This window comes from Prionailurus bengalensis, chromosome D4, assembly GCF_016509475.1.
Source record: "Prionailurus bengalensis isolate Pbe53 chromosome D4, Fcat_Pben_1.1_paternal_pri, whole genome shotgun sequence".
In the NCBI taxonomy this organism is placed as follows: Eukaryota; Metazoa; Chordata; class Mammalia; order Carnivora; family Felidae; genus Prionailurus; species Prionailurus bengalensis.
Window position 1 is genome coordinate 30746698 of NC_057359.1, and position 121896 is coordinate 30868593.

Here is a 121896-nt window from a genome sequence, read left to right on the forward strand (position 1 = left end):
TCCAGATAACGAGGAGAGACCTCTGTGAGTACCAGAGGAATTTAGTTGAGGTCCAGAAAAGCCACACTTGAGCAATATGGACCAAACTGAGAAAAGGCCATGCCATCCTGGGATGAAACACAAAAGAGAAATAAGCCTGTCTTAATCAAGAATAAAAACAAACCTGAAGAGATCTAAAGGAGTTATCAGTCATTTAACAGCAGGCCAGAACATCTTTTAAAGGATGACAACACAATGCAGACCCCTTGTGACATACCACACAAAATGTCCAGGATAAAAAATTATGAGACATGTAACAGAGGAACAGTGTAATCCATAATTAAGGGGAAAAAGCAGTCAAGATAACTTAGATTTGGAATTAGCAGATAAGGGGCTTTAAAACTATAAATATGTTCAAGGACATAAGGAAAAGTTGTAATGAGTAAAAGGTGCAAACTCTAAGCAGAGAAGTGGAAAGAATTAAAAAAAAAGATGGAAATCCAAGAAATGAAAAAGAACAGTATCTTAAATGAAAACCTCACTGGATAGTTTTAACAGATTTTGGGAAATTGCAGAAGAAAGGGTCAGTGAACTCAAGAGAGATCAGTAGAAATGATTGAATCTGAAGACTTGACTTGAGAGAAATACAATGAACAAAAATAGTTGAGTCTCTGTGACCTGTGAGACAACATGAAGTGCTCAAATATATATTCTCCAGAAGGCAAGGAGGGAGAGACAAAATGGGGGGGGGGGAGCAGGGGATATCCGAAAAAATAAGGAGTGAAAATTTCTCAGTTTTGGCAACATCAAACCATGGAGCCAAGAAGCTCAGCGAACTCCAAGAGCACAAATATAAAGAAAACACCTACATCACAGTTGACCAAGTGCTCTCAGTTTTGTAATTTACCCACTGACCTGACTTGAAAAATTTTAGTCAGGTTCTCTCCTCCCCACAGGCTCCTGAACTTTGGCTGGTTCACTAAGGTTTAGCAATTACTAATGTGTAAAACATCCACCTTTAAAAGCTCATTCTGAGTATCAGCCAACCACAGAAACATTGCTGTTGAAATGCCCTGATTTTGCCAACTGTTCACCCATTACCTGCCCCAGATCATGCTGGTCCTGCTTACCCCTCTCTATAAAAGTCTTTTTCTGTTTGGTTTTGAGACATTTGCAGATCCTGAGGTTGGGGCATCCTACCTAATGCAATGGTTTTTATGAATAAAGTCTCCTTGTCTAAGTACAGATTTGCTTTTGTTTAACATAGTCAAACTGCTAAATATATATAATGCATAAATATATAAAACTAAATATAAGGAGAAAAATCTTAAAGGCCAACAGAGGGGGAAAAAAGACATTACAAACAAAGGATGGCTTCTCATTAGGAGCAATGGACACCAGAGAATACTGGAATATCTTTAGAATGCTAGAAGAAGAGGAGAAGGAGGCAAGATGGCGGCTTAGGAGGACGCTGGGCTCACCGCACATCCTGCTGATCACTTAGATTCCATCTACACCTGCCTTAATAACCCAGAAAACCGCCAGAGGATTAGCAGAACGGAGTTGCCGGAGCCAAACGCAGACGAGAGGCCCACGGAAGAGGGTAGGAAGGGCGGCGAGGCGGTGCGCGCTCCACGGACTGGCGGGAGGGAGCCGGGGCGGAGGGGCGGCTCGCCGGCCAAGCAGAGCCCCCGAGTCTGGCTTGCAAAAGCGGAGGGGCCTGACGGACTGTGTTCCCACAACAAGCGCGACTTAGCGTCTGGGAGGTCATAAATTAACAGCTCTGCTCGGAAAGCGGGAAGGCTGGAGGACAAAGGGAGGGAGAGCTGCTGAGCCCCCTGATGACAGAGCTCAGTTTGGTGGGGAACAAAGGCGCACGCCAGCGCCATCTCCCCCGCCCATCCCCCAGCCGAAATCCCAAAGGGAACCGGTTCCTGCCAGGGAACTTGCTCGCTCCGCGCAAACACCCAACTCTGTGCTTCTGTGGAGCCAAACCTCTGGCAGCGGATCTGACTCCCTCCCGCTGCCACAGGGCCCCTCCTGAAGTGGATCACCTAAGGAGAAGCGAGCTAAGCCTGCCCATCCTGCCCCCGTGCACCTTGCCTACCCACCCCAGCTAATACGCCAGATCCCCAGCATCACAAGCCTGGCAGGGTGCAAGTAGCCCAGACGGGCCACGCCACCCCACAGTGAATCCCGCCCCTAGGAGAGGGGAAGAGAAGGCACACACCAGTCTGACTGTGGCCCCAGCGGTGGGCTGGGGGCAGACATCAGGTCGGACTGCGGCCCCGCCCACCAACCCCAGTTATACACCACAGCACAGGGGAAGTGCCCTGCAGGTCCTCACCACGCCAGGGACTATCCAAAATGACCAAGCGGAAGAATTCCCCTCAGAAGAATCTCCAGGAAATAACAACAGCTAATGAGCTGATCAAAAAGGACTTAAATAATATAACAGAAAGTGAATTTAGAATAATAGTCATAAAATTAATCGCTGGGCTTGAAAACAGTATACAGGACAGCAGAGAATCTCTTGCTACAGAGATCAAGGGACTAAGGAACAGTCACGAGGAGCTGAAAAACGCTTTAAACGAAATGCATAACAAAATGGAAACCACCACAGCTCGGCTTGAAGAGGCAGAGGAGAGAATAGGTGAACTAGAAGATAAAGTTATGGAAAAAGAGGAAGCTGAGAAAAAGAGAGATAAAAAAATCCAGGAGTATGAGGGGAAAATTAGAGAACTAAGTGATACACTAAAAAGAAATAATATACGCATAATTGGTATCCCAGAGGAGGAAGAGAGAGGGAAAGGTGCTGAAGGGGTACTTGAAGAAATCATAGCTGAGAACTTCCCTGAACTGGGGAAGGAAAAAGGCATTGAAATCCAAGAGGCACAGAGAACTCCCTTCAGACGTAACTTGAATCGATCTTCTGCACGACATATCATAGTGAAACTGGCAAAATACAAGGATAAAGAGAAAATTCTGAAAGCAGCAAGGGGTAAACGTGCCCTCACATATAAAGGGGACCTATAAGACTCGTGACTGATCTCTCTTTTGAAACTTGGCAGGCCAGAAAGAATTGGCACGAGATTTTCAGGGTGCTAGACAGAAAAAATATGCAGCCAAGAATCCTTTATCCAGCAAGTCTGTCATTTAGAATAGAAGGAGAGATAAAGGTCTTCCCAAACAAACAAAAACTGAAGGAATTTGTCACCACTAAACCAGCCCTACAAGAGATCCTAAGGGGGACCCTGTGAGACAAAGTACCAGAGACATCACTACAAGCATAAAAAATACAGACATCACAATGACTCTAAACCCGTATCTTTCTATAATAACACTGAATGTAAATGGATTAAATGCGCCAACCAAAAGACATAGGGTATCAGAATGGATAAAAAAACAAGACCCATCTATTTGCTGTCTACAAGAGACTCATTTTAGACCTGAGGACACCTTTAGATTGAGAGTGAGGGGATGGAGAACTATTTATCATGCGACTGGAAGCCAAAAGAAAGCTGGAGTAGCCATACTTATATCAGACAAACTAGACTTTAAATTAAAGGCTGTAACAAGAGATGAAGAAGGACATTATATAATAGTTACAGGGTCTATCCATCAGGAAGAGCTAACAATTATAAATGTCTATGCGCCGAATACCGGAGCCCCCAAATATATAAAACAATTACTCATAAACATAAGCAACCTTATTGATAAGAATGTGGTAATTGCAGGGGACTTTAACACCCCACTTACAGAAATGGATAGATCATCTAGACACACGGTCAATAAAGAAACAAGGGCCCTGAATGAGACATTGGATCAGATGGACTTGACAGATATATTTAGAACTCTGCATCCCAAAGCAACAGAATATACTTTCTTCTCGAGTGCACATGGAACATTCTCCAAGATAGATCATATACTGGGTCACAAAACAGCCCTTCATAAGTTTACAAGAATTGAAATTATACCATGCTTACTTTCAGACCACAATGCTATGAAGCTTGAAATCAACCCCAGGAAAAAGTCTGGAAAACCTCCAAAAGCATGGAGGTTAAAGAACACCCTACTAACGAATGAGTGGGTCAACCAGGCAATTAGAGAAGAAATTAAAAAATATATGGAAACAAATGAAAATGAAAATACAACAATCCAAACGCTTTGGGATGCAGCGAAGGCAGTCCTGAGAGGAAAATACATTGCAATCCAGGCCTATCTCAAGAAACAAGAAAAATCCCAAATACAAAATCTAACAGCACACCTAAAGGAACTAGAAGCAGAACAGCAAAGGCAGCCTAAACCCAGCAGAAGAAGAGAAATAATAAAGATCAGAGCAGAAATAAACAATATAGAATCTAAAAAAACTGTAGAGCAGATCAACGAAACCAAGAGTTGGTTTTTTGAAAAAATAAACAAAATTGACAAACCTCTAGCCAGGCTTCTCAAAAAGAAAAGGGAGATGACCCAAATAGATAAAATCATCAATGAAAATGGAATTATTACAACCAATCCCTCAGAGATACAAACAATTATCAGGGAATACTATGAAAAATTATATGCCAACAAATTGGACAACCTGGAAGAAATGGACAAATTCCTGAACACCCACACTCTTCCAAAACTCAATCAGGAGGAAATAGAAAGCTTGAACAGACCCATAACCAGCGAAGAAATTGAATCGGTTATCAAAAATCTCCCAACAAATAAGAGTCCAGGACCAGATGGCTTCCCAGGGGAGTTCTACCAGACGTTTAAAGCAGAGATAATACCTATCCTTCTCAAGCTATTCCAAGAAATAGAAAGGGAAGGAAAACTTCCAGACTCATTCTATGAAGCCAGTATTACTTTGATTCCTACACCAGACAGAGACCCAGTAAAAAAAGAGAACTACAGGCCAATATCCCTGATGAATATGGATGCAAAAATTCTCAATAAGATACTAGCAAATCGAATTCAACGGCATATAAAAAGAATTATTCACCATGATCAAGTGGGATTCATTCCTGGAATGCAGGGCTGGTTCAACATTCGCAAATCAATCAACGTGATACATCACATTAACAAAAAAAAAGAGAAGAACCATATGATCCTGTCAATCGATGCAGAAAAGGCCTTCGACAAAATCCAGCACCCTTTCTTAATAAAAACCCTTGAGAAAGTCGGGATAGAAGGAACATACTGAAAGATCATAAAAGCCATTTATGAAAAGCCCACAGCTAACATCATCCTCAACGGGGAAAAACTGAGAGCTTTTTCCCTGAGATCAGGAACACGACAGGGATGCCCACTCTCACCGCTGCTGTATAACATAGTGCTGGAAGTTCTAGCATCAGCAATCAGACAACAAAAGGAAATCAAAGGCATCAAAATTGGCAAAGATGAAGTCAAGCTTTCGCTTTTTGCAGATGACATGATATTATACATGGAAAATCCGATAGACTCCACCAAAAGTCTGCTAGAACTGATACATGAATTCAGCAAAGTTGCAGGATACAAAATCAATGTACAGAAATCAGTTGCATTCTTATACACTAACAATGAAGCAACAGGAAAGACAAATAAAGAAACTGATCCCATTCACAGTTGCATGAAGAAGCATAAAATACCTAGGAATAAATCTAACCAAAGATGTAAAGGATCTGTATGCTGAAAACTATAGAAAGCTTATGAAGGAAATTGAAGAAGATTTAAAGAAATGGAAAGACATTCCCTGCTCATGGATTGGAAAAATAAATATTGTCAAAATGTCAATACTACCCAAAGCTATCTACACATTCAATGCAATCCCAATCAAAATTGCACCAGCATTCTTCTCGAAACTAGAACAAGCAATCCTAAAATTCATATGGAACCACAAAAGGCCCCGAACAGCCAAAGGAATTTTGAAGAAGAAGACCAAAGCAGGAGGCATCACAATCCCAGACTTTAGCCTCTACTACAAAGCTGTCATCATCAAGACAGCATGGTATTGGCACAAAAACAGACACATAGACCAATGGAATAGAATAGAAACCCCAGAACTAGACCCACAAACGTATGGCCAACTCATCTTTGACAAAGCAGGAAAGAACATCCAATGGAAAAAAGACAGCCTCTTTAACAAATGGTGCTGGGAGAACTGGACAGCAACATGCAGAAGGTTGAAACTAGACCACTTTCTCACACCATTCACAAAAATAAACTCAAAATGGATAAAGGACCTGAATGTGAGACAGGAAACCATCAAAACCTTAGAGGAGAAAGGAGGAAAAGACCTCTCTGACCTCAGCCGTAGCAATCTCTTACTCGACACATCCCCAAAGGCAAGGGAATTAAAAGCAAAAGTGAATTACTGGGACCTTATGAAGATAAAAAGCTTCTGCACAGCAAAGGAAACAACCAACAAAACTAAAAGGCAACCAACGGAATGGGAAAAGATATTTGCAAATGACATATCGGACAAAGGGATAGTATCCAAAATCTATAAAGAGCTCACCAAACTCCACACCCGAAAAACAAATAACCCAGTGAAGAAATGGGCAGAAAACATGAATAGACACTTCTCTAAAGAAGACATCCGGATGGCCAACAGGCACATGAAAAGATGTTCAGCGTCGCTCCTTATCAGGGAAATACAAATCAAAACCACATTCAGGTATCACCTCACGCCAGTCAGAGTGGCCAAAACGAACAAATCAGGAGACTATAGATGCTGGAGAGGATGTGGAGAAACGGGAACCCTCTTGCACTGTTGGTGGGAATGCAAATTGGTGCAGCCACTCTGGAAAGCAGTGTGGAGGTTCCTCAGAAAATTAAAAATAGACCTACCCTATGACCCAGCAATAGCACTGCTAGGAATTTATCCAAGGGATACAGGAGTACTGATGCATAGGGGCACTTGTACCCCAATGTTCATAGCAGCACTCTCAACAATAGCCAAATGATGGAAAGAGCCTAAATGTCCATCAACTGATGAATGGATAAAGAAATTGTGGTTTATATACACAATGGAATATTACATGGCAATGAGAAAAAATGAAATATGGCCTTTTGTAGCAACGTGGATGGAACTGGAGAGTGTGATGCTAAGTGAAATAAGCCATACAGGGAAAGACAGATACCATATGGTTTCACTCTTATGTGGATCCTGAGAAACTTATTATCAGGAACCCATGGGGGAGGGGAAGGAAAAAAAAAAAAGAGGTTAGAATGGGAGAGAGCCAAAGCATAAGAGACTGTTAAAAACTGAGAACAAACTGAGGGTTGATGGGGGGTGGGAGGGAGGAGAGGGTGGGTGATGGGTATTGAGGAGGGCACCTTTTGGGATGAGCACTGGGTGTTGTACGGAAACCAATTTGTCAATAAATTTCATAAAAAAAAAAAGAATGCTAGAAGAAAAAAAAAAAAGAATAACAAGGACCTAGAATTCCACATCAGTAAATATGTCCATTAAAAATGGGTGAAATTGGGGCACTGGATGGCTCAGTTGGTTAAGCATCTGACTTCAGCTCAGGTCATGATCTCATGGTTTTTGAGTTTGAGCCCCATGTTGGGCTCTGTGCTGACAGCTCAGAGTCTGGAGCCTACTTCAGATTGTGTCTCCTTCTTTCTCTGCCCCTCCCCCACTTGCTCTCTCTCTCTCTCTCTCTCTCTCTCAAAAATAAACATTAAAGAAATGGGTGGAAAAACATTTTTCATAACTAAAAAAGGAGAGAATTTGTCACTAGCATACCTGCATGACAAGAAATGCTAAAAGGGCATTCTTCAGGCTGAAGGAAAATAATTTCAGAATAGAAATTCAGATCAACAAGAAAGAGTGTGGCTCTGTTGGGTGAGCATCTGACTTTTGATTTCAGCTCTGCTCATGATCTCATGGTTGGTGGGATCCAGTGACACACTGGGCTCTGCACTGACAGTGTGGAGCCTGCTTGGGATTCTCTCTCTCTCTCTCTCTCTCTCTCTCTCTCTCTCTCCGCCCCTACCCTGCTCTCTCTCCCTCTCAACATAAATAAATAAACTTTAAACAAAAAACAAGAAAGAATTAGGAGTACTGAGAATGATGGGAGGTGTGTCCTTTCTGGCTAAGATGTTGATAGGTAAACCACATGGATCTCAGAAATGTTAACCACTGAAAATACAACCAACATAGAAACCGAACTGTACAGGGTAGTTAGGTTAGTCCTGGATAATTCAAGGTTTGACTCCCAACTCCACAACTTACCTGGCACACGACCATGGACAATGTTGTTCATTTGTCAATAATTCAGTAAGTATTTAGTGAGCATCTATGTCCAAGGCACTACTCCAGGACCTGGGGATTTAGTAGTGAACAAAACAGACCAAGTTCCTGTCCTCACAGAGCTTATAGTTCAGTCATATAATGACTTCATATTTAAGTTTCTTTTTCTGTGAAGTAGGTATAACCAATTTCTTAGAGTTTATTTTGAAGGTTACGATAAAGCATGCAAAGTGTAAAGTGCTTAGCGAAGCACATGGTACAGAATAAACATACGAAATGTCATCACACCATTTATTTCTTTATTATGGTAACAATCACATCATTTAGTACATTAAGTTTCCACTTATAAGTCAGAGTGAAAGAAAGAATGAAAGAGGGAGAAGAGAAATAAAAACAGAAGATGCAAGTAACCTTAACTTATACACTCTGTTGTATTTTTCTCTTCTCTGTTTGGCTGCGTGATTCTGATTCTCTCTCCTTCTCTGTCATTGGTACCAAATGGATCCTAACCTCTTCTCCATGGCCATTATAGAACTCTTTGTATGCTGAGGAAGAGTCCGGTTCTGAGCTGGAGGAAGAGCTGTAACTGTTACAAGTCTATTATTTCACTTGCAATAAAAACCCAAATATGACTAGTTTATATTTCAGAAGAGAGGCTAAGAATGAATGAAATCCAGGTAAAATGATTTCCTTTGTTCTATTTCTGCTGTTGTCAAATGCAAACACACAACTGTGAAGTTTGGAACGAGACAAAAACCACTATTTTTTTTTTTAATTTATTGTCAAGTTAGCTAACATACAATGTACACGGTGTGCTCTTGGCTTCAGGAATAGAGTCCCATGATTCATCACTTACACACAACCCCCAGTGCTCATCCCATCAACTGCAATCCTCAATGCCCATCACCCATTTTCCCCACTTCCCCCTAACCCCCACCATCAACCCTCAGCTTGTTCTCTGTCTTATGGTTTGCCTCCCTCTTTGTTTGTGACTATTTTTTTTCCTTTCCCTTCCCCCATGGTCTTCTGTTAAGTTTCTCAACTTCCACATATGAGTGAAAACATATATCTGTCCTTCTCTTTCTTATTTCATTTAGCATAATACCTTCCAGTTCCAACCACATTGCTGCAAATGGCAAGATTTCATTCTTTTTGAGTGCTGAGTAGTATTCCATTTTGTGTGTGTGTGTGTGTGTGTGTGTGTATAGTGTGTGTGTATATATATATATATACAAACTATATATATATACACTATCCATATATATATATGTATATATATATACATATATATATATACACCAGATCTTTTTTTTTTTAATTTTTTTTTTCAACGTTTATTTATTTTTGGGACAGAGAGAGACAGAGCATGAACGGGGGAGGGGCAGAGAGAGAGGGAGACACAGAATCAGAAACAGGCTCCAGGCTCTGAGCCATCAGCCCAGAGCCTGACGCGGGGCTCAAACTCACGGACCGCAAGATCGTGACCTGGCTGAAGTCGGACGCTTAACCGACTGCGCCACCCAGGCGCCCCTATACCAGATCTTCTTTATCCATTCATAAGTTGATGGACATTTGGGCTTTTTCCATAATTTTGCTATTGTTGATAGTGCTGCTATAAACTTTGGGGTACATGTACCCTATGAATCAGCACTCCTGTATCCTTTGGATAAATTCCTAGTACTGCTATTGCTGGGTTGTAGGGTAATTCTATTTTTAATTTTTTTGAGGAACCTCCACACTGTTTTCCAGAATGGCTGCACCCATTTGCATTCCCACCAACAATGCAAGAGGGTTCTCCTTTCTCCACATCCTCACCAACATCTGTTGAAAAACCATTATTTTAATAAGTGAATCCCTAATAGCACTGAACCTTGATAGGAATTAAAAAGTATCATGGTAGGGGCACCTACATGGCACGTTGGTCAAGTGTCCAACTTTTGATCTCATCTCAGGGCATGATCTCATGGTTCAGGAGTTTGAGCCCCACATCCGCTCTGCACTGACAGTGCGGAGCCTGCTTGGAATTCTCTCTCTTCCTCTCTGTCTCCCCTTCCATTCCCTCTCTCATTCTGCCTTTGCCTCCTTCCCTCTCAAAATAAATAAACATTAGAAAAATATCATGGCAAAAACCAGCTCAAAAATTAATGAATATATATTATTAAAAAGTATGTACTTAAAAGCTACACTTAAAAGCCTGGGTGGCTCAGTTGGTTAAGTGTCTGACTTCAGCTCAGGTCAGTGAATTTGAGCCCCCCATTAGGCTCTGTGCTGACAGCTCTGTGCCTGAAGCCTGCTTCAGATTCTGTGTCTCCCTCACTCTCTGCCCCTTCCCCGCTCGCACTCTGTCTCTCTCTAATATAAACATAAAAAAATTATAAATAAATAAATAAATAAATAAATAAATAAATAAATAAAAGTTACATTAGACCCAGATAGTTTGCATTCAAATGCCTGCTTCAGATTCTGTGTCTCCCTCACTCTCTGACCCTCCCCTGCTCGCACTCTGTCTCTCTCTCAAAAATAAACATAAAAAAATTAAAACTAACTAACTACATAAATAAATATATGTGCTGCCGAAGCAAACACACTAACTAAATAAATAAAAGCTATACTAGACCCAGACAGTTTGCATTCAAATGTTAAAGGAAATTTAAATTTTATTTGGGTGCAAATTTTCAAATTAGTGTTAACAAAACATTCCTTGAGTTGATTTTGGAGAGTAATACTGATTATTCAGTTCTGTATATGGCTCAAGGACCTCCCTCCTCAGTCAGGTCCTAAGATGGGAGATAAGAAGGGAAGATCATAAGCTCAACTGACTGGTGAGAATAAGATAAGATAAGCTGAGACAAGAATATAGAAGACCCTCATGAAGGTCCAGAAAGGCTTATTAGACCCCAGGAATTTTTTCTGGCTCTAAGTTCTCAAAAGGTTCACAATCATAAAAAAGGATTGTGATATGGTGACATAATAAGAAATATATATTTGACATTGTCCCTAGTTCCTGTCATAGAGCTTATTAAATGCTTGGAATTTCCTGAGTGATGGGGTGAAGAGGAATGTATTTTGTTATTCATAATAACCCTCTTTCAACCATAACTGTTTATGATAATGAGGTGACTCTTGGTGGGCTCTAGACAGCTTCAGGATAGGTTGCCAGAGCAACCAACCAAGTGATTAGAAGGTTGGAAATTTCAGCCCCAAGCCTTCCCTAGAGGGAGGGGAGAGAGGTTGGACATTGTGACAATCCCCAATAGCTAGTCCCAAATGGCTAATGATTTAGTTGATCATAACCATGTAATGGAACCTCCATAAGACCTCTAAATGATAGGGTTTGGAGAGCTTCCAGGATGGTGAACACTGAGGAGCTAGGTAGGAGTGGGATCCTTGGAGAGGGCATGGAAATTCTATGGACCCCTACCCCACCACACCTTGCTCTGTGCATTTCTTTTATTTGTCCTTTTCTGAGTTGTATCCTTTATGCTAATCTGCAATAGTAAAGTAAACTGTTTTCCTGAGTTCTATGAGCCATTCTAGCAAATTATTGAACTGAGAAGGGGATTGTGGGAATCCCTGATTAATAGCCAGTTGGTCAGAAATACAAAAGACTCAGGCTTGTGACTGACTTCTCAAGTGGGGAGACAGACCTGCGGTACTGAGCCCTTAACCCTAAAATCACCCAATACTACTATTCTACAAACATCTGATACTTAAGAAAGAGAAATTCAGGCCAGTTTGAAAGAATCTAATAAAATAATCCAGAGCATTCAATTACTTAACCTGTAGGGTCTGTTAGTGAAAGAATTTAACTGAACTGTAGGATACCCAGCTAGTGTCTGGACAGTTGGAAACAAACTCACACATTTAGTGTCTGAAGTGCTAGAAGTAAAAATCAAATCCTATTGGGTTAATGAGCGCTCTAACAAAAGACTTCATGTTTTTATCTTCCCCATTTTTCTCCACCCTCAAAGACACAATATTGGGAGCTTACCACCAGGTAGGGGCTGCTCAGTTCTCCTTCAGGGGAACTGTCTAAATCACTTGAGGAAGCAGTTTTATTGACATGTTTTTTCATGGGTCTTTTCTTCTTTCTGGCTTTTCCATTCTTCTTATTATTCTTAAATGTCCATAAGAGTAAAGACAAAGGAAAACTTATACAGGAATAAAGACTTCATTGGATAAAGGTGGAGGGTAGAGTATCCTACGACCATCAAAATAGCCATAAGAGCCTCTATTGCTTTGAACCAAACACAAAGAAACTTACATGTTAAATGATATAGATTCTTTAGTCTGTGGTTAAAAATCTGTAACTTCTGATTTCTTATTCTGGAATTGCTCAGAGACGGTAGATACATTTCTTAATACATAAGACACTAAATTAATGCTTTTTTGCAAAAAAAAAAAAAAGACAAATTCAAAATTAAATAAGTTAATTAAGACTTTAAAGTCTTTAATTACATAATTTAAAGCCTTTGATTTCTCCAAGGCAGAACAAGATCAGTGAGTGTTAAAAGTTGGTGTGTTTGGATAGCTGTAAAACAGAAGACAGTTTGTTTCTTAAGGACTTCTTAAGGTAGGTCTTAAGGGGATAAAAGATGCAGAAAACAAAAGAAGGTTATGAGGGTCACTCTTTGATACAGGTGATGGCACTGCTATCAGCTCCCAAGTAGTTAGAAAAGCTAAAAAGTCATTAAAAATATTTTTTTAGGGGTGTCTGGGTGGCTCACTCAGTTAAGCGACTGACTTGGCTCAGGTTATGATCTCACAGTTCATGAGTTCAAGCCCCATGTTGGGCTCTGTGCTAACAGCTCAGAGCCTGGAGCCTGCTTCAGATTCTGTGTCTCCCTTTCTCTCTGCCCCTCCCCCTCTCACACTCTCTCTCCTTCAAAAATAAATAAACATTAAAAAAAAATCAAATCTGAAGTAAATATGCCAAAAAACATGAAGATTTGCTGAAAGTAGGGGTGTTTTATGAAAATATATTAAAAAATATATATATTATAATCTGTTTAATCCAAATCATAAACAGTGACTTCCATTTGTTTAAATGATGGAACCTGGTATTTATATTTTCTTTTTTTAAATGTTTATTCATTTTTTGAGAAAGAGAGAGAGACAGAGCATGAGCACGGTAGGGGCAGAGAGAGAGGGAAACACAGAATCTGAAGCAGGCTCCAGGCTCTGAGCTGTCAGCACAGAGCCGGATGCAGGGCTCAAACTCGTGAACTGCGAGATAATGATCCGAGTCTGACGCTTAACCAACTGAGCCACCTAGGTGCCCCTTGGTATTTATATTTTCAAAATAACAGAGGAGGCATGAAAGATAATTAACCTTCCTAAGGCCTAAAAATCATCTTTGTAAAGCATTGTAATTTAATTATATAGATGAGATATCATAAAATTAGTTACATGAAACCATACCTCCTTTGATATTTTATTCTTGACAATAAGGAAAAACAATGTAGGAGAAAACTATTTTACTTTGGAACATTTTTCTATATATTATCAGGAATAATCTTCATTTTGCTAGCATTACAGATTAAATTATAAATCTGGTACTTTGCATAAAGTTTCTAAATCTAGTATTTAGAAAAATGTAAAATTTTTTTTGTAATGGTAAGATAAATTCACCTCCTGCCTCATAATTGATAAACTCACAAGTAAATTTATTTTGGTGGAGTATGAGGAAAATGTCTGTGTGTGTGTATTTGGGAGCTGGTGAAGGTGGTAGGGTCTGTAGTTCTGAGAAGGGTTTCCATTTTAGGAATTTCCCATTTGAGCTATTCTTAAAGAACCACAGTCTAAAATTTTGTCTTGATAGAATATTGTGAAAGGGTATGATTTTATTCTGATTTTACACTTAATGTTATTTTAACTGTCATTTTATTTTTGTCCTCAAGTGGTAAGGTACAAATTGAAATTAAAATAGTCAAATGTTCTGGAAATAATAACTTAATGAAACAGTGCTTTCTCTTTGTAAGTGAATTTAACTATAAAATGGTAATATTTCAACTTGATCATACTCTAGATAGAAATCATTTGCCATTTCTTTTCTAAACTATCTTATACTGTAGTTAAGAAGGATAATTTCAGGAGCCCCTGAATAGTTCAGTTGGTTAAGCAACCAACTCTTGATTTCAGCTAGTGATCTTGAGGTTCGTGGGTTAGAGCCCCACATTGGGCTCTGCACTGACGGTGAGCGGCCTGCTTGGGATTCTCTGTCTTCCTCTCTCTGCCCCTCTCCTGCTTGCTCTCTATCTCTTTATCTTAAAAATAAATAAACATTTTAAACAAAAATTTAAAAAAGGATAATTTCAGGCCAGTGTGGAAGGAATCCAATAAAATAACCCAAAGCATTCAATTTCTTAATTAAAATATATGTTAAATTTTCTATACTAATAGTACAGTCACACACCTGAAACTACTGTAACACTGTATGTTAATTATACCTCAGGAAAATAAAAAATGATATCTAATAAAAATAGTAAAGTTATAAAAGATGTCAGTTATATACATAAAAAATATTTGTTAGCTCTACCTTTGTAAAACAATATAAGAACACAAACCATAATAGATATTTAATATTTACTAATTTGTCATGAGAGCAGGGATGACCTACTTTCTTGGCACTTACTTCTATTTGATGGGAAAATGAAGATATTGAGAGTATAAAGGTAGAAATATCCGGGTCACATATATATTTTTGCCTACAGATTTGATTTAATAAGTATACTTATTAATATATTTAATGATTTAATAAGTATGATAGATTTAATAAGTATAATAGAGCCAAAATATTGGCTTTCTAAAATTTTTTTTTAATATTTATTTTGGAGAGAGAGAGAGACACAGAGCATGAATGGGTGAGGGGCAGAGAGAGAGGAAGACACAGAATCTGAAGCAAGCTCCAGGCTCTGAGCTGTCAGCACAGAGCCTGACGCGGGGCTCGAACTCACAAACCATGAGATCATGACCTGAGCCAAAGTCAGACGCTTAACCGACTGAGCCGCCCAGGCGCCCCTAAAATGTTGACTTTCTAGAGAGAAAAAGTTTGAGAAACCACATTAGCAATCCATCTCAGGAGGTGCTGTGACATTATCTGGTTTCCTTATCCTCCTATCCTCTATCCATTTCAATTCCAGGATCTCAACCTGATGTAACACAACAGTTTTATATAGTTTTAGCAACTATCATTTTCATGTATAGTTTATGATGTTTATTCTTTTCCATTGGGTTTAAAGGAGATGGTAGGAATGGAAGAAAATAAAATGGTTTTTTTGGTTTTTTTTTTTTTTCAACGTTTATTTATTTTTGGGACAGAGAGAGACAGAGCATGAACGGGGGAGGGGCAGAGAGAGAGGGAGACACAGAATCAGAAACAAGCTCCAGGCTCTGAGCCATCAGCCCAGAGCCCGACGCGGGGCTCGAACTCACGGACCGCGAGATCGTGACCTGGCTGAAGTCCGACGCTTAACCGACTGCGCCACCCAGGCGCCCCAAAATGTTTTGTTTTAAACTGGTTTTATAAGACGAACTTGAGTGTAAGAGGGAATTCGCAACTTAAAAAATTTTTCTTGTGTGGCAGAAAATACACAAAATGTACCCTTAACCATCTCTTAGTGTATAGCTCAGCAGCTTCAGGCACATTCACACTCTTGTAAAACTAACCTCTAAAGCATTTCATCTTGCAGATCTGGAACTCTACACTCACCTCCAGCAAAAATAGCCTCCCAAGCCCCAGTGGAAGTGGTATCCCCACCTTCAGTGATAGTGGCTTCTCCACAAACAGTGGTATCCACAGTGGCTTCCATCTGAGAGGATTAATACTGCATTGCCTGAGAAAATGGTATTGGCCTCCTCTGAGGCAGTTCCCCCGTAAAACAATGCTGATTCTCCATAAAACAATGCTGATTCTCCATAGGACCCACCCCTATTACCCCTCTTTGCTTCTAGACCTATAACTAGACTCAAGTTCCAGGAGGCCAGTAATACTGAAGTACAAAGTGTAACCCATGAGAAAATATGTTACATTCCAAAAGAACTACTTGAGCTTTCTAATTTGTATAAGCAGAAATCTGGGGAACATGTGGAAATGGACAGTAAGAGTGGGGGATAATGGAGGAAGAAACACAAAGTTGGATCAGGTTGAATTTATTGATATGGACTTACTAAGCAGAAATTTTGCTTTTAATGTCACAGCTCAAAGAGTTAGATATCATTTTTTTAATGTTTATTTATTTTGAGAGAGAGGGAGAGAGAGGGAGGGAGAGAGAGTTCGAATGGGGAGGTGCAAACAGACGGGGAGACAGAGAATCCCAAGCAGGCTCTGTGCTGACAGCACAGATGTGGGGCTCAAACTCATGAACTGTGAGATCATGACCTGAGCTGAAATCAAGAATCAGATGCTTAACTGACTGAGCCATCTAGGCTTCCTGCAGCTCAAAGAGTTAGAAAGGGCTCTGTTTGGTTGGCTGGCTGAAATATGGGCCAAAAGATGGCCTACAATTATCAAACTGGAAATGCCTGACCTGTTTAGTGCAAAGGAAAGGATCTGGCGGCTTATGGAAATTGGTATGTTAGGGTGGATTTGTTAATAAGGCCTACTCACCCACACTGGGAGAGTCTAGAAGACATATCTTTACCAACACTTTGAGAAATAAATTTGTGAGGGGAGACTTACCATCTTTGATGAACTCCATGATTGCTTGTCTCTGTAGGCCAGACCTTACAGTGGGAACTGCAACCATTCGCAAAACCTGAATGCAATAGGCGTAATTAGATCCCAGAGTAGCAGGGTGGCTACAAGTAGTGGCACAACTGCCAAAGGGAAGTCACAGAGTCAAAATAGTTCCTTGAACCCATTTTGTGGTTATTTCCCTAGTTCTAGAATGCATAATTGTAAGAGACATACTTAGCAGATGGCAGAATATCTGTACTTCCTAACTTGTGGGGTTAGGGCTATGATGGCAGGAAAGGTCAATGGAAACCATTAGAACTGCCTCAAATTAGCAAAATAGTAAATCAAAAGCAATACTACATCTGGGCAAGGACTGCACAGCTTAGTGCGACCATTAAGGATGCAAGGATGGTGACTCCCACCACATCCTCATCCAATTCTCCTATCTGATCTGTGCAGAAAACACATGGATCTTGGAGAGTAACGGTGAATTATCATAAACTTAATCAAGCAGTGACTCCAATCACAGTTGCTGTACCAGATATATAGCATCCAGTACATTTGCTTATTACTTGAGCAAATTAATGTATCTCCTGTTACTTGGTATGTAGATGTTAGTGTGGCAAATGCCTTTTTCTCCCTATCTGTACATCAGGCAGGCCCACCAGGAGCAGGCTGGTTTAAACTGCAAGGTTAGGAATATATCTTTATTTAAAAAAATTTTTTTTCAACGTTTATTTATTTTTGGGACAGAGAAAGACAGAGCATGAACGGGGGAGGGGCAGAGAGAGAGGGAGACATAGAATGGGAAACAGGTTCCAGGCTCTGGGCCATCAGCCCAGAGCCCGATGCGGGGCTCGAACTCACGGACCGCGATATCGTGACCTGGCTGAAGTCGGACGCTTAACCGACTACGCCACCCAGGCGCCCCAAGGTTAGGAATATATCTTAACTGTCCTGCCTCAGGGCGGTATCAGCTCTCCAGACTATCTCATAAGTTAGTTTTTACTTTTTCTTCTTTCTTTCTTTCTTTCTTTCTTTCTTTCTTTCTTTCTTTCTTTCTTTCTTTCTTTCTTTCTTTCTTTCTTTCTTTCTTTCTTTCTTTCTTTCTTTCTTTCTTTCTTTCTTTCTTCTCTTTTTCTTTTTTTTAATTTATTTTCTTAAGTAATCTCTACACCCAATGTGGGGCTTGAACCCACAACACTGAGATTAAGAGTCCCACCCTCCACATACTGAACCAGCCAGGCCCCCCCCCCCCCCTTTTTTTTTCAGGAATCTTGATCAACTTTTTTTCCTCCACAAGATATCACATGTGTCTTTTATGGTGATGAAATTATGCTGACTGGACCTAGTGAGCAAGAAGTAGCAACTACTCTAGACTTATTGATAAGACATTGACATGTCAGGAGGTGAGAAATAAATCTGACTAAAATTCAGGGACTTCTATCTCAGGAAAATTTCTAGGGGCCTAATGGTGTGGGACATGTTTAGATATCCTTTCTGGGTGCCTGCGTGGTTCAGTTGGTTAAGCACTGGATTCTTGATTTTGGATTAGGTCATGATTCCATGGTACATGGGATTGAACCCCATATCTGGCTCCACATCAAGTGTGGAGCCTGCTTGTGATTCTCTCTCTTCCTCTCTCTCTGCCCCTCCCCAGCTTGCTCTCTCATAAATAAATAAGTAAATAAATAAATAAATACATACATTAATTAATTAATAAAACATTTAAAAAAAAGACATTCTTTCTAAGGCAAAGGGTGAGTTGTTGGATCTGGCCTCTTCTACAACCAAGAGCACAAGCCTAGTTGACTTCTTTGGATTTTGAAGGCAAGACATTCCTCATTTGGGTTTGTTACTACAGCCCACATATTCAGTACCCCAAAAGGTGCTAGTTTTGAGTAGGACCCAGAACAAGAGAAGATTCTGCAACAGATCCTGACTGCTGAGCACTCTGTTCTGTCACTTTGACCATATGATCCAGGAGAGCAACTGGTGCTTGCTATGGCAGTAAGAAATAGGTATGCATTTTGGTGCCTCTGGCAGGCCCCTATAGGTGAATCATTGGGCAGGCTTTCGGATTTTGGAGCAAGACCCTACAAGGTGAAAAAACATAACCAGCTGAGATACTTACTGAAGGCAAAAGTAATGCAGAATGGAAAGTATAAGGAGATAGTTATAAATACCACCTATTACCACTTGACTGGTTACAGAAAGGAAGACTGTAAACGTCTGGAGTATTTCCTCATTTTTTAAATGAATATGGTACCATATACACACACATATTTAGCTAATGTCTTTGTTTTCTTTCCTCTTTTATTCCCTTATTATATAACAAAAGATGTATTGATTTTATATTAGTATTTAAGTATTATTAATTACTTTATTTTATTTTATTTTTTAAATTTTATTTTTTATCTAAGTTACAGGGTATCAGGAGAGGAGTAAACATCACTCATAAATCCTTGATTCTCATCTTAGTTAAAAATCTCCCTGATTTAGGGGCGTCCAGGTGGCTCAGTCAGTTAATCGTCAGACTTGACATTGGCTCAGGTCATGATCTCACGATTCGTGGGTTTGAGCCCTACATCAGGCTCCAAGCTGGCAGTGCAGAGCCAGCTTGGGATTCTCTCTCTGCCTGGTTCACACACTCTCTCTCAAAATAAGTAAATAAATTAAAACAAAAAAACCTCCCTGATTAAAAAAAAAGTTTAATTAAAAGGGTAGTCAATCCTTGTTATTTAGGCTGTAATCCAGTTCCTTGGGGAATTGGAGATAACTTTGTCTGGCAAATGTCTACAAAACCAGAAATGGAACCCTAGAAACAATTCAAGCCCATTTATTTTTACCAATATCCAAACCTCACCTTAACTTCTCAAAATATTTAGCAATATTGTAAGATGAGGGTATTAGAACAAAATTGCCCTGTACTTAAGGGGAAAAAAGGGGAGGTTCCTGGGTGGCTCAGTTGGTCAAGTGTCCAATTTTGGCTCAGGTCATGATCTCACGGTTCATGAGTTCAAGCCCCGTGTGGGGTTCTCTGCTGTTGGCTCACAGCCTGCTTCAGATCATCTGTCCCTCTGTCTCTCTCTACCCTTCCCCTGCTTGTGCTCTCTCTCCCTCTCAAAATAAATGATTAAAAAAAAAAAAAGAAAGAAAGAAAAAGAGGATAAATAGCAATTACCTGAACACTCTTAAGAAAAAAATGCTTTCTTTTTCTATTTCTTGAGGTTATAAATCCTATCAAATCTTTGAAATGTAAACCCCCAAATCACCTAACATTAAAGAACAAAAAAGAGAAAGAGGACTTTTTAAAATACAAACTGCTAAAATGGCTCTTGTGCCCAAACTCTAGCAGTCTCTTTTTTTAAAATTATTTTTATTCTTTTTTAAAGTTTATTTATTTTGAGAGGGGGGGAGGAGCAGAGAGACAAGGGGGGGAGAGAGAGAGAATCCCAAGCAGACTCTGCACTGTCAGGGCAGAGCCTGACTCAGGGCTCGATCTCATGGAACCATGAGATCATGGCCTGAGCCAAAATTGAGAGTTGGACACTTAACCAATGTATCCACCCAGGTACTCCAATTTTTTTTTAATGTTTATTTATTTATTTTGAGAGAGGGAGAAAGTGTGTGCACATGTCAGCAGGGAAGGGACAAAGAGAGGGGGAGGCCAAGCAGGCTCCCCACTGTCAGCATGGAAACTGATGTGGGGCTCAATCTCACAAAATATGAGATCATGGCCTGAGCTGAAACCCAGAGTCAAGACACTTAACTGACTGAACCACCCTGGTGCCCCTAAAATGAAATCTTTTGACAACAATCTGAGATGTTCCAGGGAACTCCTGGAACATTTTAAAGATTCTGTGAAAAATTAAACTAATTAGAATTATTTGGTATGTTAAATTACATGGGAAGCACTGCCAAATAAGTGATAATAAACACTGTTAAATTATAGTTGTGTCGACTGTAATTAAAAGAAATGTTCTAAAATTGTATAAAACCCCTAGAAATCTGATGTCCTGGTATGTTATTATCTTGAGGTGTTGTGTGTCTTGGAAATAAACAGATGTTATAGCCAACTGCATCATCATAAACTCTCATCAAATCTTTAACCATGGTCACTTTTAAGTCTCGTCATTTACAGTTAACTGTTTTACACTGATGCTATTGAAAATATCTTTCCTCTTCAGTGAGATTGATGGAAAAACTTTTGAGTACAGGTTTCTGGTAACCTCAAGATCATAAAACTGAATTAGGTAAGAATTTCCAAAATGAGTGTAAAAATTGGATTCAAAGAAAACAAAAACTAATAACATGGGACTGAATGAACTGAGGGAGATAATTATAGTTCTTATAACTTTGTTAAAACACTGCTGACTTTGAAAAATGGTTTGGGGCACCTGGGTGGCTCAGTCAGTCAAGCATATGACTACGGTTCAGGTCATGATCTCATGGTTCATGAGTTCAAGTTCTGCAGTGGGTGAGCTTGTGCATTTCTTCAGGTGAGCACAAGCCCCGCGTCAAGTGAACATGAGCCCCCCCTTCGGGTGAGCCCCACTTTTCTCTGTCTCTCTCTCTCTCTCTCTCTGCCCTCACTCACTTGTGCCCTCTCTCTCTTAAAAAAAAAAAAAAAGTTTGTTTCTCCAGATCTATGGAAATCTTTTCTCTTAAACTAACTGGCCTAGGGGCGCCTGGGTGGCTTACTCAGTTAAGAGTCCGACTTCAGCTCAGGTCACGATCTCGCAGTCCGTGAGTTCGAGCCCCGCGTCGGGCTCTGGGCTGATGGCTCAGAGCCTGGTGCCTGCTTCCGATTCTGTGTCTCCCTCTCTCTCTGCCCCTCCCCCGTTCATGCTCTGTCTCTCTCTGTCTCAAAAATAAATAAAATGTTAAAAGAAAAATTAAAAAAAAGCTTAACTGGCCTATAGTAATTTGATAAATTACACCATTATAAGCAGAATTGAAACATTTATCTTTTCTCCCTACCTGAACCCTCCAGAATTAAAAAACTCAGTGAATATTCTTGTATTTTTAAAGATATATATTTATTTGCACTAATTCAATAAGAATTTTTTCTCCTTGTAAGAGGACACAATTGGAATCATTGGTTGTACTAGCAAGATTTTGACTGGAATGTTTTATTTGAGGGAGACATGCATAGACTCAGATATGACTAGATTGCCTTAAGGAACTAAAGTAGAGTTATGGAGCCAATCAAGACTGTTGGAAAAACAACCTGATGAGTTTACTTACAGGATTCCTAGCAGCCTTACCAGGTAAGTAAAGATCACTTCCTGGCAGGGACAGAACTTCAGGAAAATTTGGAGACCTGGAGAAGAAAGGAATTAACCCAAATCTATAGGTATTGCAGGCAAAATATAATGGTAAATATTTGGGTTGGCTTCTGGCCTTGAGAGGCAATTAAAAGTTCAATCTGGAGATTCCTTATGAAAAGTTCCAGCAAAGCAGATTCAAAAGAGTCTATGTGACCATTTGCTATTCTTGCTGCACTTATATAAACAAACAGGACTTGCTTTTTAAATAAGTTAGTCTTAATTTGGATACCTTTAGTAAAAATGAGGATGGTTATAAAGAGAAAAATTATGTTTCAGTAAGACATTGTCAGAGAACAAGAATTCCTGCTCTTCCCTTAGCTAGACTAAGACTCAAATTGACTTACGACAGATTAACAGGAGAAAATAGAATTTAATCCTATATATATAGGACTCCCCATAGACATGGAAATCCAAAGACAGTCAGGCAAAATGAGGCATATATGTCATCCTGAACTAAGGATAAAGGTGTTGGGGTCTGGGACTTCAGAGGGAAGGAAAGTACTTCATAGGGCAATAAGAAGAGCAGATGTGTGGTAATTAGATGTTTGCCACACCATACAGATGGGTCACTCAGATTAAATTTATCTGTTAATAACCCTTCTTCTGGCAAAGACCCCCAATTCAGATTATTCTGTGTGGTTAAGGGAGGACAAAAGTTTCTCTTGAGTCTGTAGGGTCTCAAATGCCTTCAGCTCAAAATGATCCATATGCCAAAGTGGCACATTCTGGCCACTTCAACATCTTTGTAAATATTAGAATTCAGTTCTGCTAATGGTCTTTGAGGTTTTGTTTTCTATTTCAGGGACCCAGGGCAGATTGCCCCAAGATGGGCCATTTTGGTATGTGGATTATTGAGCTGAAGGCAACCCTGAAGGCTCAAGAGAAAATTTGCTGCCCTCCTTAACTACATAGAAGAATCTAAATTGAAGGGTCTTTCTAGAATAAGGGTTATTACCAGAGATAAGTTTAACCGAGTAACCCACCTATATGTCAGGGCAAACCTTTGTTTACCAAATATTTACTCTTTTCATTTTTTTGTGAATTGCATTTCTTCCCTTTGAAGTTCCAGACCCCTACCTACTTCCCCCTAGTTCGGAATGACCTATATGTCTCATTTTGCCTGTCTTTGGAATTTCCATGTCTGTGTGGATTCCCATATACTATTAAATTTGATTTTCTCCTGTTAATCTGTCTCATGTCAATTTGATTCTTAGTCCAGCTAGAAGGACTTTGAAGGGAATAGGAATTCTTGCTTCTCAACACTTGGCAGAGTCAGTAGGATACTTTAACTTGCTGGACACCACTCGCTGGACACTGCTGCAGCTGAGAGACCCTGGGACCTCTGACATTTAGCCAGCCATAAGTGAGATTTCTCACCATGTCAGCTTCTTGGAATCTCTATCTGCTAAATCTGATAGAGCAGGTGTGGTGAGTCCTTTCATCTAAATTTAGATTAGGAGAAAATATTTATGGAACTAGTTCCTTTGGCTTAGGGACTCTTTTTTGTAATTAAAAAATTTTTTTTGAATGTTTATTTAATTTTGAGAGAGAGACAGAGTATGAGCAGGGGAGGGGCCAAGAGAGAGGGGAACAGAGAATCTGAAACAGGCTCCAGGCTCTAAGCTGTCAGCACAGAGCCTGATGTGAGGCTTCAACTCATGAACCACGAGATCATGCCCTGAGCATTGCTGGAGGGATGCTCAACTGACTGAGCCACCCAGGAGCCTCAAGACTTAGGGATTCTTTGGTTAAATTTGGTAGAGTACTGTTTGGTCACTGATCCATTTCCTCCCCGAGATGGTCTTTGTTTTCCTCTGTGTCTTTTATGTTATCATCTGTTGCTAAGGGACATCTTGGAAGTCAAAGCCACAAAATGGGTGGGTAGAGGTCGATCACTTAAAAGCTATTAGAGCACTCGCCTCCTCAAGGAGACTCCTGTGATAGGATAAGTTGGTCATGGAACAGATCAGATTGACACTAGGTCACCTGACAAGCTCAAGAAAACTTCCTTGCAATGAAGTATGCTGTAAAACAACACACAGAATCTAACCTCTCAGCAAACCCTCTTAGGTATTACAGTGGCTCCAAAAGACCCAAGGTTTAGATAAAACTGTTAGAATTTTCCTTTTTTTTTTTTTTCTCTATGTCCTGAGATCTTGGCTTTGTGATCAATGAGAATATTCTCTTTGTCTATACTATCTGGAGGGTGTACTTACCAGGGTGACCATTGGTGGCCAGTTAAACAGACTGGGGTTCTAAGTCTCTCTGTTTGGCTGTGCCAGGTTTCAGGGGTGTTTTTCTAACCTTTGGCATCTCAACCTTCATTGCTGGATTACTGCTGAAAAGTTCCATTCCAGAAGCACCTGCCTGGTATAACAGATTAGTGTGTCTGTGACTGGCAGCATCTCATGTTTTCATGGGATTCCAGAGACATTATTTTCACTATGCCATCCTTATTGCTTATGCAACAAAGGCCTTTGCTTTCTTAGACTAATTTCAGAATAAATCTTCAGATTGTAGGGGCTGCATCATCCATATCCTCTCTGGATGTCTCCTGTACCTTTGGTTAAGCCATTAAAAGGCTTATTGGTTTGAGTCACTATTAATAGATTCTACTTGTCAATAGCCAGACAATAGGTCCTTTGACTATATTAAAAAAAAATATATATATATATATATATACATGTATATATATATATATGGCACAAAAACAGACACATAGACCAATGGAATAAAATAGAAACCCCAGAAATAGACCCACAAACGTATGGCCAACTAATCTTTGACAAAGCAGGAAAGAACATCCAATGGGAAAAAGACAGTCTCTTTAACAAATGGTGCTGGGAGAACTGGACAGCAACATGCAGAAGATTGAAACTAGACCACTTTCTCACACCATTTACAAAAATAAACTCAAAATGGATAAAGGACCTGAATGTGAGACAGGAAACCATCAAAACCCTAGAGGAGAAAGCAGGAAAAGACCTCTCTGACCTCAGCCGTAGCAATTTCTTACTTGACACATCCCCAAAGGCAAGGGAATTACAAGCAAAAATGAACTACTGGGACCTTATGAAGATAAAAAGCTTCTGCACAGCAAAGGAAACAACCAACAAAACTAAAAGGCAACCAACGGAATGGGAAAAGATATTTGCAAATGACATATCGGACAAAGGGTTAGTATCCAAAGTCTATAAAGAGTTCACCAAACTCCACACCCGAAAAACAAATAATCCAGTGAAGAAATGGGCAGAAAACATGAATAGACACTTCTCTAAAGAAGACATCCAGATGGCCAACAGGCACATGAAAAGATGCTCAACGTCACTCCTCATCAGGGAAATACAAATCAAAACCACACTCAGATATCACCTCACACCAGTCAGAGTGGCCAAAATGAACAAATCAGGAGACTATAGATGCTGGAGAGGATGTGGAGAAACGGGAACCCTCTTGCATTTTTGGTGGGAATGCAGATTGGTGCAGCCACTCTGGAAAACAGTGTGGAGGTACCTCAAAAAATTAAAAATAGACCTACCCTATGACCCAGCAATAGCACTGCTAGGAATTTACCCAAGGGATACAGGAGTACTGATGCATAGGGGCACTTGTACCCCAATGTTTATAGCAGCACTCTCAACAATAGCCAAAGAAAGAACCTAAATGTCCATCAACTGATGAATAGATAAAGAGGTTGTGGTTTATATACACAATGGAGTACTACGTGGCAATGAGAAAGAATGAAATATGGCCCTTTGTAGCAACGTGGATGGAACTGGAGAGTGTTATGCTAAGTGAAAGAAGCCATACAGAGAAAGACAGATATCATATGGTTTCACTCTTATGTGGAGCCTGAGAAACTTAACAGAAACTCATGGGGGAGGGGAAGGAAAAAATAAAAGAGGTTAGACTGGAAGAGAGCCAAAGCATAAGAGACTCTTAAAAACTGAGAACAAACTGAGGGTTGATGGGGGGTGGGAGGGAGGGGAGGGTGGGTGATGGGTATTGAGGAGGGCACCTTTTGGGATGAGCACTGGGTGTTGTATGGAAACCAATTTGACAGTAAACTTCATATATTGAAAAAAAATTAAAATAAAAAATATATATTATATATAATATATAATATTATATTATAAAGAACTGTCAATTGTTTTATTAGTATAATGACTAGCGTTAGGTACTCCCTTGACAAGATGAAATCACAGAAATTGGATATAAAACAAAAAGAAATGTCTACATCCAATGTAAATTTCCCTTCTTTAAAAAAAAATTATTTCTTTCACTTATTTTTTTATTTTAGAGAGACAGAAAAGAGTGGGAGAGAGAGAGAATCCCAAGCAGGCTCCATGCCTAACACAGAGCCCGACACAGGTGTTGATACCTGAGCCGACATCAAAAGTTGGATGTTTAACCGACAGAAGCACCCAGGCACCTCTGAAGACATTTTGAGCCTGACATTTAGATGCCTTTTGGACTGGATAACTTCAGAACTGAGAAGTTCTGGCTTATGGAGCACCTGGGTTACTCAGTCAGGTAAACGTCTAACAAGAGTTAGATTTTGGACCAGGTCATGATCTCACGTTTCGTGATTTCCAGCTGTGTGTTGGGTTCTGCACTGTCAGAGTGGAGTCTGCTTAGGATTCTCACTCCCTTTCTCTGACCCTCCCCTTCTGACGTGCGTGCTCTCTCTCTCTCTCTCAAAATAAATAAACTTAAAAAAAACTGGCTTATAATTTGATCCAATCATTAATCACTGTTTTTCTTTTGTTCCCATAGAAATGCCTCTTACTGACTACCTGATTATTTGAATCATAGACCTAACTTTGAGGACATCCCTGAAATAACCACCTCCTGAAATGAATTTTACTAAACTGACCTATTGTCAGGACTAAAAGGCTGGTTCAGTGAGATAAAACCACCTACCAGCTAACTCTGAATGTGTGCAATGGTAGGCTGCCCCCAAATGTGCCACTTTGGCTTACTATTTTAAATAAATCACTTAAGAAAACCCAAAGTTACTTAAGAAACAGCCAATGCCAAACGAATACTCTGATCCCCCTAAAAGGGACCATTGCTATACCAGGATGTAAAAAGACAACCTTATCACCAGAGACAGGGATTTTAAGGCTGAGAAGGCTGTCTAAACAACCCATGTTACTTTTTCCTAATTTACTACGCCAGCCCAAATCTGTTTAGAATTCCTAATTAAAGTTCCTGGACATAAATTTTCTTTGTCCTGTCAATTCCTCACAGATTTATCATCTCTTTGTCTAAACAGTATAAAAGCTTTCTGTCTTGGTCATTTCTTTAGGTCTCAATTTCATTATTGGGTCTTTGTGAACACATAATAAAACTTTAGTTTTTCTCCTATTAATTGGTCTCATGTTAATTTAATTCTTAAACCAGCCAGAAGACCTTGAAAGGTAAAAGGAAAAGTTTTTCCTCTACTACATACTCTCCTTCAACTTCCTATGCCTTGACCCAGGCTGGAAAAGGAGAGAAATGAGTCATAGCCATCATCACAGTAAGCTCTGCCAAATTCTCTCTCACTTGACATGGTCACTAAGAGAGCCAGCAAAAAGATATTTGGTCTGGGTGTTGCTAAACTAATATTAAGAATAACTCACATGTATATAGCATTTCGTATGGGCCAGGTACAAAGAATCATATACAAGCTCATTTAATCTTCACAACCTTAACAGGCGGGTACCATTAACACCCCCATTTTGGAGATAAGAAAAAATTAAGGCACTAAGAGGTAATTGTTAGCCAGTAGTTAACTAGTGGAACCAAGATGATTCCTAACTCTTGATGGATTTTATGTCTTAATTTCTCCTTCTGTCAAAGAGGGTAAGGAATACAACTAATAAATGATTAAACACATTTTATTTAAGGCTCCTTATAGAGTTGTACAAGTTACAATGCCAAGGTTGAATTTAAAATAATAGATTGCAATATAGGAGAGGAAGATGGTGGCAGAAAAGGAAGACCCTAGGCTGGCTTTATTCCACAACTCGATAATGATCAAATCATCCTAAATACCTCAGAAATAGATCTGCCGACTGACAAAACAAACTCCACAAGTAAAGGGAGAGAAGAGGCCACACCAAAGAAGGTAGGAAGTGCACAGATGGGGTTTAGGGGAAAAACAGATTGTGGGTGCTATAGTGGGGGAGGGAGGCATGGTTTCAGAGAAGGGTGAGAGACAGAGGAGCATACAGAGGAACACACAAGGAGAACATTTCTCCAAAGCCATTGGCTTGGAACATGAGAGGGGCTGAATTTCCTGAGTTCTTGTAAATCATGAAGCTTAAAGCCTGGAGTTTTAAAGATCAGCAGTCTTGGCTGCTTGGATAGAACCTTGCTTGGATAGAGCCCTGAGGGCACTGCCATGCTCCTGGAGAGAAGGCAGACAAACAACCAGCGGGACAGACGGCAGCATGGAAAGTGATTTGAAGAACACTTGGGGTACACAAGGGGAAGATTATTTACTCTTCTTGGAAGGTGTTCCTGAGAGGTAGTGTTCATGGAGATGGCCCTCTGGGGACAAAGGAGCAAACTAGTGCAGCCACTCTGGAAAACAGTATGGAGGCTCTCAAAAAATTAAAAATAGAAGTACCCTATGATCCAGCAATTGCACTACTATTTCTCCAAAGGATACAAAAATGCTGATTCAAAGGAGAACATGCACCCCATTGTTTACAGCAGCACTATCAACAAATTATAGAAAGAGCCCAAATGTGTGTCAACTTATGAATGGATAAAGAAGCTGTGGTATATTTATACAATGGAATACTACTCGGCAATGAAAAAGAATGAAATCTTTCCATTTGCAACAATGGGGATGGAACTAGAATGTATTATGCTAAGTGAAATAAATCCATCAAAAAAAGGTAAATATATGATTTCATTCATATGTGGAATTTGAGAAACATAACAGATGAACATAGGGGAAAGGAAGGAAAAATAAGACAAAAGCAGAGAGGGAAGCAATTCATAGGAGACCCCTAAATACATGGAACAAACTGAGGGTTGCTGTAGGGGAGGTAGGTGGAAGAATGGATTAAATGGGTGATGGGCATTAAGGAGGGCACTTTTTGGGATGAGCACTGGGTGTCATATGTAAGAGATGAATCACTGGGTTCTACTCCTGAAGCCAAGACTACTCTATATCTAACTTGAATTTAAATTAAAAACAAACAAACAACCAAACCAAACCAAACCAAACCAAAACAAAAAAGTCATTCATTATGATCAAGTGGGATTTATTCCTGGGTTGCAAGGGTAGTTCAATATTTGCAAATCAATCATTGTGATACACCAACAACATTAATAAGAGAAAAGATAAGAACCATATGATCATTTCAATACATGCAGCAAAAGCATTTGACAAAGTACAACATCCAGTCATGATAAAAGCCATCAACAAAGTAGGTTTATAGGGAACATAATACCTCCATATAACAAAGGCCATATATAGAAAACCCACAGCTAATATTGTCCTTTAAGGGAAAACCTAAATGCCTTTCCTGGGTCAGGAACAAGACAGGGATGTCCACTCTCACCATTTTTATTCAGCATATTACTGGAAGTGCTAGCTGAAGCAATCAGACAACAAAAAGAAATAAAAAGCATCCAAATTGGCAAGGAAGAAGTAAAACTTACACTATTTGCAGATTACATGATTCTATATTTAGAGAACCTGAATGACTCCACCAAAAAAACCCTACTAGAACTAATAAACGAATTCAGTAAAGTCATAGGATACAAAATAGATATACAGAAATCTGTTGCATTTCTATACACCAATAATGAAGCAGCAGAAAGAGAAATTACAAAAACAACCCCATTTACAACTGCACCAAAGGAACTGTAAATAAACAATAAACCTACGAATGAACCTAACCAAAGAGGTGAAAGCCCTGTAGTATGAAAATGATAACACACTGTTGAAAGAAACTGAAGAAGACACAAAGAAATGGAAAGATATTCCATGCTCATGGATTGAAAGAATAAATATTGTTAAAAAATCTATAATACCCAAAACAATTTAACATTTAATGCAATCCCTATCGAAATACCAACAGCATTTTTTGCAGAACAATCCTAAAAATTGTATGGTATCACAAAAGACCCCAAATAGCCAAAGCAATCTTGAAAAAGAAAAGCAAAGTGGAGGCATCACAATTCCAGACTTCAAGTTATATTACAAAGCTGAATTAATCAAAGAAGACTGGTACTGGCACAAAAACAGACACATAGGGGGTGCTTGGGTGGCTCAGGTTGGTTAAGTGTCCGACTCTTCGATTTCAGCTCAGGTCATAATCTCATGGCTTGTGAGTTTGAGCTCCTCTGTACTAACAGTGTGGAGCCTGCTTGGAATTCTTTCTTTCTTTCTTTCTTTCTTTCTTTCTTTCTTTCTTTCTTTCTCTCTGTCTCTCTCTCTCTCAAAAATACATAAATAAATATTAAAAAAATAGACACATAGATCAATAGAACACAATAGAAAACGCAGAAATAAACCCACAATTAGATGGTCAATTGATCTTCTATACAGGTGGAAAGAATATTCAATCGGAGAAGGACAGTCTCTAAGAAATTGTGTTGGGAAAACTGTATAGAAACATGACAAGAATGACACTGGACCCCGTTTTTATGTCACACACAAAATTAAGACTTAAATGTGAGACCAAAACCATAAAAATCCTAGAGGAGTACACAGGCAGTAATTTCTCTGACATCGGCTATAGCAACATTATAGCAAAAATAAATTATTGGGGCTTCACCAAAATAAAAAGATTCTGCATAGCTAATGAAACAATCAGCAAAACTAAAAGACAACGTATGGAATAGGAGATGATATTTGCAAATGACATATCCGACAAAGGGTTAGTATTCAAAATATATAAAGAAATGATACAACTCAACATCCCCCCCCCAAAATAATCTAAAAATGGGGAGAAAACATGAATTGACACTTTTCTAGGGACCATATCCAGATGGCCAACAGACACTTCAAAAGATGTTCAACATCACTCATCACCAGGGAAATACAAATCAAAACTACAAGAGATATCACACCTGTTAGAATGGCTAAAATCAACAACACAATAAACGAGGTCTTGGTGAGGATGTGGAGAAAAAGGAACCCTCATGCACAGTTAGTGGGAGTGCAAACTGGTGCAGCTACTCTGGAAAATAGTATGGAGATTCCTCACCAAGTTAAAAATGAACTACCCTATGATCCATCAATCGCACTACTGGGTATTTATCCAAGAATATAAAAACACTAATTCAAAGGGATACATTCACCCCTATGTTTATTGTATCATTACTTTACAATAGCCAAGATATGGAAGAAGCCTACATGTCCATCGATGGATAAATGGATGAAGAAGATGTGGTATATACATACAACAGGAATATTATTCAGCCATAAAAAGAATGAAATCTTGCCATTTGCAACAACATGGATGAAGCTAGACAGTATAATGCTAAGCAAAATAAGTCAGAGAAAGACAAATACCATATGTTTTCACACATATGTGGAATTTAAAAAACAAAACAAACAAGCAATGGGGGAAAAAAAAGAGAGAAACAAACCAAGAAACAGATTTCTAACTATAGAGAATAAACTGATGATTACCAGAGGTGAGGTGGGTGGGGCGATGGGTGAAATAGGTATGAAGACGAAAGAGTGCACTTCTATTATGAGCACCCAGTGATTAAAATAAAAACTTAAAAAAAAAGGTGGACAATAAAAAGTGTTAGAAGGATGGCTGAGGGGAAATGAAAATGGTAAAGACTTTTTGGAAAAAGTCTGGCAGTACCTCAAAAAGTTAAACATAGAGATACCAGCAATTGTACCCCTAAGTGTGTGTGTGTGTGTGTGTGTGTGTGTGTGAGCGTGTGTACATACTGAAAACATAGGTCTACACAAAAACTTGTACATGAATGTTCATAGCATTATTCATAATGGTCAAAAAGTGGAAACAACCCAAATGTTAATCAACTGATGAAAGCATGAACAAAACAAAGTATATCCATAGAATGAAATATTATTTGGTCATATAAAGGAGTGGAGTTCTGATACAGGGATCAGGATGAATCCTGAAAACATGCTAATTTAAAGAAAGCAGACAAAACTTCATAGAGACATAAAGTAATTAGTGGTTGCCAGGGACTAGGAGGGGAAAGGAATGGGGAATAACTGCTAATGTGTATGGTGTTTCTTTTGGGGTGACAAAATGTTCTAGCCCTATAGAGTGGAGATCAATGCACAACTTGGTGAATATACTCTACTAAAGAATTAAATCAATACACTGAAAAAAACAGTGAATTGTCCATTTTAAAAGGTTTAACTTCAGGGCATGTGAATTATTTTGGAATAAAGTTATTATATATATATTTTAATGTTTGTTTATATATATATTAATGTTTGTTTATTTATTTTGAGAGGGAGAGGGAGAGCATGCATGTGACCAGGGGAGGGGCAGAGAGAGAGGAAGAGAGGGAATCTCAAGCAGGCTCCATGCTGTCAGCACATAGCCAGATGTGGGGATTGATCCCATGACTGTGAGAGCACAACTTGAGCTGAAATCAAGAGTTGATGCTTAGCCAGCTGAGCCATCCAGGTGCCCCTAAAGTTATTATTATGAAAAGGTGAACAGTACTTTTTCTGCCTTGGAATTGACTCCCCACTTAGTTAGAGTTAACATAGAAAGATTCTGAGAGGGTTTAGGTCACAGGAATAATCTACTCAATACCAAAACAGTAATTATTACAAAATGTTTGCAAGCTTATGGCCTTTTAATCCTTTATTATTGTTCCCCTTTCCACACTACCTTTATATAAATGTAAAAATAAATTTAGAAAGAAGACTGGTTAGCAATTTCCCCTGTCTTCTAACAACATGCAGATGAATCTGGATACACTATCACTCTATTAGTTTCCTTTATACATGAAGTCTTACAAACAGTAAGTGCCTATTATAGATGCAAAGTGCTGATCCTGCCCCCTGTTCAAGATGTTCTTCTTTTTACTAAAAGTCAAATAAAAATGTCTGATTTTCTGCTATTAAGTGATAGCACAGACATTCTTCTTCTGCTACATCAAATCCCACCTTAACAACTGTGAGAACAGTAGACTTTGTTAGAAGAGATGAAACTCTTCACAATTTGGTTATCACTCAAAAATCTACTGGTGGAATTCTCTGTAGAGCTGCTCATCCTACTGAAGGCTTAAAATTGTAACATACACCTGAATAGACCAATATAAAAACAAGTCTTTTTAATAGTGCAGACATGAAAAGCCCATCAAACTTGACACTTGCTTGGCTTATCTATCCAACACCTGTTTGTGGGGGATAAATTTAGTAATCCCCTGGGCTTACACCAATGGGTTGACAAGTCATAAAGAAATACAAAGTCATAAAATACTGACACCCAAGTTTGGCTAAATCAGATTGGCACCCCAAGAATAGGGGGGTGCAAAGAAACCCCGAGAATAGGGAGGCACAAAGGTGCCAGGAATAGGGAGGTGCAAAGGCACCCCAAAATAGGAGGGATCTAGAGCCCCCCAAAATAGAGTGAGGCAAAGGCCTGAAGTAGAAATGACGCAAAGTTGCCCAATACATAGGAATAACAAGATTAGATATTCAGGGTGAAAGCACCCCAAATTTAGTATATAGCAGAAAGTTGCTTTCATAGGAGAATAGGGCCGGGTTAGGTAAATTGGTGAATTGGACCATGGACTGCTGCACTGCAGGCAAAGCAGCTCAGAGAAGAGATGGTTAACAAAAGAAAAGGTGCCTTGTCAACCCTGAGGTTATTCCCCCTATCTGTCTCATCCCCTAGGCTAGCTAAGTTAAACAGAGGTGCTGCCTCATGTCCTCTGTAAACAACCTTCCTCCCAACTGCCCGGTGCCTGGATTTTGTTTTGTATGAATCCAAACCTCTAACCACGAATATCTTCCAGACCCCCTTTCCCTCATGTCTACAAGTTAATGTTCACAGATTCACTGTCCCTTTCTGTACGCCCATTGCCATGTTTGTAAGCCTTCTGATACTAATAAAAATGGGGTAAGGACCCTTATTCTGGGGTCTGGTCTTTTCCCGGACATTAGCCATCTCTCGCTTTCAATCCTGTGTCTGCTCTTTTGCTGGCCAAAAGAGAACTTTAGACTTATAGAGTCTACAACACCAATTGACAAAAAAGCCATTCTAATACTGATCAGTACCTTGCAGCCTTTCTGCCTGCCCACTTCCTCACTGTTCCAGCTGATTGAAGCAACACATTGGTATCTAGTGGTTCTCTCAGAATTCATGTCAGCCAGTAAAAACCCTCCCTAGACACCTTGACATTCCTGGAGATTAGGGATGGGGATGGGGATGAACACCATAATGTATCAAGTTTAAATCAAACTACTTATCTGCTGAAAACAATGCTAATGCCCAATCTTCTTTAAGTTTGGTTGAGTACAGATACCACATCTGCCCATCTGTCTTCTTGAACAGTTTACTAAAACTTCTTAAAAGCCACATTTAACATTGAAATCACCAATCCTGAAATCCTAAAATGAAGCAAATCTAAGTGCATCAAAGTTAGCTTTTCATAGGACGCCAATGCTGATTAGGCCTGAAATTCTAATCTATACATACGTGAAGACTTATAAACCTTATGATTTAATTTTCCCCATAATTCACAAATAGTTTTCTTTTTATTGGTAAATTGCTGGGTTCTACCACCACTATTAATAAAGCAAATGAATTCTCACCTTTTCAAAGAAATTTAAAATTTCATCTTTTCAATCTAAACTGCTGGGTTCACCTGCAAGAGTGATATATAATGTGCTATTTCAAATACTTTTCCACCTCTAAAAAGATTAAAATTAACACACACACACACACACACACACACACACACACACACAAACAAGCCTGTAACCTTGACTACTATTCTTTCTTAGACAACTATGTTTACTGTAACAGTGGTTTTGTAAACCAGCCTGCAAAAATCAAGAGAAACTTCGTGTCAGGAATTCTCAATCTCAAGTTTTTTCTTCCACATATTTTCATAGAAACTTTGTGCTTGTTATCACTCTCTTTCAGCAACCCAAAATAATGTTAACAGAAAAACTTGGATATGTGATTTCTTGAAAGTTATGTCTGCCATTTTTGAGATGTGATCTGCATAAAAATTCCTCATTAGATGCATGATAAATGGAAATTAAATACCTTTACTTCACGGAGCTTTGAGCTCTGATGTTACCATAGCTTATAAGTGTGAACGAATAAATAAATGAGTTTCAACTGAGGCCCAGTTATTACCATCAACTGGTAAAACAACTCATGGTGCTCTGCAATTAAAGAACAGGTTTAAGAATTACTACTTATGAGAACAGGGATGATGTCTCTGTAATGTAACTTCAAGGCTGCTCAACAGTATACCTGGGAAACTAAGGATATTCAGATACATGTCTGATGAGTAGCCAAGACCAACTATGAAACAATTGCATAATCAAACTCTTGTACTAACCTAGGATTCACACTCTGTGGGCCTATGAATGACATTATCATTGAGGACTTAAGTGGTTGGAAAGGCTTCAGAAGGCACAAACTGAACTTGTATCAGAAGGATGTGGAAAATATGGATAAGCACAGGGTTCATGAGGGCATTCCCGGCATCAGAAACATTAAGTAATTTGTCATGAGGCCCTCTAAGAAAACCACCTAAGTGGACAGAAAGATTCAAGTTGGAAAAGGAAGATGGATGGCTAACTACGAGGCAAATCACAGGGAATCTCAGAGGTCTTTTAAGCAAGTTGGGTGTTTGCTCATTTACTCATTCAATGAACACAACTAACATATTATTACATGGTTACAATGGGATGTCTGGGAGGATTAATTTCATTTACCTTCAAGGTCCCTCTAGCTGGACTAACAATCAAATTGACATGAGACAGATTAACAGGAGAAAATCAAATTTGGTAGCATACCTATCGGGAATTCACACAGACATGTAAATTCCAAAGACAGGCAACGTGATACTTACATGAGCCAAGGAGAAGGGTAAGAGTCTCAGGACACAAAGGAGAGAAAGACCACTAGTAGTAAGGTGAAAGGAGATGTCTGGAAAACAAAGGTTGCCCTGTTATATAGATAAGTTTCTTAAGCAAAGAGGAATCTCCATTAATAGCTCTTTTCCTGGTACAATCAGGCAGTTAAGGTGGAGGTAAAGAACTTTTCCTGAATCTGCTGAGTTTTGATTACTTTTAACTCAAAATAACATTCATGCCAAAGTAGCCCATCTTGGGGCTACTTGCCCTTGGCCCCTACAAGGACAAGTACTGGATATAAAAGAGTGAACAAAACACACATCACCTTTGTCCTCATGGATTTACATGAGGCAGAAAAGCAATGCACAAATAAACAAACATGTAACTAATTACAAATACTGATAAGTGCCAACAAGGAAACTAATAGAATGCAGAGAGAAGCTTGCTTCAGATCAGTTGATTAGGGAAGGATTTCCAAGGTATGGCATTTGAGACTAGAGTCTCAAATTTATTTACCTTGTTTATTACCTTGTTTAAAACGGAAAGTGGCTTTCCAGATAGAGGCTTCTACATGGAAGAGCCAGGGTCCTGCAGCTGGGGTGGGGGTCAAAGAATTGAAAGGGACTAGTGTGGCTGCAGCTTAGCAGACATGGAGGAGAGTGGAATAAGGTAATGTTGGAGAGGGAAGAATAAACCAGAGGCTAACAGGACAAGATACAGAGTATGGATGCTTTCTATAACGGAGTAGATGCTTTGTAAAAATGCAAGTACCGATGTGCATTTTACAGAGTTGTTGGGCCATAAGCCATCAGAGAACGTGACTTAGTGGGTTTGAGGTGGGGCACCCAGATTCTGCATTTTTAACAAGCATCCCTGCTAATTTCTGATACAGAAACTCTTCAGAAAAGCTCTTGCAGTCATACACTAGAAAAAAATCACCTTTCCTAAAGTTCATCTAAGGTAAACTTTGATATAATGGCTTAAATTCTTATCTAGAGAAGTTAGGAACAAGGGACCCTTTAGTTAGAACAGTGCAGACTCAGATCCATGCTACACTCACACATGCTAAACACTGATTCGTTATAATACTTTTTCACAAGGACTAACTCAAGGCAATTATCAGCCAATGTTTATCCAGAACTAGATGGCGCCTCCCGAAGTGCCACTCTCAGGAGAGAGGCCTGGAATGCACTAATTTTGTTTTGATGACTCCAAAACACCTAAGAGTGTGCAGACTTCCAAAGGGCAGGGACAATTGTCTTTGATTTCTCCTACAACCTGACATAGATGGCTACACAGAAGACATGGTAACTGGTGCCCATTTCTGACAAGATTATCAATGAGTAGATGAAAAAGGAAATTAAAATTACTACCATTAAGTATACCCACGATTTTCATATTAGTTTCTTCCTACAAAGAGATCGTTTCGAGTTGGATTTAATGTTGCAATTCTCACCAGTCCTCATCTGGTGGAAGCTCTTTGTGGCTCAGATAAAATTATCTCCCACAATTCTTTAGAATTCTGTGTAAAATTACTTAGGAACGGAGTAATTCCTAGACTGCTTCACTGACAATAACAAATGTTCAATTAGTGCTTTACTAAGCACTAATAATCTTTTTTAAATGACGCCCAATTTCTTCTAAACTTTCCAGTGCATTTTATAAATAGCAATTTAACAGACTGTAAGGTATCCGTCTCCTAGCAAAGGCCGAGCTGCAAAGGGCTCAAAGCCGCGACAGGTAGATTTAAAGGATCTGGATGCTCTGAAGGCCCCTCCCCGCCCCCCCCCCCCCCCCCCCCCCCCCCCCCCCCCCCCCCCCCCCCAGCCCCTGTGCCTCTGACTCACGTGAGCTACGTTCTCGTTGCAGCCAGAAACTTTCCGCGTCTACACCACAGAGTAAACCTACAGACGTCCTACCACTGGACGCCACTGAGCAGGGGCACTCCGCCCCGGACCACTCACTGCCTGCCTACTCCCGCTCCCTCCCTCCCCCCGACGCAGGGTGAGAGGCGGGGTCTCACACGGAACCAAGCTTTCGGCCTACCGGTTCTAGTCTCCCGGTAATGCGGTGCCCTGTCCCTGCCTAAGGTGGATGTGAAGGACCCAAATGCTTGCATAGCGACAGGTGAGCGCTCCAGGATCTCCGGCGTTTTAACTTGTCCGCAACAGGAGTTTCTTGGGCCTCTTCCAGGACTGCTTTCTCAGAAGACACAAATCGCCCTAACCACAGAATTCTGGGTGTCACAAATCGGCTTCCCTGAGCTGTGCAAATGACAACGGAGCTGGGACACGGAGGGTGTATCAGAGAGAGCCAAAAGAATAAAGGAAGGAAAAGGTATTTTAGGCAAAACGTTCTCTGAGTTCAAAGAACGGGAAGTTCAGAAAACTGTGTAGAGGTGAAGTAAGGGATGAATGAGGCTGGGGAGGGACATAGCCATCACTGTAGCCTTAAAAAAGTTGAGGAGTTTGGACTTTATCATAAAAATCATCGAATAATTTTAAGCTGGAGAGTGACTTGATATGTGTTTTAGGGAGATAATTGCTGTGGATCAGAATGGATTAGAAAAGACAGGGAGAACCCTCAGGCTGTTGACTTCATCTTGGGAAGAGGTGTGTTGGTGGCCTGAAGCAGCACTGGGAATAGAGAGAGGTAGATAGACGCTGCATTTATTTTGTACATATGTGGTTCCTAATACTACTGCCAGATATTTTGGGAAATAGAATACATAGGACTTAGCAATTGATTGATGTAGGAAGTAAGGAAGAGAGATGTCAAAAACAAATTCTGAATTCTCAGAATTCCCTTTGGGCAGCTGTGGGTTTGGTTTCTTCATTGACAGAAAAACATAAGAGGGCTGGAGAAGGTTTTCCGGCCTGGTGTGGGGAGTTCACTTTAGGACATATTGAGTTTGAGGTACAGCTGATGAACAGATTAATTTAAGAAGGCATTTCACTGGGGAATTTCAGATATAAGGCAGGAAACATAGCAGTGATCATTTGCGACCTCATTTTCAAAGCTTTTTTGTGTCCTTTGGTTTATCATTTTTTATTGAGATATAATTGACATATAACATTGTTAGTTTCAAATGTACAACATAATGGTTAGATATTTGTATGTATTGCACAGCGATTGCCACAGTAATCTTGTTAACGTCCATCACCATATATAGTTACGAAAATTATTTTTTCTTTTTTTTTTTTTTAATTTTTTTTTCTCAACGTTTTTATTTATTTTTGGGACAGAGAGAGACAGAGCATGAACGGGGGAGGGGCAGAGAGAGAGGGAGACACAGAATCTGAAACAGGCTCCAGGCTCTGAGCCATCAGCCCAGAGCCTGACGCAGGGCTCGAACTCACGGACCGCGAGATCGTGACCTGGCCTGAAGTCGGACGCTTAACCAACTGCGCCACCTAGGCGCCCCAACGAAAACTATTTTTTCTTGTGATGAAACCTATGAAGATGTACTCTGTTGGCAACTTTCAAATACAAAAATATGGAATGTTTCACACATGTGCTTGTCATCCTTTTGCAGGGTCCATGCTAATTCTCTGTATTGTTCCAATTTTAGTATATGTGCTGGTGACGTGAGCACTAGTTTATTTATCTTGATGGAGAGCTTGTCATTAGGGAACCATTTTGTTCAGGCAGTTTTTTGGGACAGGCATACTAACAATTTCTTGCTCTTTTGTTCTCTATTCCTGTTTTCCTTTCTGAATCTTATCCATACTAAATGTGATGGGCTTAGAACAGTAGCAAAAGGAAGCAACATGGGCCTGATCACTTTTCAGTAAATTTATTCAGTTGAATTAAATGGCCAGATCTGGATGAGAAAGGAGAGAATGGCAGCCTAGAATCCCTAAGCTAAATGTTCTTCTCAGCCTAGGGACCTTGCTTTTCTTCTAAGGCCCCCTTGTTTTATCTTTTTTTTGGGTTACTTCCCTGCCTCATCTGGCTTTCTTTTTCATCCTCATAAATCTCCAGTACCCTGTTATGCAAGTGGATAATAGTTTGCTAATTGCTGCACTTATTTTGTACTTGTGTGGTTCTTAATATTACCAGAACAATGGCATTTTCAAAGTCCTTTGCTATTCTACACAACTTTTTTTTTTTTTTAATTTTTTTTCAACGTTTATTTATTTTTGGGACAGAGAGAGACAGAGCATGAACGGGGGAGGGGCAGAGAGAGAGGGAGACACAGAATCGGAAACTGGCTCCAGGCTCCGAGCCATCAGCCCAGAGCCTGACGTGGGGCTCGAACTCCCGGACCGCGAGATCGTGACCTGGCTGAAGTCGGACGCTTAACCGACTGCGCCACCCAGGCGCCCCTCTACACAACTTTTTTAAAAAGGAAGAAATGGATTCGGGTGCCTGGGTGGCTCAGTTGGATAAGCATCCAGCTTCAGCTCAGGTCATGATCTCACAGTTCATGTGTTTGAGCCCCATGTCGGGCTCTGTGCTGACCACTCAGAGCCTGGAGCCTGATTCAGAATCTGTGTCTCCCTTTCTCTCTGACCCTCCCCCACTTGTGCTCTGTCTCTCTCTGTCTCTCAAAAATAAATAAAAACATTAAAAAAATAAAAAGGAAGAAACAGAAAAACAAGGCGAAGGAAAACACAAGCTCCTGCAGTGTTGGAGTTAGGCCTTGTAGACAGAGTTCCTCACTATCCCTTTTTGTTTTTCCTTTCTTCATTTAACAAACATCTCTTGGCATTTATTTTGTGCCAGAAACTGTTTTAGGTGCATTCCTGTGGATAGTTGGGGGAGTGGGAGTATATGTTCCACCCACTGTTCCCTATCTTGAATTTATTTTTTACATTTCAAACTTAATTCATGCTCACTGCAATAAAATAATTAAAAAATATAAATGTGTAATAGAAAAAGTAAGTCCTCACCCTATCCACTTCCTCTCCCAATTCATTCCACAGAAGTAATAATTTTTGCTACTTTGGTATATTTCTTTTCACACATTTTTTTTGCACACATAAGTAAATAAGTCGTGTGTGTGTGTGTGTGTGTGTGTGTATGTGTGTGTATGCAGATTCCCTAGAAAAGACCCTGAGTTGAGGATTATTTTGAAAATCACTTAAGAAAGTGTTCCCAGGGGCGCCTGGGTGGTGCAGTTGGTTAAGCGTCCGACTTCAGCCAGGTCACGATCTCGCGGTCCGGGAGTTCGAGCCCCACGTCAGGCTCTGGGCTGATGGCTCAGAGCCTGGAGCCTGTTTCGGATTCTGTGTCTCCCTCTCTCTCTGCCCCTCCCCCGTTCATGCTCTGTCTCTCTCTGTCCCAAAAATAAATAAACGTTGAAAAAAAAAATTAAAAAAAAAAAGTGTTCCCAGAAAGAAGGAACATATGTAAATATAAAAGCCATTTATGAAAAGCCCACAGCTAATATCATCCTCAATGGGGAAAACTGAGAACTTTCCCCCTGAGATCAGGAACATGACAGGGATGTCGACTCTCACTGCTGTTGTTTAACATAGTGTTGGAAGTTCTAGCATCAGCAATCAGACAACCAAAGGAAATCAAAGGCATCAGAATTGGCAAAGATGAGGTCAAGCTTTCACTTTTTGCAGATGACATGATATTATACATGGAAAACCTGACAGACTCCACCGAAAGTCTGCTAGAACTGATACATGAATTCAGCAAAGTCGCAAGATACAAAATCAATGCACAGAAATCAGTTTCATTCTTATACACTAATAATGAAGCAACAGAAAGACAAATAAAGAAACTGATCCCATTTACAATTGCACTAAGAATCATAAAATACCTAGGAATAAACCTAACCAAAGATATGAAAGGTCTGTATGCTGAAAACTATAGAAAGCTTATGAAGGAAATTGAAGAAGATACAAAGAAACGGAAAAACATTTTGTGCTCCTGGATTGGAAGAAAAAATATTGTTAAAATGTCAATACTACCCAAAGCAATCTACACAATCTGTGCAATCCCAATCAAAATTGCACTAGCATTCTCAAAGCTAGAACAAGCAATCCTAAAATTTGTATGGAACCACAAAAGACCCTGAATAGCCAAAGTAATATTGAAGAAGAAGACCAAAGCGGGAGGCATCACAATCCCAGACTTTAGTCTCTACTACAAAGCTGTAATCATCAAGACAGCATGGTATTGGCACAAAAACAGACACATAGACCTATGGAATATAGACTCCAGAATTGGGCCCACAAAAGTATGGCCAACTAGTCTTTGACAAAGCAGGAAAGACTATCCAGTGGAAAAAAGTCCCTTTAACAAATGGTGCTGGGAGAACTGGACAGCAACATGCAGAAGGATGAAACTAGACCACTTTCTCACACCATTCACAAAAATAAACTCAAAATGGATAAAGGACCTGAATGTGAGACAGGAAACCATCAAAACCCTAGAGGAGAAAGCAGGAAAAAACCTCTCTGACCTCAGCTGCAGCAATTTCTTACTTGACACATCCCCAAAGGCAAGGGAATTAAAACCAAAAATGAACTATTGGGACCTCATGCAGATAAAAAGCTTCTGCACTGCAAAGGAAACAACAAAACTAAAAGGCAACTGACGGAATAGGAAAAGATATTTGCAAATGACATAACAGACAAAGGGCTAGTATCCAAAATCTACAAAGAACTCACCAAACTCCACACCCAAAAAACAAATAATCTGGTGAAGAAATGGGCAGAAGACATGAATAGACACTTCTCTAAAGAAGACATCCAGATGGCCAATAGGCACATGAAAAGATGCCCAACGTCACTCCTCATCAGGGAAATACAAATCAAAACCACACTGAGATATCACCTCATGCCAGTCAGAGTGGCTAAAATGAACAAATCAGGAGACTATAGATGCTGGTGAGGATGTGGAGAAACAGGAACCCTCTTGTACTGTTGGTGGGAATGCAAACTGGTGTAGCCGCTCTGGAAAACAGTGTGGGGGTTCCTCAGAAAATTAGAAATAGATCTACCCTATGACCCAGCAATAGCACTGCTAGGAATTTACCCAAGGGATACAGGAGTGCTGATGCATAGGGGCACTTGTACCCCAATGTTTATAGCAGCACTTTCAACAATAGCTAAATTATGGAAAGAGCCTAAATGTCCATCAACTGATGAATGGATAAAGAAATTGTGGTTTATATACAGGATGGAATACTACTTGGCAATGAGAAAGAATGAAATATAGCCTTTTGTAGCAATGTGGATGGAACTGGAGCGTATTATGCTAAGTGAAATAAGTCATACAGAGAAAGACAGATACCATATGTTTTCACTCTTATGTGGATCCTGAGAAACTTAACAGAAGACCATGGGGGAGGGGAAGGAAAAATAAGTTAGGGGGGGAGCCAAAACATAAGAGACTCTTAAAAGCTGAGAATAAACTGAGGGTTGGTGGGGGGTGGGAGGGAGGGGAAAGTGGGTGATGGGCATTGAGGAGGGCACCTTTTGGGATGAGCACTGGGTGTTGCATGGAAACCAATTTTACAGTAAATTTCATATTAAAAAACAATTAAAAAAAAGAAAGTGTTCCCAGGGTGCAATATTGTGATTTATAAGAAATATTTATTTCATCATTTAGATGACCAAATTTATCTAAGATATGTTTTCATCTATGGTTCTTGGCTTACAACTCACAGCTCCCCAAAAACCCTTGGTATTTTCTGAGCAATAAGAAAACTGGAAACATCTTTTGTTATAATATTTGTCCTCTTGTCCTCAGTTCCTGAAATCACTTCAGAGCCAGAAAGGTGTAATGGATGTCTTGTTATTCATAACAAGCTCCTGTCCATCACAAATAAGATTATGTTAATAAGATGACTTTTGGAAAGCACCTGCAGATGGGGGCTAGTTGCCAGGGGAACCAACCATGAATAGAGGTTTGGAACTTTCAGTCCCACCTCCTGATTTTCACAGAGGGGAGAGAGGCTGGAGGTTCAATCAATCACCAGTGACCAATAATTGCATTAATCATGTCTATGTAATGAAGCCTCCAGAAAAGCCCAAAAGGAAGAAGTTCAGAGAGCTTCCAGTTTAGGGAACCAGAATGCTTCCATATGCCAACATGCAGGCCCCAAACTCCAGAAGGACATAAGTTCATTTGTTTGGGACTTCACTCTATGTATCTCTTCATCTGGCTGTTGTTTTTACCCTTTAATATCCTTTGTAATAAATCAGTAATTTAGTGAGTAAAGGTTTCCTGAATTCTGTGAGCCTCTGTAACAAATTAATTGAACCCAAGGAGGGGGTCATGGGAATCTCTGATTTATATCTAGTCAGTCAGAAGTACAGGTAAGACCTGGACTTGCAATTGGCATCTGAAGTCCAAGGCAGGGTGGGCGTGGGGTTTGTAGGAACTTCCAATCTGTAGCCAGTTGGTCAGAAGCACAGGTAACAACCTGGGCTTACGATTGGTATCTGAAATGGAGAGAAGTCTTGTGGGTCTGATTCCTTAATCTGTGGTATCTGATGCTATTTTGGGTAGATAATGTCAGAATTTATTTGAATTATAGGATACTCACCTGGTGTTACAGAATTGTTCAAAGTGTGGGAAAAACCTATATGCCACCACATTGGGACTGGGTATAGGACATATTACAGGGGAACTGATAAAGAAGTTGGGAAGTGAGATAGGGAAAAGATGAGAGCCAAGGAAGATGCAATATTAGGGACATCTGCAGAGGACTGTTTCAGCCTGATCCCATAGCGGAGTTCTGGAGTATAAATTATATATCAGAGTTGTCTCGACCAGAAGGATGGGAGATGGACTTGCACTCTCTCATTCATGATTTTCACTGGTTAAGGGTCATCCAGTGGGATGAAAAGGCACAGACACATTTAACTCTCTGCACATACAGGCAAAGCCATTCTAATTGGCCAAGCAAGGATGGTTCTCCAAACAAGAACCACTGGTGCAGGCATTTGGAAGTGAAAGCTGGTTGAAATTGATGTGTGTGTGCAGAGTGGTACAAAATGATCTGAGGGGGTGTATTAGGGTACTCCAAAGAAATAGAATCAGCAGGATGTATATGCATATAGATATTTATTTTAAGGAATTGGCTCACATGTTTATGGAAGCTGGCAAGTCTAAAATCTGCAGACCCAGAGAAAAGCCAACACTACAGTCTAAGTCCAAAGGCCATTATGCTAAATACCCAGGAAAGAGTCAAAGTGGTGTTCAAGTATGAAGGCTATTAGGCTGGTGACACAGAAAGAAGCTGATGTTGCAGAATTCCCTCTTGATCAGGAGAGGTCAGTCTTTTTTATTCAGACCTTCATTTATAGGATGAGGCCCACCTACATTATGGAAGGTGATCTGCTTTACTCAGTCTATGAGTTTAAAATTTTTTTTAATATTTATTTATTTTTGAGAGAGAGACAGAGTGTGAGCAGGGGAGGGACAGAGAGAGAGAGGGAGATACAGAATTCGAAGCAGGCTCCAGGCTCCGAGCTGTCAGCACAGAGCCCCAAGTGGGGCTCAAACCCATGAACCATGTGATCATGACCTGAACTGAAGTTGGACGCTTAACTGAGCCACCCAGGCGCTCCTCAGTCTACCAGTTTAAATGTTAACCTCATCCCAAAATGCCCCCACAGAAATATTTAGAATAATGTTGGAAAACATATTTGGGTGCCAATGCCCAGCCAAGTTGACATATAAAATTAACTATTACATCTGCTCTGTTTTAGTTCTTACTCTCTCCTTGATGCCTAGCCCCATTCCACCCTAGCCCTACTCCACAAGTTCTCTCCTCATGGTTACAGAATGGCTCATACACTTATACCACACTGATCATAGGAAGGAAGAAGGATCTTTCTTAGTAACCCCAAAGGAAGAGAGATGATCTTCAGCAGGCCTCAAGACGGGTGGATAATACTGGATGTGGTAGATTGTTGCTGTAATGACGCCTAATTTGTTTAAACCTCCCTGAAGTACTCCTTTAGGCCAGTTGCAGGTCCCAGGAATGTAAAGGCAATGGGTCTGTGAGGGCACTTCTCACTGCTGCCACATTCCCTGAAAGTCTGAGGAGGACCCAAAGGAGCACTGATCCAGAGGCAAACTGTTCTGAAATCTACCATCTGGTGCCAGATTTTGGAGCTTCAGAGTCACAACAGGGATTCCAGAAGGGTTCACTGGAGACCTGTGGGTTTCTTTTGGATACTTTTTTTCAGTTTACCAAGAAACCAGTTTCAAGAGTTCCCATGAAAGTTATGTAGGGAAGGAGGGATTAGAAGTAGACAATGTGGAGGAGGAAGGCAAGGTTGACAAGGCTCTGGGCTATAGGATCCTAGGGTTCAAATTTCTACTTGAGTTTCCTTGTGTTATAAACCTTAAAGTATAAACTCTGTCCCTGAAAGCCTTGTAGGGATCTCACCCCTGAGGGATTGAGAGAGAAATTGTGAGTCTCTCCTTATGGGTTCTGTATCTGTCAGGACAACTTCACACAAACTCCCAAGCTCATCCTTCTCATGAGTGAATAATCAGTTCCCTTGCCTGTTACTTCCTGGTGTCCACCTGCTTTGTCCTTAAAATTCAACTCTAGTCCCATGTCTTTAGAAAGGGGTCCTCTCCTCCCCTCAGTTAACTATTATTTTTTCTTCAGCACCATGGTTTTGTACTTCATGATGTCACTTGGTATCATGTATTCCTCCCGCTGCTTGGATTTTGGCTCATCTAATTATAGTCTTCTAGAGAATACAGAAGAGTTTCTAGTGGAGAACAACTGTACAAATGATAGAAGAATTCTCATTAGAAATAGTTGAGGCCAGAAAGATGTCAAAAATCATTATGGGGGAATGACTTCTTTAAGTGCTGAAAGAAAAAACAAAATACCAAGGTGGTAGACTTACGCCCACTCATATAGTAATTATAGTAAATTGCTAAACAGAAAAAGAAGGGTCCAATTCCAAAGAAGATGGAATAAGCACGTTCTACTTTGTGTCTCCCACTGAATGCAACTATAAATTCTCAACAGAATATATATAGCAGCTATCTAAGGACTCTGGAAATTAAATAGCAAGAATAACAACACAGTTTTAAACAACCAATGGGTCCAAGAAGAAATCACAAGGAAAATCAGAAAATATTTTAAGATAAAAACAAAATGCAACATACCAAAACTGATGAGATGCAGTCAAAGCAGTATGTGACAGAAAATTTATAGTTGTAAATGCCTACTTAAAAATAAAAGATCTCAAATCAATAGCCTAACTTTACATCTTAAGTAACATCAAACAGAAGCAAACCAAACCCAAAGCTAGCAGAAGAAAGGGAATAATGAATGCTAGAGTGGAGAATTAGAATAACCATAAGAATCAATGAAATCAAAAGTTGGTTCTTTGAAAAGTTAAATAAAGTTGACAAACTTTACCTAGACGAAGAAAAAATGACGCAAATCATCAAATTTCAGAATGAATGTGAGAACATTACTACAAAACTTACAGAAAGAAAAAGGATTATGAGAATACTATGAATAAATGTACACCAACAAATTAGACAAAACTAGATGAAACAGACACATTTCTAGAAATCCACACATTGCCAAAACAGAACCAAGAAGAGATAAAAAATCTGAATGGTCATATAACAAGTAAACAGAACGAATCAGTAATCAAAAATCTCCCAAAAAACAGAAGTCCAGGACCAAAGGCCTTCCCTGGAGAATTGCACCCAACATTTAAGGAAGAATTAACATAAATCCTTTATAAATTACTCACCAAAATAAAAGAAGATGTAATACTTCATAATTCATTCTATGAGCCCAGTCTTCCCCGATAAAAAACCTAAACAAAGACACTTCAAGAAAAGAAAAATGTAGTCTAATATGCCCTATGAGTACAGATGTAAAAATCCTTAAAAATACCAGCAAACTAAATCTAAGAAGATTATATACCATGACCAAGTGGAATTTATCCCAGGAATGCAGTCATGGTTCAGCAAAAGAAAATTGACTGATGTCATATACCACATTAATAGAATGAAGGTAAGAAACCACCTGATCATTTCAATTGACACAAAAATCATTTGACACAATTCAATGCCCTTCCATAATAAAAACATTCACCAAACTAAGAATAAAAGGAAACTTACTCAACATGATAAAGAGCATTTATATACCAATCTACATAATAGTACTCAATAGTCAAAGGCTGAAAACTTCCCACTAAGATCAGGAACCAGAAAAGGATGCCTGCTTTTGCCACTGTTATTCAACACTGTACTGGAAATTCTAGGCAGTACAACTAGGCAATTAAGAGAAATAAAGGGAATCAAAATTGGAAAGGAAGAAATAAAACTATACTCTCTGATAACATGGTACTATATATAAAAAATCCTAAAGAATCTGCACACAAAAGATGATTACTGATAATAAAAGATTTTAGTAAAACAGCAAAGTACAGTATCAACACGCAAACACCAATTGCATTTTTATACACTTGCAACGAATATTCTGAAAATGAAATTAAGAAAATAATTCCATTTATCTGGCATCAAAAAGAAAAAAATATACTTAGGTATAAACTTAACCAAGGAAATGAAAGATTCATACAGTAAAAACTACAAAACATTGCTGAAAGACACAGATAGAAAGACATCCCCTGTTCATGGATTGGAAGATGTTAAGATGTTAATGCATCTAGATTCAATGCAATCCCTGTCAAAATCCCAATGACTTTTTTTTTGTTTTTTTGCATAAATTGAAAAATCTAAAATTGATATGGAATCGCAAGGGACCCTGAATAGCCAAAACAATCATGAAAAGGAAGAACAAAGTTAGAGGACTCATGCTTCCAGATTTCTAAATTTACTACAAAGCTATGGTAACCAAATAGTGTGGTATTGGCATAAAGACAGACATGTCAACCAATGGAATGGAACAGAAATCCCAGAAATAAACTTTCACATATATGGTCAGATAACTTTCAATAAAAGTGTCAAAGACCATTCATGGGAAATGACAGTCAACAAATAGTGCTGGGGAAATTGGATATCCACATCCAAAAGAATGAAGTTGGACCCTTTCCTAATACCTAGTCCTCTAATATACAAAAATTACTCAAAATAACTATAAACCTGTTAGATTTCTAGCGGGAAATCTTCATAACATTGGATTTGGCAATGATTTCTTAGATACGACATGGAAATCACAGGCAGAAAGGAAAAAACAGACAAACTGGACTTCATGAAAATCTTAAAATTTTGTGTATTAAAGGACACTATCAATAAAGTAAGGGCAACCCAAAGAATGGGAGAACATATTTGCAAATCACATATCTGATAAGGATTAATATCCAGAATATATAAAGAACTCCTAAAACTCAACAACAACAAAAAGCAAACAACCAATTCAAAATGGCAAGGAACTTGAATAGACATTTCTCCAAAGAAGATCTACAAAGAGCCAACAGGCATGTGAAAAGATGCTCAACATCAGTAGTAATTAGGAAAATGCAAATCAAAGCCACAAAGAGATGCCACTTCATACCCATTAGGATGGTTACTATAAAAAAAACAACCATAAAACAAATGTTTGTGATAATGTGAAGAAATTGGAACCTTTGTATATTGCTGATGGGAATAAAAAATGATGTAGCCCCCATGGATAACAGTGTGGAAGTTCCTCAGAAAATTTAACATGTAATTACCATTCAATAGAGCAATTTTACTTCTGGGTATACGCAGAGAGTAATCAAAATTAGGGACTTGAACAGATATTTGTACACCCATGTTTATAGCAGCATTATTCCAATAGCTAAAAAGTGGAAACAACCCAAGTGCCCATTAACAGATGAATGGACAAAATGTAATAAGTACATACAACGGAATATTATTAAGCCTTAAAAAGGAAGGAAATTGTGACATGCTACATATGGATAAGCCTCGAAGTCATTATGCTATATGAAATAAGCCTAACAAATTGGGCAAATATTGTATGATCCCACGTATATGAGGTATTTAGAGTAGTCAAATTCATAAAGACAGAGGCAGAATAGTGGTTGCCAGGGGTTAGGAGAAAGGGAAATGAGGTGTCATTGTTTAATAGACACAGTGTTTCAGTTTGGGATATTGAAGAAGTTCTAGAGATGGGTAGTGGTGATGGTTGTACAATGATATGAATGTACTTACTGTCACTGAACTGTACACTTAAAATGGTTAAAGTAATTTTCATGTTATGTATATTTAAAAAAATTTTTTTTAATGTTTTTTTCTTTTAGAGTGAGACAGAATGCTAACAGGGGAGGGGCAGACAGAAAGAGGGAGACACAGAATCCGAAGCAGGCTCTAGGCTCCAAGCTGTCAGCACAGAGCTCCATATGGGGCTCAAACCCACAGACCATGAGATCATGACCTGAGCCAAAGCCAGACTCTCAACTGACTGAGCCACCCAGGTGCCCCTATGTTATGTATATTTTAAATGCAGTTTTAGAAAATGTTTACTTATTTATTTTTTTTGAAAAAAAATTTTTTTTTCAACGTTTATTTATTTTTGGGACAGAGAGAGACAGAGCATGAACGGGGGAAGGGCAGAGAGAGAGGGAGACACAGAATCGGAAACAGGCTCCAGGCTCTGAGCCATCAGCCCAGAGCCCGACACGGGGCTCGAACTCACAGACCGCAAGATCGTGACCTGGCTGAAGTCAGACGCTTAACCGACTGCGCCACCCAGGCGCCCCTACTATTTATTTTTGAGAGAGAGAGATCGTGAGCCGGGGAGGGGCAAAGAGAGGGAGACAGAGAATCTTAAACAGGCTCCATACTGTTAGCACAGAGCCTGATGCAGGGCTCTAACTCACAAACCATGAGATCCTGACCTGAGCCAAAATCAAGAGTTGGATGCTTAACCGACTGAACCACTCAGGTGCCCTAAATGCAATTTAAAGTAACTTCTACACCGATTGTGGGTCTCAGACTCACAACCCAGAGATCGAGAGTTTCATGCTCTACCGACCAAGCAATCCAGGTGCCCCTATCTTGTATACATTTTATCACAATTTAAAAAAATGCAACAGCTAAGACTTCAGCTCTGCCAATGATAGAGTTACTTGTATCAGTCTGGCCATCACCAAAAACAGACATAAAAGTTGACATAATAGGAGGCAACTATTTTCAAGCATTGTAAAATAGGCATTTCAGGCCAGGGATACTTGAGAGAACAGAAATGCACATTTTTAGTCCCTCAATCCCTTAGCCCTTTGCTTCACAAGGTACTCTTCTGTTTTGCACAAGGAGTTGGAGCTCAAGTGCGGTAATGGTCCTGCTGGACTAAAGAAGTAACTGGAATTTGTAGGACAAGTTTCTTAAGACAAGGAAATTCCGGTTTGTGTGTGTGTGTGTGTGTGTGTGTGTGTGTGTGCGCGCGCGCGCATGAGCGCGTACGTGTGTATGCATATGTGCAATGTTGTAGAGGGAGAGAGGGGTGGCAGGGGTCTGGTTTTAATTCAAAATGGGTCCTTGGCCAAGAGCAGGTTTGAATGGATGCAGGCCAGGTTTCCATGATGCTTACTGTAGGTTGTTTGTTGTGAGACTGAGAACTAAATTACGGTATCAGCTGTTAGACACTGATGGAAGATGTAAGCACTTCTGGCCAGCTGTAGTAGAGAAACCTAGATAGGACCTTGGTGTTTCAGTGAAACCATAGAAAAGTCAGTCCTTAGAAATAAGATTACACCTTGGAGAAAGACCATGTCCTAGAATTAAGTTCAATATTATAATAGACACATCTTATTAAAGATGAAAACAAAGCCTTACATGTCAAAAGGATCCACCAGTAACTCAACTGTCTGCCTGAACAATATTCAAGATCTACAAATATAAAACAGAATCTCTACAATATATCATCCATAATGTCCATCATCTAATCATTAATTACTAAATACATGATAATATGACCCAAATCCAAGGGGAAAAAATGCCAATAGAAAAGACCCAAGATGATTTAGATCCTGAAATTAGTCCCTATGTATTTTGTAGCAGCTATTTTCATATAAAGACATAGGTATGGACATAATGAGTGAACAGATGGAGAACTTAAGCAGAGATATATATGATAATTATAAAAAAGGGAATTCTAGAACTGAAAAGTTGAATATGTGAAATGAAAAAAATATCACTGGATGGGCTTGATAATTATTGGTGAATATAGAAAAAGTTCATGAACTGGAAGAGACATCAATAGAAATTATCCAAACTAAAGATTAAAGGTAGAGATAGATTGAAGAATTAGAAACAGAGCCTTAGTGATGTGTGGGAAAATAGCAAGTGATCTAACATGTGTAATTGGAAACACAAAGGGAGAAAGAAGAATGGCAAAATATGTATTTGATAATAGGAAAGACAAACTGAAGAAATAATAGCCTAAATTTTTCAAGGTTGGTGAAAAACATCACATCACAGGCCCCCAAAGCCCAACACCTAAGCTGAGAAATATGAATAAAACTACACCTAGGTATATCATAGAAAATCTCTTGAAATGAAATATAAAGAGAAAATGTTAAAAGAATACAGAGGAAGGGTGTCTGGCCGCCTCAGTCTCTTGATCTCAGGGTTGTGAGTTCAAGCCCCACATTGGGTGTAGAGTTTACTTAAAAATAAAATATTAAAAAAAAATGTTTATTTATTTTTGAGAGAGAAAGAGCGCACAAGTAGGGGAGGGGCAGAGAGATAGAGGGGACACAGTATCTGAAGCAGCTCTGAGCTGCTTAGTGTGGGGCATAAGCTCACGAACTGTGAGATCATGACCTGAGCCGAAGTCTGATGCTTAACTGACTAAGCCACCCAGGCGCCCCTAAAAATAAAATCTTAAAAAAAAAAGAATACAGAGGAAATAAAAATGCATGGTCCATAATGGGGAACATCCCTAGAAATGGCAGTAGACTTCTTATCAAAATTAAAATCTGAATGACCTCAAAAAGACCATTATGAGAGAATGACTTCTTTAAGTGCTGAAGGGGGAAAAAAACCCCAAGGCTGTAGACTTAAGCTCACCTATATCAGTTATCATAGTAAATGGACTTAACACTCAAACTAAAAGATGGAGGCTTTTAGGCTGGATAAAAAAGCAAGCTCCAATTATATTTTGTCTAAGAGAGGTATTTTAACTGCAAAGACACAGGTTGATTGAAAGTAGAAATGTGAATAGTGATAGAGCATACTCTGTAAACACCAAGCATGAGAAACCTGATACAGCTTACTAAAGTAGGACTCAACACCGTGGGTATTGCCAGAGATAAAAAGAAACAATTCGTGTGAGAAAGCATCAAATTATCAGGAGGACATAGTCATAAATATGTATATACATACCTAATAGGAAAACTTCAAAATATACAGTGCAAAAACAGAGACTAAAAAGAGAAAAAAAGACACAACTTCCTTGGGAATTTGACACCCTTCTCTCAGTAACCAATAGAAAAAAGTAGCAAAGAAGTAGCTCTAGAAAGGATATAGAAAACTATATGTAGATCTATGTAGAAAACTATACTGAACAACTTCAGAATACACATTCTTTTCAAATATATGCAAAACACAAAGACAGACCGTATTTTGGGCCACAAAGAAATTTGAAACAAATTCTAAAGATTGAAAGGTTAGAGAATGTTTTCTGACTATAGTGAAATTGATTTAAAAACCTATAATCTTGGGCTGTTGTTCTCTATGTATTGGAGATTTAAATATATTCTCATGCAGTATTTATGGCACCTCCCACAGGCAGTTAGTTCCTTGACTGGGAGTCAGTGAGGTGATGAAATTGCATTCAAGCCGTGCTTATTCTATGAAGCCAGAGATACCATGTGGAACAATTGTTTCTGAGTGGTCCAATCACATTTGTTATAGTTCTTGGGAAATAGAAATGCTACCTGTATGTAAGAAATTGTATCACTGAGGATCAAGCTATGTCTCAAATAATGATCTCTTTTCTAAATTTTTTGTTTAATGTTTGTTTATTTTTGAGAGACATACAGAGAACAAGTGGGGAAGGGGCTGAGAAAGAGACACAGAATCTGAAGCAGGCTCCAGGCTCCAAGCTGTCAGCACAGAGCCTGAGGCAGGACTCAAACCCATGAATGGCAAGATCATGACCTGAGCCAAAGTCAGACATTTAATGGACTGAGCCACCCAGGTGTCCCTGTTTCTAAAAGGCCTGGGTTCTCCAATCACAGATAGGCAGATGAGAGAATTTCTCATAACTCTTCATATCCCTATGCATCTTTATAATGATCTTCTATCACATAGGGAACATGATGTATATGTGTCCCTTGTATCCTTAAAGATGCCTTGGGAGATCTCACTGACAGAGAAGTAAGGGATATGAGTGGGTTCTCAATGAAACACTTAAATACCTAGAACTTGCCTACAGCTATAGTGAGATACTGACCTCTGTTCAAAGATGGTGGCAACAGATGTCTATCTACAGAAGTCCTCCAGATAGGTACATCACACACTTACCTTTCTGTTACAGAGTTCTGCAGTCATCTTCAGAATAAACTCAGCCTGGTTCATGATTTCAATGGAAGAAAGGTCCAGAGATAAGAGAGTTTAATAAGAATTTAGGGTTTTATTTTATTTATTTTTTGCTCTCCCATCTTGGAATGGCCAATATCACAGGGCTTTGCACCTTCCCACAAGCTCCTTTTTAAGAGGAAAGTGAGGCAAACATGTTTATGTTTAGTTTTCCATTTTCTAATTTAATTTTTATTTTTATTTATTTTTAATTTTTAAAAAAATGTTTATTTTTGAGAGAGAGAGAGACAGAGAGACAGAGAGACAGAGAGAGAGGGAGACATAGAATCTGAAGCAGGCTCCAGGCTCTGAGCTGTCGGTATAGAGGCAGACATGGGGCTCAAACTCATGAACCTGAGCTGAAGTCAGACGCTTAACCAACTGAGTCACACAGGAGCCCCTATTTATTTTTTTTAGAGAGAGAGAGTGGGGGAGAGGGGCAGAAGGGGAGAGAGAGAGAGAGAGAGAGAGAGAGACCCAAATGGACTCCATGCTCAGCGCACCTGATGTGGGGCTTGATTCCAGGACCCTGGGGTCATGACTCGACCTGAAATTGAGTCAGATGCTCAACCAACTGAGCCACCTAGGTGCCTCAGGTTTATTTTAGGTTTCTTATTTCCTACAAAGTATTCAGCTGTTGAGGATATTTTAGTCACAGCAGAAGTGTCTCATTCCTTGGTAGAGGCATAAAGTCCTGTAGAGTAAAAACCAATGAAAGACAGTATCTTGAAAACAGGCTGTCATTATACTCTAAATCTCTGGGAAAATAGATTTTTTTTTTAATTTTTTTAAAAAAAATTTTTTTTTTCAACCTTTTTATTTATTTTTGGGACAGAGAGAGACAGAGCATGAATGGGGGAGGGGCAGAGAGAGAGGGAGACACAGAATCGGAAACAGGCTCCAGGCTCCGAGCCATCAGCCCAGAGCCTGACGCGGGGCTCGAACTCACGGACCGCGAGATCGTGACCTGGCTGAAGTCGGACGCTTAACTGACTGCGCCACCCAGGCGCCCCTGGGAAAATAGATTTTAAAGGTGCTTAGCACTTCACTTCCCCCTGAAAGCTAAGTGGGGGCAAGGAATGGGGGAGTGTGAATCTCCTTCTCCTTTTACTTTTTCCTGCAGGAAGAAGCGAGAGACCATTCTAAGAGAGGGGGAAAGGGAAAGGAGAGACAGGAGAGGCAGTGAGAAGGAGAGAGTCTGGGGGAGGTAGAGTTTAGCACAAGGCACCCTCATGTACACATCCCTATATGGGACAGATACTGGCACCCTGCTGTGCCACTCAAAATGATTCCTATCAGTCGGATTCCCACCTGTAATCATTCTGTGAAGGGTGCTTTATCTCTGATTCACAGAGGAAGAATAGAAGTCCAAGGATGTGGAGTGACTTTGCTGAAGTTACATAGTAAGTTGGTGCTGGAACCTGGACAAGACTCAAACCTTCTTATCCCTAGTTCAATTTTCTGGATGGAAAAGGAAGTTGTAACCCCTTCTTCCTTTCAGCTCCTGTTCTGTTTCCAAAAGTGGAAGGGGACAAACCCTTCCCAATCTACTCCCCTGGCACCACCTGAGATAGGAGATGGAGGGAAAGGCTGGCCCTGGCACCTCTCATTAGTTCCCACTTGCATCGCCTGTTGTTCACCTGCAAGCATAGAAAGGGCTGTGGCTGAACTCTCTCTCAGTGAGATAGTTTATTGTAACCCCCAGTGTCTTCCCAGAAAACCCCAAATCTTCTCATCTCTCATTTCATCTCTCACAATCCCTTCTATTCACTTGAGACCCTGTATATGATGTTTTCTTATTATGAACTCTAATAATCCCAGTAACAAACTCTGCAGCAATGGCAACAGAAACAGCAGGCCTGCCCACAGATCCCAGTGTACTACAGGCCCTCTGGAAATGGGACTGCATATAATCTGGGCCCTTGAGCTCAGCAGACTTTGAGTCCCTCAGTGCATGTCTAACTTTACCAGTGTTGAACCCCCTTTAGGATGCTTCCTTCAGGATGCTTCTTTTTCCCTGCCAGAAATGAGAGGTTTTGTGTTTCCATATGACTAGCATTTCTCTGTTTCTCTCTGTGGGCATTCCTTTGACCATTGATACTCTCATACTCCTGCTCTTAGCTCAGGGGCTCCATGTCAGTAAAAATGAAAGCCCAGACCCTTATGGTGAGCTTTCTTTGGGTGAAGAGCAACCAGACACAGTGAAGCTTGAGAACAGACCTCCCCTAGTTGGGAGGGACAGATTTGTAATAGACCAGCTTCACGTCTGAGAATCACCCCAGTCCCTTCCCCTAAAGGTCTCTTTCCTGATGAAGATCACCTGAGGATGATACCCACCTTGGATGGTTGTTGAGAAGATGAAATGGAAGGCAAATACCAACTATCTGGAATTCTTTATGACACATAGCAGATGATCAGTAAGTGTGAGCTCATTGCCACCTGTCTTTTTGCTTTTGAGTCCCAGATCCTATAGAGCCAGGCAGGCGGTAAGATTGCCAAGGGAGCCCAGAGCTGGTCCCTTACCCCTTTCCTGGGCTCCTCTCCCAAAAATCCCTGTCTCGACTATACCCACAGCACTGACTGGTAAGAGGGGAGTGACAGAGTACATCCCAGGTCTGAGTTGGGGATCTCAGGGATGGGATAAGGGTGGGGACAGGTATTTCCTAGGGAAGGTGCTGAGGGCTTTATATTTATATGTCTATATTTATTAAACATGTTTTCTTGAATAATTTAGTAATTTCCTAGAAACGTTTACATGTTGGAAGTTGTTTTACATGAATATTGTGGGTATGACCCTACTTTGGCCTCCTTGCTATCCTAAGGAGGTGGTTGAAGGTTCTCTGGCCCACTGCTCTGAAAGCCAGCCCAAACACATGCTACCTTCTCATTATTTCTTTTCTTGGACCTGTATTGTTGCAAGAGAATTGTTGAATGTTTTACCAATAGCATTAATGTGTGAGAGACATTGCTGTGTCTTTCAACACTTCTCTGATCATTATATTGTTTATTTTTGTCCTAATGATGATTGGAATAGTTCCTTTAGGTTAAAAAGTGAGAAAAAATGTTGAAGAGAGAAAACAAGCTTAAGAATGTTTTGAGATTCTAATCTGAATATTGTCAAGGACTATTTAGTGTTCTCATTACAGAAAATTGACATTTATTCAAGTTCTTTTTTTAAAAATTTTTAATGTTAATTATTTTTGAGAGAAAGACAGAGCACGAGTGGGGGAGGAGAATACAGAGAGGGAGACATAGAATCTGAAGCAGGTCCCAGGCTCCGAGCTGTCAGCACAGAGCCCGACACAGGGCCTGAACCCACAAGCCGCAAGATCATGACCTGAGCCAAAGCCAGACGCTCAACCTACTAAGCCATCCAGGCACCCATTTTTTTTTAAAATTTTGTTGATTTTTTTAATTTTTGAGAGAGAGGGAGAGAGAACAATTGTGAGCAGGGGAGGGGCAGAGAGGGAGGGGGACACAGAATCCAAAGCAGGCTCCAGGCTCTGAGTTGTCAGCACAGAGCACAACAGGGGTTTGAACTCACAAGCCATGAGATCATGACCTGAGCTGAAGTCTGATGCTCAACCGATTGAGCCACCCAGGCACCCCTCAAATTCTTCTTAATGTCAGGACTAAAACTTTATGTTTGTGTTCTCATAGATCATACTAACTTTTTAATGACTGTATTTCTTTTTTTCCCCTAGTGAATAAGATCTAATTTGAAAAATCTATTTATTCTTCTTAATGTCAGGACTAAAACTTTATGTTTGTGTTCTCATAGATCATACTAACTTTTTAATGACTGTATTTCTTTTTTTCCCCTAGTGAATAAGATCTAATTTGAAAAATCTATTTATCATTGTCATAAATAATTGATGCCATAAAATATTTACCCAAGATATGCTGTTAAAAAGAAAACCACAGGCCCAAAGTGGAGTCATTTAGGCCAGACCACTGGGGCTTAAATCCTAACCTAACTGCAGTTTCAACTTCCCCCAGAAATGTAGTGTTAGCCAGTCAGTCAGGACTTTTCTGGTCAGCAACAGTAAGGTAATCTGTCACATAGGCCCTCTCTATTCCCCAAAAGAAGATGAGGTAATCCACCTAATAAGACTCTTTTGTTCCCAAAGAAAGGTACCTCACCCAAAATAATTTTTTTTTCTGTTTATGACTTTGTTGTTCTGCCTTTAATAACCTTTCATTTTCTGTAGCCCTTTGGAATTCCCCTCTATTTGCTAGATGGGGTGATGTCTGATTCATGAATCAATTAATGAATCAATTTTACATCTTTAAAATGTAGTTGGTTGAATTTTTGTTATTTAACACCCAAAATATTCTAAGTAGGTGTAACTTAGTAAAAACAAAGTTCCTATAATATAATGACCATATGTCCCTAATTCGGTAATAAGAGAATGCTCACATGATTTAATTAGAGTCATCTCTGGGATGTGAATAATTTGCATGATAACCATTTTCTTATTTTGGGTTGTGTATATTTGTATGTATTATGTACTTTTGAAAAATTTATTTGCTTTTTTTTCTTTCTTTCCTAAGCCCTGCAGATTACAGATACCATTCTTTTGTATGTTAAAGATAAAGCTATTAAGCAACAGATTTTAGTTGGTAAACTGGTAATATCCAATTGCGACAGGGAATAGATTCCAGCGTGAACTGAACTCAACTTCAGTTTGTACAGAGGTGACTGGGAGTTTTAAAGGAAGAAGGAGGGAACAGAAAGGGGGCGAGTTGGAGCTCAGTAGAATGAGGGAAGTGAAAAATTACAAAAAGCAGAAGGAAGAATTGGTCCATTTGAAATCCACCTGGATTTGCTAACTGGCACTTGTTGAAATTAGGCTCTTACCCTCCTACAGAGACTGAGAGACAGGGGTCCTTCAGGTGTTGGCTGGAACAAATTCTTTTGGCAGCCTTGAGTTTTTCAGGCAGGCCCCCTAAAAACACTCTTAGTGTCATCCTAAGTATGTGACCTTGAGCTGTTAGAGACTTAGAATTTTTTTCAAGTATTTATAGGGCAAAGTTGATAGACCTAGTTGAAAAGAAGGCATAAAGGAGCCTAAATGGAATTTGGGGTAAAGGAGAAAATCTTTTAAATTTAGTACTACTGTGCTTCATTTTAAATTATTTTACTTAAGTTTCACAGCCTTATTCCCAAGAGATACCTCTACAAATTTAAATTCTCTTGGCAGCTTTAAATATTATTTTATTTTTATTAAAATTAAAAAAAATTTTTTTGAGAGAGAGCTCGTTTTCCTATGTGATCTCAATTATTTTTACACCTAAGAGCAACCCAGTGCCTATTCAGATTTCCTCGACAGTCTCCAAAGCCTTTGGCAGCTGTTGTTTATTTAATCGGGATTTGGTCGAGGACCACGTATTGTATTTGGCGGTAAACTTCAAGTTTAAGCCCTAACGTTTGGCGATTCTGAGAAAACCTGGGAAGGAGAGATCGTCAAGATCACATCTTTCAACTGTTCAGATAGAGGATACGCGCCAGGTCACTTCAAGGCGCGGGAGCGGAGCTTTACGGGAAATGTAGTCTGGTGGTATGGACCTGGCTCGTCGCGCAGCATCCTGGGAACCGGTCCGGGCTCCATCTGCGCATGTACTTACCTTATCCTACCTCTTTGCGTTAGTGCTTTCCGCGGTCCGGTGGTCAGGTGGCGCGCTTGCCTGGGTTCCAACCTCAAGTGAGAGCATGGGGCTGATGCGAAATCTGGGAGGCTTTGGGACCAGCATGGAGGAAGGGGCTTGTGGCCGGGGAGAAAGGAATAGAAGCCTCGGGAATTCCCCAGGCCGGACTCTAAATGCTTTGAGCCATCAAAGACCTCTGGGGGACCCCTGGGGCACAGGTGGGGCTGAATCACGCCAGAAGCAGGTGAGGGGTTGGGTATGCAGAGACCCTTGATTTGAGAAAAGCCCATGGCGGCGGGAAGGGAAAACTTGTTTATAATTCCCACCGTGAGCCCGAAAGCGCGGAAGAGCTTTCTGCGGTGAGAACCCGATTTCTGGAGCTAGAAAGACCCGGGGTAAATTCCAGTTCTGTTACCCTTGTAGGAACCGAAGGAACCAGAGTAAGAGTCCGGTTTCTCTTCTGAAAATAATGTTTGTTATGCGAGTTAGAGAAGTTATTACCTGTAAAGCAAATAGCCAACTCAGAAGTGGCAACTGCTATTATATTCGGAAGACACACTTCTATTCACTGGGTGGCTTATGTAAACATCACAACCATTTTATGAGGTTGGCTAACTATCCACATTTAAAAAAGGAAGCAAACGAGGCTGAGGTTGGCAGAGCCATGTGCTCAGGTTACAAGCTAGCTGTGAGGAAGCTCTGATTTAAGGGCAGGTGTGCTTTAAATCTCAGGCCTCGTCTAAATATCACACCTGCCTAAAACCACCAATACAGCCTTCACAGCACCTAGCAGAGTGACCTGTCCCTGAACACCCAGGGATAAAATTGAAGGAGAATGTGAATGGACTTAGAACATTGTCATATGTAGTCTGGAATTTCTGGTACCTCATCAGAATCCTTGGTTCAGATAGAGGCTCCTAGCTTTTCCTGCAGTGGCAGGTTGTCTGAAATCACAGTGAATTCCAAGAGTCAAGTTTGTAGCCCTAAAGTGAATTTGTTTCCCTGACCCAGGTCCCAGATCTTGGGAAACAAATTTATTTTAGAACAAAGCAGCTCTTGTGATGTTCGAATTGAGGTCTCCAGGAACAGCATCCCTGTTCTTATCCTCCTCGCTGGACCTTCAGAGCAGAAGCAAAAAAACAGAGCTGTCAGAAGTAGTTCTTGATCCTCCCTGCTCAGATTTGGAGATGTTGCCACATCCAGAAGCCACCACACTGTGTGATGGTGGGGGATCTGGGCCACCTTTGAGAAGAGGGAGCTGGGGTGGCCCAGAAGTATGTTGCCCAGGAACTTGCACTTGTGAGGGTGAGATCTGGGGGCAAGGGGTAACCAGCCAGAGGGTGGAAATTGTGTTCTGTTGTCAAAACTTAAAAATAGCCAGTTATTTTACCAGCAAATTGAGTTTATTTGGGAATAGCAGAGGAATTGCAATGGGGGACAAGCAAACTATGGCAAACCATAGGCAAGTCCAAAGAGACAAAGGGAAGGTAAACTTTCACTAGGTTTTGGGAGGAAAATGGGGAGGGTTTGGAATAAAAGTCCATTGGAAAAGAACAAGAGTTTGCGGTTGTGGCACTTATTGGCTGCAAGCAGTGGTTAGTACCTATTTGCTGGGTTGGGGAGGGATCTTCCGTCTTTTTCTTAAAAGTAGGAAATTGAATTCCTGTGTGCAAAGTAAGATGATTCTTAACCTCGTTCCTGCAGGACAAGGAGCATGTGTGAGAGCTCCCCATTCAGGGCTTCCTGACTCCCATTTTAAATGAGGTTTCCTGCGTTTGTTTTGATACCACTCTTGCTAAATGGCCGTCATTCCCTTCATTCTTCACTGTTTATGGATGCTGCACTGCTCTCATATGTGTCCTTCACAAGTGACCATCACCACAAGTAACAATATTGACTTATCTTGAACTCATAGAATCCTAAAATAAGGACTAATGAAGGCTTTCCTTGGTTATCTGCTACAGACTCTTAGAAGCTGTAAAGAATTTGGATGTTAGTGGTGACTTGTCAGGTGACACCTATTTTGTGGCAGAGCCAGGAGGAAAACACAGTGCAGTTCACTTTCTCACTGGTAAGTCATCAAAAGCATCTTATGAAAAGGACCCTTTGAGAAACTGTAACCCAGTGAAAGTTAATGAAAAATTCTTGCCTTAAAGCATTCCATAGTCCTTTTATTGGGCTTTCTGTGGATTTTCTCTTTTAAGAGCTAAGCAATGTTACTAGGAAAATAGTTAAGTGATACAGCCTGAATATTTTGTTAATTTTAATGAAGGAGCAATGCCTTATCCTTCATGTACTTTATGCATTAAATGAATACTAGTTCTTGCTTGTGTTGTTTCTGTTAATCATTCAGAAAAAAAAAAAACCCACTAAGTTATCATTTAACCGCAGAAAAATTTGTTTAGCCAGTGAAAAGCTGTAGGTCTTAGGCCACATGACGTTTTCTGAGTCTTACATGGACATGTGTCTCTGCGCGTTCCTCCCCAGGCCTCCCAGCTGAGTCTGCACAGCCCTCTGCACTTTCCCAAGAGCAGCAGCATGAACACATCTCAGGTGAGCTCTTTCTCCTTTCTTTCTCCACATTGCACTGTATTGATTTTATTTTATTTACTTATTTATTTATTAAAAATTTTTTATGTTTATTTATTTTTGAGATAGAAACAGAGCATGAATGGGGGAGGGGCAGAGAGAGAGAGAGAGAGACACAGAATCTGAAACAGGCTCCAGGCTCTGAGCTGTCAGCACAGAGCCCTACGTGGGGCTCAAACCCACCAACCGTGAGATCATGACCCGAGATGAAGTCGGACACTTAACCTACTGAGTCACCCAGGTGCCCCAGCACTGTATTGATTTTAATGGGGCTTATAAGGGTCTGTACATTAGATGGAAAAAGAGAAATAGGGATAAAGCTAGTTTTGGGAGAAAATACACGTTTCAATATTAGCTCTTAATGTTTTTTGTTGGTTCTGGGTAGGTAACCTTTGTTGATGATTATATTCCTTCCAGTTACCAGTTGGGTTAGATTTCAGTTGAGTCATGAATGTGCTTTGAATTATATTGAGAACTTTTTCTATATCTATTGAAATAAAGACATAGCTTGTTTCCTTTAAACTGTAAGTATTGTGAAAAGCATTATGAATTTTTAAATATTGTCGATTTCCTGTAGACACCCTTGCTGGTGAATTGCTTGTATACATGTTGGCTGTGATCTTTCTGCTGGTACTTATTTCTGTATTGTAATTTAGGTGAGCCTAATTTTTCACGTGTTCCTATCCAATTTTGGTGTTGTGGTTATATTAGCCTATAAGTATAGGACACATTTTTACTTATTTTTTTTCTTGGGCTAATGTTTTTCCCCCTGTATTTTATATGAGAAAAATTGCCTGTTATTGGTGGGGGGATTTTTATGTGAAGATTTTGAATATCAAATCAGTTTATTAAATGATCATAAGTCTCCTGTGTCTCTTACCATGTGTCTTTCAAAGAGCAGAAGTGTTTTAATCAACTTTTCAAAATCTTTAATCTTTTTGCTTTTATTATTTATGCTTTTTTTTGGTCTTGGTCATATGTAAAAAATCTTTTCCTAAGCCAAAGTCACAAAGATTTCCTCTCCGGTTTCTAGAAGTTTTATAGGTCTATGATCATTTTGAATTCATTTTTTCTTATGGCACAAGGGATAGGCCAAGATTATTTATTTAGTTTTGTTTACGTATGTCTGACATGTTGCAAATGTCGTTTGCGTTGTTGTTGTTGTTGTTGTTGTTGTTGCAAATGTTGTTTACGTATGTCTAACATTTGTTGCAAAGAATACTCCTCCACTGAATTCCTTTGGCACCTCTTTTGCAAATTATTTGACTTTATATTCTTTGTGGTTCTGTTTCTGGAATCCGTATTCTCTTCTTATCTGTGTTAGTCCTTTTGCTAACATCATACTGCCTAGATTACTGTTGTTTCAAGAGAAGTTTTTTTTTTTTTTAATTTTTCAATGTTTATTTTTGAGAGAGACACACACACACAGTGTGAGCAGGGGAGGGGCAAAAAGAGAGAGAGAAACAGAATCTGAAGCAGGCTCAGGCTCTGAGCTGTCAGCACAGAGCCTGATACAGGGCTCAAACTCATGAACCATGAGATCATGAATCATGAGACCTGAGCTGAAGTTGGATGCTTAACCAACTGAACCACCCAGGCACCCCTAAGATAAGTCTTGAAATCAGTAATGTGAATCCCCCAAACTTTTTTCATAATTGATTGGATATTGGATATTCTAAGTCCCCCTTTACCTCTTCATATAAGTTTTAGAATCTGGCTTCTTTCTGTCTTCAAAATTTGCTCTGATTATGTGTGTGATTGCAGTGATTATATACATCAATTTTAGACCTCCCTTTTGTGTTTCAAAATCTTGTAACCAACAATGCAGTGTAAAATTCCATCTGTGTATTATTCACATATATATATGTATTAAATGTATTATATATGTATTAAATGTACATCCAAGCTAGCATATAGTGCAACAATGATTTCAGGAGTAGATTCCTTAATGCCCCTTACGCATTTAGCCCATCCCCTCCCACAACCCCTCCAGTAACCCTCTGTTCACTGTATTTAAGAGTGTCTTATGTTTTAATGTTTACTTATTTTTGAGAGAGACAGAGACAGAATGCAAGTGTGGGTTAGGGGCAGAGAGAGAGGGAGACACAGAATCCGAAGCAGGCTCCAGGCTCTCAGCTGTCAGCACAGAGCCCGACCCAGGGCTTGAACCCATGAGTCGTGAGACCATGACCTGAGCCGAAGTCGGACACTCAATAGACTGAGCCACCCAGGTGCCCCTTGAGTCTTATGTTTTGTAACCCTCCCTGTTTTTATATTATTTTCTCTTCCCTTCCCTTATGTTCATCTGTTTTGTATCTTTAAGTCCTCATATGAGTGAGGTCATATGATATTTGTCTTTCTCTGCCTAATTTTGCTTAGCATAATTCTAGTGTAAGATAATGATAGGGCCATAATAGGCATACTTTATAAAATTTTGTTTTAAATTCTCAACAGTAAACATAATATGTATTAGTTTTCCAAGGCATTTTCCATATTACCGGTTTTTGAGCCCCTCAGATTGAATAGAAAGTGTGTTATTACAGGTATCAGTGTCATTCAAGGACGTGACTGTGGAGGTCACCCAGGAGGAGTGGCACCAGATGGACCCTGCTCAAAGAACCCTATACAGAGATGTGATGCTGGAGAACTACAGCCACCTGGTCTCATTGGGTGAGCAGAACTTACCATGTGATTTCCTCAAGAATGCAATTCCATTTTCTCCTTCCTTTTTAATTTTTAAATTGTATTGGGGTATAATTAACAGAGTTAAAGTCAGTAGCTTTAAGTGTATAATTGTGAGTTTTAGAGATGCCTGTAGGTGATTACTACCACCAAATAATGATAAAATATTGCTGTTACTCCAAAAAGTTTCCTTGTACGTATTTGTAGTCATTTTTTCCTGATCCCTCTCCCTGGCTCTGTCAACCAGTGATCTACTTTCTATCGCAATAGTTTTTCCCTGTTAGAATTTTAAATACATCATATAGTATTTACTTTTTTCTTCTTTCATGTAGATTTTGGGATTTATGCATGTTTTTGTACGTATCATTTTTTATTCCTAACTAGTATGCCTTTGCATGCATCTACCACAGTTTATCTTCCATGTATATCCCAGTTGATAGAATAGAGGTTTTTTCCTTTTGGGCTGTTAGGAATAAAGTTGCTCTGTCCATTTAGGTATGAGTCTTTGTGTAGACATTTGTTTTCATTTCTCCTGTGTAAATACCCAGAAGTATGGTACTATTGGTCTTAGAGTAACTTCATAAGAAACTGCCAGATATTTCTAGTGTGACTGTGCCAGTTTGCATACCCTTTAAGGGTGTATGTATCATAGTTCTAGTTGCTCCACACCCTCACCAACATTTGGTATTATAAGTTTTTTTTTTTTTTTTAAATTTAAGATTCTAGTGGGTGTCTTTGTATCTTACTGGATTTTAATTTGTATTTTTCTGATAATTAATGAAGTTGAACATCTTTTAATGGGCTTTGTGGCTATTCATATATTTTCCTTTTTCAGGTCTGTTTAAATCTTTAGCCCATTCTTTAAAAATTAGGGTGTTTCTTTTTTTCTTTTTGGTCTTAACTGAGGTGGAAGAATTCTTCATGTAATCTAGATATAAGACCATTATCAGATAAATACTTTGTTAACGTTTTCTACCTATCGTATGCTTTTTCTAATTTTTTTAATAGTGTCTTGGAAGAGCAGAGTTTTTCATTAGTTTTTAAATGTATCATTGGTTTTTCTTTTATATTTTATGGTTTTTGTATCTTTTTAAAGAAAGTTTTACCTAATCTAAGGTCAGTAAAATTTCCTCCTATGTTTTCTTGTTTCCTCCTACGTTTTCTTCCTCCTATGTTTTCTTTACTTTCTCCATATGATGTGAAATAAGAGTTGTGGTTCATTTTTTGCATTTCTATGTCTAGTTATGTTGACACCATTTTCTGGAAGATTACTTTTCCATTGAACTGCCTTGGCACCTTTGTCAAAGACAAATTGACCACATTTCTGTAGTTCTAGATCTGGAGTCTGTTCTGTTTAATGGGTCTGTTTGAATATAACACACCTTGATTATGTAGCTTTGTGAAAACTTACCAAATATTGAATATTTAGTTCTCCAAATATGTTTTTCATTTCAAAATTATTTGGATTATTGTACATTCTTTGTTGTTTCCATGTAAATTGTATTTTTCTTAAGTTTATTTATTTTGGGGGGAGAGCAGGGGGAGAGGCAGAGTAGGTGGAGGTGGGGAGGAGAGAGAAAGAATGAATCCCAAGCAAGCTCCACGCTGTCAGTGCAGAGCCCAACAAGGGGCTTGATCCCAGGAACTGTGAGATTATGACCTGAGCTGAAATCAAGAGTCAGATGCTTAACCAACTAAGGCACCCAGGCACCCCTCCATATAAATTTTAGAATTTCCTGTCCATTTTTTCTAAAACTTTGCTTAAAATTCTGGTTGAGATAGTCTTGGGTCTTTAGGATAGTCTGGGAAGGATTTATATTTTAACAATATGGAGTCTTTAGGAGTGCCTGGGTGGCTCAGTAGGTTAAGTGTCTGGCTCTTGATTTCAGCTCAGGTCATGATTTCATGGTTCGTGGGACTGAGCCCTGCATCGGCTTCTTCACTGACAGCATGGAGCCTACTTGGGTTTTTCTCTCTGCCCCTTCCCCACTTTCTCCCTCTGTCAAAATAAATAAACATTTAAAAAAATTCTATAAAAAAAGACATAAAACAATATTGAGTTTTCTGATACCGTGGGTTCAGTTCCAGATCATTGAAACAAAGTGAGTATTGAAATAATTTGAGTCCAAATAATTAGATTGATTTTTTTCAAATTCAGAATGAATTTTTTGGTTTCCCAGTGCATATAAAAGTTTACGTTCACATTATGCTATAATTTATTAAGTGTGCAGTAGCATTAGGTCCAAAAACAATGCACATACTTTTATTAAAAAATACTTCATTGCTAAAAATCACTAGCCATCATCTGAGCTTTTTGCCTGTGGTGAGTCTTGCCTTGATATCGATGGCTGTTGACTGGTCAGGGTGATTGGTAGTGAAGGTGGGGGTGGCTGTGGCAATTTCTTAAAATAATGCAACAATGAAGTTTGCCACATTGATTGATTCTTCCTTTCATGAATGATTCCCTGTAGCATGTGATGCTGTCTGATAGCATTTTTACCCATCATAGAACTTTTTTCAAAATTAGAGTCCATCCTCTCAAACCCTGCTACTGCTTATCAACAAAGTTTATGTAATACTCTAATTTTTTTTCATGCTAACAATTTTCACAGTATCTTCACTGGGAATAGATTCCATCTCAAGAAACCACTGTCTTTGCTAATCCATAAGAAGCAATTCCTCATTGTTCAAACAATTCAGTCACATCTTCAGGCTCCACTTCTAATCCCAGTTCTCTTGCTGTTTCTACCACATATGCAGTGACTTCCTCCACTGAAGTCCTGAACCCCGCAAAGTCATCCATAAGAGTTGGAATGAAATTCTTCCAGACACTTCTGCTAGCTTCAAATTTTTATTCTGCAGCTTCCTTACCTTTTTCAGGTTTCACAGAATTGAAGAAAGTTAGGGCTTTGCCCTTGATTAAGCTTTGGCTTAAAGGAGTGTTGTACCTGATTTGATGATCTATCCAGACCACTCAAACTTTTTCCATATCAGCAATAAGGTGGTTTCACTTTCTTATCATTCATTTTGTTTGCTGGAGTCTCACTTTTCATTTCTTTCAAAAACTTTCCCTCTGTATTTGTAACTTGGCCGACTGTTGGGCACAAAAGGCCCAGCTTTCAGCTTATCTCAGCTTTTGATTTGCCTTCCCCACTAAGTTTAATCTTTCCTTGCTTTTGATTTAAAATGAGAGATGTGCAACTCCTTCCTTTACTTGAGCACTTAGAAGCCATTGTAGAGTTATTAATTGGCCTAATTTTAATATTGTTGTGTCTCAGGGAATAAGGAGGCCTGAAGAGAGAGAAAGAGATGGGGAATGGCCAGGTAGTAGAGCAGTCACAATGCACATTTATGGGATAAGTTCTCCATTTTACATGGTTGTGGTGCTCCCAAACAATTAGAATAGTAACATCGAAGATCATTGATCACACAATCGCAGTTACAAATATAATAATAATGAATGAAAAAATTTGAAATATTGTGAGAATTACCAAGGTGTGACACAGAGACATGGAGTGAGCAAATGCTATTGAAAAAAATTGTGTCAATAGAGTTGCCTAATGCAGGGTTGCCACAGATCTTCAATTTGTAAAAATTTCAGTATCTGCAAAGCATAATAAACGAGGTATGCCTGTATCTTTCCCTTTATTTACGCCTTTAATTTTTTTTGGAGTGACAGATAGCTTTCATTGTACTTGTTTTCTGCATATTTGGTAGATGGGTTTCATGATTTTGATGATGATATAAATGGCATTTATTTTATAATTTGGTTTTCCAGTTGTTGGATGTAAATAGAAATCCAGTTGCTTTATGTATATTTACATTGTGTGTTGTAACTTTGCTAATCTTATTTATTCCAGTAGATTTTTTGGAGATTCCCAAGGATGTTTTACATACACAATTATGTTATCTGTGAAAAAGGATAAGTTCATTTTGAAACTGTATGCCTTTTATTTCTTTTTCTTTAATAACTATGGGATTACCAAATATACCATTAAATACAAGTGGTGAGAGAAGATATTCATGTCTTGTTTCTAATCTTAGAGGTAAAGAATTCATTCTTCATTGTGGCATAATTAACTGTTTTTTTTTATAGCTGTGCTTTATCAGTTTAAGGAAGTTCTGTAGTCTGCTGGAATTTTCTAAAAGATTTGTTTTAATCATTGTGGAATTTGTCTAATATTCTTTCTGTACCTATTAGAATAATCACATGAGTTTTCTTTTTTCATCCAGGTAGTATTCTGAATTACATAAATTTTGGAACGTTCAACCAACCTTGAATTCCTAGGATGAATCCCACTTGTTCATAACTTTTTATAGGTTTTCTGCACCAATATATTGAAATTTTTAAAAAATTGTAGTTTCATATAGTTACAGTTACGTTAGTTTCCAGTGTACAATATACTGATTCAGCAATTCCATGAATCATCCATTGCTCGTCATTACAGATGAACTTCTTAATCCCCTTCACCTTTTTCACCCATATACGTACCGACCTCCCTTCTGGTAACCATCAGTTTGTTCTCTACAGTTAAGGGTAGTTTGTCTTGGTTTGTCTCTTTTTTTTGTTTTGTTTCTTAAATTCTGCATATGAGTGAAATCATGTGGTATTTGTCTTTCTTTGACTTATTTTGCTTCACATTATACACTAACTCCATCCATGTCATTGTAAATGGCAAGATTTCATTTTTTTTTAAGCCTGATTAATATTGCATCATGCATATATACCACATCTTGTCCATCTGTCAGTGAACACTTGGGCTGTTTCCATAATTTGGCTTTTGTAAATAATGCTGCTATAAAGGGATGCATGTGTTCCTCTGAATTTGTGTTTTAATATTTTTGTTTTCAGAGAGGGAGGGAGAGTGTGAGTGGAGGAGGGATAGAGGAAGAGGGACAGAATCTTAAGCAGACTCCACACCCAGTGGAGGGAGAGATCATGACCTGAGCCAAAATCAAGAGTTTGATGCTCAACTGACTGAGCCACCCAGGTGCCCCAGTATTTTAATAATTTGGAGTAAATATCAGTAATGTGATTACTGGATTGTAAAATAGTTCTATTTTTTAAAAATAATTTTTAATGTTTATTTCTGAGAGAGAGAGGGAATGAGAGAGAGAGCGAGCAAGCATGAGCAGAGGAGGGGAAGAAAGAGAGGGAGACACAGAATCCGAAGCAGTCTCAAGGCTCTAAGCTGTCAGCACAGACCCTGATATGGGGCTCGAACTTGTGAACTGCGAGATCATGATCTGAGCTGAAGTGAGGTGCCACCCAGGTGCCCCCAATATAGTCCTATTTTTAACTTTTGAGGAAATTCTATTCTGTTTTCCTCAGTGGCTACACCAGTTTGCATTCCTGAAAGCAGTGCAAGAGGGTTACCCTTTCTCCACATGTTCACCAACACTTGTTGCTTGTGTTTTTGATTTTAGCCATTCTGACAGTTGTGATGTCATATTGTAGTTTTGATTTGCATTTCCCTAATGATGAGAGATGTTGAGCATCTTTTCAGTGTCTGTTGGCCATCTGGATATCTTCTTTCGACAAATGTCAGTTCATGTTTTTGTCCATTTTTTAATTGGATTATTTGGTTTTTTGGGTGTTGAATCGTGTAAGTTCTTCATATATTTTGGATGCTAACCCTTTTTCAGATATATCATTTACAAATATTTTCTGTTCTGTAGGTTGCCTTTTAGTTTTGTTGATTGTTTCCTTTGCTGTGCAGAAGCTTTTTATTTTGATGTAGTCCTAGTAGTTTATTTTTGCTTTTATTTCCTTTGCCTCAGGAAATCTATTTAGGAAAATGTTGCTACAGCTGATGTCAGAGACGTTACTGCCTATGCACTATTCTAGGATTTTGATGGTTTAATGGTCTTTAATCCATTTTGAGTTTGTTTCTGTGTGTGGTATAAGAAAGTGGTCCAGTTTCATTCTTTTGCATGTTGCTCTCCAGTTTTCCCAACACCATTTGTTGAAGAGACTGTCTTTTTCCCATTGGATATTCCTTTTTGCTTTGTTGAAGATAATTGGCTATGTAATTGTGGGTTTATTTCTGGGTTTTCTGTTCTGTTCCATTAATTTATGTATCTGTTTTTATGCCAGTGTCATTGTTTTGGTGACTACAACTTTGTAATGTAACTTGAAATCTGGAATTGTGATTCCTCTAGCTTTTCTTTTCTTTTTTTTTTAAATTGTTTTAAATGTTTATTTATTTCTGAGACCAAGAGAGACAGAGCATGAGAGGGGGAGGGGCACAGAGAGAGGGAGACACAGAATCCGAAGCAGGCTCCAGGCTCTGAGCTGTCAGCATAGAGCCCGATGCGGGGCCCAAACTCGCAAACCGTGAGATCAGGACCTGAGCCAAAGTCAGTCGCTCAACCGACTGAGCCACCCAGGTGCCCCTCTCTTTGCTGTTCTTTTTCATGATTGATTTGGCTATTCAGCATCTTGTTTGGTTCCACACAAATTTTAGGATTGTTTGTTCTAATTTTGTGAAAAATTCTATTGGTATTTTGATAGGGATTGCATTAAATGTGTAGATTGCTTTGAGTAGTATAGACATTTTAACAATATTTGTTGTTCCAACGTGAACATGGGATGTCCTTCCATTTCTTTGTGTTGTTTTGAATTTCTTTCATCAGTATTCTATAGTTTTCATACTACAGGTGTTTCACTTCTCTGGTTAGGTTTATTCCTAGGTGTCTTGTTAGTTTTGTTACAATTGTAAGTGGAGTTGTTCTCTTAATTTCTCTTTCTGCTACTTTATTATTAGTGTATGGAAATGTGACAGATTTATGGCCTAATTTGTGATCTGTTCTGGAGAATGTTCCATGTGCATTTGAAAAGAGTGTGTATTCTGCTGTTTTAAGATGGAATGTGCTGATGGGGCGCCTGGGTGGCGCAGTCGGTTAAGCGTCCGACTTCAGCCAGGTCACGATCTCGCGGTCCGTGAGTTCGAGCCCCGCGTCAGGCTCTGGGCTGATGGCTCAGAGCCTGGAGCCTGTTTCGGATTCTGTGTCTCCCTCTCTCTCTGCCCCTCCCCCGTTCATGCTCTGTCTCTCTCTGTCCCCAAAAAAATAAAAATAAACATTGAAAAAAAAATTAAAAAAAAAAAAAAGAAAAAAAATGTTTCAAAGGCTAATGTCAAAGAGATTACTGCCTATGTTTTTTTCCAAGGTAAAAATCTTGACAAGTGTTTTTTTTTTTTCCTTTCATTAAGCTTAAATAACTTTTTCTTTCCCTTTGTAAGTTCCTCTTTGTCCTAAGGAATATTTAGAAGGGTTTAATTTCCACATTTTTCTTATCCATTACTCATCTCTAGTTTGATTACACTCAGAGGATATAGTTTGCATGATGTCGGTTTTTAAAATTTTACAATTTAGGGGCGTCTGGGTGGCTCAGTCGGTTAAGCGTCTGACTTCAGCTCAGGTCATGATCTCACGGGTTCGTGAGTTCGGGCCCCGCATCAGGCTCTGTGCTGACAGCTTAGAGCCTGGAGCCTGCTTCAGATTTTGTGTCTCCCTCTCTCTCTGCCCCTCCCCTGCTCATGCTCTTTCTCTGTCTCAAAAATAAATAAAAAGCATTAAAAAAATTTAAAATTTTACAACTTATTTTATGTCATAGTATATGATCTATACAATGTTTAATTGGTTCTTAAAATGTGTATTCTGTTGCTGGGTGGAATGTTCTATAAATGCAAATTGTATCCAGTTGATTGAGGTCTTATTTTTTTTATTATGAAATTTATGTCAAATTGGTTTCCATACAACACCCAGTGCTCATCCCAACAGGTGCCCTCAATACCCATCACCTACCCACCCCTCCCTCCCACCCCCCATCAACCCTCAGTTTGTTCTCACTTTTTAGGAGCCCCTTTTTTCTTCCCCTCCCCCATGGTCTTCTGTTAAGTTTCTCAGGATCCACATAGAGTGAAAACATATGGAGTCTGTCCTTCTCTGTATGACTTATTTCACTTAGCATCACACTCTCCAGTTCCATCCATGTTGCTACAAAAGGCCATATTTCATTCTTTCTCATTGCCACAAAGTATTCCATTGTGTATATAAACCACAATTTCCTTATCCATTCATCAGTTGATGGACATTTAGGCTCTTTCCATTAATTTAGCTATTGTTGAGAGTGCTGCTATAAACATTGGGGTCGATGTGCCCCTATGCATCAGTACTCTTGTATCCCTTGGATAAATTCCTAGCAGTGCTACTGCTGGGTCATAGGGTAGGTCTATTTTTAATTTTTTGAGGAACCTCCACACTGTTTTCCAGAGCGGCTGCACCAGTTTGCATTCCCACCAACAGTACAAGAGGGTTCCCGTTTCTCCACATCCTCTCCAGCATCTATAGTCTCCTGTTTTGTTTGTTTTAGCCACTCTGACTGGCGTGAGGTGATATCTGAGTGTGGTTTTGATTTGTATTTCCCTGATGAGGAGCGACATTGAGCATCTTTTCATGTGCCTGTTGGCCATCTGGATGTCTTCTTTAGAGAAGTGTCTATTCATGTTTTCTGCCCATTTCTTCACTGGATTATTTGTTTTTCGGGTGTGGAGTTTGGTGAGCTCTTTATAGATTTTGGATACTAGCCCTTTGTCTGATATGTCGTTTGCAAATATCTTTTCCCATTCCATTGGTTGCTTGTTAGTTTTGTTGATTGTTTCCTTGGAAGTGCAGAAGCTTTTTATCTTCATGATGTCCCAATAGTTCATTTTTGCTTTTAATTCCCTTGTCTTTGGGGATGTGTCAAGTAAGAAATTGCTGCGGCTGAGGTCGGAGAGGTTTTTCCCTGCTGTCTCCTCTAGGGTTTTGATGGTTTCCTGTCTCACATTTAGGTCCTTTACCCATTTTGAGTTTATTTTTGTGAATGGTGTAAGAAAGTGGTCTAGTTTCATCCTTCTGCATGTTGCTGTCCAGTTCTCCCAGCCCCATTTGTTAAAGAGACTGTCTTTTTTCCATTGGATATTCTTTCCTGTTTTGTCAAAGATGAGTTGGCCATACTTTTGTGGGTCTAGTTCTGAGGTTTCTATTCTATTCCATTGGTCTATGTGTCTGTTTTTGTGCCAATACCATGCTGTCTTGATGATGACAGCTTTGTAGTAGAGGCTAAAGCCTGGGATTGTGATGCCTCCTGCTTTGGTCTTCTTCTTCAATATTACTTTGGCTATCCAGGGTCTTTGTGGTTCTATACAAATTTCAGGATTGCTTGTTCTAGCTTTGAGAAGAATGCTGGTGCAATTTTGATTGGGATTCCATTGAATGCATAGATAGCTTTGGGTAGTATTGACATTTTGACAATATTTATTCTTCCAATCCATGAGCAGGGAATGTCTTTCCATTTCTTTATATCTTCTTCAGTTTCTTTCATAAGCTTTCTATAGTTTTCAGCATACAGATCTTTTACATCTTTGGTCAGGTTTATTCCTAGGTATTTTATGCTTCTTGGTGCAATTGTGAATGGGATCAGTTTCTTTATTTGTCTTCCTGTTGCTTCATTATTAGTGTATAAGAATGCAACTGCTTTCTGTACATTGATTTTGTATCCTGCGACTTTGCTGAATTCATGTATCAGTTCTAGCAGACTTTTGGTGGAGTCTATCGGATTTTCCGTGTATAATATCATGTCATCTGCAAAAAGTGAAAGCTTGACTTCATCTTTGCCAATTTTGATGCCTTTGATTTTTCTTTTGTTGTCTGATTGCTGATGCTAGAACCTCCAACACTATGTTAAACAACAGCGGTGAGAGTAGACATCCCTGTCGTGTTCCTGATCTCAGGGAGAAAGCTCTCAGTGTTTCCCCATTGAGGATGATATTAGCTGTGGGCTTTTCATAAATGGCTTTTATGATGTTTAAGTATGTTCCTTCTATCCCGACTTTCTCAAGGGTTTTTATTAAGAAAGCGTGCTGAATAATGTCAAATGCTTTGTCTGCATCAATTGACAGGATCATGTGTTTCTTTTCTTTTATTAATGTGATGTATCACGTTGATTGATTTGTGAATGTTGAACCAGCCCTGCATCCCAGGAATGAATTCCACTTGATCATGGTGAATAATTCTTTGTATATGCTTTTGCATTCGATTTGCTAGTATCTTATTGAGAATTTTTGCATCCATATTCATCAGGGATATTGGCCTGTAGTTCTCTTTTTTTACTGGGTCTCTGGTTTAGGAATCAAAGTAATGCTGGCTTCATAGAATGAGTCTGGAAGTTTTCCTTCCCTTTCTATTTTTTGGAATAGCTTGAGAAGGATAGGTATTATCTCTGCTTTAAATGTCTGGTAGAATTCCCCTGGGAAGCCATGTGGTCCTGGACTCTTATTTGTTGGGAGATTTTTGATAACTGATAAAATTTCTTCGCTGGTTATGGGTTTGTTCAAGCTTTCTATTTCCTCCTGTTAGAGTTTTGGAAGTGTGTGGGTGTTTAGGAATTTGTCCATTTCTTCCACGTTGTCCAGTTTGTTGGCATATAATTTTTCATAGTATTCCCTGATAATTGCTTGTATTTCTGAAGTGTTGGTTGTAATAATTCCATTTTCATTGATGATTTTATCTATTTGGGTCATCCCCCTTTTCTTTTTGAGAAGCCTGGCTAGAGGTTTATCAATTTTGTTTATTTTTTCAAAAAACCAACTCTTGGTTTCATTGATCTGCTCTACAGGTTTTTTAGAATCTATATTGTTTATTTCTGCTCTGATCTTTATTATTTCTCTTCTTCTGCTGGGTTTGGGGTGTCTTTGCTGATCTGCTTCTATTTCCTTTAGGTGTGGTGTTAGATTTTGTATTTGGGATTTTTCTTGTTTCTTGAGATAGGCCTGGATTGCAATGTATTTTCCTCTCAGGACTGCCTTCGCTGCATCCCAAAGCGTTTGGATTGTTGTATTTTCATTTTCGTTTGTTTCCATATATTTTTTAATTTCTTCTCTAATTGCCTGGTTGACCCATTCATTCTTTAGTAGGGTGTTCTTTAACCTCCATGCTTTTGGAGGTTTTCCAGACTTTTCTTGTGGTTGATTTCAAGCTTCATAGTATTGTGGTCTGAAATTATGCATGGTATGATCTCAATTCTTGTATACTTATGAAGGGCTCTTTTGTGACCCAGTATGTGATCTGTGTTGGAGAAGGTTCCATGTGCACTCTAGAAGAAAGTATATTCTGTTACTTTGGGATGCAGAGTTCTAAATATATCTGTCAAGTCCATCTGATCCAGTGTATCATTCAGGGCCCTTGTTTTTTTATTGATCCTGTGTCTAGGTGATCTATCCAATGTTGTAGGTGGAGTATTAAAGTCCCCTGCAATTACCACATTCTTATCAATAAGGTTGCTTGTGTTTGTGATTGTTTTATATATTTGGGGGCTCCCATATTCGGCACATAGACATTTATAATTGTTAGCTCTTCCTTATGGATAGACCCTGTAATGATTATATAATGCCCTTCTTCATCTCTTGTTACAACCTTTAATTTAAAGTCTAGTTTGTCTGATGTAAGAATGGCTACTCCTGGTTCCTTTTGACTTCCAGTAGCATGATAGATTATTCTCCATCCCCTCACTTTCAATCTGAAGGTGTCTTCAGGTCTAAAATGAGTCTCTTGTAGTCAGCAAATAGATGTGTCTTGTTTTTTTATTCATTCTGATACCGTATGTCTTTTGGTTGGCGCATTTAGTCCATTTACATTCAGTGTTATTATTGAAAGATATGGGTTTAGAGTCATTGTGATGTCTGTAGGTTTCATGCTCGTAGCAATGTCTCTGGTACTTTGTCTCACAGGATCCCCCTTAGGATCTCTTGTAGGGCTGGTTTAGTGGTGATGAATTCCTTCAGTTTTGGCTTGTCCTTCTATTCTAAATGACAGACTTGCTGGATAGAGGATTTTCGGCTGCATATTTTTTCTGTTCATCACATTGAAGATTTCCTGCCATTCCTTTCTGGCCTGCCAAGTTTCAGTAGACAGATCTGTCAGGAGTCTTAGCGGTCTGCCTTTATATGTTAGAGCACGTTGATCCCTAGCTGCTCTCAGAATTCTCTCTTTATCCTTGTATTTTGCCAGTTTCACTATGATATGTTGTGCAGAAGATCAATTCAAGTTATGTCTGAAGGGAGTTCTCTGTGCCTCTTGGATTTCAATGCCTTTTTCCTTCCCCAGTTCAGGGAAGTTCTCAGCTATAATTTCTTCAAGTACCCCTTCAGCACCTTTCCCTCTCTCTTCCTCCTCTGGAATCCCAATTATATGTACATTATTTTGCTTAATTATGTCACTTAATTCTCTGAATCTCCCCTCATACTCCTGGACTTTTTAATCTCTTTTTCTCAGCTTCTTCTTTTTCCATAATTTGATCTTCTAATTCACCTATTCTCTCCCCTGCCTCTTCAGTCTGAGCTGTGGTTGCCTCCATTTTATTTTGCGGCTCATTTATAGCATTTTTTAAATCCTCCTGTTTCTTAGTCCCTTGATCTCTGTAATAATAGATTCTCTGCTGTCCTCTATACTTTTTTCAAGCCCAGCGATTAATTTTATGACTATTATTTTAAATTCATTTTCTGCTATATTGCTTAAATCGTTTTTGATCAGTTTATTAGCTGCCGCTACTTCCTGGAGTTTCTTTTGAGGAGAATTCCTCCGTTTTGTCATTTTGGAAAGTCCCTGGAGTGGCGGGGAACTGAAGGGCTCTTCCTCTGCGCTGTCTGGAGTAACTTGCATTGGTGGGCAGGGCCGCAGCCAGACCTGATGTCTGCCCCCAGCCCACCGCTGGGGCCACGGTCAGACTGGTGTGTACCTTATCTTCCCTTCTCCCAGGGGAAGGACTCACTGTGGAGTGGTGTGACCTCTGGGCTACTTGCACACTGCCAGTCTTGTGGTACTGCTTTGTTGGGATCTGGCATATTAGCCAGGGTGGATCCGCAAGGTGCACAGGGGCGGGAGGGTCAGGCTCAGCTCCTTTTGCCTTTGGTGGTCCGCTTCGGGAGGAGCCCTGTGGCACTGGGAGGGAGGCAGACCCGTCGGAGGGATGGATCTGTAGAAGCACAGCATTGGGTGTTTGCCAAGGTCTTATGTTATTTATATCCTTGCTGATTTCCTATTTAGTAGTGCTATCAACTGCTAAGAGAGGGATGTTGAATTTGTCAACTATACTAGATTTGTCTATTTCTCCTTTCAGTTCTCTGTTTTTGCTTCATGTATGTGGATGTTCTGTTGTTTCTTGCACACAGGGTTGTTGTATTCTTAGTGGATAGAGTCTACTGTAATGCACATTTTACCCTGGAAATATTCTTTGCTGTGAAGTGTTATCTTTATTTAGTGTTTTGCTTTTTCAGTTGAGCATGTTTCAAGGTTTATCTCTATTATAGTATATATCAATACTTCATTCCTTTTTATGGCTGAATTATATTGTAGTTTACAAATATGCCATATTTTATTAATCCAGTCATCTGTTGATGGAAATTTAGATTATTTCCATATTCTGGCTATTGTGAATAGTGCTGTTATGACATTTGTACACAAGTTTTGTTTGAACATTAAGTTTGCAGCATATATTGAGAAGTGGAATTGGCACAGGTCAGGCAAGGCAAATTAGTTTCTTAGCTTATTTTAATTATGTCTAAGAGTCAATCATCTGGTAGTTAAGCTAATTATACTGTTCTGGGATTTGGCAGTGTTTTTTTTTTTGTTAAGTAGGCTCCATGCCCAATGCAGGGCTTGCACTCATGACCGAGATGAAGAGTCCCATGTTCTATGAAGTGAGCCAGTCAGGGGCCCCTGGAAGTCAGTTTTTTAGAATACTGAAAGATCATTAAAATAGCCAGTTGGCCAGGCAAGCTAATGGTACTTGGAGATTGTGCTGTCTCTAAGAAGAAAATAAATTTGTTTCTCCCTCATTATAGTGTGAAGCTGCCCTCATAAAAAGGCATGATGTATTATTTCTTCTGGAGTTCCAAGGAACCTTTAATGTGAGGAAGAAAAAGTATTACACACCTGGCAAGGAAAGACAAATATGGAGGCAGCTCAGAACAAGTGTTATGCCCCTTCTTTTGGCATCAGACACCTCTCTCAGTAGATCCTTGAACCTGAGAAAATACTTCTTTTTGGAGCTGCCAAGAGAATTACTTGGAAATTAAAAACGAGTGGAACTACTGGCACAATGGAGTAAAGGGATGACCCCAAGAACCAGTTCCTTTTTCTTCTGGTTGGATCTTGAAAATCTGATTTACTATCACTATTGTTTTGCAAAATTGCTTGAATTAGTAGAAGCAAAGCTAAAAACAACCAAAAGAGGTAAAAAAAAAAAAATGCCTGCACTCTACAATGCTAATAAAAACTGATATGTAGGCATAATTTTGAATTGGGAATTCTAGTTTACTGAAAATAAATCTTATTTTGGGTGACAAATATTTGAAGAACTGTACACTTCTGAACATTAATAACACGTTTCTTTTATCAACTTTAGAAAATATCCAGAACAGAAGAGTCTTTGAGTGGAGCTTATAGCAATAGTTTTCCTTAACTATTTATAATAAATTATAAATAATCACAGAAGATCATTTGCAGCATCAAAAGAAAATATATTCAGATTTCACTTTGATAATTTCACCTTCAGGAAGTATTTCTGAGTGAGCAATATGTAGAGGGTCTGTTTCAGTTGCTTGAGATACACATTATGAACAAAACATAAAAATTCCTGCCCTTAATGGAGGCTTTTTAAAATTAGCATAAAGGTCCTTAATAGGCAGGCAGACAGAAAATTGACTCTTCCAGGGTCTCTAGATGTGGCATCCATGTTGGAATAAAAGCCCATGACCTGGAAAGGTCATTAGCCAAGTAGGGAGAAAGAAGCATTCATGGCTATAGCACAGACCATGGTCTCCAGTTAATAATGTATTATACAGGGAGTTGTCCTGTGGGCCTACCCCAGCAAGGGGACAGCAGGTAAAGCCTAAGTGTCCAATCATGGGACTTTGTCGCCTGTACTCCCAATGAGTGACTCAGACTACCTGGGTGGACTTATTTCATCCTAATGGGTAGATGATCTTGAACTTAATAGCAAATCCAATCACAATTCTAAAAGATTATATATAAAAAAGGGTATAAAGGAGATGATTCTAAATATCTTAAGAAACTGAAACTTAAGAAACTAAGAAAGAAGGACTCTTTATATTACCAACTATTATAAAAGCAGAGTGAACAATAATCTCTTGATTATTTTTAGGGAATAGAGCACTAACTAGGTATTATCTTCTCTTTTTGCAGATGCATCTTTGCAAGGCCATTGGCAGCTCTAGAGTAATAATTTAACCGGCGTCTGATGTTCCATTTCTGTAGTCCTAGGACATATTTTCCTTTTCTTGATTCAAATACTCTTCAGTGAAAAAATTCAGTATCAGGCTAGAAAAGGAATATTTTGGCTCATATGAGGTATATGCTAGCCCTGATCCCAAAAGGTGGATATGTTGCTAGTATAACAGAATGCAGGGAATGGGTCATGAGCAGCTCTGTGCAATATCTTTACAAATGGCAATTTAGAATATGAACAGATTTAAAATCATTAGGAAAGGGGTGAATTATCATATCGTATGTGGAGCACTGGATATTAATACAAAAGAAAAAATTGTATTAGGTCAAATGACATAAAAGGAAGCACTGGACATATAGAGATCTTTACTTTGTATGCAGTTAAAATGGTGAATATTTTGCTCTATCAGTATGATGATGGATCCAGGTAGCAATGCTGGCAATCAGGGTAGTGAAGTCTTACTCAGCAGCTTGGTTCCACTCGGTATTACCATAGAATAGTCACTTACCAAGAGCACCTAGTCTAACAACCCAGATGTCAGCAGCTATGACTTTTCCCTACAGTTCACAGCACCAAAAAGGGGTGCTTTTGTCAGTCTGCAGTTTTACTGCCAGTGTGTCAAGCAGCTAGGCACAGTAAGAACCTAAAATAAAAATGCCAGAAGTTGTATCAAAGGGAATATCTGCTAGAGTTAAGAACATCCTTGTGTCCTGCCCCTTGAGAGGATCAGCCACATCAATTTTTAGGTCTGCATTAATGGCAATAAGGTTGACTAGTCACAGTGCCCAAGTGGTTCTCACTAGCCTTTCAGTGAACCAGGCCCAATTAGAGTAACCTCTATGAACTGAGGGCCCTACTGAGCCAGTAGCTTTGCTTCATGCAGCAGAGTGGGGGATAATTTCCTCTGTAAGGGATAGCTGCTATCACCTCATGACAGCTGAGATACTTCTGGGACCAGGACAGCTGTATTCTTAAATATACCATGTGCATTTTACACAGGTATGAGGCCTGAGTACTTTACATCTTATTAGCCAGTTAAGTCCAAGATGACACCCTAAAATTGGAATATCAAGTCAGAGTCACGTGTCTAGTGTAAAAGAGCCCAAGAGTAAGCTAATGGCTGCTTTACAAAAGGAGTATACTTCATAGCCTCATTAGGGTATCAAGTCAAATAACCCTTCTCCCCCACTCCAAGGGCATCTCCTTTTGCTAGAAATTCCAATCAACAGAATGACAAGTCACAGAGACTTGAAGCCCAAAGTAGTCATTAAGGGCTATGAGTCCTCAAAGTTATCTTCTTTACACACAACTTTTCCTGACTAGGAGAATCTCCTCTGAGTTATGGGAAGGGGAAGTATAGCATAGAACACATTCCTACTATACTTTAGAAATAATCCCAGTATACTGTACTGGCCTAAAGGGCCTCCTTTATTCCAAGATCAAATTCATTTCCCTTCCCTACTGTAAACCCTGCCCTAACAACATTTTCTAAATCTAGATACCCTCTAATCCCATGGAAATTGATAAGATGTTGATTTGGGCACTTGTATCTCATAGATCCAGAAAAGTTTGGACCCCTTTCCTCCCTCAAAGTTCCCCCAAATACTTGGGTGGGTGTTAATGGCCTTGTGTCCCCTTTGGAGACAGGAAAATTTCTCTCCCCTAAAGAAGCGAATGTTGGGGTATATGGAGGTAAAAGGAAGTGTGGAAGGAGAGTGGCTTCATGACATTAAACAAGCCACATTTACTTTAGTTGCATGAGGTATACTCATATTTTAACCAAAAACCCTTTCAACCTTTTGGTTCATCGAAAGCCCTGTTACAAGTGTATTATTTATTTCATTACATTGAAAGAAGGTGATTTTTTTTTTTAAATGAATTCTCTGATGATGTTTGAGAGACTCCTCCCAACACCAAACTTTAATAAGTGTTATACCCGCTGGCTGACATAAGCTTGGCTTACTCAAATAGTTTTCTACCTCCCCAGCAGAGGGATGGCTAAATTATGTTCAAAAGCAAATAGACCTAAACATTTAAGAGCTTAATAGAACAAAAGCTTACTTCTTAATTATAAAATGTTCAAATGGTAAAGATGGAAATGAGAATTTTGTTCCACATATTCCAGGCACCCTTTTATCTTATAAAAGCTGTGCCATGTTGAAGCATGATACCCAAGGTTGTCTTGGGTCATCTCTGTTTTATTCTGACAGTATCCCTGCAGTTTGTCAGGTCTTTTGTCAGAACTAGATACGGCATACAACATGAACATTCAAAGTTCACCAGCCCTATTTGGAGGAAAGGGAGACCCAGACAATTATGTGTGAGTTATCTTAAAAGGCATGGCTTCTTTCAAGAGGGCTTTCCATAGTATCTTGAAAGGAGTATCAGCCTGTGTACATTCTCTGATATATATTCAAGGTTGCTGTTTGGATAAAGGTTTTCCTACATTCATATGTATGTGGTTCCTCTCTTGTGTGGATTTTCTGGAGTCAAATGGATTGGTCTTTCAGCCACAATGATTTTCCACAGTTATTATATCAACAGGATTTCCCTCCCTCCCTGAATTCTCTGGTAAATATTTAGGGTTGACTTCTTAGACAATGTTCCAAATTCATTACATTTATAAGATTTCACCACTGTGAATTCTCTGATGTATTCTGAGGTTTGATTTCTGGCCAAAAGTTTTCCCACATTTATTACACTGAAAAGGTTTCTCTCCTGTATGAATTCTCTGATGATCATTAAGGATTGCCTTCCGGACAAATTTTTTCCCACATTCATTACATTTAAATGGTTTCTCCCCAGTATGAATTCTTTGATGCACTCTAAGGGTTGATGTCCGGGCAAAAGTTTTCCCACATTCATTACATTTAAAAGGTTTCTCTCCTGTGTGTGTTTTCTGATGTTGAATGAGATGGTCTTTTCGCCAGAACGATTTTTCACATTCGTTACACTGATATGTTTTCTCACCACTATGTGTTCTCTGATGTATTCTGAGGTTTGACTTCTGACCAAAAGTTTTCCCACATTCATTACACTGAAAGGATTTCTCTCCTGTGTGAATTCTGTGATGATCTCTGAGGGTTGACTTTTGAACAAAAGTTTTCCCACATTCACTACATTTATAAGGCTTCTCTCCTGTATGAATTCTCTGATGTCCCCTGAGGGTTGACTTCTGGACAAATGTTTTCCCACATTCATTACACTTATAGGGTTTTTCTGCTCTGTGAATTCTCTGATGTGTACTGAGGTGTGACTTCTGGGAGAAGGTTTTTCCACATTCATTACATTCAAATGGTTTCTCTCCTGTGTGAGTTCTCTGATGTTGAATGAGATGTCCTTTTTGAAAGAAAGATTTACCACATTCATTACACTTATAGGGTTTTACTTCAGAGTGACTTCGCTGTCGTACTTTGTGGGCTGATATGTGGTAGGAATTCCTATTTTCATGATATTCAAAGGATTTATCCCCAGTTTGTCTTCTGTCATTACATACTAATGAGTTCTCTTCTGTGACAGGTATCTGAGGTTGAGTGAAGTATGACTTCCTGTAGAAATTATTCCCACTTGCATTACATTCATGTTTCACAGCCATGTTGAATTTATTGTATTCCTTGAGAGCTGACTTCTCACAGGATTTCCCACATTGGTTAAGATGAGGGTATTTCTCCCCTGTCCCAGTTGTTTTATAGTTAAAGACAGTTGTTTTTTCATTTTTTCCCCTAAATCCATCATTTTTATAGGATTTTTCTCCTGTGTGAATATTCTTATGTGTAACACAGGCAGCCTCATCATAGATGGTTTTTCCAATTTCATTATATTTAAAAGCTTGCTCCAACATTTGACACTTTTGACTCTCAGGAGGATTTTCCTTATAACTGAAAGCTTCCCCACTTCTATTATATTCATATAACTTCTCTCCAGTGTGATTTCTCTCAAACTTAATTTTGAAAGACAAATTTTCACATACACTACAGCAATCTCGTTTTTTTGTTGAATAGTTTCTATTATTAATGATAAATTGGGAAATATTTTGCAAATTTACTCCCCATGAGTCATATTTACAGGACATTTTTGTTGAAACAGGAGCTATGTGCAGATTAAACTGTTTTCCCAAAATTTCCTCTTCCTCTCCGGTCAATAGTTTATTATCAATGGATATTACTTCCTGAAAGTGGTTGTCTTTGATTTTCTTGTTCCTCTTGATCAGGTAATCATCTCTGTAATCTTCTAAAATGGAGATAAATTGAAAACATCTTATAAATCTTACATTTCTTATGGCTGGGACACAGACATATAACTTATATTTCACTTTTTGTTTTTTTTAAGATTAAATAATTTATTTGTGTGTATATCTTCACTCTGCTTTAAAAAACAATACAGTGAAAATGAGAGAGGAAACTAGTAATAAATACATATCTTTATTTGGGTTTTAATAAATTGGATTTTCCTACCAGGGTGGAGAATGATAAAATTGAATAGACTTTTACCGGAGTGGTTATTTTAGGGAGCAGGAAAATCAGATAATGGGATGAACCCAACTGGACTACATAAACTTAAGTACAAAAAAAATTAGTATTGGGGCGCCTGGGTGGCGCAGTCGGTTAAGCGTCCGACTTCAGCCAGGTCACGATCTCGCGGTCCGTGAGTTCGAGCCCCGCATCAGGCTCTGGGCTGATGGCTCAGAGCCTGGAGCCTGTTTCTGATTCTGTGTCTCCCTCTCTCTCTGCCCCTCCCCCGTTCATGCTCTGTCTCTCTCTGTCCCAAAAATAAATAAACGTTGAAAAAAAAATTAAAAAAAAAATTAGTATTAATTAACAAAAAAATTAGGAGATAATGAACACTGATGGGCTAGGCCCAACAGAAGAAGAGTTTGCTTTGAGGAAGTATATTATATAGCCCTACACTATTAGAGGCCATACAGGTAAAATACTCAAGAGTCTATGCTTCCAATTTGATATCCTTTATTTTCATTAAATCCTTCAACATCAAATTAAAATTGAGTACAAGATTCCTTAGGATTAAGAAGTTTATAGCTCAGACTCTAACCATCTTATAAGTTATGGAAATACAAACAAGTGAAAAAAGATGAAAGAAAAATCCATTTTTGCAACTAAATTAGATTCACTGCTCAATTCCTGCTGTGGTTCCTTTATCAAAGTTGAATAAGTGTACCTGATCACCTCATCCTAATTTTCCACATTTCAATTTGATGTGAGGGGTGTATTTTATATATGTATGCAAGTATGTACGCTCTGTGGCCAGTGTGGGGCTTGAACTCTGGACCCCGAGATCAAGAGTCACATGCTCTATTGACTGAACCAGCCAGGTATTCCAAGGGGTGCAATTTTAAATGGAGTATCATGGAAGGCCTTACTGCAGAGATGGCACTTAAGAAAGCTCCAAATCATTTATGAATTCTAGATGCCCTTCCTTTGAGGCTTTTATGAGTTGTAAATATCATTTATTTTTGGTTCATCTCTTCACTCTCTTAAGTATGAAACATGATTTACATCTGCATAAAACTTATATGTGCAATTTAACAGTACCGACTGAACACTGGTGTAATTAGAAACCAGGTCAAGAAACAGAACCCAAAATGGCTCTGCAAAAATCCCTATTTGTCTCTGCCCAGTTACAACTTATTCATGCTTAAGAGTTCATACTCTCCAAATATTTATATAATTGTTTCCTTGGCTTTCTTTGTAGTTTTACCACCAAAAAATGAATTCCTAAAAATGTAATTGAGTTTTGCATTTCTGACATTTACATAAATGTAACCATACATGCATACTTATGTTGTTTGGTTTCTTTTGCTTAATATTATATAGCTAATTATCCCTTAAGGAATACAACTATTTTTTCATTCTGCTGATGCACCCAATTTTAAACAAAAACAAACAATATTGCCACAAATACTGTTTTCTTTATCCTAGAGAATACAATCAAGCCTTTCTGTAGGGTATACAGTTAGGAAAGGAATTCCTTGGTTACAAGTTATATAGAACTTTACCATGATTTGATAACATCCTTCTGATAACACAGTGGTTTTACCAATTTACATTTTCTATTAGTGAGTAAGATTCTTTAATATTTCACATCTTCATCAGGACTTGGCTTTGCCAAACTTGTTGTTTTTTTTTTTTTTAATTTTTTTTTTTTAACGTTTATTTTTGAGACAGAGAGACACAGAGCATGAAGGGGGGAAGGGCAGAGAGAGAAGGAGACACAGAATCGGAAGCAGGCTCCAGGCTCTGAGCCATCAGCCCAGAGCCTGACGCGGGGCTTGAACTCACGGACCGCAAGATCGTGACCTGAGCTGAAGTCGGATGCTTAACCGACTGCGCCAACCAGGCGCCCCTGCCAAACTTGTTAATGTCACCTCATACATCTCTCATAACACTTTATATTTTATGTTGCACTCCATGAAAGCTAATGAGACTGAACACATTTTCAAAGATTTAATGGCCATTTGAAAGTTCCTGTTCAGTCTTTCACTTATTTTTTAGTTGGGTTGCCACCTTTTCCTATGTTGACTAATGGAAGTTTTTACATTTTCAGGATACTTATCCTTTCTAGGTTACTTGTACTATATACATATTCTGCTACTCTGTGGCTTGTCTTCTCATCCTTTTAGTGGTATCTTTTATAAACAAAGTTCTCAATTTTAAAGTAGTCAAGTTTATTAATCGTTTTATTTTGATTGGTGCTTTTTGCACCTTTGAGCCTAAAAGAAAAGTCTTGAAATATAAAGGTTTTTATCACCAAACTGACCTTCTGGAGTCTAACCACCCCTACAAGAATTCTATCTGCTAGTGCTCAGTAACTCACCTTGGTGGCTCTGGTTTAAGAATTCTTCTTCTAAGAACCAAGGCTCCTCTCCTTGCTCCAATTTGAAGATTACTGCTGGTTTGAAAATGCAGTTCCCTGTAAACACGGAACAATGGAGTACTTAGGACAGATGATGAGCTTTTTAGTCTCCAAAAGTGTAAAAAAGATAAGAGCTTCAAGAGCTGCATCCTGAAGATCCTGGTTTGGATTTATCATGGAGAGCTGACAAAACGCTCCTTTTATCTTCAAAAGGGCATAGCTAATAATTTTATATTCCTGAATGAAATGCTTAAATAACATTAAAATCTAAATAAAGTATTCATGTGTATTGGTGTATAAAAAGGAAATACTTTCCATGTGGTGTGATGATGGTAAGTTACACTTATATGCTCACCCACTGAGACCAGGTTGTTGTAGTTCTCCAGCATCACATCTCTATACAGGGTCCTCTGAATTGGACCTATTTGCTGCCACTCCTCCTGGGTGAACTCCACAGTCACGTCCTTGAATGACACTGATGCCTGCAACAGTACATTTCTGCTCAATGTGAAGTGTTCATAATTAGGTAACAAAGAAAATACCCCTAAAAACCATTCTTATGTTTACTGTAAAGAGTTTAAAATGAATATAAAGGACGCTTTTTTGAATCTAATTTTAACTTTAATTTTTTGAAATGTTTATTTAAGGGGGGGGAGGGAGGAGGGGCTCAAAGGGAGGGAGAGAGAGAGAATCCTAAGAACACTTGTCAACATAGAACCTGATGTGGGGCTTGAACCCATGAACTGTGAGATCATGACCTGAGCTGAAATCAAGAGTCAGATGCTTAACTGACTGAGCCACCCAGGCACCCTGATAATTTTAAGTTTGTTTCAGAACTACTCAACTAGTAAAAACGTTCAAGAGTTGATGCTCAACTGACTGAGCCGGCCAGGCACCCCTAACTTAATTTTTGTATTTTTATGAGTTCTACACATGTACTATCAATAAGTATATTAGTAAAACTTTTGTCTTAAAATTTTTTAAAGCACAAATGATAAATTTCCTCCAATTTTTATCCCACACCCCAATATACTACCCTGGGTATATTCTACAGTAGGGGCCGGCAAATTATGACCTGTGGCCAAATCCAGCTTGCCACTTTTTTAAATAAGTTTTTATTGCAACATAACCACACACACAGCCAATCATTCTGTACTGTTCATGGTAACTTTTGTGCTGTAACAGCAGAGCCTAGTACTCCCATCAGAGACCTTAGGACTATAAAATGTGAAAACATTTACTATCTGACCCATTAGAGGCAAAGTTTGCCAACCATTGGGCTAAACCAGTCCAATTAAAGGAAAGATTAACAGCTTAAAAACAACAACCCCCCCCCCCCACAATTAATAGAGAGGGATATATTGTAGATTGAAAATAACAGAATGGAAAAAAATACATGTAATTATGAGGCAAAAGTAAGTTGGATGGTTATATTAACATGAAAAAAAATAAAGGTAAGAAAGTATGATAAAACATAATAACAATTTATGATCCTTTTAACAGAAGATATCATAATTTGGTATGCATTTGAAAGCACAGCTTCCAAATACAGTCAATCCTAATTATTCACTGATTCTGTATCTGCAAATTCACCTAAAATTTACTTCTAACCTCAATAGTTATGATTTTTCAGGATTTATGGACACTTGCAGAATGGTTAAAAAAATTTGAGTGCCCAGCACATGTTTTTCCAGCTGGAACTGAACAAGATAATGCTTTGACAGATGTCTTTTTTGCAGTCTATTTAGTGCATTCTTGGCATTTTTGTGCTTTTTCTTAGTGTTTTCACTTTTTAAAATGCTCCCCCACCCCTGCGTAATGCAGAAATGCAGTCTAGTGTTCCCAAGAGCAGGAAGTTTGTGATACGCCTTAGGGAGAAACCAAGTGTGTTAGATAAACTTTGAGAATTAATTATCATGCAGATGGCTGTTAGTTCTTGCTCGTGAATCAACAATATATTAAATAAGGTATTTTTAAACAGAAACACACATAAAATAAGACTGCATATTGAATGGTGGACCAAAATGTTGTGACTGGAAACTCACAGGAACTTAACCCTGTACTTCCCCTAGGAACAATGATTCAGTATTTGCTAATTCAGTGCTCATAGTGATTTTATAGAAAATAACCACTGAGAATAGGGAGAATCAACTATGTATAAACAAAAGTTAACAAATGTTATAGAGGGATCCATAATTATAACTGGTGATTTCAACACAACTCTCAGAAGGCAAGCAGAAAAAAAACAAAACAATAGAGATTTAGAAAGAGATCAGCAACAGCCAAGCGGAAAAGTCTGGCCCACTGTTTTTCTTCATTTAAAGAAAAAATTAATCTTTATTTATTTTTGAGAGAGACAGAGCATGAACAGGGGAGGGGCAGAGAGAGAGGGAGACACAAAATCTGAAGCAGGCTCCAGCTGTAAGCACAGTCTGATGTGGGGCTTGAACTCATGAACTGTGAGATCATGACCTGAGCCCAAAGTTGGATGCTTAACTGACTAAGCCACCAGGTGCCCCTGTTTTCATTTTGTAAATAAAAATTTATTGGAACACAGTCATGTTCATTTGTTATGTTATCTATGGCTGCTATAGCCCTACAACTGTAGAGTTCAGTATTTCTAGGGATCCTATCTCGCACAAAGCCTACTATGTGACATTTACAGATAAAATTTGTTGACCACTGACACAGAAGATTTACATGACATAAATAACAAATTTAAGTAACTGAAACATATAGGATAATCTAATCAAAATATTTTCTGGCGCATTTTGTATATTAAAAATAAAAACAGTAAGTCTCACCAAATTAGAAAAGATTACAAACATATAGTTTGACTTTGGCTTTTAGTTCAGAGATATAGAGAGCTGAAAAGAGCAGCATTAACATCCTTAAAACAAGAACAAGCTGGGCAGGTTGGAAATTAAGGTATTTAAAAAAAAAATCATCAGATAGGGGCGCCTGGGTGGCGCAGTTGGTTAAGTGTCCGACTTCAGCCAGGTCACGATCTCGCGGTCCGGGAGTTCGAGCCCCGCGTCAGGCTCTGGGCTGATGGCTCAGAGCCTGGAGCCTGTTTCCGATTCTGTGTCTCCCTCTCTCTCTGCCCCACCCCCGTTCATGCTCTGTCTCTCTCTGTCCCAAAAATAAATAAACGTTGGAAAAAAAAATTTAAAAAAAAATCATCAGATAAATGAAACTGCATAACAAATAGCTTGAAATGAGGAGAGAGATAAGCACTGTAGGGAGAATCAGAGCCCACCTGTTTGCTTACTGGACCTTATGCTACCATAAGATAGTAGGAAGATAAAGGTAGAAAAAATTTAACAACCTGCTAAAGACCCATGTGCATAATGCTAGAGTGTGAAGTCCCTGGGGATGTGTGTCACAGACATAGTGTGATTTGTACCTTTTTGTGAGATTTTCTCCAGGAACCCAATATGTCACAGAGAGGATTGGGGCACAATTAAGAGGAAGTCCCTTTCTGCCCCATGTGATGCTGGCTAGTATAGGGGGAAAAGAGTTATTGTTTAAATCCACTCAGATCCATATTGCTTATTTCCACTACAGAACACTTAATCTGTAAGGGAAAAGTAAATAAAACACACACCTTGAGGCCACTGATAGTATCTTTTTATGGTAAGGGAAGAGCAATGGCAGACGCTACCAAAATGTTGCCCAGACCCATATGCCCTATTTTTCCCAAGTAATAAAATGGTGAGATGCAAGTTCTTAGTGCCTAAGACTGAGGTTAAATTAGAAGATGAGTCCCACTTCCAGAGAACTGTCATTATTTGACCTGTTTGGAACATTCCACTCATAAGGCTATCTTCATTTGACATGACTTAAAGCTCACACACTGCAAACAGCATTTTCTCTGAGGACATGACATTAGTTAATGAAAAAAAAGGGATATTGTTTACCATCACAGCTACTTCAGGCAGTTTATAACAATTAAGGAAAACAGTCTAATTAAAAGCTTAAAGGGAAAAGCTGGAACATGGTATATCCAGAAGGGGCTTTGAAAAGCTCAGACATATCTCTGGGAATGTAGAAGGTGGCACACATCCTCTGGGCTATGTGCATATTCAGGAAAATATCTGAGAAGGTACTAAATTTGCCTCTGATTAACCTTGAGACTCTGAAAGAAAAGTGAAAGTGAATACAAAATATCAAGCTACTGTTGAAGGCATATCCCAACATATAGAGCATCTTGGCAAAGACTGGAGACTTACTGGTTACAAATATTTAAGGAAATCATTGTGCAATTGCTGATATTTAGCTAATGGAGTAGAGACTTTAGTGGCCACATATGACAAAGAATATAGGTTGTAAATATTCTGTTCAACAGAGTCACTAAACAAATAACAGCAGCAGCGGTTGGTGATATTCAGGTGATATATGACATACATATTTTAAGATTTTACTTATTTATATATTTTTAAAGTTTTTACTTATTTATTTTGAGAGTGCACATGTAAGCAGGGGAGGGGCAGACAGAAAAGAGAGACAGAAAATCCCAAACAGGCTCCAGTGCAGAGCCTGACACAGGGCTCGATCCCACAAATCATGAGACCATGACCTGAGCTAAAATCAAGAGTTGGATGCTTAACTGCCTGAGCCACCCAGGCGCCCCTAAGATTTTATTTTTTAAGTACTCTCTCAATCCAACGTGGAGCTCCAACTCACAACCTCAAGATCAAGAATCCCACACTCCACTGACTGAGCCATCCCAGGCACCCTGGCGCATTATATGTTAAATGTCAGGTTTTCAATAAAAATCTGAGACCTACAAATGAAAAAGTATGGCTCATACACAGAAAAAAAGAAAACCCTAAACTATATATGAAACAGTGTAAAACCTGCCTCTGAGGAAGTCCAGACACTGGACTTACTAGACAAAGACTTTCAATAAACTGTTTTAAATATATACAAATAACTAAAGAAATATATACAAATAATAAATATATATATAAATATATACAAATAACTAAAGAAAACCACATCTAAAGAACCAAAAGAAAGTATGGTAATGAAGTCTCACCAAATAAAGAATATAAATAAAGAGAAATAATAGATATGTAATGAAAAAGTAAACTAAAATTCTGAAATTTTAGAATTTGAAAATTTGAAACAAGAAAGTAAAATAACTGAAGTAAAAAATTCCCTAGAGGTCTCAAAGGGAGATCTGAGCATGCAGAAGAATCAGCCAATTTGAATATAAACCTGCTGAGCTGATACAATCTGAAGATAGTAAAAATAGGGAAAATGAACAAAAAGCCTCAGTTTTTGTGGGACCTGTAGGACACAATCAAACATTTAAACATAGCAACATCCACAAGAGAGGAGTAAAAGGGGAGAGCAGAAGGGGCAGAAAAACAAAGGGTAAATCTTGAAAGCAGCAAAAGGGAAGTGACTTATCACTTCCAAAGATTCCCAAATATGATTAACAGTTGATGTGTCATCAGAAACCAGAGAGACCAGAAGGCAGTGGTATGACACATTTAAAATGCTGAAAGGAAAGTCTATCAATCAAGACAGCATTCAGCAAAAATGAAGAAGAAATTACGACAGTCCCAGATAAACAAGGACTCGGAAAATCTGTCAAATTACACATGCCATATAAGAACTATTATTAATAGAGAAGTTGTTCAGGCTGTAATGAGAATACATTAGATTATAACTCAAATCCACATGAATAAAGAAAACCATATAGGTAGAAGTAACTACACAGGTGAAAATACAAAAGCCACTGTAAGTGTATTTGCTGTATTTATTTTTCTCCTATATGATTTCAAGACAACTGCTTAAAGCAGTAATTAGAAATCTCACACAATGTACACACAATACATAAAATTGTAATTTAGTAAAACCACAAAGCAGAAGGGGCTGGAACTATAGAGGAGTTTTAGTGTATTGTTGAAACTAAGTTGGTATTCATCTGAACAAGACTGTCATAGTTATTAACTGTAATCAACAAGGTAGAAAGTTTTAATAGATTATTGAAATTGGTATTCATCTGAACAAGACTGTCATAAGATGTTAATTGTAATCAATGAGGTAACCATTAATAGGAAAAATGTAGTAAAGGCACACAAAGTAATTATAATGGTACACTAGGAAATATTGATTCAACATGAAAGAAGTAAAAAAAAAATGGTGAAGTAGAGAAACAAAAAAGACTTAATCACAGACTGAAAAGAAATGTCTCAATGGATGATTACTTATCAGTAATCACCTTAAATGTTAGTAGCTAAATACTTGAATTAAAAAGCAGAGACTGGCAGAATGGATTAAAAAACATAATCCATGGGAATGCAAGCTGGTGCAACCATTATGGAAAACAGTATGGAGGTTCCTCAAAAAATTAAAAATAGAACTACCCTACAACCCAGCAACTGCACTACTAGGTATTTATCCATGGGATGGATACAGGTGTGCTGCTTCAAAGGGACACATGCACCCCAATGTTTATAGCAGCACTATCAACAATAGCTAAAGTATGGAAAGAGTCCAAGTGTCCATCCATGGATGAATGGATAAAGAGGTGGTATATATATATATACACAATGGAGTATTACTCGGCAGTCAAAAAGAATGAAATCTTGCCATTTGCAACTATGTGGATAGAACTGGAGGGTATTATGCTAAGTGAAATTAGAGAAAGACAAATATCATATGACTTCACTCATATGAGGACTTTAAGATACAAAACAGATGAACATAAGGGAAGAGAAACAAAAATAATATAAAAACAGGGAGGGGGACAAAACATAAGAGACTCATAAATATGAAGAACAAACAGAGGGTTACTGGAGGGGTTATGGGACAGGGGATGGGCTAAATGGGTAAAGGGCACTAAGGAATCTACTCCTGAAATCATTGTTGCACTATATGCTAACTAATTTGGATGTAAATTAAAAAAAAATTAAATTAAAAAAAAAACATTATCCAATTATATCCTATCTGCTAGAGACACTTTACACTTGAAGACACAATACCTTGAAAGTAAGACTGGTAAAAAATATACTATGTAATCAGTAACGAACAGAGCCCTGGATTGCCTATAAATAGGATTAGACAAAATAGACTTTCAGACAAAAATAGGAGAGAAAAAGGACATTTATTAATGGTAAAAGTGTCAACACATGAAGACAATACACCAATTATAAACATACACATACCTAACAACAGAGCTTCAAAATACTGACAGAATTAAAAAGACAAACAATTCAACAATAACAGTTGGGAGATTTTAATGTTTCACTTTAATAATGAATAGAACTATTAGATAGAAGACCAATATGGGAAAAACACACATAACACTATATCAACTGGGCCAAGGCAGATACGAAGATAGTTATCTACAAAGACACTCAGGCCAACACTGGCAGCATACACATTCTTCTCAAGTACATATGGAACATTCTCCAGTATAGATTAAATGTTAGGCCACAAAACAAGTCTCAATACATTTTAAAATATTTGTTTTAAGAGAAAGAGATGATGAGCTGGAGAGGCGCAGAGAGTGAAGGAGAGAGAATCTCAATGGAGGTCTAGATCCAATAAACTGTAAAATTGTAATCTGAGCCAAAATCAAGAGTTGGACGCTTTTCCAACTGAGCCACCTAGGTGCCCCTCAATACATTTTAAAGGTTAAAAACATATAAAATATCTCCTATGACCAAAATAAAATGAAACAAGAAATCAATGAGAAAACTGGAAAATTAAAAAATCTGTGAAAATGAAACAACACACTCAAAAAAAACCCCAAAGATCAAAGAAAACTCACAAGGGAGTTACAAAATACTCTGAGACAAAATGAAAACACAGCATACACCAAAACTCATGAGATACAGCTAATGCAGTGGTTACAGGGAAATTTATAGCTGTAACACCTACATTTAAAAGAAATCTCAAATCAATAACCTAAGTGTACACCTTAAGAAGGAAAGAAATAATAAAGTTTGGAGCAAACAAAAAATAAAGAACAGAAGAACAACAGAATCAACAAAACAAAGCTGGTTCTTTGAAAAATCAACAGAATTGATAAACCTTTAGGTAGACCAAGAAAAAAAAGAATACTCAAATTACTAAAATCAGAAATAATGGGGGACATTACTACTGACCTTTCAGAAACAAAAAGGACTATCAGAGAGTACTATAAACAACTGTACACCAACAAATTACATAACCGAGAGGAAAAGGACAAATTCCTAGAAACATACAAACTACTAAAGCTGACTCAAAAGGAAATAGAAAATCTGAACAGATCCATAGGATAGGACTGAATTGGTAAATTAAAAACCTCTCAATAAAGAAAAGCTCAGGACCAGATGGCTTCACTGATTAAGTTCAATCAAACATATAAGAATTAATACAAATCTATCTCTAACTCTTCCAGAAATAGAAGAGGGAACATTTCCTAAGTTATTCTATGAATTACTTCACACTAAAGTCAGACTAAGAATTCACAAACTGAAGATAAATATTCTTTATGAATACAGATGTAAAACTCTTCAACAAAATACTAGCAAACAGAATCTAGCAATATATCAAAATGATTACTATACACCATGACCAAGAAGGATTATCCCAGAAATGTAAACATGGCTCACCAAATGAAAATCAATCTATGTAACATACTACAGTAACAGAATGGAGGAAATAAACCATGATCATCTCAGTTGATGCAGAAAAAGTATTTGACAAAATCCAATATCACTTCATGATTAAAAACACTCAACAAGCAGGAATAAAAAGGAACTTCCTCAACAAAATAAAAAGCACTTATGGGGCACCTGGCTTGGCTAGCTCAATCAATTGAGCATTCGACTCTTGATCTCAGGGTCTTGAGTTCAAGTCCCACATTGCAGGCAGAATTTACTGGGAAAAAAAAAGCACTTATGATAAACCCACAGCTAACATCAACACAATTCTAAAATATAAGGTTTCCTTCCAAAAATGAAAAATAAGACAAGGATGTCTGCTGTAACCAATTCTATTTATTTTTTTTTTACTAAAATTTTTTTTAATGTTTATTTATTTTTGAGAGAGACAAAGCATGAGCAGGGGAGGACAGAGAGAGAGGGAGACACAATCTGAAGTAGGCTCTAGGCTCTGAGCTGTTAGCACAGAGCCCGACATGGGGCTCAAACTCATGAACCGTGAGATCACGACCTGAGCTAAATTCGGATGCTTAACCAACTGAGCCACCCAAACGCCCCTAAACAATTCTATTTATTATACTGGAAGTTCTAGCCAGAGAAAATAGGCAAGATAAAAAGAAAGACCTCAAAATTAGAAAGGGAAAAAATAAAACCATCTGTAATCACAGACCACATGATCTAATGTATAAATATATGTGTATTTAAAATATAAACACTAAAGAATCTATTAAAAAAACCTACTAGACCTATAAAATAAATTCAGAACATTTTCAGGATTTAAGATGAACTCAAAAACCATTGTATTGCTATACACTAGCAATGAACAATAAAAAAAAAAAAGCAATTCCATTCACAAGAGAATAAAAAATAAAATATGCATAAATTTAACCAAGAAGGTACACAACTTGTGCACTCAACACTAGCAAATTTTGCTGAATGTATTAAAAAAATCTAAATCGGGGCGCCTGAGTGGCTCAGTCGGTTAAGTATCTGACTTCAGCTCAGGTCATGATCTCACCGTCCAACAGTTCGAGCCCCGCGTCAGGCTCTGTGCTGACAGCTCAGAGCTTGGAGCCTGTTTCAGATTCTGTGTCTCCCTCTCTCTCTGACCCTCCCCTGTTCATGCTCTGTCTCTATCTCAAAAATAAATAAACGTTAAAAAAATTTTTTTAAATCTAAATAAATGGAAGAACATCCTATGCTCATGAATTAGAAGTATTAATTTTTTAAAAAGTTTTTATTTATTTATTTATTTATTTATTTATTTATTTATTTATTACATTTAATTTTAAATTTACATCCAAGTCAGTTAGCATATAGTGCAACAATGATTTCAGGAGTAGATTCCTTAGTGCCCCTTACCCATTTAGCCCATCCCCCCTCCCATGACCCCTCCAGTAACCCTCTGTTTGTTCTCCATATTTGGGAGTCTCTTATGTTTTGTCCCCCTCCCTGTTTTTATATTATTTTTGCTTCCCTTCCCTTATGTTCATCTGTTTTGTATCTTAAAGCCCTCATATGAGTGAGGTCATATGATATTTATCTTTCTCTGACTAATTTCACTTAGCATAATACCATCTAGTTCCATCCACACAGTTGTGAATGGCAAGATTTCATTCTTTTTGATTGCCGAGTAATACTCCATTGTATATATATACCACAGCAAGATTTAATATTGTTAAGATGGCAATACTTCCCAAAGCAATCTACAGATTCAATGACATCTGTATCAAAACCCCAATGGCTTTGTTTTTCATTCAATGACATCTGTGTCAAAACCCTTGCATAAATATTGATCCTAAAATTTATATGAAATTGCAAGGGACCCTGAATAGTCAAAAAAAAACTTGAAAAAGAAATAAGCTGGAGGAGTTGTACTTCCAGATTTCAAAATTTAACTATGAAAAACAATAATTAAGACAGTGTGGTACTGGCATAAAAACACTTATGGATCCATGCAACAGAATTGAGAGTCCACAAATAAACCCATGCATTGATCATTTAATAGAGAAAGAAGAGTCTTTTCAACAAATGATGCTGGCAAAACAGGAGAGCCACATGTAAAAGAAAGAAGTTTGAGTCCTGATACCATATTCAAAAATTACCCCAGAAAGGAGTGAAGACCTAAATCTAAGAGCTTAAGCTATGAAACTCTTAGAAGAAGTCAGGGGTAAACATTCATGACCTTGGATTTGGCAATACTTTCCTGAATTATTACACCAAAAGCACAAGAAAATTGAGAAAAATAAACTGGACTTAAAATTAAAAACTTGTTCACTGAAGAACACTATCAAGATAGTGAAAAGAAAATCCACAGAATGGGAGGCAATATTCATAAATTACATACCTAATAAACATCTAGTAGCCAAAATACATAAAGAACTCATATCTGAACTAAAGGACAATCTAATTAAAAAATGGGCAAAGAATTTGAACAAACATTTCCTTAAAGAAGACACACAAATGGCCAATAAGCACATGAAAAGATGCTCAATGTTATTGTCAGGAAAATGCAAATCAAAACTTAAAACTCCAATAAAGGGGAGCTGGGTGTCTCAGTCGATAGAGCATTTGACTCTTGATTTTGGTTCAGATCATGATTCCAGAGTCATGGGATTAAGCCCTGTGATGGACTTCACACTAAGCATGGAAACTGCTTGGGATTCTGTCTTTCTCTCTCTCTCCCTGGCTCATTCTCACTCTCTAAAATAAAACAAACAAACAAAAAACTCCAGTGAGATACTACTTCATAATCACTAAGATGGCCATAATTTAAAAAAAGAAAAGGAAAATAATAAGTAGTGGTGACAATGTGGAGAAATTGGAACCCTAATACACTGTCAGTGTAAATGCAAAATGGTATAGTTGTGGAAAACAGCTTGGCAGTTCCTGAATAACACAAATGTAGTGCTAACATATAACCTTGTCACTCCACTTCTATATTTATTCCACAAAGAAATGAAAAACAGGTGGGGCACCTGGGTGGCTCAGTCAGTTAAGCATCTGACTTTGTGCTCAGGTCATGATCTCACAGTCTGTGAGTTTGAGCCCCACATCAGGCTCTGCTGACAGCTCAGAGCCTGGAGCCTGCTTCAGATTCGGTGTCTGTCTCTCTGCCCTTTCCCAACTTGTGCTCTCTTTCTCTCTCTCAAAAATAAATAAAACATTAAAAAATTTCTAGAAAGAAATGAAAAACAGGTGTTCACACAAAAACTTGTATGTATATGTGTGTATACATATATTTTGTATATATGTACATATGTCTTGAATGTTAATAGCAGCAGTATTCACAACAGCCAAAAGATAGAAACAATCCAAATGTCCATCAGCTGAATGGATAAACAAAATGTGGTACAGCCTTACCTTGAAACTTAAAAAATATGCTAAGTGAAAGAAACAGTCACAAAGTCCATACATCACACAATTCATTTATTTAAAATGTTCACACTAGACACATCTATAGAGACAAAACATGGATTAGTGGTTGCTTTTGGCTGGGGTGGGGCATGCTGGGATAGGAGGATGATAACTTATGGTACAGAATTTTTTAGGTGATGAAAATACTCTAAAAATTGATTGTGATGATGAGTGCACAACAGTGAATATACTAAAAAAAAAAAAACAACAACACTGATGGGAGCCTGGGTGGCTCACTCAGTTAAGCATCCCAACTCTTGATTTCAGCTCAGGTCATGATCTCCCAGGTTGTTTAGATTGAGCACTGTGACAGGCTCTATGCTGACAGAGTAGAACCTGTTTGGGATTGTCTCTATCACTCTTACTTTGCCCTCCCCTGCTCATGATCTCTCTCTCTCTCAAAATAAATAAACACTTTCAAAAATAAAAAAATAAACCCACTGAATTGTATACTTGAAATGTATGAATTGTATGGTATGTGAATTATATGTCCGTAAAGCTAAAAAAAGGACACTAAAAATAGGATTATTTAGATTTTCTAATATCTATTAAAGAAACTGAATTTATAATTAAAAACCAGCTACAAATAACTCCAAGGCCATGTTGCTTTATCAGTATATTTTCCCAAACATTTAAGGAAGAATTAACAGCAATCTTAAACTCTTCCAGAGAACCGAAAATAAGGACTCACTTCACAACTCACTTTATGGGAGCATAATATTGATGCCAAAACCTGACCAACACAGTACATAAAATGAAAATTTCAGGCCAGTTATCTCTCCATTAATGCACATTCAAAAATACTAACTGAAATACTAACAAACTGAACCCAGAGACATATTAAAGGAGAATATTTTATGACCAGGTAGGAATTATGTCAGGAATCCAAGATTAAACATTGATAAATCAATCAGTCAATATAATTCATCCCTATAACAGAATAAAGGAAGAAAACTGTATTATTATCTCACTAGATGTAGAAAAAGCATTTCACTAATTTAATATCTATGTATGATTAAAAACTCTCAGGAAACTAAAAACAGAAAGAGAACTTCCTTACTCTAACAAAGGGTGTGTGTAAAAATCCTACTGTTAAACCCAGACTCAACAGTGAAATATTGAATACTTTCTCCTCCCTCAGTTGAGGTGTAACAAAAGGATTTCTATTATCATAATTTGTATTCAACACTGTACTAGAAAGACAATAAGGCTTAAAAAGAGATTAAAGACATAAAGATTGGAAAGGAGGGAAGTAAAAATGTCTTTATTTGCAAAAGACATGATTGTGCATATTTAAAATCCAAAAGAATCTACAAATAAGCTACTAGAATAGGTAAATTTAACAAAATGCCTTGATATAAGATCAGTATTTAAAAATCCACTGTATTTTAATAAACCAATAATAAATTAGAAAATAAAATTTTAAAAAATGTATTATTTATAATAGTATCAAAATAGAAAAAAATACATAGGAATAAATATAATGACACATGTCAAAGGCTTCACCTCTACTATGAAAAACTACCCAGCAGGATTTGCTATGGAAACAGATGAAATTTCTATGAAAATGCAAAGGTCTTAAGTTAGCCAATAAATTTTTTGAAGAAGTAAAACTTTAAGGCCTTACACTACCATATTTCATAACTTACTGTAATGCAATAATAATTATAACTGTGAAGTAGTAGGATGAAGAAAAATAACTGGATCAAAAGAAGAGAATACACAGTCTAGACAGAGATCTACATATATATATGTGGTCACTGGATTGACAACAGAGGCCTTGCTACAACTCAGTGGACAGAGGATGGTCTTTTCAACAAACGGTGGTAGTGCAACTGTATATCCATATAGTAATATAAATCTTGACACTTACCTTAAACTACACACAAAAACAATTCCAGGTGGATCAAGCTCAAATAATCAAGCATCTACTAAGAACATAGGAGAATATTCGTGTGTTCCTGGAAAAGGGAACAATCTTTCAAGCAGACACACAAAGAACTATCATTAAAGAAAACACTGATCCTGAACTGTATTAAATTTAAGAACTTGGCTCATCAAAAAACATTATTTAAAAAAAAAGTCAAGGGAGGGGGCCAAGATGGCAGAGCAGCATGGAAGTTTTTTTGCATCTCTCATCCCTGAAATGCAGCCAGATCAACAGCAAACCATCTTGCACACCTAGAAAACTGATTTTAGGATTAACACAACAATCTGGACAACTTAAATCACAGAACTCGGCAGGTACACAGTGTGAAGAGGTTAACTGGGGGAGAGAGAGCTGCAGAAGGAAGGGAGGTTTTTTTGCTTGCTGAGAGAGGACAGAGATGGGTTGGTGGGTGGGGGAAGAGTATGGGAAGCACTCCCCCTCACCCCTGAAAGCAGCTGGAGAAAAAGAGGGAGAGTGGAAACAGCTGCAAGGGACTGAACAAAAAAGAAAGGAGAAAGGAGAGGGTTTAAATTCCATTAAGACTCTATAAACAGGGGGAGTGCTGAGTCTGAAACGCTGCAGCTCTGATACCTGGCGGTGCTCTGGTGGGAAGGGCCAATCCCCAGGAGCAGAGATCAAGGTCTGAGGGGTCCTCGGGCCACACAGGGAGAGGCAATTCCCGTGCTGGGAGGACATCTGGTAGAAGCTCTGAGGCCTCCCCACAGGCAAAGGTCCCAGCACACCCCAGAGAACAACATTTTGCTGATGTTGGAACGAGTATGTTAAGGGTGAAGTCTGATGCCAGATGTGTGCTGTGATTTACCATAATCCCTGAAATGCTGTGGCTACATGATCGCGGGAACTTTTTCTGGGTCAGACTGGCACCCAGCCACAGTCTCTGGGCATCTGCAGCAGCATGGTCCTGCAAACGTTCCTGGGGGCAGACCAGCACCCAACCATTGCTTGGCGCGACCTTCCCCCCAAAGGGTTCCTCCCCCACTCTGAGGGAATAAAAGATGAAAAAAAAAAAAACCAAACAAACAAACCAAAAAGACCAAAAGCAAAAAAGACTAGAAACAACCAGACACTACCACCAGAAACTTCAACTCTACAGGCAATGTAATGGTAATAAATTCATTATCTTTTAGTACTCATTCTAAACGTCAATGAACTAAATGCTCCAATCGAAAGACAGAGGGTAACAGAATGGATAAGAAAACAAGATCCATCTATATGCTGTTTACAAGAAACATATAGACCTAAAGACACCTTCATATTGAAAGTAAGGGGATGGAGAACCATCTGTCATGCTAATGGTCACCAAAAGAAAGCCCGAGCAGCCATACTTATATCAGACAATCTAGATTTTAAAATAAAGACTGTAACAAGAGATGAAGAAGGGCATTATGTCAAAATTAAGGGTCTATCCACCACGAAGATCTAACAATTGTAAACATTTATGATCCAAACATGCAAGCACTCAAATATGTAAATCAACCACAAACATAAAGAAACTCATTGATAATAATACCATAATGGTAGGGGACTTCAACACCCCACTTACAGCAATGGACAGATCATCTAAATAGAAAATCAACAAGGAAACAATGGCTTTGATGACACACTGGACCGGAGGGATCTGAATTAACAGATATTTTCAGAACATTTTATCCTAAAGCCGCAAAATACACATTCTTCTTGAGTGCACATGGTACATTCTCCGGAACAGATCACATACTGGGACACAAATCAGCCCTCAACAAGTACAGAAAGACAGATCATACCATGCATATTTTCAGACCACACTTCTATGAAACTTGAAATCAACCACAAGAAAAAATTTGGAAAGATAACAAATACTCGGAGACTAAAGAACATCCTATACTAAAGAATGAAAGGGCTAACCAAGAAGTTATAGAGGAAATTGAAAAGTACATGGAAGCCAATGAGAATGATAACACCACAGTCCCAAACCTCTGGGACGCAGCAAAGGCAGTCCTAAGAGGGAAGTATGTAGCAATCCAGGCCTTCCTAAAGAAGAAAGTAAGGTCTCAGATATACAACCTAACCTTACACCTGAAAGAGCTGGAAAAAGAACAGCAAATAAAACCCAAAATCAGCAAAGACAGGGAATAACAATGATTAGAGCAGAAATCAATGTTATCGAAACTAACCAACCAAACAAACAAAAAACCCAAAAAACAGTAGAACAGATCAATAAAACCAGGAGCTGGTTCTTTGAAAGAACAAAGAATTAACAAAATTGATAAACCCCTAGCCAGTTTGATCAAAAAGAAAAAGGAAAGGACCCAAATAAATAAAACAAAGAATGAAAGAGGAGAGATCACAACCACACAGAAATATAAACAATAATAAGAGAATGTTATGAGCAATTATATACCAATAAAATGGGCAATCTGGAAGAAATGGACAAATTCCTAGAAACATATAAACTACCAAAACTGAAACAGGAAGAAATAGAAAATTTGAACAAATCCATAACCAGTAAAGAAATCGAATTAATAATCAAAAATCTTCTAAAAAAAACAGAGTCCAGGGCTGGATGGCTTTCCAGGGGAATTCTACCAAACATTTAAAGACTTAACACCTTTTCTTTTGAAGCTGTTCCAAAAAGTAGAAATGGAAGGAAAACTTCCAAACTCATTCTATGAAGCCAGCATTACCTTGATTCCCAAACCAGAAAAAACCCCATTAAAAAGAACTACAGACCAATTTCCCTGATGAACATGGATGCAAAAATCCTCAACAAGATATTAGCCAACCAGATGCAACAATACATTAAAAGAATTATTCACCACGACCTAGTGGGATTTATACCTGGGATGCAGGGCTGGTTCAATATCCACAAAACAATCAATGTGATGCATCACATCAATAAAAGAAAAGAGAAGAACCACATGATCCTCTTAATAGATGCAAAGAAAGCATTGGATAAAATATAGCATCCTTTTTTGATAAAAACCCTCAAGAAAATAGGGATAGAAGGATTATACCTCAAGATCATAAAAGCCATATATGAAAGACCCACTGCTAATATCATCCTCAATGGGGGGAAAATGGAGAGCTTTCCCCCTAAGGTCAAGAACACGACAAGGATGTCCACTCTCACCACTGTTTTTCAACATAGTATTGGAAGTCTTAGCCTAAGCATTCAGACAACACAAATAAATAAAAGGCATCCAGATTGGCAAGGAGGAAGTTAAACTTTCACTCTTCACAGATGACATGATACTCTATATGGAAAACCCAAAAGATTCCACCAAAAAACTGCTAGAACTGATCCATGAAATCAGCAGTCTTAGGATATAAAATCAATGCACAGAAATCGGTTGCATACCTATACACTAATAATGAAGTAACAGAAAGAGAAATCAAGGAACCGATCCCATTTACAACTGCACCAAAACCCATAAAATACCTAGGAATAAGCCTAACCAAAGAGGTGAAAAATCTAAACACTGAAAACTACAGAAAGCTTGTGAAAGAAACTGAAGAAGACCCACACACACACAAATGGAAAAATATTCCATGCTCCTGGAAAGGAAGAACAAATATTGTTAAAATGTCAATACTACCCAAAGCAATCTACATATTCAATGCAATCCCTATCAAAGTAACACCAGCATTCTTCACACAGCTAGAACAAACAATCCTAAAATTTGTATGGAACCAGAAAAGACCCCAAACAGCCAAAGCAATCCTGAAAAAGAAAACCAAAGCAGGAGGCATCACAATCCTGGACTTCAAGCTGTATTACAAAGCTGTAATAGTACAAGACAGTATGGTACTGGCACAAAAACAGACAGATCAATGGAACAGAATAGAGAGCCCAGAGATGGACCCATAAACATATGGCCAACTAATCTTATACAACGCAGGAAAGAATATCCAATGGAATAAAGAGTCTCTTCAGCAAGTGTTGCTGGGAAAACTGGACAGCAACATGCAGAAAAATGAACCTGGACCACTTTCTTACTCCATACACAAAAATAAACTCGAAATGGATGAAAGATCTAAATGTAAGACAGGAAACCATCAAAATCCTCAAGGAAAAAGCAGGCAAAAACTTCTTTGACCTTGGCCGCAGCAACTTCTTACTCAACACATCTCCAGAGGCAAGGGAAACAAAAGCAAAAATGAACTATTGGGACCTCATCAAAATAAAAAGCTTCTGCACAGTGAAGGAAACAATCAGCAAAACTAAAAGGCAGCCAATGGAATGGGAGAAAATATCTGCAAATGACATATCAGATAAAGGGTTAGTATCCAAAATCTATAAAGAACTTATCAAACTCAGGGTGCCTGGGTGGCTCAGTCAGTTAAGTGTCCAACTTTGGCTCAGGTCATGATCTCACAGTTCGTGAGTTCGAGCCCCACATGAGGCTCTGTGATGACAGCTCAGAGCCTGAAGCCTGTTTTGGATTGTGTCTCCCTCTCTCTCTGCCCCTCCCCCCTCACATTCTGTCTCTCTCTCTCTTGAAAATAAACATTAAAAAAAACTTATCAAACTCAACACCCAAAAAACAAATAACCCAGTGAAGAAATGGGCAAAAGATATGAATAGACACTTCTCCAAAGAAGACATCCTGATGGCCAACTGACACATGAAAAAATGCTCATTCATCATCAGGGAAATACAAGTCAAAACCACAGTGAGATACCACCTTACACCTGTCAGAATGGTTAACATTAACAACTCAGGCAACAACAGATGTCGGCAAGGATGCGGAGAAAGAGGATCTCTTTGCACTGCTGGTGGGAATGCAAACTGGTGCAGCCACTCTGGAATACAGTACGGAGGTTTCTCAAAAAATTAAAAATAGAACTACCCTATGACCCAGCAATTGCACTTCTAGGTATTTATCCAAGGGATACAGGGATGCTGTTTCGAAAGGGCACATGCACTCCAATGTTCCTAGCAGCCCTATCAACAATAGCCAAAGTATGGAAAGAGCCCAAATGTCCATCAATGGATGAATGGATAAAGAAGAGGTAGTATATACATACAACGGAGTATTCCTTGGCAATCAAAAGGAATGAAATCTTGCCATTTGCAACTACGTGGATGGAACTAGAGGGTATTATGCTAAGCGAAATTAGAGAAAGACAAATATCATATATGACTTCACTCACGAGGAATTTGATATAAAACAGATGTACATAAGGGAAGGGGAGCAAAAATAATATAAAAACAGGGAGGGGGACAAAACATAAGGGCCTCTTAAATATAGGGAACAAACAGAGGGGTGCTGGAGGATTGTGGGAGGGGATGGGCTAAATGGATAAGGGGCATTAAGGAAGACACTTGTTGGGATGAACAATGGGTGTTATACATAGGAAATGAATTACTGGAATCTACTCCTGAAATCATTGTTGCACTATACTATAACTAACTTGGATGTAAATTAAAAAATTAATTAATTTTAAAAAGTCAAATCACAGAATCCAAAAACAGTTGCAACATATACATCTGGCAAATGACTTGTATTGATAACATAGAAATAATTTCGACTAATCAAGAAGATAAAGCAAAGAGTCCAATTAAAACAAAGAACTGAACAGGTACTTTACATAAAAGAATATTTACATGGCCCAACACAAATAATGGTGTTTGAAATTAGCATTTGTTACAGAAAAGCAAAGTATAAATTTCAACAAGAGACCACTATACAGCCACCAGGATAACGAAAATAAAAAAGACTGACAGTAGCAAGTGTTGGTGAGAATTTGGTACAGTCAGAACGTTGGTAGTATAAATTGGCTCAAGCACTTTAGAAAGCTAACTGTAATATATATTAAAGCTGAACATATGTTTATTCCATGCATCAGCCATTCTATTTCTAGGTATAACCAAGAGAAATGAAGATATACTAAGAGACACAAAGGATTGTTCATAGCAGCTTTATTCATAATAGTGCCCAAATGGGAAAATAAAAAGTAAAAAACTCACCACCAAGAGAATGAGCCAATAAAGTTATCATATGATCATACAATGAAATACTTTCTGCTCAGCAATAAAAAGGAAGTAATGGGGGTGCCTGGGTGGCTCAGTTGGTTAAGAGTCTGACTCTTGGTTTCGGCTCAGGTCATGGTCTCACAGTTTATGAGTTCGAGCCCCACATTAGGCTCTGCGCAGACAGTGCAAAGTCTAATTGGGATTCTCTTTCTGTCTCTCATTCAAAAAAAAAAAAAAAAGTAATGAAACATACAGCAGCAAGACGGATAATCTAAACCATGTTATGTACACAGAAAAAAGCCAGATCCCCCCATCTCCTAAAAAAGAGTACAGATTATATGATTCTGTTTATACAATGTTAAAAAATGAAGTTATCCTTTTTTTGGACATAAGATGTTAGAATAGCACTTGCCTCTGCAGAGCAGGGCAGTGGTTATTAACCGGAAACTGGAAGGAAGGAAACTTTAGGGTGACAAAAATGTTCTCCATCTTAATCTGAGTGGTAAGTTACATTTGCACATATGTATACATATGTAAAAATCCACCCAGTTCATACTTAAGAGTGTACTTCACCAGTATAAACGATCTCATTTACAGAAATAAATAAAAGGAAAAAATAAAGAATGCATACAAGAGAAAAATTGACAAAAATTCATAGTTAATAATTTGAGAAGGTAGGAACAGGTCTATTACATTATTATCCCTTTGTATCTTTCTATAAATTAAAAACTTCCCCAAATGTCACTAGTAGAAATGAAAGAGCCTGGTCTAGCAGACACTAAGTCCAAAGACAATGAAACAGGGAAATATATATGTCCTACATGTCAGAAGGATTAATTCTTTAATAATTAAAAAGCTTTCTTTTAAAAAAAATTTTTTTTAAATGTTTTATTTATTTTTGAGACAGACAGAGACAGAGCATGAGCAGGGGAGGGACAGAGAGAGAGGGAGACACAGAATCCGAAACAGGCTCCAGGCTCCAGGCTCTGTCCAGCTGTCAGCAGAGAGCCCGACGCGGGGCTTGAACTCACAGACCACGAGATCATGACCTGAGCCGAAGTCGGATGCTTAACCGACTGAGCCACCCAGGCGCCCCTAAAAATCTTTCAAAATGAGCAAAAGGGAGGAAGGCTGATTAACAACTATACACACACAAACACACACAAACCACTTAAAAAATATACTAAATATGCACAATCTCAGCTCTCATACACTTCTGGAACAGGGATCATCATCTTTCTGCCCTTACGTCAAGAAAACCTCTGGAGTCTTGATTCTTACTTCACCCCTTTCACGTTTTTTACAGTCTGCTAGTACTTCCAGATTAAACACAAAACTGCTTTTATTGCATGAAATTTATTGCATGTTAGAACTCAGGATGAAGCCAAACTCTTAAGGAAAACATCTAACAACTTCTAGTGTTATGTGCCTCTTGTCTGACACAAAATGCATACACTGAGGTCATCAGTGTGGGCCCTACCCCAATTTGACTAGTGTCCTTTTAAGAGAAAATCTGGACACAGATATGAACAGAGGGAAGATGATGTGGAGACATAGGGAAAAAGCATCTATAAGCAAAGAAGAGAGGCCTGGAACAGATTCTTCCCTCAACAGTCTTCAGAAGGAACCAACTCTGTCCATTCCCTGATTTTGGATTTCCAGCCTCTAGACTGTAAGAAAATAAAGTTGTTGTTTAAGCCACCCAGTCTGTGGTACTTTATTATGGCAGCTTTAGCAAACTAATATACCTAGTCTGGTCCCAACATTTATCTCATTCGCTCTTAATATTCCTTAAGAGGAATTCTAAAGTGGAATAGGCAGAGATTCTTACTGGACCCTCAAAATGCAGTAACCTCCCTCTACTCTGCAACAATTAAAATCCCACTTGTTTTTCAGGACTGATGTGATCCTTTTCAATTATCCACCTTTGATTGACTTAGTCTTTCTCTGACAAATTGCAAATCCTGATGCTGATTCAATTCAAACAATCGATTAGCTAATTCATTTAATCTTAACTTGTTTTCCATGTATAAGGAAGAAAGCTCTACATTATTCCTAGCACCTCCTATGTATTATCCCCTCTAAGGGGACTGTACTTGCCCACAAGAAGTTTAGTTCTTCTCAGAAGCACACAGACAGTCTGGAGATGATCCAGTCTTAAAGATGAGGAGGCTAAATGACAACATCTTATTTATTAATTAAATGACAGCATTTTAGAGAAAAGCATGAGATGGGGGTGGTGATGTCAGGAAAACATCCTCTTGGAGCATCCTTTATTAAGAAGAACAGGTCTTTTTTGTAATGCATACAAACATGCACAGGTTTCTAGGACAAAAGATAGTAATGGCACGGGCTCTGCCTTATAAGAAGTAAGGTGGTCTGAAAATAGGAATCTAAATTCTTAGGGTGCCTGGGTGGCTCAGATGGTTAAGCCTCCAACTCTTAACTTCTGTGCAGGTCATGATATTATGGTTCATAGGATCTAGCCTGGAGTCGGACTCTGTGCTGTCAGTGCGGAGCCTGCTTGGGATTCACTCTCTCCTCTCTCTCTGCCCCTCTGGCTCATGTATGCATGTGTGCGTGCACACACGCGGCTCTCTCTCAAAATAAATAAACATTAAAAAAAAAAGAAATCCAAATTTTTTCAGTGGCCTAGTTCTATATAGAGATAATATTTTATTAAAAACAATTTAATGAGCATTCTCAACTAAAGAAGAGGGCTTAGAATGGAGCATATGAAAATGAACCCATGGTAGTTCCACACCTTGAAGCTAATAGTCTAACTGGAGAGACAAATACATTATCAGGTGACTTGCACCAATGCATGAAGTTATAATGGGGCTGTGCAGATTCAGAAAAGGGGAAATTAGCACAGAGGGAGACAAGGGGAAAGAGAAGAGTATTACTTCCTGGATGAGGCAACCAAAGCTGACTCATAGCAGGTCAAAAGTAAAGAGCCAGACCTCATCTCCATTAGAATGGCCACTATCAGAAAATAGCAAGTGTTGGCAAGGATGTAGAGTAACTGGAATCCCTGTGCACTGCTGGTGGGAATATAAAATGGCACGGCCACTGTGGAACAGTACGGTGGTTCCTCAAAAAATTAAATGTAGAATTACCACATGAACCAGCAATGCCACTTCGGGAAATAAATACCCACGAGACTGGCATTCTTGGAAGAGGTATCTGTACACCTACGCTCATAGCAGCATTATTCACAATAACCAAAAGGTGGAAGTAACCTAAGTGTCTAACACCTGATGAAGGGATAAATAAAATGTGGTATATACACACAATGTATTATTATTCAGCCTTAAAAAAAAGAAGGAAATTCTGATACATGCATGAAACTTGAGAACTTCATGCTAAGTGAAATAAATGAGTCACAAAAAAACAATTACTATATGATTCTACTTATATGAGTAGGGACATTAATGGACAGAAAGTAGAGTGGTGGCTGCCAGAAGCCAAATGCTGAGAAGAATGATGAGCTGTTGTTTAATGGATATATAGCTTGGGGCACCTGGGTGGCTCAGTCGGTCAAGTGCCTGACTCTTGATTTTGGCTCAGGTCATGATCACATGGTTAGTGAGACAGGCTTCTCAATAACATCACAGAGCCTGCTTAAGATTCTCTCTCCTTCTCTCTCTGCCCCTCCCCTGCTCATGACCTCTCTCAAAATAAATAGATAAACATTTACAAAAAATAATGGATATACAGCTTTAGTTCTGCAAGATGAAGAGTTCTGGAGACTGGGTGCATAGAAATATGAATGTACTTAATATTACTGAACTGTACAGTTAAAAAATGGCTACAATGATATATATTTTCTGCATTTTGCTACAATTAAAAATAAAATGAAAAAAGAAAAATAAAGATCCAAGTGTCTTAGATGCTTGGGCTGCCATAACAAAATACCACAGACTGGGTAGACTAAATAGCAGACATTTATTTCCTCACAGTTCTAGAGGCTAGAAGTCCAAGATCAGAGTATCACCATGGTTGGGTTCTGGTGACATTGTCTTCCTGGGTTACAGATGGCCACTTCTTGCTGTGTCCTCACATGGCCTTTGCCTGGTGCCTATGTGTAGAGAGAGAAATCTGTCTCTCTCTTTCTTTTCTTGTAAGACCATCAATCCTACTGGATTAGGATTCCCACCCTTATGCTTCACTTAATCTCCATTACCTCCTAAAAGCTCTCTCTCTAGGGGTGCCTGGATGGCTAGTTGGTTGAGCATCAGACTCTTGACTTTGGCTCAGGTCATGATCTCAGTTTGTGGGTTTGAGCTCCACGTCAGGGCTCTGTACTGACAGCACGGGGCCTGCTTGGGATTCTCTCTCTACTCCTTTCTCACTTACATGTGCACTCTCTCTCAAAATAAATAGACATTTTTTAAAAATGCTCTATCTCTAAATACAGTCACACTGGGGGGTAGGGATTCAACATATAAATTTGGGGTGGGGGAACACAATTCAATCCACGGCACCAGATGCACAGGATGAGGATGTGGTTCTAAAGGTCAATCCAGAGGAGACAATGAAAAGATAATATGAAGCGGTTAGGGATAGGAGAATATGTTTAAAAAACTCAATGAGTTTTGGTTTAGTAATTTTTTTTCTTTTACCTTTTAGTAATATTTTTAATAGCAAATTTTTTTTAATGTCATATTTCCCACTAGGTTGTGAACACTATTAGTGAAGAAAAGTATCTGTATTGTTTAAGCTGTAACTATGGCACATGCTACTTTCTTGGAACATCTTGGTTGCTCAATAGTTATCAAAAAAGTCAGAGCACCAAAAAAAGTGGAAAAATAAATAAATAAAAGGAAGGGGTAATGCTTCTAAAGCCTGAACATTGTCTTGAGAAATTAGGAATTTTATCATATGGGGTAAAGAGCCAAGAGGTGATTTACACAAGGACAAGACGTTACTTCATTAGCATTTAGATGAACTACCCATGTGGAAGGTGTGCTTGAGTAGGTGACAAAAGAAATGGGCAGGTTAGTAAAGAAGCTATTCCAACAGTTCAGTTGTGATACTGTGAGATAGCAAAAAAGGAATAAAGTAGCAGAATGCATTTATTTGTTTTTAGGTTTATTTATTTTGAGAGAGAGAGAGAGAGAGCACAAGTGGGGGAGGAACACAGAGAGAGGGGGAGAGGGGGAGAGAGGGAGAGAGGGAGAGAGGGAGAGAGAGAGAGAGGGAGAGAGAGGGAGAGAGAGGGAGAGAGAGGGAGAGAGAGGGAGAGAGAGGGAGAGAGAGGGAGAGAGAGGGAGAGAGAGGGAGAGAGAGAGAGAGAGAGAGAGAGAGAGAGAGAGAATCCCAAGCAGGTTCAGCACAGAGCCTGATGTGGGGCTCAAACTCATGAATCACGAGATCGTGACCTGAGCCGACAACAAGAGTTGGATGCTTAACTGAGACACCCACACACCCCAAGAATGCATTTAAAATATGCATTTAGGTTTAACCGTATAAAATAGCTGTCATCTTTGACAAATAGGAAAGTAGCAAGACCTGAGTACACACCAGATGTGGCAGAAGTTGCGAGACTGAGAACAAAAGGAGCCTGGGATGCACTACACTTTTGTGGCTTGGGTGCCTGGCTGACTAGGGAGGGAAAGATGAGGGGATAGTTTGGGGAGGGCTGTAAATCTTTGAATCAATTGAGCTGGAGATGCCTTTTGGATATCTACAGAGAGATGTTGAGTCAACTATGTCCAATATGGTAGTCACTAGCCACGTGTGACTATTTGAAACCTAAATTAAAAATATGGTTACTCAGTCACACTAGCTGCATTTTGAGTGTTCAACAGGTACATGTGGCTAGTGGCCACCGTTTGGGACAATGCAGATAAAGATCATTTCCATCATCACAAAAAGTGCTACTGGTCACAGTGGGCTGCAGAGACACATTTGCAAGAACTAACAAATACATCACTGTTCAAACCAGAGCGGGGATGAAAGGAGTCAAGAAGACTAGCTGGAAAAATAGGGAGAAGGAATGGAAACTTGTGAAGGGACATGTGAAAGGGCAAGAAAAGGAAGGTGACTCCACAAAAGAAACAAACATAAACCGACACAGACACTAACACGGGAGACCTTCCAGAAGGACAAAGTAGGGGCGGAGTCAGACACTGCAGACAGATCTGTGCGAGACCCACTGGATTGAACTGTAATTTGGTCACTGGTGAGTGTAGGTCACAGGCACATGCAGTGGCCTGAAATATGAATGGAAAGTGCAGTAGCATTTTCTAGAGAATAGAACTTTAAGCTGTCTGCTAAACAGCTTGTTCAATACCGGCACTTGAGAGAAATATGTACACAGAGCTATTTTTAGGACATGAATGTACCAGCTATTCATGCTGGGCTCCAGTTAGTCTAAGTGTTATCTCTGGGTCCAGCAGGATGATCAGAGAAAGGTCTACTTCTTCTGTTTTATTGACACAGACAACTGTATTAATGAAAGCCCTGCTTTGGTAATGTGCCATTTACTTCCACTGAGGAAAAAGTGGAAACAACATTCTATAATTATTTCAGGGTTGTTCTGGAAAGATCTGCACTATCACCTACCTGAAGATCAACAAAGACATTTTTCCTGACTTCAGTAACTTTAGACTCCACGAGGAATGTTTGGTTTAAGATTCTCATCAATGCATATCTGAAACAAATATTGTCTGTCTGACTCTCTGCCATGGCTATTAGGTCAGGAAGAAATCTGCCCCCGTACTTTGAAAAATCTGTAACGTCAGAGGACTGCATCTATCCACATGCCAACTCTGCTGTACTACTCATCTGCTTTGCTGTATCTTCCTTGAATGGTTTTGATCCATTTCTTTTTTTATTATTATTAAAAAATTTTTTGTGTGTCTATTTATTTTTGAGAGAAAGAGAGACAAAGTGCAAGTGGGGTAGGGGCAGACAGAGAGGGGGAGACACAGAATCTGAAGCAGGCTCCAGGCTCTGAGCTGTCAGCACAGAGCCTAAACATGGAACTTGAACTCACAAACTGTGAGGGTTTTGATCTATTTCTATTTCTACTTTTCTATGTTAATTAACCACCCATAAAATCCATTATAAAAAAAGGTGCATACATACAACTCACCTGAGTTGTGTCCATTTTCTGCTGTTGTTGGGAGAGTACAGACAACTGTGAAGGATAAGCTGGGAATAAGGAAAGAGGAAAGGAATCATGAGAGGTCTGGTGAGATTCTGCATTCAGTTGCCTAAAAGTCTTATCACACCAGCTGGGGAAAAGCCTCCCTATGGAAAAATGTCCTGCTGACCCTTGAGAAGGGGCAGGAAGCACCACAGAGTGCTTCATTCCCTGAATATGTAGTACATCTCTGATATGATCACATGGATGTAACCTTGCTATTTTTCACTAGGTGACTGTGAATTATTTCCCCATTGATTATTAATATTCTATTAATATTATTTATACTTTGAGCTAAAGAATCAACAGGAAACTCTGGGAAAAAAAGATGCTTAGTGACCAAATATTTTAAAATACTTTTGTTCTTCTGAACAAAGGACTTTTGGTAAGACTTTTGATAAGACACTTCTAGTGACTTACGTGTGACAGAATGAACAGCACTATGCTTTCCTCCTAGCTCTGTTCTGGGTGACCAGGGGACATACATCTGAGGCTCCAGTTTTTTAAAAGTTTCAAAAGAGTCAGAGATAGAAATCTACTCCTATACTGTCATTTTGTAATTCTTTATGTTCAGGATAAAGGAAGCCTCAGCATATCCCTAGATGCCCCTTCTGATGGACACAATGAGAGAGTGGCTCAGAATCTGCAAAGTAAGTAAAGAATGAAGAAAATAGGGGGCTGTTTAGGGACGGAGAATGAATTTCCTTGGCTCTGGCTTGGCTTTTCTTGTACGGCCTGACAATCACCAATCTCTTCCAACCCCAGCTCACCACCTTCTGCAAGCTGGACCAGTTTCCACTGTCATACAGTCTGTGATGGCTTCTGGATGTGGTGACATCACCAAGTCTGGCTCTTTCTGGAAAAGGTAATAACAAAATGCTTCTGGTGGAACAAATTAGGACCCACTCCTTTCTGGGTTCTTCTGCATTTGTTCTGAAACTTTGGTGAATATGGTTCCTGTCAGATAAACTTTTCTTCCAGGTGGGACTCCTGTCCCCAGGGCTCCTCTCCTGCTTGCTACACAAGAGCTGAACGTTCCAAAGACGTTCCAAAGAACGTTCCAAAGACGTTGAGATTTAGGCCTAGGAAACAAATTCCTTTTAGTTGAAACTTTCATTGAGAGCAAAATTTCTTAGCTTCAGCACTACTGACATTTTGGGCTGCAGAATTCTTTGTGACGGGGGGGTGGGGGGGTCCTGTACGTTGTAGGATGCCTAGCAGTATTTCTGGTGTCTACCCACCAGATGTCAGTAGCAATCCTCCTCTGTTGTGACAAACCATATCATCTCCAGCCATTTCCAAAAGTCCTCTGGAGAGCACAATCGCCCTGGTTGGGCCCCACTAGTGTAGGGCCTGATTTTCTTCAAGATCATTATAACTGTTCTATTATTATAGCCACTAGCCACGTCCCACTACTGAGCACTTGAAATGTGGCTAGTGCCACATGTTGAAGAATATTTTGTATATATTGAGATAAACACAGTATGTTCTTAAAATTAATTTCACGTTTTAGTTTTTAATATGGCTACTAGAACATTTAAAATTACCAATGTGGCTCACCTTATCTACTGGACAGCACTGCACTAGATATCAGACTGTGCCTTCTGAAGACAGAGACAGCCTGGACAGCACAGGAGGTACCAGGAGCCTCAGTCTTATCCAGAGGCTCTGGAGACATGCCAGAAGCCCCAGAATAGATGCACGTGTCAGAAAGTAACATTTATGTCAGAGAGTGACATCATGCTAACTTTACAATCATAGTCACTCTGCTACTGCCGTGAAGCCTACAATGTTGGGTTTTAGGGAGGCAGGGTATTAGGAATAGCTGAATTTAGGAGTAAAGCCTATCTGTATTTGCATCCTGGCTTCATCGCCTTTTTGACCTGTGGTCTGTAATTTCACTCTTCTGAACCCCCATTTTCTCTTTCTTTCTTTCTTTCTTTCTTTCTTTCTTTTTTAAGGATATGGTTATTCCTATAAATGGGGTGGCTGCAAAAACTAAGTTAAATACTAAATAAAAAAGAACAAAGTGTCTTTCAAATATGATGGGAGCCAACACTATATTTTGGCGTATTGCCTACTACTTACTAGTGTTACTAACACTTGGCTAAATGCATTATAGGTTATGACTTACCTCTTTCTGAACAACGCCACAAAGCAGTTTTTAACTACTATCCTTATTTTCAGATAAGAACCTCACTTATGCCCAAGTGACAAAGGCGGAATTTATCCGGTCTTTCTGGCTTCCAAGTCCAACGCCAGGGCGCGCTTTGTGCCGGGCTCACGGTCAGTATCCAATACGGAAACGCGCATTACCCGCCGGCCTGGATCTTCCCCGCTCCTGCTGCAGTCAGCTCCCGCACCCCAGTCTGCAGGGAACATCTTCCGACAACACTCGCCCCATCTGGGCCCCTGGAGCCCACACCCACCCGTCTTTGCCAGGTCTACGTTCCTGCCGGGGTCGGCACTTGGGGTGAACGGGGAGTTCCCGAGACGTCGTGGTCCCTTCCCCTGGGCACGAGCTCGCCCCTCTCCCTCCCGGCGTGCGGAGTAGGCCTCTCTCACCTGAGGGCAAACCCGGCGCATCCGCACAGCCTGGGAGGACGGAAGCCGGTAAATGGGGGTGACTGCACATGCGCAGGGAAAAGCCCAGGATATCCGTTCCTAGAATGCCGCGCGGTCAGCCGGAACATCCAGAACTACATTTCCATGAAAATACCGCGACCGCTCGCCGGTTTCATGTACGTTGGGGCAGTCCACGTGGCAGGGAGGCAGATGGTAAAGGGGGCGTTATTAATGAGATGTTATCAACAGTCTGTATTGCTCTCTGGCGCCCAAATTCTACCAAAGTCCCAGAGGTTATGGGTTAAACTTTGACATACCATCAAATACAGTGTGGTCCTGGATCAGATCCTAGTTGGAGAAAACAAAAAGACGTTTGGGAACAACTGGGGAAATTTGTGTATGGATCGGATCTTAAAAATATTAAGGGAAGTTACGTTAGTTTTGTTTATTGTGATAATAACTATTGGGATTATGTAGGAAAATTTAGTTTTTTTAGAGATGCATATTAGAATAGTTAGCATTATATTACATATTTGTAATTAAATAACAACCAGAAAAGGCAAATATAGTAACATGTTAAGGATTTCTACGTCTAATATGTGGGTATGATCATTTTACTGTTTTCTCCTTTTCTATGTGCTAGGAAGTTTTGTAATATAAAGTTCATAAAGGGGAAATTTTAAACTATTTTTCCAAAAGTGTGCCTTTTAACTCAGAGCTGCCAAAAGGAAGAAAGGCACATGTGTCAAATAACAAAACTAAAACAGTAACAATTTGATGTCTTTTATTCAAGGGAAAACAAACCATAAAGCACTCTTCGGAGGGATGTTGGTCAAGAGTGAATTTGATTAATAGGGATTTCCTAATAAGGCCAAGTAAGCTAGCTAAAGCTGAGTTGCAAGGTTGTGACTGGCATATATTAGGTTTCTTTGACAATGAGAGGAGTACCATTAGATCAGGATGACTTAGGTTGAGATTTGTGACCTTGGCCCCCGTTTTGTGGGTACCAATATGCAATTAACTTTACCATGTGTAAACAGTTTTTGTGACTGAGACTGTAAAATGTAACATAAAAGAATAATATCTGTGATCCTCAGAGTTTATTTCTGAGAAAAAAAGAAACAGTAAGCTGTTCAATCTTTCATAAGTAATATCTGAAAGTACACACAACTCAGAAAACAATTATCATGCAAATTATGCATCTCGTAGGGATAAACTTGCATTTGCACACTTCTGAAATTAGGAACCAAATTAGGAACCTATGAACACATTTTATGACTGCCTTCGTGTGTGTGTGTGTGTGTTATACGTATATACAAAACATACATATACTTACATATAAACACATACTTTTCTTGGTTATTTTTTAACATTATTATATATGGCAATGATAAAAAGATAGGGTTTTTTTTAAGTTTATTTTGAGAGAGAGAGAGAGAGAGTGTGTGTGTGTGTTTAGGGGGGGGGGGGGGACGGGGGACAGAGAGAGAAGGAGAGAGAATCCCAAGCAGGCTCAGCACTGTCAGTGAAGAACCTAATGTGGAGCTCGAACCCTGGAGACGAAGTCTGATGCTTGGGGCAACTGAGCCACCCAGGTGCCCCAAAAGATAGTTTTTAAAAAAATTTTTTTAGGGGAGCCTGGGTGGCTCGGTCGGTTAAGCTTCCGACCGGCTCAGGTCATGATCTCACAGTCCATGAGTTCAAGCCCCGCGTCGGGCTCTGTGCTGACAGCTCGGAGCCTGGAGCCTGTTTCGGATTCTGTGTCTCCCTCTCTCTCTGACCCTCCCCTGTTCATGTTCTGCCTTTCTCTGTCTCAAAAATAAACGTTAAAAAAAAATTAAAAAAAAATTTTTTTAAACGTTTATTTATTTTTAAGAGAGCACAAGTGGGGCAGGGACAGAGAGAGGGAGACACAGAAGCCAAAGCAGGCTCCGGGCTGTCAGCACAGAGGCTGAAGCGGGGCTTGAACCCACAGACCGAGAGATCATGGCCTGAGCCAAAGTCAGACCCTTAACTGACTCAGCCACCACACATACCAAATAGTTTTGATTAGCAAGAAAAAAGAAGGATTGATGTTGCCAGTAAGTTATTGCAACTGGTGTGAATCCAGGTATAAAACGATTCTGTTGACACTTAAAAAACTTTAATAAATACCAGCTTTCTAGATGAAAAGAATATAATTAATGTTCCCATCAGAATCCTAAAAAAGTTTTCTCTGTGTTCTTTCTCTTTGACATTTATTTTGTTTGTTAAACCTAAAGAAATGATCCCAACTTTTATTCCAATAAAAACTTTTAGTAATGATCAGAAGAGAATTGAAAATGCCTAGCAATGTGTTTGTATTAACATGTATGATATTGCTAAAGTATTTAAAAACTGATCCTGGTGCAATAAAAGTTTAAGTCTAGGTAGAAAAGAAAGTGAGAAGGTAGTATGTGTCAGAGCTGGGATTTAAAGCAGTGGAAAGAGAACATTCAATAATTTTGTTAGAACAAGGTAAGTGCTGGAACATAATAAGGCCATATCCATGGAATTCATATTACAATAAATAACTTTCATAGGGATTCAAATATAAGCAATTAAAGACAATTTCTAAAGTTTTAAAATTTCAATTTCTGAATTTTCCAAGTTCTTAAAGAATACAAATGTTTTAAAAATATAAGGCCTTTCCATTCCTTTCCTAGGAAACCCTATCTCTTCACTCTTATCCCATGCCTGAGACCCTACCCTACACCGAAGGAAAACTGGCCTGTGTGTGCTGAGATGGGCTGCAGAACAATGACACCAAACACCAAACAGACAAAGTCATTTTTTGACCCTTATGATGTAACACAAACAAGGTCATTGTTTTGCATGAGTAAAGACAAAAACAAGGTTGCTCTGCTACTCTCAAAATATCAAACATCTCCCTCTCACCTGATACAAGTGACTGTTGCTTGTTTTTTTTGTTTTTTTTTTGTTTTTGTTTTGTTTTGCTTTGCTTTAACAACACCCAATCCTGAATAAACTCAGCTGCGTTGGAACCACTGCAAAATGAAGTAACTAACACTCAAATCCTATAATTCCTTCCTAACATCTGTTACTGAAGCACTTTATCATTCCTATCATCCAATGTAATATGTGCTCTGTCTTACTGCAATGACTACTAAAATCTAAATTGTTCAACTGCATGTGTGTTGCTGGTGGTATTTGGCCGAATTACATTGACAGTTGGAATTCTATAAGAAAGATTTGTCCCTTCTCTCCAATATATTTATTTTCAATCATTTGTTTTTATCTGCATGGACACGTGGAGATTTATTTCACTCTTTGGACTATTTTACTAGATTTATTATTTTGCTAAATATGTGCCATCTTTGGCTATTGGGAGCTCTTTCAGGCTGGCTCTGTGTCCTTTTTTTTTTTTCTTTTCTCTAATAGGCTTTATTTTTTAGAACAGTTTTAGTTTATGGCAAAATTCATAAAATACAGACAATTCCTATATACTTCCTGCCTCCACACAAGTACAGCCTTCCCCCTATAAACATCTCACACCAGAGGATGGTATATTTGTTACATTTAAAGAGCCTACTTTGATATATCATTATCCACCCAAATACACAGTTTACATTAGAATTCACTCTTGGTATTACACATTCTATAGGCTTTGACAAATGTTGCAACCATTAAAATATCATAAAGAATTGTTTTACTGTCTTAGAACTCCTCTGTGCTCTTCCTGTTCATCCTTCCCTCCTCTTCATCTCCTGATAACCACTCATTTTTTTCTGTCTCCATTATTTTGTCTTTCTCAGAATGTCATTATATTTGAAATTATATTGTATGAAGCCTTCTCAGATTGGCTTCTTTGACTTAACTAAGGTGCATTTAAGGTTCCTCCATGTCTTTCCATGGCTCAATGGCTCATTTCTTTTTAGCACTGAATAATACCCTATTGTCTGGATGTACCACAGTTTATTTATTCATTCACCTACTGAAGGTCATCTTGGTTATTTCTGAGTATTGAAAATTATAAGTAAGGCTGTTATGAACATCCATGTGCAAGCTTCTGTGCAGACGTAAGTTTTCAACTCATTTGGGTGACTACTAAGGAGCGTGATTGCTGGATCACATGGTATAGTGTGTACAGTAAGAAATTAACAAATTGTCTTCCAAAATGGCTGAACCATTTTGCATTCTCATCAGCAATGAATGAGAGTTCCTGTTTTTACACATCCTCACCAGCATTTGGTGTTGTCAGTGTTTTGAATCTGGCCATTCTAATAGTTGTGTATTGATGTTTATTGTTTCAGTTTGCAACTCCCTAATAATATATGATGTTGAACATTTTTCTTATGCTTACTTGCCG

The 121896-nt window shown here is 38.8% G+C and overlaps 2 protein-coding genes and 1 non-coding gene across 6 annotated transcripts; 1 reads left to right on the top strand and 2 right to left on the bottom strand.

The window, feature by feature from the left end:
• Positions 1 to 39759: 39759 nt before the first annotated feature.
• LOC122475556 lies at positions 39760 to 39864 on the bottom strand. Its single transcript, XR_006295238.1, has one exon. It is a non-coding gene; the product is annotated as a U6 spliceosomal RNA (small nuclear RNA).
• A 20507-nt stretch (positions 39865 to 60371) lies between these two features.
• LOC122474456 (zinc finger protein 14-like) lies at positions 60372 to 66172 on the top strand. The gene is made up of 4 exons (XM_043565335.1): positions 60372 to 60463; positions 62372 to 62478; positions 62895 to 62960; positions 65540 to 66172. The coding sequence occupies exons 2-4, from the start codon at positions 62398 to 62400 to the stop codon at positions 65816 to 65818; spliced, it is 426 nt and encodes a 141-aa protein (XP_043421270.1). The 5' UTR covers positions 60372 to 60463; positions 62372 to 62397; the 3' UTR covers positions 65819 to 66172.
• A 13164-nt stretch (positions 66173 to 79336) lies between these two features.
• On the bottom strand, positions 79337 to 117784 carry ZNF510 (zinc finger protein 510). 4 transcript variants are annotated; one of them, XM_043565096.1, is made up of 6 exons: positions 117549 to 117784; positions 115404 to 116065; positions 114933 to 114991; positions 88196 to 88322; positions 87802 to 87897; positions 79337 to 85200 (listed from the first exon to the last, which is right to left on the bottom strand). In XM_043565096.1, exons 2-6 carry the CDS (start codon positions 115468 to 115470, stop codon positions 83591 to 83593), a joined length of 1959 nt encoding a protein of 652 aa, XP_043421031.1. In that variant the 5' UTR covers positions 115471 to 116065; positions 117549 to 117784; the 3' UTR covers positions 79337 to 83590. The 4 variants fall into 4 exon arrangements, with proteins under 4 accessions (XP_043421031.1, XP_043421033.1, XP_043421034.1 ...); XM_043565098.1 differs by having other exon boundaries at positions 115757 to 116065; positions 117118 to 117784; XM_043565099.1 differs by having other exon boundaries at positions 115754 to 116065; positions 117118 to 117784.
• Between the last annotated feature and the right edge of the window lie 4112 nt (positions 117785 to 121896).

What these genes read in the sequence shown, in the direction of transcription:
- LOC122474456 (XM_043565335.1), top strand. Translation starts at nt 62,398, where the DNA reads ATGTTAGTGGTGACTTGTCAGGTGACACCTATTTTGTGGCAGAGCCAG. An exon ending in TGCAGTTCACTTTCTCACTG is followed by an intron (nt 62,479 to 62,894) that starts GTAAGTCATCAA and finishes GTTCCTCCCCAG; the next exon opens with GCCTCCCAGCTGAGTCTGCA. An exon ending in GCAGCATGAACACATCTCAG is followed by an intron (nt 62,961 to 65,539) that starts GTGAGCTCTTTC and finishes GTGTTATTACAG; the next exon opens with GTATCAGTGTCATTCAAGGA.
- ZNF510 (XM_043565096.1), bottom strand. Translation starts at nt 115,470, where the DNA reads ATGTATGTCCCCTGGTCACCCAGAACAGAGCTAGGAGGAAAGCATAGT. An exon ending in AGAAAATGGACACAACTCAG is followed by an intron (nt 88,323 to 114,932) that starts GTGAGTTGTATG and finishes GTACTGTTGCAG; the next exon opens with GCATCAGTGTCATTCAAGGA. An exon ending in CAACAACCTGGTCTCAGTGG is followed by an intron (nt 87,898 to 88,195) that starts GTGAGCATATAA and finishes CCGTGTTTACAG; the next exon opens with GGAACTGCATTTTCAAACCA.